Source organism: Schistocerca nitens, unplaced genomic scaffold, assembly GCF_023898315.1.
Source record: "Schistocerca nitens isolate TAMUIC-IGC-003100 unplaced genomic scaffold, iqSchNite1.1 HiC_scaffold_419, whole genome shotgun sequence".
Lineage (NCBI taxonomy): Eukaryota > Metazoa > Arthropoda > Insecta > Orthoptera > Acrididae > Schistocerca > Schistocerca nitens.
Window position 1 is genome coordinate 66,586 of NW_026045952.1, and position 144,179 is coordinate 210,764.

The 144,179-nt window shown below is 43.9% G+C and overlaps 1 protein-coding gene and 2 non-coding genes across 3 annotated transcripts; 2 read left to right on the forward strand and 1 right to left on the reverse strand.

Annotated features, from left to right (window-relative positions):
- Positions 1-6,062: 6,062 nt before the first annotated feature.
- LOC126231833 (glutamate receptor ionotropic, kainate glr-3-like) lies at positions 6,063-107,290 on the reverse strand. The gene is made up of 6 exons (XM_049942421.1): positions 107,027-107,290; positions 81,736-81,851; positions 62,611-62,781; positions 52,303-52,544; positions 27,404-27,615; positions 6,063-6,341 (listed from the first exon to the last, which is right to left on the reverse strand). Exons 1-6 carry the CDS (start codon positions 107,288-107,290, stop codon positions 6,063-6,065), a joined length of 1,284 nt encoding a protein of 427 aa, XP_049798378.1.
- On the forward strand, positions 26,129-26,203 carry Trnai-uau (transfer RNA isoleucine (anticodon UAU)). The gene has a single exon. It is a non-coding gene; the product is annotated as a tRNA-Ile (tRNA).
- Positions 28,153-28,227, forward strand: Trnat-ugu (transfer RNA threonine (anticodon UGU)). The gene has a single exon. It is a non-coding gene; the product is annotated as a tRNA-Thr (tRNA).
- Positions 107,291-144,179: the final 36,889 nt, after the last annotated feature.

Genomic DNA, 144,179 nt, shown 5'->3' on the forward strand with positions numbered 1-144,179 from the left:
CCTTACACGAGGCATCACAACAACGTTTCACCAGACAACGCCGGTCAACTGGTGTTTGTGTATGAGAAGTCGGTTGGAAACTTTCCTGATGTCAGCACGTTGTAGGTGTCGCCACCGGCGCCAACCTTGCGTGAATGCTCTGAAAAGCTAATCATTTGCATATAACAGCATCTTCTTCCTGTCGGTTAAATTTCGCGTCTATAGCACGTCATCTTCGTGGTGTAGCAATTTTAATGGCCAGTAATGTAGTTTGCAGTAAGATATAGCACAACAGAAATGTGGTGCCCATTCTTTACCTTGGTGTCCTACCTCTACTCCAAAGTAATGTTTATATGCTTTCTTTATGACGAAATTTTCTTGCTATTTCTGACAAAGGTGAACTTCCAACAGATATAGCAGAAGTTGTCTGGCTTATATCGACATCCACGACGGCGTGTCATTTATGAAAATTTAGAAATACCTGTTCAGTAATACACCTGTACTACATTAATACTAGAGAACTAGAGAAACGCTGATATGTAAAAACAAGCAGTCAATTTACCTTCAGCACCAGGCTAAATCAGTTTAAACACAGGAACTTATAAGTTCAACTGTGCTCGGAAATATGACAAAGACGGTTACTTGTTGCCCAAAATACCCATTCGTTAAGATTGACAGAAATTACGGCTAACGTCACTGTTGCAAACTCGATGCACCTGCCACTGGGAAGCGTGAAGGTTTACTGTCGAGGCACCGGCTGTCGCCGTTCGTGTTAATGAGCTATTGCAGGTCGTCTTAATGACATAGGTGTGGCGGGGGATAACGCAATGACGTCTGATTCATCCCATAGATTCAGAGAAAAGGGTACTCCACATAATTTTCAGGAAATGCAATTTAAAGTTCAACCTAACGATTTTTCTTATGTCACCTCTTCAGAAGGTTGAATGGTTCGAATGGCTCTGAGCACTATGGGACTTAACATCTTATATCATCAGTCCCCTAGAACTTAGAACTAGTTAAACCTAACTAACCTAAGGTGAAGTGGACTGTTAAGGCAGCCAGTCCACAGTGAAGTAACTAATGGCGCCTTGCTAGGTCGTAGCCATGGACTTAGCTGAAGGCTATTCTAACTGTCTCTCGGCAAATGAGAGAAAGGCTTCGTCAGTGTAGTCGCTAGCAAAGTCGTCGTACAACTGGGGCGAGTGCTAGTACGTCTCTCGAGACCTGCCTTGTGGTGGCGCTCGGTCTGCGATCCTGACAGTGGCGACACGCGGGTCCGACATGTACTAATGGACCGCGGCCGATTTAAGCTACCACCTATCAAGTGTGGTGTCTGGCGGTGACACCACATAAGGACATCACACACATCCATGCCCGAGGCAGGATTCGAACCTGCGACCGTAGCAGTCGCGCGGTTCCGGACTGCGCGCCTAGAACCGCGAGACCACCGCGGCCGGCTCTTCAGAAGGCCTCAGATTTGTACTCAGGGTGTTCTTCCTCTTGAAGGCTTGTCTTCTGGTTTCTTGTTAACTATCTTCTTTCCTTTACCAGGTTTTCAACTGGTTTTTCATCTGCAGATAGGCGCTGTAAATCTATTTTTCTCAAGATAACTTGAGTGAAATTTCCTGTCTTAAAGCCCATTCTCTCTAATACCTTGATCTTCCCTACGTTCCCATCATTAAATACAAGAACTGCATCATAAGTTGCATTTCTTACAACTGTAGCAAATGAAAATGTGGTTTGCCGCGCGGGATTAGCCGAGCGGTCTGAGGCGCTGCAGTCACTTACTGAGCGGGTGATCCCGGGGGAGGTTCGAGTCCTCCCTTGGGCATGGGTGTGTGTGTTTGTCCTTAGGATAATTTAGGTTAAGTAGTGTGTAAGCTTAGGGACTGATGACCTTAGCAGTTAAGTCCCATAAGATTTCACACACATTTGAACATTTTTTTGAAAATGTGGTTTTACGCCATTGTTTGCATACGAATGAATTTAGAGACTCATTGAGATTCCGGGTATTGTTTCTAACGTACAGAAGAGAATCACAGATGAAACAAAAAAACCAAAGGGTATACACACAGCCTTCTAGATACATCCCATGCAAGTTTGCTCGAAAGTAAAGCCGGGTTCACACACGCAACAAAAGTGTCGCCACAGCTAACGACATACTGCAGTTGCATGTGTGAACTCCCACATTTTAGTGTCGCAACTTAAGAGACGCAACGTTTGTCATGCCACAAAAAGTTCAACTTGGTTGTATTTCGTTGCGCCACTTTCCTTCCACCACTGCTAACTGGTGGCAGTATTTCGAAACACGAGTGTTCTGTTGCAGTTATCGTGTTCGATTTCAGTGTGTTTTCATTTTATTACCGAAAAAAGTGAAAACAGGCAGTTACACTTTCTCATCTTGTGGAAGTACAACAGCAACCTATTTTTTCTGCAGCAATGTGTGTGTGTGTGTGTGTGTGTGTGTGTGTGTGTGTGTGTGTGTGTGTGTGTGTGGGCTCTATTTGCAAACCAATGACATATTCTAAAATCTTAAAAGATTTTTAAATGAATAAATAAATAAACATAATATATGTAACCAATAAAGTGAATCGTATGAAGTTAGTAATTTGTGAGATCAAGCACTGTGTAAATTGCGGATTTTATGCAGGAAGTAGCTCCCTAGTATGTTGTGGCAGCTGTTAAACTAAAAATTAGTTATTAGAAACGCCTATATCAACGAATATAATAACATTCTAAAATGTTGGACGAGTGGAGTGTGTGCAGAGGATACTGAAATGCCAGTTGTTGGTTATTGCCACTGCAGAAAGCATTTTCGTCTCCGAGTGTCATTTTTTTTTATAAATGTTTGTGACCTATGATTTATCCCTGTGCGAAATCTATTTTCAGATCCGAGATTTAGATTTCGGCTTCCTTGTATTTAACTATTGCCACAGCTCTAATGCCACAACTGGTACTATAACATTCATACCCGCCAATACGATTTTAGTTGACGCCATATTGAAAGCTGTGTAGCTACGTAGAATTTCTGGCTTCCTGTGATGCCACTACAGAAAGCCACGAGCTGTGGCGCCATATTACTTGCAAGTGTGGACCCGGCTTAATCCACAGAATCGATAACCGAACTACACTAAAGCGCCAAAGAAACTGATATACAGAGATATGTAAACAGGCAGAATACGACGCTGCCGTCGGCAGCGCCTATATAAGATAACAAGTGTCTGGTGCGGTTGTTAGATCGGTTAGTGCTGATACAATGGCAGGTTATCAACATTTAAGTGAGTTTGAACATGGTGTTACAGTCGATGCACGAGCGATGGGTCACAGCATCTCCGAGGTAGCGATGTATTGGGGATTTTCCCGTGCGACCATTTCACGAGTGTACCGTAAATGTTAGGAATCCGGTAAAACATCAAATCTCCGACTTCGCTGCTGCCGGAAAAGGATCCTGCAAGAACGGGGCCAACGGCGACAGAAGAAAATCGTTCAACGTGACAGAAGTGCAATCCTTCAGCAAATTGCTGCATATTTCAGTGCTGGGCCTTCAACAAGTGTCAGCGTGCGAACTATTCGACGAAACATCATCGATATGGGCTTTCGGAGCCGATAGCCCAATCGTGTACCCTTGATGACTGCACGACAAAAAGTTTTACACCTCGCCTGGGCTCTTCAACAACGAAATTGGACTGTTGATGACTGGGAACATGTTGCTGGGTCTGACGACTCTCGTTTCAAAATTGTATCGAGCGGATGGACGTCTGTGGGTAAAGAGACAACTTCATGAATCCATGGCCACTGCATGTCAGCAGGGGACTGTTCAAGCTGGTGGGGGCTCTGTGAAGGTGTGGGGCGTGTGCAGTTCGAGTGATATAGTACCCCTGATACGTCTAGATACGACTCTGACAGGTGACACGTACGTGAGCATGCTGTCTGATCACCTGCATCCATTCGTGTCCATTGTGCATTCCGACGGACTCGGGCAATTTCAGCAGGAAAATGCTACACCCCACATGTCCTGAATTGCTACAGAGTGGCTCCAGGAACACTCTTATGAGTTTAAACACTTCCGCTGGCCACCAAACTCCACAGACATGATCATTCAAAAATGGTTCAAATGGCTCTTACCACTATGGGACTTAACATCTGTGGTCATCAGTCCCCTAGAACTTAGAACTACTTAAAACTAACTAACCTAAGGACACCACACACATCCATGCCCGAGGCAGGATTCGAATCTGCAACCGTAGCAGTCGCGAGGTTCCGGAATGAAGCGCCTAGACATGAACATTATTGAGCATATCAGAGATGCCTTGCAATGTGCTGTTCAGAAGAGATCTCCACCCCCTCGTACTGTTACGGATTTATGGACAGCCCTGCAGGACTCATGGTCTCAAGTCCCTCCAGAACTGCTTCAGACATTAGTGGAGTCCATGCCACGTCGTGTTGCGGCAGTTCGGCGTGCTTGCGGGAGTAGTATACGATAATACGCAGGTGTACCAGTTTTCTTGGCTCTTCAGTGTAGTACTGAAATGTTGCAGGAAGGTCGCTTCAGACATTTAATTATTTTTCAGGCATTTCGGAAGGGATTTCGTCCTTGAAACTTCGGGAACTTATTGTCCACAAGTTCCACTAATACACTACTGGCCATTAAAATTCCTACACCACGAAGATGACGTGCTACAGGCAGGAAATTTAACCGACAGGAAGAAGATGCTGTGATATGTAAAGGATTAGCTTTTCAGAGCATTCACGCAAGGTTGGCGCCGGTGGCGACACCTACAACGTGCTGGCATGAGGAAAGTTTCCAACCGATTTCTCATACACAAACAGCAGTTGACCGGCGTTGCCTGGTGAAACCTTGTTGTGATGCCTCGTGTAAGGAGGAGAAATGCGTACCATCACGTTTCCGACTTTGATAAAGGTCGGATTGTAGCCTATCGCGATTGCGGTTTATCGTATCACGACATTGCTGCTCGCGTCGGTCGAGGTCCAATGACTGTTAGCAGAATATGGAATCGGTGAGTTCAGGAGGGTAATACGGAAGGTCGTGCTGGATCCCAACGGCATCGTATCACTAGCAGTAGAGATGACAGGCATCTTATCCGCTTGGCTGTAACGGATCGTGCAGCCACGTCTCGATCCATGAGTCAACAGAAGGGGACGTTTGCAAGACAACAACCATCTGCACGAACAGTTCGACGACGTTTGCAGCAACATGGACTATCAGCTCGGATACCATGGCTGCGGTTACCATTGACGCTGCATCACAGACAGGAGCGCCTGCGATGGTGTACTCGAGGACGAACCTGGGTGCACGAATGGGAAAACGTCATTTTTTTCGGATGAATCCAGGTTCTGTTTACAGCGACATCGCGGTGAACGCACATTGGAAGCGTGCATCGTCATCGCCATACTGGCATATCACCCGGCGTGATGGTATGGCGTGCCATTGGTTACACGTCTCGGCCACCTCTTGTTCGCATTGACGGCACTTTGAACAGTAGACGTTACACTTCAGATGTGTTACGACCCGTGGCTCTACCCTTCATTTGATCCCTGGGAAACGCTACATTTCAGCAGGATAATGCACGAGCGCATGTTGTAAGTCCTGTACGGGCCTTTCTGGATACAGAAAATGTTCGACTGATGCCCTGGTCAGCACATCCTCCAGATCTCTCAGCAATTGAAAACTTCTGGTTAATGGTGGCCGAGCAACTGGCTCGTCACAATACGCCAATCACTACTCTCCATGAACTGCGGTATCGTGTTGAAGCTGCATGGGCAGCTGTACCTGTACACGCCATCCAAGCTCTGTTTGACTCAATGCCCAGGCGTATCAAGGCCGTTATTACGGCCAGAGGTGGTTGTTCTGGGTACTGATTTCTCAGGATCTATGCACCCAAATTGCGTGAAAATGTAATCACATGGGAGTTGTAGTATAATATATTTGTCCAATGAATACCCGTTTATCATCTGCATTTCTCCTTGGCGTAGCAATTTTAATGGCCAGTAGTGTAAATAAAAATTGGCATTTTGGTCGATTTCACGGTCGTCCCTGTTAAGTTAGGGGTACGACTATTGCGTTACAGGTTTCGGTCGGTGTGTGTTTGCGGTACGCACCCCACGGAGAGCAGCTCCTTGAGCGGCGAGCCCTTGGCGAGCGGCAGCAGCGAGTGGTGCGGCGGGAAGAGCGGCACCTCGGAGAGGGCGCAGCGGTCGCTGGGGCTGAGCGCCGCGTACAGCACGGCCGCGTTCGCCGCCGCCGCCACGCGAGAAGAGTCTGCGCGCGCGCGCTCCATCGCGCCCTGCAGCGGCGACAGCGACAGCCGGTCTGCGCGCCGCAGCTGCTGCAGCAGCGGGTCCTGCCAAACACGCGTCTTCCTGCACATTCTGCGCCCCACACCGATCGAGATGTCTGGCTAATCCAGACAGAGACCAACTATCAAACGTCCAATCAAAACACCTTCAGCCGTCCAGATTTTGATTTATTTTATCAACCAGTTTCAGCGCTACATCATGCTATCTTCAGGCCCCCTGATCGACGTGTAGGAAGAACTCCACCTCTAGTCCAGTCAAAATAGGGGCCAGCATTCAGTGACTGGTATCTGGTTTTGTTTGGTGGGCGCTCCACTCCGCGTTTATCAGCGACTTACTGGTATCTGTAGGGTTTTCACTCAGCGATCCCTTCGATCGTCACTTGCCGGCAAGCGCTGAAACTGGTTGCTCAAACAAAACAACATCTGGAAATTTATATGGCTGCAGGTGTTTTGATTCGACCTTTTATATTGAACAGCCGACGTCCCGCAACCATCTGCAGAAAGACAGATTTACAGAGAAAACAACTATCTGTCGTCGTCACAGCCAGGTACTGTAAGACTACCTCTACTTCGAGTCATCCAATCGTGCAGTTGTATAACGTATTTCGAGTTGTTATTGGCAAGGTCGATATGTCCAAGTCGTCAGTTGTTTAGTGGGTTCAACTGAAGGCATTGCTGCAAGAACAAGATATGAAACTTCCTGGCAGATTAAAACTGTGTGCCGGACCGAGACTCGAACACGGGACCTTTGCCCTTCGCGGGCAAGTGCTCTACCTACTGAGCTACCCAAGCACGACTCACGCCCCGTCCTCACAGCTTTACTTCAGCCAGTACCTCGTCTCCTACCTTCCAAACTTTACAGAAGCTCTCCTGCGAACCTTGCAGAACTAGCACTCCTGAAAGAAAGCAGAAGATAACTTACGTTTACATACTTTCGAGTAAAGCGCAAAAAGTCTGTCCAGAAATTTGAAAACTCTAATAATCGGCCTCGTCTTTCCTAACTTTCATTTAGGTCACCAAAACACCGTAATAGCTTATTACATAACCAAACTATTGCAAGATTTATTATGATGTTTACTAAATTTTAAAACATTGGACTTTTCTCGCCCTTACATCAAACAACTTTATTTGTTGAAAATTACGTAAAAAGTAAACAAGTAACTGAAGACTCAACAACTATTAGCCGTTTACAGGTTACTGAATACGATTAGGAGTCTGAGAAGTAAAAAAAAGTAATACTCTAATAAAAATCATAGGTGTGGAAGGTTAATAAGGAGTTCATTGTTCTTCTCCTTCTGATGAACTGTATGGAGCATCTGTAGCAGTCTGTAACTGTAACAGAACATCTTACTATAAAATTCCATGTCTGAGACTGGCACACAATTCTTGGTAAGTTTAATGACATCTTTATATTTCTCAGGTTTCATTGGTGGAGCTCCTTCATAAACTTTTTCCCCTCAGATGAAATCAATGTAAATCACGCTTTCTGATCATGATAGATAAGTTGTAATAACGATTCACTTCAGTGAACAAAATGCCTGTGTGCTGTGGAGTACTCAGAGAAATTGTTCTTTGATAGAGTTAACTTCTCAGAACTCTTAATGTTTTATTATTCTCCATGGCATGATGTAATTTTAGTAAGTACTAAAGATTTTGTGCCTGTATTACTTTAGTAATTTCACTGTTACTTAAGCTTCTGTTTCTCACTTTCGTTGATATGGCTTTTCTAATGAATGTGTCTTTCTGTTCAGGAAGTTTTACTTCTGATGAAGGTATGTTTATATGTACCGAAACCGTGGTCAAGAGTTTTAATAAAAAAATTCTATCCTGCAACTGTTTTTGGCTGTCATCCTTTATTCTGAAGAATTTTAACAGTTGCTGCTGCAGCCATGTTTAAAATCTTGTTACACGAAACAGCTTTTTTGGTGGAACAAGAAATCTAAAAATAGATCTTGTGAAACATCAACCACAGCGAACTTGTTGTATGTATTTCACATGCCAGAACGTGACAACTGTTTGCTGCAATGACCAAGCAAGTCCTGGACATGTCTGGTTTTTTCGCAAAACATCCGACTTCTTCAAGCCGATTTCCTACATTATTCTCAATTAGTTCCATGGAAGACCTCGTTCTTCCACTACACAATAGAGCAATTTTCAAACTATGGAATGAGTGTAAAGTCTCATTTTGGGCCAAAAATGGACATATCTGGTTACTGCGCCAATGCGTTCAATTATTCTACCAAGGACAACATTACAATTGCGCGGAATGAGTACCACCGCGAGTGCAGAGTCGGCGAAGCTCATTTTATATCCACATTCTTCAATCAGCGCGGTTACCTTACGAGAGATCGATGTCTGCGTCTGGGCAGCGGGTGCGATTACCGAGGCAGCGATGTGCTACCTCACACGCCGAAAGCACGCGCGGGCCCGTGGCGGCGTGTGGGGAGACATTATGTTCTTCTGGGTAGCACTTCTCTGTGACGTCACTAATAGTGTACATCCGCAGTTTCGACCATCGAGGACGGCTATCGACTTCTACATCTACATCTACATACATACTCCGCAATCCACCATACGGTGCGTGGCGGAGGGTACCTCGTACCACAACTAGCATCTTCTCTCCCTGTTCCACTCCCAAACAGAACGAGGGAAAAATGACTGCCTATATGCCTCTGTACGAGCCCTAATCTCTCTTATCTTATATTTGTGGTCTTTCCGCGAAATGTAAGTTGGCGGCAGTAAAATTGTACTGCAGTCAGCCTCAAATGCTGGTTCTCTAAATTTCCTCAGTACCGATTCACGAAAAGAACGCCTCCTTTCCTCTAGAGACTCCCACTCGAGTTCCTGAAGCATTTCCGTAACAATCGCGTGATGATCAAACCTACCAGTAACAAATCTAGCTGCCCCGCCTCTGAATTGCTTCTATGTCCTCCCTCAATCCGACCTGATAGAGATCCCAAACGCTCGAGCAGTACTCAAGAATAGGTCGTATTAGTGTTTTATAAGCGGTCTCCTTTACAGATGAACCACATCTTCCCAAAATTCTACCAATTAACCGAAGATGACTATCCGCCTTCCCCACAACTGCCATTACATGCTTGTCCCACTTCATATCGCTCTGCAATGTTACGCCCAAATATTTAATCGACGTGACTGTGTCAAGCGCTACACTACTAATGGAGTATTCAAACGTTACAGGATTCTTTTTCCTATTCATCTGCATTAATTTACATTTATCTACATTTAGAGTTAGCTGCCATTCTGTACACCAATCACAAATCCTGTCCAAGTCATCTTGTATCCTCCTACAGTCACTCGACGACACCTTCCCGTACACCGTATGAAGTTCTGAGAAGTGGGATAGGTTCACCTACATCTGTATCTACATTGATACTCCGCAAATCACACAAAAGTGCTTGGCAGACGGTTCATCGAACCACCTTCACAATAATTCTATATCGTTCCACTCTCGAACAGCGCGCGGAAAAAACGAACACCTATATCTTCCCGTGCGAGCTCTGGTTTACGAAATGAATCTAACTGCTGCATTGGTTGGTGTCTTGCCACATCTAACCTCCCCTTCTCCCCCTTTCTCGCTTTTTCAAAAGATTCTGGGGCCTAAGTAGTTTAAGGATAGTATGTTCTGTAACATTTGATGTTATGTACACATAAGAGCGCTCTCTCGCAAGACTGAGTTTTCAACTACTACGTATGTCCTATGAATATAGTTGCTTCAAATATTGAGGATTTCTCGAAAAAGGTCGCTGTTGGGACGATTTGTTGTAATTAAATAATAAGGGAAAATATAAGACCAGTTACAGCAGTGAAGTTTTTACAGTGTTGGCTTACGAAAGGAATCTAACTGCTGCAGTGGTTCGTGTTGTGCTATATCTCACTTCCCCCCCTCCCTTTCGCTTTTTAGAAAGATTCTGGAATCTTATTAATTTAAGGACAGTATGTTCTCTAATATTTGATGTTATGCACATATAAGGGTGCTCTCTCCCAGGAATGAGTTGTAACTTTCAATAATTTACAAACTAAGCAAGAACCACACAAATACCAGTAAATGTTCGAAGCACGTTGATCATCTGGTAAAACAAAATAAGTACCACTCAAAGTAAAAAGCCTAGAAAAAACTGAATAAGCACTAAAATGTAACTTAGTTTCAGCGATGTATAAAGCATTAAAGAAAATTTACAGACTAGTTATTTTAGGAGACTTCTTTTACAAATAAGAACAATGTTATACATATGCAGATGTAATGTATTCTGATTCTGGTACAGGAATGTTCAAATGGTTCAAATGGCTCTGAGCACTATGGGACTCAACTGCTGAGGTCATTAGTCCCCTAGAACTTAGAACTAGTTAAACCTAACTAACCTAAGGACATCACAAACATCCATGCCCGAGGCAGGATGCGAACCTGCGACCGTAGCGGTCTTGCGGTTCCAGACTGCAGCGCCTTTAACCGCACGGCCACTTCGGCCGGCTTACAGGAATGTACCTGCTGCTGTTTTTTCTCATTGTTTAAGTTACTTTCAAAACTGCAAAGGAAGAAGTTAATTTTTCTCGCAGTGAACTGTGCTTCTTCGCACAACGTAGAACATACACTCCTGGAAATGGAAAAAAGAACACATTGACACCGGTGTGTCAGACCCACCACACTTGCTCCGGACACTGCGAGAGGGCTGTACAAGCAATGATCACACGCACGGCACAGCGGACACACCAGGAACCGCGGTGATGGCCGTCGAATGGCGCTAGCTGCGCAGCATTTGTGCACCGCCGCCGTCAGTGTCAGCCAGTTTGCCGTGGCATACGGAGCTCCATCGCAGTCTTTAACACTGGTAGCATGCCGCGACAGCGTGGACGTGAACCGTATGTGCAGTTGACGGACTTTGAGCGAGGGCGTATAGTGGGCATGCGGGAGGCCGGGTGGACGTACCGCCGAATTGCTCAACACGTGGGGCGTGAGGTCTCCACAGTACATCGATGTTGTCGCCAGTGGTCGGCGGAAGGTGCACGTGCCCGTCGACCTGGGACCGGACCGCAGCGATGCACGGATGCACGCCAAGACCGTAGGATCCTACGCAGTGCCGTAGGGGACCGCACCGCCACTTCCCAGCAAATTAGGGACACTGTTGCTCCTGGGGTATCGGCGAGGACCATTCGCAACCGTCTCCATGAAGCTGGGCTACGGTCCCGCACACCGTTAGGCCGTCTTCCGCTCACGCCCCAACATCGTGCAGCCCGCCTCCAGTGGTGTCGCGACAGGCGTGAATGGAGGGACGAATGGAGACGTGTCGTCTTCAGCGATGAGAGTCGCTTCTGCCTTGGTGCCAATGATGGTCGTATGCGTGTTTGGGGCCGTGCAGGTGAGCGCCACAATCAGGACTGCATACGACCGAGGCACACAGGGCCAACACCCGGCATCATGGTGTGGGGAGCGATCTCCTACACTGGCCGTACACCACTGGTGATCGTCGAGGGGACACTGAATAGTGCACGGTACATCCAAACCGTCATCGAACCCATCGTTCTACCATTCCTAGACCGGCAAGGGAACTTGCTGTTCCAACAGGACAATGCACGTCCGCATGTATCCCGTGCCACCCAACGTGCTCTAGAAGGTGTAAGTCAACTACCCTGGCCAGCAAGATCTCCGGATCTGTCCCCCATTGAGCATGTTTGGGACTGGATGAAGCGTCGTCTCACGCGGTCTGCACGTCCAGCACGAACGCTGGTCCAACTGAGGCGCCAGGTGGAAATGGCATGGCAAGCCGTTCCACAGGACTACATCCAGCATCTCTACGATCGTCTCCATGGGAGAATAGCAGCCTGCATTGCTGCGAAAGGTGGATATACACTGTACTAGTGCCGACATTGTGCATGCTCTGTTGCCTGTGTCTATGTGCCTGTGGTTCTGTCAGTGTGATCATGTGATGTATCTGACCCCAGGAATGTGTCAATAAAGTTTCCCCTTCCTGGGACAATGAATTCACGGTGTTCTTATTTCAATTTCCAGGAGTGTATTTCACACAACCACAACTCTTTTACCATTGGGGAAGCTCATTGTTAAGCTTAGACCTTGCCGTTGGTGGCTTGCGTGCCTCAGCAATATAGATAGCCGTAGCTTAGGTGCAACTACAACGAAGGAGGAGTATCTGTTGAGAGGCCAGACAAACGTGTGGTCCCTGAAGAGGGGCAGCAGCCTTTTCAGTAGTTTCAGGGGCAACAGTCTGGATGATTGACTGATCCGACCTTGTATTAATCAAAACGGCCTTCCTGTGCTGGTACTGCGAACTGCTGAAAACAAGGGGAAACTACAGGCGTAATTTTTCCCGAGGACATGCAGCTCTACTCTAAGTTTAAATGATGATGGCGTCCTCTTGGGTAAAATATTCCGGAGGTAAACTAGTCCCCCATTCGGATCTAAGGGCGGGGAATACTCAGGAGGACGTCGTTATCAGGAGAAACAAAACTAGCGTTCTGTCGGCCGGGGTAGCCGAGAGGTTCTAGGCGCTACAGTCTGGAACCGCGCGACCGCTACAGTCGCAGGTTCGAATCCTGCCTTGGGCATGGATGTGTGTGAAGTCCTTAGGTTAGTTAGGTTTAAGTAGTTCTAAGTTCTATGGGACTGATGACCTCAGAAGTTAAGTCCCATAGTGCTCAGAGCCATTTGAACCATTTTGAACTAGCGTTCTACGGATCGGAGCGTGGAATGTCAGATCCCTTAATCGGGCAGGTAGGTTTGAAAATTTGAAGAGGGAAATGGATAGGTTGAAAGTTAGATATAGTGGGAGTTAGTGAAGTTCGGTGGCAGGAGGAGCAAGACTTCTGGTCAGGTGAATATAGGGTTATAAATACAAAATCAAATAGGGATAACGCTGGAGTAGGTTTGATAATGAATAGAAAAATAGGAGTGCGGGTAAGCTACTACAAACAGCATAGTGAACGCATTATTGTAGCCAAGATACAAACGAAGCCCACACCTACCATAGTAGAACAAGTTTATTTGTCAACTAGCTCCGCAGATGATGAAGAGACTGAAGAAATGTATGATGAGATAAAAGACATTATTAGATAGTGAAGGGAGACGAAAATTTAATAGCTATTGGGGACTGGAATTCGATAGTAGGAAAAGGAAGAGAAGGAAACGTAGTAGGTGAATACGGAATAGGGGTAAGGAATGAAAGAGGAAGCCGTCTGGCAGAATTTTGCACAACAGAGCATAACTTAATTGTTGTCATCAGTGAATGATTGATGAGAGTGGGGGAAAGAAATACAGTAGAAGAAGAATGGGTAGCTTTGAGAGATGAATTAGTGAAGGCAGCAGAGGATCAAGTTGGTAAAAAGACAAGGGCTAGCAGAAATCCTTGGGTAACAGAAAAGATGTTGAATTTAATTGATGTAAGGAGAAAATACATTTGGTTTAAGAATCATGAAAGAAGATACGTGGAAGAGGCCTGTAGACACTGGAAGGTTTCATATAGATTATATAATGGTAAGACAGAGATTTAGGAACAAGGTTTTTAACTGTATGACATTTCCAGGGGCAGATATGGACTCTGACCACAATCTATTGGTTACGAACTGTGGATTAAAACTGAAGGAACTGCTAAAAGGTGGGAATTTAAGGAGATGGGACCTAGATGAACTGAAAGAACCAGAGGATGTAGAGTTTCAGAGAGAGCATCAGTGAATGATTGATGAGAGTGGGGGAAAGAAATTCAGTAGAAGAAGAATGGGTAGCTTTGAGAGATGAATTAGTGAAGGCAGCAGAGGATCAAGTTGGGAAAAAGACAAGGGCTAGCAGAAATCCTTGGGTAACAGAAGAGATATTGAATTTAATTGAGGAAAGGAGAAAATATAAAAATGTAGTGAATGAAGCAGGCAAAATGAATACAAACGTCTCAAAAATGAGATCGACAGGAAGTGCAAAATGGCTAAGCAGGGATGGCTAGAGGACAAATGTAAGGATTTAAAGGCATATATCATTAGGGGTAAGATAGTTACTGCCTACAGGAAAATTAAAGAGACCTTTGGAGAAAAGAGAACCACTTGCATGAATATTAAGAGCTCAGATGGAAAGCCAGTTCTAAGCAAAGAAGAGAAAGCAGAAAGGTGGAAGGAGTATATAGAGGGTCTGTACAAGGGCGATGTACTTGCGGCTGATATTATGGAAATGGAAGAGGACGTAGATGAAGATGAAATGGGAGATATAATACTGCGTGATGATTTTGACAGGGCACTGAAAGTCCTAAGTCGGAACAAGGGCCCGGGAGTAGGTAATGTTGTGTTATATAGAAACATATAAATCACAACAGGTTTCCAGGATGAGATTTTCACGCTGCAGCGGAATGTGCGCTGATATGAAACTTCCTGGCAGAGGAGGTAGATGGAGATGAAATGGGAGATATGATACTGCGTGAAGAGTTTGACACAGCACTGAAAGACCTAAGTCGAAACAAGGCCCCGGGAGTAGACAACATTCCATTACAACTACTGACAGCCTTGGGAGAGCCAGTCCTGACAAACCTCTACCATCTGGTGAGCAAGATGTATGAGACAGGCGAAATTCCCTCAGACTTCCAGAAGAATATAATAATTCCAATCGCAAAGATAGCAGGTGTTGACAGGTGTGAAAATTACCGACCGAACTATCAGTTTAATATGTCACAGCTGCAAAATACTAACTCGAATTCTTTACAGACGAATGGAAAAACTGGTAGAAGCCGACCTCGCGGAAGGTCGGTTTGGATTCCGTAGAAATATTGGAACACGTGAGGCAATACTGACCTTACGACTTATCTTAGAAGAAATATTAAGGAAAGGCAAACCTACGTTTTTAGCATTAGTAGCCTTAGAGATAGCTTTTGACAATGTTGACTGTAATACTCACTTTCAAATTCTGAAGGTGGCAGGGGTAAAATACAGGGAGCGAAAGGCTATTTACAATTTTTACAGAAACCAGATGGCAGTTATAAGAGTCGAGGGACATGAAACGGATGCAGTGGTTGGGAAGGGAGTGAGACAGGGTTGTAGCCTCTCCCCGATGGTATTCAATCTGTATATTGAGCAAGCAGTAAAGGAAACAAAAGAAAAATTCGGAGTAGGCATTAAAATCCATGGAGAAGAAATAAAAACTTTGAGGTTCGCCGATGGCATTGTAATTCTGTCAGAGACAGGAAAGGACTTGGAAGATCAGTTCAACGGAATGGACAGTGTCTTGAAAGGAGGGTATAAGGTGAACATCAACAAAAGCAAAACGAGGATAATGGAATGTAGTCGAATTAAGTCGGGTGATGCTGAGGGAATTAGATTAGGAAATGAGACACTTAAAGTAGTAAAGGAGTTTTGCTATTTGGGGAGCAAAATAACTGATGATGATCGAAGTATAGAGGATATAAAATGTAGACTGGCAATGGCAAGGAAAGCGTTTCTGAAGAAGAGAAATTTGTTAACATCGAGTATTGATTTAAGTGTCAGGAAGTCGTTTCTGAAAGTATTTGTATGGAGTGTAGCCATGTATGGAAGTGAAACATGGACGATAACTAGTTTGGACAAGAAGAGAATAGAAGCTTCCGAAATGTGGTGCTACAGAAGAATGCTGAAGATTAGATGGGTAGATCACATAACTAATGAGGAGGTATTGAATAGAATTGGGGAGAAGACGAGTTTGTGGTACAACTTGACTAGAAGATGGGATCGGTTGGTAGGACATGTTCTGAGGCATCAAGGGATCACCAATTTATTACTGGAGGACAGCGTGGAGGGTAAAAATCGTAGAGGGAGACCAAGAGATGAATACACTAAACAGATTCAGAAGGATGTAGGCTGCAGTAGGTACTGGAAGATGAAGAAGCTTGCACAGGATAGAGTAGCATGGAGAGCTGCGTCAAACCAGTCTCAGGACTGAAGACTACAACAACGACAACAATGATCAAATTAATTGGACTTTCTGACAGTATTTTGTCAAGGATATAGAAGAGACACAAATGTTTAGTGATTATGGTTCCTACTAGCCTGAGAAATCGGGGACGTAAAAGAACTTTATCGTGTTTTTTGGTTTTAATCAACATTGTCTCAGTAGGTGCTCCATTCCGTCGAATGATATGGGTGTCGTGTGCTGTCAGCACATTTTGAAGTAGGCATATAGGTGGAGAGCAAAATTTTCTAAAAAACCGGAAAATAATTTCTTGTATTCTGCAGGAGCCTTATTGCTTGATTTCAAATGGGAAACGTCTGTTTGTTGTTGCATATGACTGATTTTTTATATCAAGGAAAATTCGAGTGAGAAAGAAGCAGTTTTATTCAGTTATTTGCGTAGTGGTATAAACTTTTCTAATTTAATGACAACGTCATTTCGGAGGTAAAAGAATGGAAATAATGAGGTAGAATCTGCTCTAAAATACTTAGAAGAAAGTCGTGTAGCTGCAGTACGGGTCACAGCGCAGATCCGATACAGATTCTGTCATCAGTGTGTGATGTCATCAAAGTGCGCGCAAGCTTGCAATCAGTCTGTGTTGCGTCAACCTGGCAGCATGCGAGTTTATGCTGGACTGCAGGTAGCTCCGAGCAATCAGTCAGCTGTGCATACGTCTTGCACTGAACACAGAACCCCTAAAGTTGCTCGGAGTGTCAGACGATTACACCCCGAAAGTGTCCTCCACTCAACGGCACTGACTCGACACCTACGTGGCGCAGTGTTTAGTACACTGGACTCGCATTCTGGAGGACGATAGTTCAAACCCGCATCCAGCCATCTTAATTTAGGTTTTCCGTGACTTCCCTAAATCGCTACAGGAAAATGCCGGGATGGTTCCTTCAAAAGGGTACGGCCGATTTCCTCCCAATCCTTCCTTAATCCGATGGGACCGATGACCTCGCTGTTTGGTCCCCTTCCCCAAGTCAACGAGCCAACCAACCCGACACCTGGACCCATCATGTCTGGCGGGCAGCTTATAGACCAGCAGTTTCGTCTATCTGATAACGCTGCCCAGTGAGGATGGAGTGGTTCGACCTCACACTAGATCGTCGGCTGACGTGGTGACAGTCACGGCATCAGCAGGAGTCGGAAGTCCGAGAACAAGTGCTGTTAATGGCTGAGCAGGGAACACTTATGGTCGCCCTGGACAGCTATGTTGCGACAGGAAACTCCAGCCCCGCCCCCCTCCCCCAAATCACGTAGGTGTCCGTGGAAGTGAGCGCTGTGCAAGGCATGTACAAACCCAGTCCACTGATATGGAACAATGCTGCACTGTAGAATGCTACCGCGGCATTATTTTAGTACTCAGTGGCAGGATCACGCAGCCAGCTCTCCTGCATGCCCCTCAAACGGTAGCGAAGTTTTGCCTGCAGTTGATTCTGCAACAATTCCTCTCTCTTTGAAGAATTCGGCCCCCAAATTTCAATAATATAGTGCTATCGTGTCTAGATTTTCCCCTTAGACGCGTGATTCGTTCTCTCCCGCATCGATATTTACTCTTTTTATGTGGTCTGTCTTCTTCCTTGCATATTCCATTACATGATGTATGGTGACTGTTAAATTCACACTGACCTTTTGGTCGACTGATTGAGTTGGTAGGTAATGGACTGAAGTATGAGTGGGTGGATGGCTCTCTGGCGACCAATGTAGCGCCAGAAACTTCAACCTCTCCAAGCAGTGTCATATGCCACGTGAAGCCACTGGTCTGCGAGCCATTACCTAGACCTGATGGTGACAGGTCCAGGATTAAGACAGTTACTGAGGACAAGATTCCCATTATTATGGCCTGGCACTGGCAACAGCTGCGATGTTGTATGTGCTGGAAAATATCTTCCATGCTAATACAACCACACTGTGTGGCTATTAGCTTGTCGAGAAAATTTTTTCGGTATCTAGGATTTTATTCAGGCTGTCTAGGTTTGTCGCTGGCAATGTTTCGAAAGAATTATTTGGTAAATACAGGAGAACTTCAGAGCTGTGGTTTCTGTTACTGTCACTGGAAGCCGAAAAATATGTCCCAAGACGTCACACTGATTCCCCTTTCAACACTTGAGGTTTCCATCCAGCACTCCAAGCCAGGCGATTAGACGTTGCACGTACAACATTATCACATAAAAAATAGTTCATTTCCGCTCAACGTGTTGAAGTTCAAAAATGGTTCAAATGGGTCTGAGCACTATGGGACCTAACATCTGAGGTCATCAGTCCCCTAGAACTCAGAACTACTTAAACCTAACTAACCTAAGGACATCACACACATCCATGCCCGAGGCAGGATTCGAAGCTGCGACCGTAGCAGTCGCGCGGTTCCGGACTGAAGCGCCTAGAACCGATCAGCCACCGCGGCCGGTCGTGTTGAAGTGATGCTGCAGATCATTGGTCTGCAATTTCACATATTGGTACTGGCTTTTCTGGCACCAAAACGTAATGTTGGCAGCCAAGAGAGCCCATTCAATATCAACATGTTTTGATTCAGCATTGCTACCATAGAAGATGTCACTGTCTGTTTCCAGGCGGTGTATCGTCATTGAAGCAACAGCGTAGTACCTCAGCATAAAATGCCAACACACCCGTCCCTGGGGCTGTGCACATGCACACTGTGGCAGTGAGATGTTAGCACAATGGGATTGTAGTTTGTTGGTGAAATGGCCTTGCTAACGCAAGGATGCTGTCAGCCTGGCTGCCTGCGAGTTTATGCTGGACTGCAGGTAGTTCCAAGCAGCCAGCCATGTGTGCAGATGCTCTGTGCTGAACCCAGGATCTTCGGAGCCTCTCAGACTGTCAGACAGTGACATCCTGGAAGTGGCCGCCACTCGGTAGCACCAGCTGAAGACCTGTCACCATCAGGTCTAGCTAATGGCTCGCAGGCCAGTGGCTTCACGTGGCATATGACACTGCTTGGAGAGGTTAAAGTTTCTGGCGCTACATTGGACCATTGGCTGGTGTGGAGACTGTCACAGTGTCGGATGGAGTGTGATGTACAAGAACAGATGCCGTTAATGGTTGAACAGGGAACATTCAGTCTCTCTGACCGCCCACGTTGTGAAAGGAGCCTGCTCCCAGTCATGTAGGTGTCTTTGGAAGCATAGCATTGTGCCATGCCATGTAGAATCCAAGCCCATTGCTATAGCAGATTGCTGCATTGAAGAATGCTATGTCAGCATTATTTTACCATGAAGCACCAGGTTTTCACAGCCGACTTTCCTGCATGCACCTTAACTGGTTGTAAAGCTGGTGCCGCAACAATTCTAATGCAATCATACTATTGTGGCCTAATTGGATCACAGGGTCCCAGGTTCGATTCCTGGGTGGGTTGGGGATTTTCTCTGCCCGGGGGCCAGGTATTTGTGTTGTCCTCATCATTTCATCATCATCATCACCATCATCATTTTTGACGGTGGCTAGCTTGGACTGTGTAAAAAACTGGAGTGTGTAAAAACTGGGACTTTGTATGAACGCTGATGACCGTGCAGTTGAGCGCCCCACAAACCAAACATCAGCATCTCCAGTGTGGCCTACGCTTCAGGCGGTCACTTGCAAACCAGCCAAGTGATTTACGGGTCAGCCACCAACATACTCTGCAACTGTACACTGCAATAGTGCTTGCACAGCATCCAGCAACGCAGCATCATGCTATGAGTGGTTGAGTGGTGTACCACAAAGCAGCAGTTCCTCAGATGAGAACATGACAGGAGCCATACGCCCAGTGAGTGCCATTGCCTGTCACTCCAACCAGTCTCTAAGGGCTTTGCATTAGATGCGGATCCGGCCGACTTCCGTCAACGCCGCAGAGCGCCACCTAGTTTGTACTCACCTTAACAGGCTGTCAAGGAAACTTGCATAAACAAGGTGGCTGAACGCCTCCAGTTGCCCCTGTCCCAGCATCCCGCTGGGGACAACAGTCTAATATCGTATTTGTATGAGACCAGTAAAGTCTCTGAAATTGTGTCATTTCATTTGTACTCGTATAAGTACTTGCACCTGAGTTTCAGGCTGAATCCTCTATTTACGTTCGATGCTATGGACTTATTCCAGAACATGGAGAGCCTCATCAATCCTGTTCGCGAGTAAGGGAGAATTTAAAGGACGCTTGATCGACAGTGAAAATTTGGGTCGAGGAGGGAGGTGTGCCAGGGTAATTCGTGCAGTTGTGTGAACCATTGTGCCAACGTGGCTTAGTGGCTAAGGCACCTGTCTAGTAAGCAGCACACCACGGTTCGATTCCCAGCCTTGGTAAAAATGTTCACTTATAAATAAAATTACGAAACGGTCCACGTCTTTCAACTGTGAGATAAAAATAAAATCCCAACTAATAATGAAAATATGCCAGATTATTTTCCCTAGATTGTAGTTGCGAATCTGAGGTAAATGGTGCTTTGTCAGGTGGACTATGACAGGAGTGCTTAAGAGCATGTTATTACCAGGTGATGATCGGCCTGTTGATAGCGCACAGGAGTCAGCATATAGAATGTCCGAGCAGTGAGGGTGAAGTTAGCAACTGCAGCTGTGTGTCTGCTCTCAGGTACAAGAATGGACCTTCGGCGTTGGCAACAATGCCTCCTTTTTGCTGTTACTGCACGCAGCAGCAGAGTCTTTAGTGATCTGTGAGCAGTAGTTCCAGTGCCTTATACCAGGACCAACAGCAAAGTTTGTTTCATGAAGTCTCTCACTGAAGTGCCCCACAAAATGATCTCACCCCTTGTGTTCTGGAAAGTTTTCTGTGGGCATATCCATATTTTCAGTCAGTCAACTTAGGCTCCTCATCTCATCAATCGAATTATTGGGTAAAACTCAGGGAACGATCCAGGTCTTCCCCAAGCTAGTCAGATACGCTCTGCTCATCCACAAAGTGGGATTGATGCATGTATTTTTTTGTGATCGTGGAGCGTGTGGACAGGATAAGAAACAAATAAAATATAAATTCTCATAACTGGTCTTCACAGTCATGAAAAATTTTGTAAAATACATCATGGTTGCCTTTGACGGTAAAAAATTCTTTATTTGAACAACCCACTATTGTAGTTTCAGTCTTATGGGCGTAATCAGGTAGAAATAATTGTCTTTTAATGCACGTCAAAACCTAAAAAATCATCTGACATATGTACACTGAGCTGACAAAAGTCATGGGACACCACCCAATCTAGTGTTGGACCTCTTTTTTCCCAGCGTAGTGCAGCAACTCGACGTGGCATGGACTCTACAAGTCGTTCGAAGTCCATTCCAGAAATATTGAGCCATGCTGCCGCTATAGCCGTCCATAATTGCGGAGGTGTTGCTGGTGCAGGATGTTCGGTAGGATTCATGTCGGGTTACCTGGGTGTCCAAATCATTCGCTCGAATTGTCCAGAATGCTCTTCAGACCAATTGCGAAAAACTCTGGCCTGGTGACATGGCGCACTGTTATCCATAAAACTTCCATTGTTGTTTGGGAACATGAAGTCCACGAATGGCTGCATATGGTCTCCAGGCAGCCGAACATAACCAGAGGACACAGTCCTTTTCATTTAAATACAGCCATCACCATTATGGAGCCACCACCAGCATGCACAGTGTCTTGTTGATAACTTGGGTCCATGGCTTCGTGTGGTCTGCACCACACTCGAACGCTACCATCAGCTCTTACCAACTGTAATCGGAAGTTATCTGATCAGATCTCAGTTTTCCAGTCGTCTAGGGTCTAACCGATATGTTCACGAGCCCAGGAGAGGCGCCGCAAGCGACGTCGTGCTGTTAGCAAAGGAACTCGCGTCGGTCGTATGCTGCCATAGCCCATTAGCGCCAGATTTCGCCGCACTTTCCTAACAAATACGTTCGTCGTACGTCTCACATTGATTTCTGAGGTTATTTCACATAGCATTGCTTGTCTGTTAGCACTGACAACTGTACGCAAATGACGCTGCTCTCGGTTGTTAAGTGAACTCCATCGGTCACTGCATTGTCCGTGGTGAGAGGTAATACCTGAAATTCGTGACGCTGTGGATCTCGGAATATTGAAGTTGCTAACGATTTCCGAAATAGAATGTCCCAAGCGTCTAGCTCCTACTACCATTCCGCGTTCAAATTCTGTTAATTCCTTTCGTGTTGGAGATAATGAGAGAATGGAGAGGGTGAAACCTAGTGCCGGCACATAGCCTACTACTTTCGAAAAGCACCAAGGAGCCCCACCAAGCTTAATGTCTCCATCCAGCGGGCGAATCAGCATCAACCGTGTCGTATAACCTCACTTCAAGAGACATTGCCAAATTAATACTAGACATTGGCACGAAGACTGGTGAGTGAGGACTTCAAATTACCACTCTTCCTGCCCCTCTGTCGGAAAGACAAGGGGAAAATTTCATTCTAGAAACATCCCCCAAGCTGTGGCTAATCCATGTCTCCGCAATATCCTTTCTTCCAGGAGAGCTAGTTCTGCAAGATTCGCAGGAGAGCTTCTGTTAAGTTTGGAAGGTAGGAGACGAGGTACTGGCGGAATTAAAGCTGTGAGGACGGGGCGTGAGTCGTGCTTGGGTAGCTCAGCCGATAGAGCACTTGCCCGCGGAAGGCAAAGGTCCCGAGTTCGTGTCTCTGTCCGGTTCACAGTTTTAATCTGCCAGGAAGTTTCATATCAGCGAACACTCCGCTGTAGAGTGAAAATTTCATTCTAGAAACATCCCCCAAACTGTGGCTAAGCCATGTCTCCGCAATATCCTTTCTTCCAGGAGTGCAAGTTCTGCAAGGTTCGCAGGAGAGCTTCTGTGAAGTTTGGAAGGTAGGAGACGAGGTACTGGCGGAATTAAAGCTGTGAGGGCGGGACGTGAGTCGTGCGTGGGTAGCTCAGTCGACCGCCGGCACGGTAGCTCAGCGTGTTCGGTCAGCAGGTTAGCGGCCCTCTGTAATAAAAAAACTGAGCTAATCGATCAACAACGAACTTAAAACGGATGTCTTACGACGTCCGCCCCGAGCAGATGCAATAGAGCACTTGCCCGCGAAAGGCAAAGGTCCCGAGTTCCAGTCTCGGTCCGGCACACAGTTTTAATCTGCCAGGAAGTTTCGAGGGGAAAATTGTCAACAGCACACGGCGCATCCGGACGTTCATCCGTCGAAGTAGTGGTCACACCCGAAGGTGCTTAACTTCGGTGATCTTTTGGGAAACGGTGTATCCACCACGTACATTAAGAAATAAAAGTGAAGATTAAATTGAAACGCGGTATTTTTCATTCTGTCGCCAGTGCCATTTGCATAGTGTTCTTATGGAAGTTACGTTGCAGCATCGATATTGTTGAAAGAAATAGTCGTAACTGTCGTCTAGCGAGATTGCGCAGTGGTTAGCACATTGGACCCGCATTCTGGAGGACGCTGGTTCAAATCCTTGTCCGTTCATCCAGATTTTGGTTTTCCGTGATTTCCCTAAACTGCCCCAGGCAAATACAGGGATGATTCCTTTGAAAGGGTGCAGTCGATTTCCTTCCCCATCCTTTACACAACGCGGGCTTGTGCTCTGTCTCTAATGACATCATTCTGGAATACATTAAACCCTAATCCATCTGCTGTACGTTCCTTCCTTCGCTCTTTCTCGGTAGTCCCGTATAACAGGGGACACGATGTTTACCGTGTAGTAAACGCAGTGCCAAACCAACCAAAAGAAGCTTTATGCAGCTCCCTTAGAATGAAATGATAATTAAATCAAGACTCTAAGCTGTCCACAGGCCTTGATATACATCAACAGTGTAGGGAAGCAGCCTACTCACGCTGTAGTAAATTCACATCAGTCTTTCCACTGTGTGCCAGCCAGTCCGCTGTAACTAGCTCTGACGTCATTAATGTTGAGCAATACTTTAAAAATCAAGCAAATAACCTAAAACGGTTCTAGCATGTCAGGAGTAATACTAAAACAACATGTGTTGAATATCAGTTCGATAACTTTAGCCATTTTCGAAATTTGGACGTTTTTCTGTAAAAATCATTGGCGCAACAGAAAAGAGCTAGAGAATTAAAAATTGATAGTTAGATTCATTTTTCATAATTATTTAATAAAAACAGTCTTCTGGATCTCACAAATTAAGACTTTAGTGGAAATTCATGATTTTCTGGTTTTCGTCTTAAAACCTAAGGAAGCAAGATAGATTAAGTAGGCTAATAAATAAGGCTAGGATGTTTATATTTAAGTAGAATTGAGATCCGCTATCACCATAAGGATGTGAGAAGTTTCATTTGAATACCTATAAAACTATAGCGATAGCGTATCTCCAAAGGGCCAGTTCAGAGCTCGTCTACTGCGTGCAGTGTAATTAAATTAATTCTCTCACCCAAAATATTTAACTTAGCCACGTCAAACTTTTATTATGATTACTTACCTGTGTGTTGAATGCACATTTAAATTGAGAGCTTCATCGGCCATCAGTAAAAGAAGCTACGATTTATTCGGTAACTTAAAGTGGTGCATTACTAGCCCAGCGGCTAGTCGGGAGAGCCGATTTGATCAGGCGTTCCCTTAGCCGTCCGCACCGCGGCTTTATATATAAGAACGCTGCGCGAGGAAGCAAGGCCCCAGTTCTCTCCAGACGCTGAATAACACGCCATCTGTGTCGGGAGTCGAGTCGCGTCGCGTCGGTATCATTGCTACAAACAGCCTCGGATACCGTATTAAGTTACTCGGGATACGTGTAACCATGAAATCATTTTCGAGTGAAGTGTTAATTCTGGGTTGACTTTAATTATCGATCTTCAGTTTGCGTATTGTCGTATTTTCACGTGCCGTCGCGGGACAAACATTCTACCATTAGTTAGCGTGGCGTTTGATGAACCTTATCATCAAATTATGGCGAGTATTCATTTAAACATTTAATTTGGACATTTATAGTGGCATCAGCGCATTAGACTCTGAACTGGTCTGTTAGTTAGATTGTGTGGATTCTTTTGTTTCCATCTGTGACTTTCAGAATACAGGACATTTTTTCACGACTGTTTTTGATTATAAATCCCAGACAATCTCCTAATTCCTCAGAGCTATAAGCTGTAACTATTAGTGTATTCTCAGATAAAGTGGGCACTAGGAATTCTAATTACAGGCTTCACGTTTTGCTAATCACTTTCTGGTTGCCAATATTGTAGTTAGAGAGCCAGTGTTGAGAACGGCGAAAGACAGCATAAATAACCAGCATAAATAATGAGAACATTTTTAACAACAATAATTCCACCCACCGCCGCACATATGGTTAATCGGCCGTGAAATGCAGTGTTTCTACAAACAAATTTTATATAAATCAACAAACAAAAATACTATCCGCCGCCCCACAACGGGGACGGTTGAAAATGTGCGCCCCGACCGGGACTCGAACCCGGGATGTCCTGCTTACCTGGAAGACGCTGCATCCATCTGAGCCACCGAGGGCACAGAGGATAGGACGACTACAGGGATTTATCGCGTGCACGGTCCCCGTGAGACCCACATTCCCAACTTAATGTCCACACACTACATTCGTAGTGCCGCTGCCCATTACACTCACTCGCGGCAAACAATCTTACCGAGTCCCGTAAGAGTTCGGGCAATGCGTGTGCATTCAGCACAGAAGAAGGTCAATGGCCGGTTAGCCTTAACTATATGAAGATGGTATCTGTTCTTTCGGCCATGTCCGAAATATGGGGACAAGTACGACATGGCTAACCGGCCATTGACCTTCTTGTTCTGTGCTGGATGCACACGCATTGCCCGAACTCTTACGGGACTCGGTAAGGTTGTCTGCCGCGAGTAATGAGTCTAATGGGCAGGGGTACTACGAATGTAGTGTGTGGACATTAAGTCGGGAATGTGGGTCTCACGGGGAGCGTGCAAGGGATAAATCCTTGCAGTCGCACTATCCTCTGTGCCCTCGGTGGCTCAGATGGTCAGAGCGTCTGCCATATAAGCAGGAGATCCCGGGTTCGAGTCCCGGTCGATGCACACATTTACAACTGTCCCCGTTGATGTATATCAACGCCCGTCGACAGCTTAGGGTCTTGATTTAATTATCATTTCAAAATAAAAAAATGTTCAAATGTGTGTGAAATCTTATGGGACTTAACTACTAAGGTCATCAGTCCCTAAACTTACACACTACTTAACCTAAATTATCCTATGGACAAACACACACAACCATGCCCGAGGGAGGACTCAAACCTCCTCCGGGACCAGCCGCACAGTCCATGACTGCAGCGCTTAGACCGCTCGGCTAATCCCGCACGGCTATTTCAAAATAAAACTTCGATGTTCCATGCTAGACAATAACTTCTAATCTGGTAATCGCTGGATCACGATGCCAGTATGTTAAGGAATTGTCCTGGTTATCTTTGTCAGCGTCTTCTATGCCCACCTCCTGATCCATACAGGTGCGTCACAAAGAAACAAGGAGGCGCTATTGTTTGCCTGTTTTCAGAAATTACAAATTGAACTCAGTATCGATTTCAGTTTAAATTTTCATTCCAGTATTTCCGCGTCTGCATCATACCAGATGGCACTGAAGTTTATTAACGAAACCAAACCGTGAATGTTTCCCCATATTTGTACCCAAAATGTGCGTGGAGAGCAGGTAACAACACAGGGAGGTACTGTACTCGGTTAGACAGGAGCCTAGGTTGATAGCTGTTGCAACTATCTAGAAACTTGAATGAGATTTTCACTCTGCAGCGGAGTGTGCGCTGATATGAAACTTCCTGGCAGATTAAAACTGTGTGCCGGACCGAGACTCGAAGTCGGGACCTTTGCCTTACGCGGGCATGTGCTCTACCACTGAGCTACCCAAGGACGACTCACGCCCCGTCCTCACAACTTTACTTGTGCCAGTACCTCGTCTCCTACCTTCCAAACATTACAGAAGCTCTCCTGCGAACCTTGCAGAACTAGCATTCCTGAAAGAAAGGATATTGCGGAGACATGGCTTATCCACAGCCTGGGGGATGTTTCCAGAATGAGATTTTCACTCTGCAGCGGAGTGTGCGCTGATATGAAACTTCCTGGCAGATTAAAACTGTGTGCCGGACCGAGACTCGAACTCGGGACCTTTCGAGTCTCGGTCTGGCACACAGTTTTAATCTGCCAGGAAGTTTCATATCTAGAAACTTGTTTCGGCAGTCGGTTAACTGGGCTAGGGCCGACGCTAGATACCTGCAGCAGCTGTAGCATGTCCGGCGTGTTGTGCAGGGCGAGGCGCACGTCCCCGCGCACCATGTCGGCCAGCGAGCGGTAGACGACGGGCGGCGGCAGCAGCAGCGTCACCGTCATGCTGGCCGAGTAGTACGTGTTTATCAGCAGCGACAGCATGAACGTCAGCAGCACCACCAGCCGCCACGACGGCTGCGACGAGTCGTTCGCCGTCCCTGCCGCACGTTACGGGATGTGTAGCCCAGTCTCAATACTAGTTTCCTGCAACTCTCCACGCTAGTCTATCCTGTGCAAGGCTTTTCATCTCGGCATAACTGCTACAATCATATATATGACGGTAGTATCTGTTCCCTGAAGAACAGTTACCGTGGATGACCATCCAGCTTTGCTAGAAATGAAATGATAATTAAATGGACATCCTAGCTGCAAACAGGCGTTAGTGTAGGTGTCCATTTAATTATCATTTCATTTCTAGCAAAGCTGCATGGTCATCCACGGTAACTGTTCTTTAGATACTACCGTCATATATATAGTTAAAATATGGCTTCCCGGCCATTGACCTTCTTGTGCGAACACACACGCTATGCCCGAACTCGTACGGGACTTGGTAGATTAATCTGCCACGAGTAATGAGTATGTTGGGCAAACATCTATTAGGCGCACTACGGATGTAGTGGTGTGGACATGTTGGGAATGTGGATCTCACGGGGAGCGTGCAAGGGATAAGTCCCTGCAGACGCACTATCCTCTGTGCCCACGGTGGCTCAGATGGATAGAGCGTCTGCCATGTAAGCAGGAGATCCCGGGTTCGAGTCCCGGTCGGGGCACACATTTTCAACATGTCCTTATCATTTCATTGCTACAATCATTTGAGTCTGCATGCTGTATTCGATCATTGGTTTCGCTCTGCAGTCTCCGCCCTCCCTCCCACCTCCACTCCACTTCCTCCCATTACCAAATTGAGAATTCATAGATGCCTCAGGATGTGTAGTACCGGCACTTGCCGCGCAAGGTAGAACTTCCGAGGAGGTGGAAGAAAAACTCACAATAAGCCTTGAGGCATTATCTAACTACACTACTGGCCATTAAAATTGCTACACCACGAAGATGACGTGCTACAGACGCGAAATTTAACCGACAGGAAGGAGATGCTGTGATATGCAAATGATTAGCTTTTCAGAGCATTCACACAAGGCTGGCGCCGGAGGCGACACCTACAATGTGCTGACATGAGGAAAGTTTCCAACCGATTTCTCATACACAAACACCAGTTGACCGGCGCTGCCTGGTGAAACGTTGTTGTGATGCCTCGTCTAAGGAGGAGGAATGCGTACCGTCACGTTTCCAACTTTCATAAAGGTCGGATTGTAGCCTATCGCGATTGCGGTTTATCGCATCGCGACATTGCTGCTCGCATTGGTCTAGATCCAATGACTGTTAGCAGAATATGGAATTGGTGGGTTCAGGAGGGTAATACGGAACGCCGTGCTGGATCCCAACGGCCTCGTATGACTAGCAGTCGAGATGACAGGCATATTATCCGCATGGCTGTAACTGATCGTGCAGCCACGTCTCGATCCCTGAGTCAACAGATGGGGAAGTTTGCAAGACAACAACCATCTGCACGAGCAGTTCGACGACGTTTGCAGCAGCATGGAATATCAGCTCGGAGACCATGGCTGCGGTTACCCTTGACGCTGCATCACAGATAGGAGTGCCTGAGATGGTGTACTCAACGACGAACCTGGGTGCACGAATGGCAAAACGTCATTTTTTCGGATTAATCCAGGTTCTGTTTACAGCATCATGATGGTCACATCCGTGTTTGGCGACATCGCGGTGAACGCACATTGGAAGCGTGCATTCGTCATCGCTATACTGGCGTCTCACCCGGCGTGATGGTATGGGGTGCCATTGGTTACACGTCTCGGTCACATCTCGTTCGCACTGACTGCACTTCGAACAGTGGACGTTACATTTCAGATGTGTTACGACCTATGGCTCTACCCTTCATTCGATTCCTGCGAAACCCTTCATTTCAGCAGGATAATGCACGACCGCATGTTGCAGGTCCTGTACGGGACTTTCTGGATACAGAAAATGTTCGACTGCTGCCCTGGCCAGCACATTCTCCAGATCTCTGACCAACTGAAAACGTCTGGTCAATGGTGGCCGAGCAACTGGCTCGACACAATACGCCAGTCACTACTCTTGAAGTGTTGAGGCTGCATGGACAGCTGTACCTGTACACGCCATCCGAGCTCTGTTTGACTCAATGTGCAGGCGTATCAAGGCCGTTATTACGGCCAGAGGTGGTTGTTCTGGGTACTGATTTCTCAGGATCTATGCACCCAAACTGCATGAAGATGTAATCACATGTCAGTTCTAGTATAATATATTTGCCCAATGAATACCCGTTTATCATCTGCATTTCTTCTTGGTGTAACAATTTTAATGGCCAGTTGTGTACTACGATAGCAACTACCTGAAGCAAAACCCCTCCAAAATACAAGTGTGTGCATTCCACTTACAGAACAGAGAGGCACGGAGGAAACAGAATAACCTGGAGAGGTCACCAGCTGACCCACTGTGACACCCCAAAGTACCTCGGAGTGAAGTTGGACCGGTCCCTCACTGTCAAGGACCATTGTACAGATACAAAAATGAAAGTCAGTGCGAGGAACAACATTATTAGGAAACTGACCGGCAACAACTGTGGAGCACACCCACAGGTCCTACGCACATCTGCCCTCGCTTTGTGCTTCTCCGCTGCTGAATACGCAGCACCTGTATGGCAGAACTCCAGCCATGCCAAACAGGTAAATCTAAATGAAACAGGACGAATTGTAACCGGCTGCTTGCGGGCAACCCCTGTTGACAAAATCTACCACCTCATGGGCATAGCACCTCCAGATATCCAAGGAGAATAGCAGCTGAAGTGGAAAGAAAGAAGCAGGAGACGGATCAGAGACACCGCCTATTTGGATGCGAACATCAAACACCAAGATTCAAGTCGAGAAAACGTTTTCTCCGGACAACGCAACCAATCCAGACATCACCTGCAGACTATAGGATACAACTCTGGCGTAGCTCATCATCAGAGAAATATTGGGACAACCCCAAGGAAGAACATGCTACAGGTCATCATCTCCCATACACGACATGGAAGGTACTCAATAGATTGAGAACTGGAGTATCTCGGTGCAAGGAGAACATGAAGAAATGGGGATACATCTCAGGGGACGAACTATGTGAGTGTGGTGAACCCCAAGACCATCAGCACCTACTCAACTGCAGAAAACTGTCGCAACCTGTGTCCATGGACGATCTGATTATCGCCAATGATAAGGCAGTCTGTGGAGCGGAATTCTGGGCAGCATGGAATATAAATATGCACATATTCTCTGTAATACTTGTAGTATATATGTATGATATGCTATGTATGATAAATTATATTTAATATGTTATTTCTGGACATGTATAAATAACTAAATAAATAAACCAGCTGATCCCTTCTTTTAGTCAGACTGTGCCATAAATTTACAATGACGGAAAAAATTGCAACATCAAAAGATAATTAATGTACAGTAATGTACTTTCGGTCTGCAGCTCGTGGTCTCTCGGTAGCGTTCTCGCTTCTCGAGGACAGGGTCCCGGGTTCGATTCCCAGAGAGGTCAGGGATTTTCACCTGGCCGGAGATGACTGGGTGTTGTTGTGTCGTCTTCATCATTCATCCCCATTACGGTCGGAGGAAGGCAACGGCAAACCACCTCCCTTAGGACCTTGCCTAGTACGGCGGTGCGGGTCTCCCGCATCCTTCCCCTACGCTCTGTCAAGAAGCATGAGACTTTATTTCCAATGTACTTTCAGGAACACATTTGTTTAAGTAACGTATTTAAGTGATTAACATTGCAAGATCACAGGTTAGTGTAAGCGCGAGATAAGCAATACAGATGTAAAATGCTGGTACATTAATAGCCGGTGTAGCCGCCAGAATGTTGAAGACGAGCATGCAAATTGACTGCATTGTGCTGTACAGGTGCCGCATGTCAGTTCGTGTAATGAAGTTCCATGCCTACAGCACTTAAGACAGTCTAAACGCTGTTTGTGAATGACGTTGGTGTTGTCGTCCGCTGATGCCCATATGTTCTCGATTGGAGACAGATCTAGTTATCGAACAAGCCAAAGCAACATGTTGACACCATGCAGAGCATGTTGGGCTACACCACTGGTGTGTGGGCAAGCGTTATCCTGTTGGAAAATACCTGCTGGAATGCTGTTCATTAATGGCAGCACAACAGGTAGGATCATCAGAGTGACGTACAAATTCACAGTCAGGGTGCGTGGGATAAGCGCGAGAATGATCCTGCTGTCATACGCACTTACAAAGGTTGGTTCAAATGGTTCTGAGGACTATGGGACTTAACATCTATGGTCATCAGTCCCCTAGAACTTAGAACTACTTAAACCTAACTAACCTAAGGACATCACACAACACCCAGTCATCACGAGGCAGAGAAAATCCCTGACCCCGCCGGAAATCGAACCCGGGAACCCGGGCGCGGGAAGCGAGAACGCTACCGCACGACCACGAGCTGCGGACAAAGGTTGGTAGCAGGCCCTCAACTGGCCTCTTTACAACTAACACACGGTCATCACTGGCACCGAAACAGAACCAGCTTTCGTCAGAAAACACAACAGACCTCGACTCTGCTCTCCAATGAACTCTCGCTTGACATTATAAGAAATATTTTATTCACTAGTTTATTATTTTAAATGTATTTATATATACAGGGCGTTTATAAATGAATATCGAGGTTTTAACGCTTCATAATATTTATTACATTAAACTTAAAGTTATAAATGACATTTCAAATGAAAGAGCAACTCAAACAGTTGTGTTTGGCACCAGTGCGCACGCGCAGCGCGCAATGTTTCCGCTGCAATCCGCAACACAAACGAAATGCTGTTTCATGACGATGAAAATTTTCTGGATCATGTTGCCTTCAGTGATGAATCGACCTTTCACCTTAGTGGACATGTTGACACTCACAATGCTCGCATCAGGGGCTCAGAAAATCCTCGCAAGGTGGTACAAATGCAACGAGATTCCCCTAAAGTGACTGTTTTTTGTGCCGTATCCCGGCGGAAAGTTTATGGGCCTTTCTTTTTTGGTGAACCTACTGTATCTGGCACTTCTTACCTTGATACACTAGAGCAATGGCTGTTCCCTCAGTTGGAAGACGATGAGCCAGAGAACTTCATTTTCCAGCAAGATGGTGCGCCACCCTACTGGCATAGCGAAGTATGCGATTGGTTGAACTTCACTGTACCCAAGCGCTGGATAAGCCGCAGTGGGGCCCATTGACAGGGCTTGCTTTGCATGGCCTCCACGTTCACCCAACCCAACGCCATGCGATTTTTTTCCTTAGGGGCTTCATCATGGATCGTGTGTACGCGCCTCCGCTACCAGCAGACCTCCCTGAATTAAGAAACCGGGTTGAAGCAGCTGTTGTTACAATCACTGAAGACACACTTATCAATGTTTGGGAAGAACTCGGCTATAGACTTGATGTGTGCCGTGTGACAAATGGTGCTCACATTGAACATTTATAAGGTTCTTGGTAAATTTGTTTGAGTTGCTCTTTCATTTGACGTATCATTTATAACGGTAAGTTTAATATAATAAATATTATAAAGCGTTAAAAACCCGATATTCATTTATAAACACCCTGTATATTCCTTTGCAATATAATGACGATTTTTGTATACAGGGTGAGTCACCTAACGTTACCACTGGATATATTTCGTAAACGACATCAAATACTAACGAACCGATTCCACAGACCGAACGTGAGGAGTGGGGCTAGTGTAATTGTTTAATACAAACCATACAAAAATGCACGGAAGTATGTTTTTTAACACAAACCTAGGTTTTTTTTAAATGGGACCCCGTTAGTTTTGTTAGCACATCTGAACATACAAACAAACACGTAATCAGTGCCGTTTGTTGCATTGTAAAATGTTAATTATATCCGGAGATATTGTAACCTAAAGTTGACGCCTGAGTACCACTCCTCCGCTATTCGATCGTGTGTATCGGAGAGCACTGCAACATACATCGCGTTTCTACTGAATGATCTACCAACGTTGCTGGAAAATGTCCCACTGGAAACGCGTCGACGTATGAGGTATCAGCATGGTGGGGCACCTGCACATTCCGCAATTGACACTAGGCTCACCCTTGACAGGATGTTCGACGGCCGTTCCATAGGACGTGGAGGACGCATAAATTGGCCAGCCCGTTCTCCTCATCTTACACCTCTGGACTTCTTTCTGTGGGGTACGTTAAAGGAGAATGTGTACCGCTATGTACCTACAAACCCAGAGGATATGAAACAACGTATTGTGGCAGCCTGCGGCGACATTACACCTGATGTACTGCGGTGGTACGACATTCATTATGCCAGAGATTGCAATTGTGTGCAGCAAATGATGGCCACCACATTGAACATCTATTGGCCTGACATGTCGGGACACACTCTATTCCACTCCGTTATTGAAAACGGAAACCACGTGTGTACGTGTACCTCACCCCTCGTGGTAATGTACCTGTGCGGCAGTGATGAAGACCAATAAAAAGGTGTTAGCATGTGGACGTAATGTGCTGTTCCAGTCTCTTCTGTACCTAAGGTCCATCACCGTTCCCTTTGGATCCCTACGTAATTCGGTGCTCTCCGATACACACGATCGAACAGCGGAGGAGTGGTACTCAAGCGTCAACTTTAGGTTACAATATCTCCGGATGTAATTAACATTTTACAATGCAACAAACGGCACTGATTACGTATTTGTTTATATGTTCAGATGTGCTAACAAACCTAACGGGGTTCCATTTAAAAAACGTAGGTTTGTGTTAAAAAACATACTTCCGTGCATTTTTGTATGGTTTGTATTAAACAATTACACTAGCCCCTCTCCTCACGTTCGGTCTGTGGAATCGGTTCGTCAGTATTTGATGTGGTTTACGAAATATATCCAGCGGTAACGTTAGGTGACTCACCCTGTATATGCTGCTGGCATGCTATACGATAAATAATAAATAACCACTGAAGTCGCAAATGGCGGTAGTTTGGGATCAATGGAATGCACGCTAGAAGGCACCTGGCTCGGAGCTGTCCTTGCAGTAACCGATTTGTAACAGTTCGTGGGGCCACTGTGGTGTGACCTGCTGCTGGCATTGTTGCTGCAGCTGCAGTACGATGCGTCACAGCCATACGCCGAACAACTTGTTCCTCCCTCTCGGTATTACCACGTGGCCGTCCAAAGTCCGGTTCTCGTGACCACCGCTGCCACCAATCATATGCAGTGGCTACAATTGTGCCAAGTCTCTCTGCAATATCACAGAAGGAACATCCTGCTTCTTGTAGCCCTATTACACTACCTCGTTTAAACTAAGTGGGGTACTGATAACGTTTCCATTTCTACCAGCTTCGTAGAATTGAAGTAAATACGTAAATGATGTGACAGGCTTCAGATGTTGACCAATAATTTTTTAATCAGATACTATCGGATTCTCCCATTTGTGATTTACATTATCCTACACTGAACTGATGGCCGGCCGGAGTGGCCGTGCGGTTCTAGGCGCTGCAGTCTGGAACCGCGCGACCGCTACGGTCGCAGGTTCGAATCCTGCCTTGGGCATGGATGTGTGTGATGTCCTTAGGTTAGTTAGGTTTAATTAGTTCTGAGTTCTAAGCGACTGATGACCTCAGAAGTTAAGTCGCATAGTGCTCAGAGCCATTTGAACCTACACTGAACTACATTACAGGAGACTGCTGTTCATTATACCAAGGACGTGATAGTCCTTCTGCTCTTCCTTATGATCATCCAATGACGAAAATGAACAGCAGACAACAGCATCCTCAGCGAACAATGTAATAGTGCTGCTGGACCTATTTGACAAATCGTTTACTTATACTGTGAACATTAGTGGTCCTACTACAAAAAAAAAAAAAAAAAAAATGGCTCAAATGGCTCTGAGCACTATGGGACTCAACTGCTGTGGTCATAAGTCCCCTAGAACTTAGAACTACTTAAACCTAACTAACCTAAGGACAGCACACAACACCCAGCCATCACGAGGCAGAGAAAATCCCTGACCCCGCCGGGAATCTAACCCGGTCCTACTACACTCCATAGGAGCACAGCCGATGTTACTACCGTTTCTGTTGAACATTCGGCATCGACAACGTTAGCAGAGTGAAATTCGAGGAAGATGGTATCTATCTTTTCACCTGCGTCGCTGTTTGCGTGATACAGAGTATAAAACTATGAAACCGCCAGTTGTGTTTCACAAGATTGGTTTTTCCTGAAACTGTGCTAACTCTTGGAGACGTGTTTTCATTTGTAACAGCTTCTTGGTATTTCCGTAAATACATAAACGCTGTGACAGGCCTCAGATGTTAACAAATAATTTCCTAATCGGTTACTGTCAGATTCTCTCATTTTTTATGGAGTATAAAACTATGAAACCGCCAGTTGTGTTTCACAAGATTGGTTTTTCCTGAAACTGTGATAACTCTTGGAGACGTGTTTCCATTTGTAACAGTTTCTTGGTATTTCCGTAAATACGTAAACGCTGTGACAGGCCTCAGATGTTAACAAATAATTTCCTAATCGGTTACTGTCAGATTCTCTCATTTTTTATGTACATTAGCCTACAATGTATCACATTTACAGGAGGCTACTGTTTATTATACCAAGTGGAAATTTCATCGAGAAGTATCACAGTGTTCTAACTTAAGATGTGCTCTAGGATGCTACAACAAAACTGACGTTGGCAACTTGGTCTGTAACATTCTGCATCCGTTATTTTACTTTTTTTCTAACACGAATTACCTGCACAAATTCCATTTACGTGGGAGTATTGACTACGCGAGGGATTGTCGGTGAATTTGAGCTAGGGCTGTATCTAATTCCACAGTGTATTCAAAGCAGAATCTAATAGAAACGGAATGTTGTCGGTAATTCCGAGTAACTTATCATTTTGACGCATAAGCGCCTGTTTTTACAGCGGAAGCCTTCCAGGTGTACATACACTCTTAGCAAGGCACTGCGGCACAGAAAGACGCGCTCCTGCCGTCGTAGCGGAAGGAGCTCTCAGCCGGCGATGGTCGGTGCAACGGTAGCTATTGGGGTTTAGGCCTCGCTGACCGCTCTGCTCTACAGAGAGTTCCTTTCTAGGCGCCAGTAGCGCTCGGTGGATCGGCGGAAGGTTGAGCTTGCTCCCTTTCGTCGAAAAGCCGCGTAGCTCGCGGAGAAGCTCTATTGTCGTCAAGAGTCACTGACTCACAGCAACCCGTAACTTCGGTTACAAACCTAGCGAGACTCTCTCGCTCTTTGTTAGGGTTGATCAGTGCCAGGGGCCCGTTCACGTCGGACCACCCCGCGTACTGTAGGCCACTTCTCTTCCTCCGCACCTCCTTTAGGTGCCGCGCCACTGCACCAACGGCGCACGCTAGGCCGTAGGGCAATCCCCCCTCTTCTGTAGGACCTTCTAGCCTTTTCTTTTCAGAAAAAGCATAATTGTCGTGCCCACCTTACCAAATAAAGCTCCTAAACACCATGATGGCAGATTCCGCCGGTGTTTCCCCCGCCCTAACCCGCAGCATGGCTGCAGCTAAAGAGGCGCGAGAGTCGGCTGTTCCCGTCGACGTCAGCGTCCCACTTGCCGCCGTTGAGGAGGTGCTGGCCGACAAGGACCGGCAGATCGCTGCGCAAGCGCAGGAACTGCTGAGCCAGCGTCGGTTGATAACCGACCTCTGCGGCCCAAGTGAGTCCCCCACACAAACAAGCAGACTACACATCACACTGCACTCACCTGCAACTGGTGACCCATGCACCACTGTCCCACTGCGGCAGCTGACTCCAACGGCGGAACCAGCAGCCGCAGATGCGGACACAGAACAACACTACACTGGGCCCTGGCAGGTGGAGGGCCCACGTCGCAAACAAAGAAACACGCAAACAAGCGAGCAACCACACTCGCAAGGTAGCCGAAAGGCGCTGCTACCTACACCAAAACCCGCACTTCCGGTTAGGAACACGAAAACAACAACAAACACGACCCGACCTGCGGTCAGCAACACCGTACAAGTAACAGCCGCAGCTACGCCCGCACAACAGAAGACTGGTTTTCCCCCAGTCATAATCCAAAACTACGGGGACCTCAGCGTCCTCAACACAACATTCGCGGAAAGGCATTCACCTTGCACGCTACACACAAAGTACTCTGGGGATAGGGCCTCACTTTACGTATCAACTGACAATGAATACAAAGATCTCCTTATCTTCCTCAAAGAAAAGGAAATCGAACACTATACGTACAGGACCTCCGAAGAACGGACACAGCAGTACGTGGTAAAGGGGGTGGACCCCAGTACCCCAAACAACACAGTACAAGCGGCGCTTAACTATCTTGGATTCGACTGCAAAAGTGCTTCCAGGATGACAGGCTTCCGCTCCCACCACCGTCTACCACACTACCTGGTTGAGATGGCCGACACGGCCACCTCCCGCGGCCTTCTGCAGATAAAAAGCCTTCTGCGGATGGACGTAAGGGTAGAAATCTACGAACCGCCACAGGTCCCCCAACAATGCAACAACTGCCAGCGGTTCGGTCATTCGGGCCTCCGCTGCGGCCTGGCACCCCGTTGCCGCGGATGCGCTGGCAAACACGCATCCAACACATGTACACTGATACATGAAAACATACGCCGTTGCGCCAACTGTGGCCAAGCCCATGCGGCCAACTACAGGGGCTGCAACGTGTACAGAGAGGCGCAGAGGCGCAAAAACCAACAGTCAAGGCCAACCAACGTCATAACACGACCAAGGCCCGCACCAAACCCTGTCAGGAACGGAGTGTCGTTCGCCATGGCTACACGCCCTGGAGGAGCGGTGCAGGCCGCGGAACCTCTGCGCCCAGCACACGCACCTATCACAACCGCTGCGACAGCAACACAATCGTCTCAGCCAACAAACGACACTGCACCCACACCGGTACCAACACCAGCCCCCAGAAACAACACGACCCCACCCCCTGTAGCCACTGCCTGCGAACCTACACATACCACACAAGAAAACACACTAACACAAAGAACCCCAGAACCAAAAACCCAGAGAAGGCGTAAACGAACACATGGAAACAGGAGCGGGAACACACGTGCACCACAACAACGCACCCAGCGACAACAAAACACTAACACACAGACACACAGTCAGCAAGCCAGCGACACTACCACACACACTACCCCACCCCCGACCACATCTAACACACAGGCACCTCATGTTCCACATAACAACAACACAAGCGCCAGCCCACACATAACGCCAACACCCGCACCAGCGGCCGCCAACACCACAACCGAGCCACAGGCCGACACACACAACACCAACACAACATTTGGGGGCTTATTGGAAACAATATTCCCCCGTCATACGACCGGCCAGATCCTTCACAAGATCTGGACGACCGTCACCACACTCTGCACACAGCTCATGACTGCTCAACCCGGGCAGTACTTGACTGTCATACAAACAGCATTCACCACACTGTTTGCACCCATACATGGATAATACGCCACACCCCGCCCCCATCGCAAACAACCAGACACTAACACAGATCCTGTTCTGGAATGCAGACGGGATCAACAACAAAAGGGCGGAATTCGCCACGCTCATGGAGCGTAAGGGTATCCTTATCGCACTGTTGAGCGAAACTAAGCTCAAACCACGCAACCAACTAAACTTCACCGGCTACTGCGTCTATCGTACCGACCGACCGGACGGCTCCGGTCACGGCGGAACAGCCATCATCATACACAAAGACATAGAACACACAAACATAGTGCTCCCTGAACTTGAAAAACTAGAGGCAACCGCCGTCAGGGTCAAGTTCAACGGAGCCTACACTACACTGGTGTCAGTATACAATAGCCCTAAAAACATCAAAACACGCGACATCAGCACAATACTCAACATATCACCGCGCGTAATAGCCGCTGGAGATTTTAACGCAAAACACCCGAACTGGAACTCACGAATACGAAACTCCAACGGCAAGAAACTATACGATCACGCACTAGGACGAAACTACATCACACTAGCGCCGACCGAACCGACGCACATTCCCTACCGGAGGGGACACAGGCCAGACGTGTTAGACATGGCCCTCATCAAGGGCATAACAACGACACTCAACGTTGCCGTTGAAAACGATCTGCCCTCAAATCACCAACCCGTTATACTATACATTGAAGAAACACTGCAGCACATGGAACAACGCAGGATGTTAGACTACAGGCGCGCGAATTGGACCCAGTTCAAGGAAACGCTTGACAGTCGCATCCCACCTATCCACGCGATTAACGAGACAGCCCAAATTGACGAGGCTGTCGAAACCCTCACCGGCGCCGTCCAGGACGCAATAGCCGACACCATACCAATCCGCACGCCACAACAACACAGTGCTGCCCTGCCCCAGGAAATCCTGGGCCTAATCTCAATGAGGAACCGCCTCAGGAGATACTGGCAGCGTACCAGGCGCCAGCACTTCAAACGGCACATTAACAGGCTCCAGGGTATAATCCGGGAAAAAATACAAACATTCAAGACACAACAGTGGGACCAGAAACTCGAAGGGCTAGACACCACGCGACCTGGCGTGTGGCAGCTAGCCCGACACTTCACCAGGGAGAAACTGTACACCCCCACGCTACAAGGGCCAGACGGACCAGCATATTCTGCGGAAGAAAAAGCGGAACTGATGGCCCACACACTCGCAGCGTCATTCACACCGAACCTGGATCCTTCAGACCCAGCGTTCACACTTGCTACGGACCAGGAGGTCACACGCATCCTGGCCCAACCGGCGCGCAACAACATCCGACAAGCTAGTACAGCAGAAGTCAAATGGGCCATCATGCATACCACCGCTAGGAAGGCCCCTGGTCACGATGGCATTCAAAACCGTGTCCTCCAGGAGTTCACGGACAAAGCTGTAGATTACCTAGCACACATTACGAATGCCATACTCAAGCACCAACACTTCCCCGCCTTTTGGAAGACGGCCAAGGTCCTGATGTTCAGGAAGCCGGGGAAAGACCACTCCCTCCCACAAAATTACCGACCCATCAGTCTGCTGAGCGCGCTCAGCAAGATCGTTGAGAAGGTAATTTTAAAACGACTCACCAGGCACTGCATAACAAACGACACCCTGAGACCGGAGCAATTCGGTTTCAGGAATCACCACTCAACAACACAACAACTCCTCCGCGTCGTTGAATACATAACACACGGATACAACACAAGCAAGGCAACTGGGGCGGTGTTCCTGGACATCGAAAAGGCTTTCGATCGTCTATGGCACAACGGCCTAATACGCAAACTTAGTGACGCAGGGTTCCCCGACGGGCTCGTACGTCTCATACACTCATATCTCACGGACAGGAGTTTCAACACTGACGTGCAGGGCAAACAATCGACACGACATGGTATACAGGCAGGAGTACCCCAAGGAAGTATCCTAGGGCCCTTACTGTTTAACCTCTACATTAACGACCTCCCAGCTACACATAACACGACGGTAGCAATCTACGCGGATGACACTGCCATCCTTGCGCAAGATTGGAAGCCGTCTAACATTAACTCACGACTACAGACCGCACTCAGAACGGCGGAGCCTTGGCTGGTGAAATGGCGTGTTAGAGTAAACGTCGACAAGTGCGAGGCCGTTCTGTTCACTAGAAGACCGAAGCAACTGCGCAAACATCAGCACTGCAACCCAATAACACTACACACACGCCCAATACGTTTCCGCGAGAAGGTCAAATACCTCGGTGTCTGGCTGGACAGGAAACTACTTTGGGGGGACCACATTCAAAACGTGACCAACAAAGCTAACGCGAGGCTCAAACAACTCTACCCTATGCTTAACAGGCGTAGCACACTGAACAGGAGGGTGTCTAGGTCCATGTACATGACACTTATTAGACCCCTGATGACGTACGCAGCCCCTGTCTGGGGATACGCTGCGCCAACTCGCCTGCGCCGTCTGCAGCTCATACAGAACAAAGTACTCAAAATCATAAGCAACGCTCCGCGCTACACACGCATCGCGGACCTTCACCGGGAATACAGGCTAGATACTATCTTGCAGGTATTCCAAAAACTCTCCACACGACTGTACAATAACACGAGACACTCGCGCAACCCGTTTATCCTTTCTCTGGGTAACTACGACCACAACCATAGATGGAAGCATAACAGACCAAAGACATTACTGGCTAGGAACTGAACATCTATGGTCCATAGAACGCTAACAGGACAGTACTGGCGAGCCCCTGCAACACAGTCATTACTGGAAACCCAGATGTGCGACAAGCCGAAAAACAGGCAACCGCAGGGAAACCGTACTGTACACAGCACGCAAACCAGCCACACACACCCCCTACACCGTCTGTGAGTCGATCTATGACCGATCGCCCACTAAACCACAACGACCTTGAACTGTTGCAGGGACGCAGCAACTGCAGCGAGCGCCGCAACAGGCTCCAACACCGACAAAGGTACCGATGCACGATACCTCGAACTAACTCAACCACACCTTGCATGCACTGTCGCAGATAGCAAGCCGCTACTGCCCTTACTACCCGTCCTACTGTCGCAGAGGTTTTTTTTCCCTTGGCGCTGGCCTTGGCACTTTTTTTTTTTTCCTCTGCTCTTAAAACCGCTACCCTTCGATCGTTTTCGACCACTTCTATCTCCTGATGGACCATGTTAATGAGTAGTCTTACCCAGACGCATGGACAACATCACAGCCCGCATCCTGTGACGCCTGATTCAAAAACTAACATGTTTACGGAGGTGACAGTAGAACTTTTGTGTTGGTCACCACGTTGGTGTGGGCGTGGAGGGGCCCCATCCATTAGCAAGGCACTGCACAGTGCTTTCGGCCGGCCGCTGTGGCCGAGCGGTTCTAGGCGCTTCAGTCCGGAACCACGCTGCTGCTACGGTCGCAGGTTCGAATCTTGCCTCGGCCATGGATGTGTGTGATGTCCTTAGGTTAGTTACGTTTAAATAGTTCCAAGTCTAGGGGAATGATGACCTCAGATGTTAAGTCCCATAGTGCTTGGAGCCTTTTTTTTTTTTTTTTTTTTTTTTTTTTGCACAGTGCTTTGCAGTAGTATAGAATATTGTTCAAATGCGTGGAGCCCATATCTGTAACAAGTAAGAATAATAGTGAATACTTAACATATAGAAATAAGGGCAGCACGAATGGTTGCTGGTTTCTTTCACTGTCAGGAGAGCGTTATGGAAATGCTGACAACCTGAACTGACAGACACTTGAAGATAGACGTCAGTTATTCCACGAAAACCTACTCAAAAAGTTTAATGAAGCAGTATTAAGTGGACACCTTAAAATATACTTCTATAGAGATCCCACCATTTTGTAGGCACTTATCATAGTGTGGCACATTTTTTGTCTAACTTTCACATAAAACGTTGCCTCCTGTGTTTCCAATCATGTGGTAACGTGTTTTTTTGATCTCGTCATCGTTGTTGAACATTTGACCTCTAAGGAACGTTTTCAGATGAAAAAGAGATGCAAATAACAAGTGGTGAAGTCAAGGAGGGTGATCAAACTGGCTCTAGCCAAACTTCTATAAGAGTTATCCCGTGTTGTTTGCAGAGTGATATCGCGCATTGTCATAAATGAAAACAGTATCGTTTGTGAGCTTTCCGTGGCGTTTATTCTGTACTGCGCGACGTGGCTCATAAGCGCCTCAATGTAAACATTTGCATTGATTGCTTCATCTCGCAGTACAAAATTCATTAGAAGAACGCTGTGATGATCCTAAAAGACTGTGCACATGACTTTTCGAGGTGTTGATTTGCTTGGCTTTAGCCTTTACTGGTGACATTGTGTGTCTCCGTTCCATTGATTATTCTGTCGATCGAGGGGTCCCGTGTACCATTCGAGTCTCACTCATGGTCACTCCTTGCTTAGAGCAGCAACACGGTCTATGCTAACGTGTTAAAAGTAAAGTGCACAGCCCAGGCCCTGTTTCTTGTATTGCTTTGTTAGAGTTTTTGGTGGTCAACGATCACATAGTTTTCGAAACTTCAGTTTTTCAGAAACAATTTCATGAAGAATGGTTTCGCATTCAGGAGGATAACGATACAAATTCCTGACCAGCCATTCAGATTTAGGGAATCTTTGGTTTTCCTAAACCGCGTAAGGTAAATGTCGGGATGGTTGGAAAGGACGCTTCCGATAATTTTCCCTGTCTTGCCTCAATCCGAGCTTGTGTGTTATCTCTAATGACTTCGTCGTCGACAGGACATTAAACTCAAATATTCGTTACTTCGTCCTTCGCAAAGCGATGACGTTTATGACTTTATCTTCCGCTCCTCTGATGTCTCGAGCTACAGGAGACGGAATGTCGGGTCATTAGAAATTATATCTGCCATTGTGGACTATCACACAGAAACTACCAGCCATACTCATGACCTTTACGAGAAAACGACACTCACGAGAAATTAAATTACGGACATCAACATAGATGTCTGTAGATCCTACTTCTCTCTGATAAATCGTCATACTCCCTTGAAACAACGTGAAACACCCAAAGCCTAAGCAATCTTGTAAATGTAACGTCCCATCCCTTAGGGACCAACGATATGACAGCAATCAAATGCACTGTTATCTCGTGTCCTGCCATTTTGTGCTCGTTCGTCACCCTGAGAGAAAGTGCAAGGTCCAATAATGTCCCAGTCACGTGACGCACCAAACTACTCCATTCCTCGAAACGACAGTTTTGCTCTCTCTTCAGCACAACAGCCATTTCTAGCTCAATTGTTCGTGAGCGTATTATAGGTGTCAACGTTTCATTGGATCAAAGTCTCTGTCATTTCACACAGTTAATCCGATACTAGTCGTCGAAGAAACGCTACTTTCGCACACCTAGAACTGTTTTCCTGTGATTTTCTTATCACCTATGTTTATGAGCAGGATTTTCGTGGCGCCATTACATAAATTACTTTAACCAACTGTAGAATGAAGCACTGAAACAAAGCAGTGTCTGCAGCTACAAATCTATGAAAAATGTTCAAATATGTGTGAATTCCTAAGGGACCAAACTGCTAAGGTCATCGGTCCCTAGACTTACACACTACTTAAACTAACTTAAACTGACTTATGCTAAGAACAACACACACACTCATGCCCGAGGGAAGACTCGAACCTCCGGCGGGAGGAAATCTATGAACAAAACATGTTATATATCTTCGATAATAACTCATACTGACCCTCTATTCTGTTGCTTTAAGTGGATAAAAGACGGTAACCAAGCGCAGGTTTTACATATCTAGCTCTATATCTATCTACATTATATGAACAGGAGAATCAATTTGTTTGTTTGTAATTCATACAAATCTACAGTTTTATTCCGATCTTGATGAAATTTTGCACACTTTACCATCAAGACAAGAGGATGACGACCGAGGTGTCGCAGTGGTTAGCACAGAGGATTCGCATTCGGGAGGACGATGGTTCAAACCCGCGTCCGGGCATTATGATTTAGGTTTTCCATGATTCCCTCGCTTCAGGAAAATGCCGGGATGGTTCCTTTGAAAGGGCACGGCGGACTACGTTCCCCATGCTTCCCTAATCCGATGGGACCGATGACCTCGCTGTTTGGTCCCCTCCCCCAAACCAACAAACCAACGAAGAGGATGTCAGTGTCTACATAACCTGACTTGAAAATATATGTATGTAATGCAGCGTATAAAGGGGAAAGGTTTGTTAACAAAAATCTAAACGTTCTTGGCCGTTTTTCTTCAAATTTCTACAAAATCCCGTAATGAACATTTGGGCGGACAAAGGCTCAAACGTTGTTGCTAGAGATCTCGACCGATTGACTTCGAAGTTCTTGGCCGATTTACTTCCAGTTTCTACATTCAGATGAAACAATGAGGAAAATTAATAAAAATTAAATGCCTAACAGACGAAATGTATCGTGGTAAACTGACTGTAATACCTTATCGTGAGAATAAATGACTGCGAGAATAACCCTCTAGGAGACAGTACCATCAGATGGCACTAGATCGCCGGACGAGCGAAAGCTCGAGAATTTGAGAGAAACATGGTTCTAAGCTCTTATTTATTAATTAGTTGCCGTTGTTACATATGCAACGGAACAAGGCTGGCCGTGAAGTACCTATTGCTGAACGTAATAGAAGCCACCATCGTCAAGTGATACGCCGCAGGGGAAAACGTATTCATTCCTGATATTCCGTTGATACCCAATGATTTAAATATGCCTTTCGATTTGAAGCTATTGCAGTTTCCTATGCGGCTATGAGTATCAACGAGGCACTCACTTTATGTGACAGGTATTAAACATCCCGGAAAGTGCCGGGCACTGCAGTTAGTTACGACATAAACATTTTCTTTATTCCAAACATCTTCAGTAGACAGTATTTCAAAATAATGTTACGCAACTTGTTGTTGCTATTCTTTTTCAGCCGACTTCAAGAGTTCTTAAACCACGAATATTTTATCAATGAACGGGACGTTTCTTATCTGTCCGATTAACAGCTTGCTGTCGAGTTATAAGAAAGAAAGATAATTGACTTACTTCACTCTCAAACGGCATCCTTAAAGTGTATTCCCAAAAATAATTTTAAAACGATTATCAGAAAAGAATTTTACCTGGACTGTTGCTCAACGCTATCCTCCTCCTATTAACTTTCAAATCCTTATAGCAGAGATATTATCTCCGTGACTGGAAAAGAGCACAGAGCATATCCATCTATAAAAAGAGATAGTAAAACTGATCCACAGACTTATCGACCTACATCTATCACATGTATTTGTAGCAGAAGACTTGAACATACTCTAGATTCAAACATGAGGAATTACCTTCATACTGTTGATGATATTCTGTTGGTTGTTATAGCACAGATAAATTTCGTCAACGAGTGCTACAGTTTAATAGAGCAAGTTTGAAAGTTGGCTCGAAAATCTCTTGTACTAACATCAAAATTACGTATAACAAACATACCAAACAGAAGAGAGAAAAAAAATCAAGAACGAAAAATTTTCTGATTGCTTTAGCAGCATGCTTACCAAGGACGAGCGTTGGGTGTGTCACTGTGACCCCGAAAGAAAAGAGCAAACGAAGCAGTAGAAATACGGTGATTCATCACCGCCGAAAAAGGCGAAGACGTATCCATCATCGGCGAGGTTGACGCCGAGTGTCTTTTGTGACACCCGTGGTGTGGTTCTAACAGAGTATGTTCGTAAGGGACAAATCGTCACATGAGCATTCTATTGATACCTCCTGAGAAGGTTAAGGGGGGCTGCCAAGATGAAACATAGCGGGGACCTATCCAACAGGGTGTTTTTACGCTACGGGAACATTTCAGCTCATTTTGCACACATTTCGCTTCTTCAGGAGTTTCAAATTTTGCCTCATCCCTCATATTCCGTCCGCCCCGATAGCTGAGAGGTCAGCGCGGTGGTATGTCGCGCCAAGGGGCCCGGGTTCGATTCCCGGCTGGGTCGGAGATTTTCTCCGCTCAGGGACTGGGTGTTGTGTTGTCCTCATTATCATTTCATCATCATCAGTGGAAGGCAATGGGAAAGCACCACTGGAATCACTTCCCTAGACGCTCATGCGGTGGATCTCTCTGACGAGGTTTCCCCCCATGACAAGACTTACCATAAGCCAGAACACAAAGTTAAAAAAAGTTACATATTCCCCTGACATGTCACCAGTGACTGCTTCCTTTTTCCTCGGATAAACGGACCATTATCTTATAGGTATTTGCAGAATGAGAATGAGGTGGGTTTCAAGGTGGAACGTTTCTTGAACAGCCAAAACCCGGAGTCCTTCAACCAAGTTCTCTACCAAGTCAGTCATCGTTGGGAAAATGTGCTGCACTGCAATATGATTTTGTGGAGGAGAACTAGCACCACCACCAGGATTCATGACCGCAACATCTCGAAAACATCTGGGAGGTACCAAGAGGGGCAGAAAGGCGAACAAATGAATCGGAGAACAGACTAAAGCGGAAAACATAATTATGACTTTAATGAAAATGAAATGAAGGTGAATGTGATACGTATCACATATTGCCATACGTATGTATGGCAGATGGTTCGTACATCGGTGAAGGAATATCTTTCCTGGATTTCCAGAGATAAAAAAAGACCGAGACGAAGAGCGAATGGGCGCTGGGTAGTTGAGACACGAATTGGGAATTCTGGTCTGACAGAGAGCTTGTCAGGATAGCCGAGGAGGTTAACGCAACTGTTCTAAAGGAGACGAGCATCCGGCTTTGAGTACCGATTCGGCACAAATTTTTAACTCTCGCCGTTACATTGCCGCAATGCTCCGTCTGGCTGGAAGTTTTCATTTCCAACCTACCTCTTTCCCATCCCGTTTCCTTTCCATTCTTTTCATCCCAGTTAGTCGTGTACATGTCCCAGCTCCTTCATCGCAATTGGTGCCTGTTTTGTAGGGCACAACCAACTTCCTAACTCCCACAGTAATCAGAAATCTGTGATCTGTGAGTGCGGGGGGGGGGGGGGGGGGTGTTAATGGGCGGGGGTCGTTGCGACGCGGCGAGCAGGATGTTGGAAATTTGAGCCTGACGATCTGGCGATGATGTTTGGTTTGTGGGGCACTCAACTGCGCGGTTATCAGCGCTCATACAAATTCCCAACCTTTGCTCAACCCAATCTCGCCACTTTCATGAATGATGATGAAATGATGAGGACAACACACACACCAAGTCATCTCGAGGCAGGTGAAAATCCCTGACCCCGCCGAGAATCGTACCCGGGACCCCATGCTCGGGAAGCGAGAACGCGTCCACGAAACCACGAGCTGCGGACGAGTCTGACCAAGAGCCTGTTCGGATCACCGACGCAAATAAGGCAACCATGCGAGGCAGAGCATCGAGGTCTGAGGCTATGTCAGGACAAATTTTCAACCCTCGGCGTCGCATTGCTGCAATTCCCTGTGTGGCATTGCCTTCCTACCTCTTGCCCATCCCGTTTCCTTTCCATTCCTTTCACCCCAGTTATTCATACATATGTCCAAGCTGCTTCATCACAGTCGGTGTCTGTTTAGTCAGACATTTCCAATTCATGTCTATAATATGTATTATATCTATGTGAGAGAAAAACGTGTAAGTGACATGGATGCGTATATCTGATAACTATAACGCGTGGAGACGTCTAGAAGAGGCCTTTACACAATAGTGCAGGGCGGCAAAATGTATTGAGAAAGTATTTCATGCACATTAAGATATATAAACCAACATTATATTTCTCGGATGCAGATAATGTAACTTGAATCATACATCTTAAGTAGTATTCTGGGCAAGTTTTATTTTGTCCACCCAATAGATGTCAAAAGGCTAATGATGACGAATGGTCCTCCCACTCACTTTACGACGAGCGTGATCGTATGGTATATATTAAAACCTGCAGCAGTCCAAACGTCACTGCATGTGAATATTTCACTATACACTACTGGCCATTAAAATTGCTACACCACGAAGATAACGTGCTACAGGACAGGAAGAAGACATGTGATTACATTTTCACGCAATTTGGGTGCATAGATCCTGAGAAATCAGTACCCAGACCCACCACCTCTCGCCGTAATAACGGCCTTGATACGCCTTGGCATTCAGTCAAACAGAGCTTGGATGGCGTGTACAGGTACCGCTGCCCATGCAGCTTCAACATGATACCACAGTTCATCAACAGTAGTGACTGGCGTATTGTGACGAGCCAGTTACTCGGCCACCATCGACCAGACGTTTTCAATTGTTGAGAGGTCTGGAGAATTTGCTGGCCAGGCCAGCGGTCGAACATTTTCTGTATCCAGAAAGGCCCGTACAGGACCTGCAACATGCGGTCGTTATGAAATGTAGGGTTTCGCACTGAGCGAATGAAGGGTACAGCCACGGGTCGTAATACATCTGAAATATAACGTCCACTGTTCAAAGTGCCGTCAATGCGAACAAGAGGTGAACGAGACGTGTAACCAATGGCACACCATACCATCACGCCGAGTGATACGCCAGTATGGCGATGACGAATACACGCTTCCAATGTACGTTCACCACAATGTCGCCAAACACGGATGCGACCATCATGATGCTGTAAACAGAACCTGGATTCATCCGAAAAAATGATGTTTTGCCATTCGTGCACACAGGTTCGTCGTCGAGTACACCATCTCAGGCGCTCCTGTCTGTGATGCAACGTGAAGGGTAACCGCACCCACGGTCTCCGAGCTGATAGTCCAAGCTGCTGCAAACGCCGTCGAACTGTTCGTGCTGATGGTTGTTGTCTTGCAAACGTCCCAACCTCTTGACTCAGGGATCGAGATGTGGCTGCACGATCCTTTAGAGCCATGAGGATAAGATGCCTGTCATCTCGACTGCTAGTGATACGAGGCCATTGGGATCCAGCACGGCTTTCCGTAATACCCTCCTGAACCCACCAATTCCATATTCTGCTATCAGTCATTGGATCTCGACCAACGCGAGCACCAATGCGATACGATAAACCGCAATCGCGATAGGCTACAATCCGACCTTTATCAAAGTCAGAAACGTGATGTACGCATTTCTCCTCCTTACACGAGGCATTCACCAGGCAACGCCGGTCAACTGGTGTTTGTGTATGAGAAATCGGTTGGAAACTTTCCTCATGTGAGCACGTTGTAGGTGTCGCCACCGGCGCCAATCTTGTGTGAATGCTCTGAAAAGCTAATCATTTGTATATCACCGCATCTTCTTCCTGTCGGTTACGTTTCGCGTCTGTAGCACGTCATCTTCGTGGTGTAGCAATTTTAATGAACAGTAGTGTATAAGGAAAGAGTTTAGTGTGTGTGTCAAGGAAGGTTAGGTTAGCCTTAGCACTGCCATCTACTTTATCATTTTGCTTCACACAAGAATGCCTAATTAGACTGGCGACCGGTTGTAATATGTAATGTTACAACTTGCTTTTGTGCTGGGAGAACAACTGCTCCTGACCCACCTATTTACTGTTTGTTACATTCTGCTGGAGTGTTTCGGAACCGAATCCCAGTTCGATTGTTCTGTTTCCATTAGGTAATCTCACTGTCAACGTTTCAAAAAATTCCTCGCAAAGGTACACTGCTGGCCATTAAAATTGCTACACCACGAAGATGACGTGCTACAGACGCGAAATTTAACCGACAGGAAGAAGATGCTATGATATGCAAATGATTAGCTTTTCAGAGCATTCACACAAGGTTGGCGCCGGTGGCGACACCTACAACGTGCTGACATGAGGAAAGTTTCCAACCTATTTCTCATATACAAACAGCAGTTGACTGGCGTTGCGTGGTGAAACGCTATTGTGATGCCTCGTGTAAGGAGGAGAAACGCGTACCATCACGTTTCCGACTTTGATAAAGGTCAGATTGCAGCCTATCGCGATTGCGGTTTATCGTATCGCGACATTGCTGCTCGCATTGGTCGAGATCCAATGATTGTTAGCAGAATATGGAATCGGAGGGTTCTGGAGGGTAATACGAAACGCCGTGTTGGATCCCAACGGCTTCTTATCACTAGCAGTCGAGATGACAGCCATCTTATCCGCATGGCTGTAACGGATCGTGCAGCCACGTCTCGATCCCTGAGTCAACAGATGGGGACGTTTGCAAGACAACAATCATCTGCACGAACTGTTCGACGTTTGCAGCAGCATGGACTATCAGCTAGGAGACCATGGCTGCGGTTACCCTTGACGCTGCATCACAGATAGGCGTGCCTGCGATGGTGTATTCAACGACGACCTGGGTGCACGAATGCCAAAACGTCATTTTTTCGTATTAATCCAGGTTCTGCTTGCAGCGTCAAGATGGTCGCATCCGTGTTTGGCGACATCGCAGTGATCGCACATTGGAAGCGTGTATTCGTCATCGCAATACTGGCGTATCACTCGGCGTGATGGTCTGTGGAACCACTGGTTACACGTCTCGGGTACCTCTTGTTCGGACTGACAGCACTTTGAACAGTGGACGTTACATTTCAGATGTGTTACGACCCGTGGCTCTACCCTCCATTCTATCCCTGCGAAACTCTACATTTCAGCAGGATAATGCACGACCGCATGTTGCAGGTCCTGTACGGGACTTTCTGGATACAGAAAATGTTCGACTGCTGCCCTGGCCAGCACATTCTCCAGATCTCTCACCAATTGAAAACGTCTGGTCAATAGTGGCCGAGCAACTGGCTCGACACAATACGACAGTCACTACTCTTGATGAACCGTGGTATCGTGTTGAAGCTGCATGGGCAGCTGTACCTGTACACGCCATCCAAGCACTGTTTGACTCAATGCACAGGCGTATCAAGGCCGCTATTACGGTCAGAGGTGGTTGTTCTGGGTACTGATTCCTCAGGATCTATGCACCCAAATTGCGTGAAAATGTAATCACATGTCAGTTCTAGTATAATATATGTGTCCAATGAATACCCATTTATCATCTGCATTTCTTCTTGGTGTAGCAATTTTAATGGCCAATAGTGTATAATGTTAGCACCGACAGCCGTTGAAGGTGGTCGGTGGTACCGTTACAGGTTGTGTGCACCCCTATTGTAAACAGCGCTCCGCATACCCAAGCGGTCACCATCCAAATGCTAGCCGAGCCCAACAGCGATTAATTTCGGGAAGCAGTGTTACCACTGCAACAAGGTCGTTGCCACATGTTTCTCTAATCTACTGTATTTCTTACTTTTAGACAAACCACTGGCTTTTTTTAAATGTCTATGGTATGACCTTGCTCGCTGATGGCCCCGATGACGAGCAGCAGGGAGTCGCTCCAGGAGTCCTCGAGCGGCTGGCGCTGCGGCGGGCAGACGGGCTGGACGAAGCGGCGGTGCGCCCAGGTGGTGGCGCGCAGCCCGGCCACGAGCGCCGCCAGCAGCAGCCCGCAGCACAGCCACGCCGGCGGCGTCAGCGGCTGCACCAGCGCGTCCACGTCGCCCGCGCGCGACGGCTGCCGCACCATCGCCAGCGTCCTGCCCCACACCTCACGCCTCAGCTTCGCTCGTTTTCCAAGCAGAATGGAAATGATATTCATACATACTCCGCAATCCACCATACGTGCGTGGCGGAGGGTACCTCGTACCACAACTACCATCTTCTCTCCCTGTTCCACTCCCAAACAGAACGAGGGAAAAATGACTGCCTATATGCCTCTGTACGAGCCCTAATTTCTCTCATCTTATCTTTGTGGTCTTTCCGCGAAATGTAAGTTGGCGGCAGTAAAATTGTACTGCAGTCAGCCTCAAATGCTGGTTCTCTAAATTTCCTCAGTAGCGATTCACGAAAAGAAAGCCTCCTTTCCTCCCGAGACTCCCACCCGTGTTCCCGAAGCATTTCCGTAACACTCGCGTGATGATCAAACCTACCGGTAACAAATCTAGCAGCCCGCTTCTGAATTGCTTCTATGTCCACCCTCAATCCGACTTGATAGGGATGCCAAAGCTCGAGCAGTACTCAAGAATAGGTCGTATTAATGTTTTATAAGCGGTCTCCTTTACAGACGAACCACATCTTCCCAAAATTCTACCAATCAATCGAAGACTACTATCCGCCTTCCCCACAACTGCCATTACATGCTTGTCCCACTTCATATCGCTCTGCCCGCCGGGGTGGAGCAGCGGTTCTAGGCGCTACAGTGTGGAACCGCGCGACCGCTACGGTCGCAGGTTCGAATCCTGCCTCGGGCATGGATGTGTGTGATGTCCCTAGGTTAGTTAGGTTTAGGTAGTTGTAAGTTCTAGGGGACTGATGACCTTAGAATTTAAGTCCCATAGTGCTCAGAGCCATTTGAGCCATATCGCTCTGCAACGTTACGCCCAAATCCATATCGCTCTGCAACGTTACGCCCAAATATTTAATCGAAGTCGCAGGTTCGAATCCTGCCTCGGGCATGGATGTGTGTGATGTCCTTAGGTTAGTTAGGTTTAAGTAGTTCTAAGTTCTAGGGGACTGATGACCTCAGAAGTTAAGTCCCATAGTGCTCAGAGCCATTTGAGCCATTTAATCGACGTGACTGTGTCAAGCGCTACACTACTAATGGAGTATTCAAACATTACGGGATTCTTTATCCTATTCATCTGCAATAATTTACATTTATCTATATTTAGAGTTTGCTGCCATTCTTTACAGCAATCACTAATCCTGTCCAAGTCATCTTGTATCCTCCTACAGTCACTCAACGACGACACCTTCCCGTACACCACAGCATCATCAGCAAACAGCCGCACATTGCTATCCACCCTATCCAAAAGATCATTTATGTAGACAGAAAACAACAGCGGACCTACCACACTTCCCTGGGGCACTCCAGATGATACCCTCACCTCCGATGAACACTCACCATCGAGGACAACGTACTGGATTCTATTACTTAAGAAGTCTTCGAGCCACTCACATACTTGGGAACCAATCCCATATGCTCGTGCCTTAGTTAGGAGTCTGCAGTGGGGCACCGAGTCAAACGCTTTCCGGAAGTCAAGGAATATGGCATCTGTCTGATACACTTCATCCATGGTGCGCAAGATATCATGTGAAAAAAGGGCGAGTTGCATTTCGCAGGAGCGATGCTTTCTAAAGCCGTGCTGATAGGCCGTGCATTGTTGTCAGGGAGGCCCCATTCGGGGGAGTTCGGCCGCCGTATTGCAAATCCTTTTTAGGTGAAGCCACATCGGCGACTTGCGAGTCAATGATGATGATGGATACACAACACCCAGTCCCCTGCCGGGAACCAACCCGGGTCCCCTGCATGTAGGCAGTTTCGCTACAGCTACGCTACGGAGGCGGACTTTCCAAAGCAATATTCAGCCTATTGAAGACCCTCGAAACAAGAGTAGAGGAGAGACTTGCAATATATCGCCGACTCATACGTAGCAGAGGAACCACACCTGCACTATCTGTTCAAAAGTATCCGGACACTCCTATGTAAAAAAAATGAACGTCTGACATTGATGGCCAGGAGGCCCCCTTCGGGAATGATCGGAAGCTGGGTTGCAAATCTCACTTCAGGTGACTCCACATTGGAAAACTTGTGTGTCGGTGATGATGAAATGTGATGGGGCCAACTCAGCATCCAGTACATGAGGGGAAAAGATTTCCAACCCAACCGGGCACGCTGCATGGTAGGAAGACTCGTTACAATGGTTCATACAACTCTAAGCACTATGGGACTTAACATCTGAGGTCATCAGTCCCCTTGACTTAGAACTGCTTAAACCTAACTAACCTAAGGGCATCACACACATCCATGCCCGAGGCAGACCTGAGACCGTAGCAGCAGCGCGGTTCCGGACAGAAGTGCCTATAACCACTCGGCCACAGCGGACGGCGGCAGATTCGTTAGCACTCAGCTAAGCAGACGGACACCCCTAAATAATGGCCGGCCGCTGTGGCCGAGCGGTTCTAGGCGCTTCAGTCCGGAATTACGCTGCTGCTTCGGTAGCAGGTTCGAATCCTGCCTCGCGCATGGATGTGTGTGCTGTCCTTAGGTTAGTTAGGTTTAAGTAGTCCTAAGTCTAGGGGACTGATGACCTCAGATGTTAAGTCCCATAGTGCCTAGAGCCATTTGAACCATTTTTTGGCCCCTACATAATGCGGAGTTTACCAATAGATGTCACTAAGAGGCGGAGTCGCCAGTATAAAAGCTTTGAGTTCTGAATACACAAAGGAATTAGAGACATCAGCTGCCACGAGGCATTGATTTACATCAGTGTGGGAAGTTGAGAATTTGTGCCGGAATGGGCTTTGAACCCGGATCTCCGGTTTACTAGGTAGATGCACTTACCTCTGGTCATTGCAACTACACTAAGTACCCTAGCACGCCTTCTGTCAGACCCAATCTCCCAGCTTATCGACACATATATACACTGAAGCGCCAAAGAAACTGGTACAGGCATGCGTTTTCAAAAACAGAGATATGTTAACAGGCGCATACGGCGCTGCTGCCGACAATGCCTATATAACATAACAAGTGTCTGGCGCAGTTGTTAGATCGTTTACTGCTGCTACAGTGGCAGGTTATCGTGATTTAAGTGAGTTTTAATGTGGTGTTAATAGTCGGCGCATGAGCGATAGGACACAGCATCTCCGAGGCAGCGATGAAGTGGGGATTTTCCCATACGACCATTTCACGAGTGTACCGTGAAAATCAGGAATCCCGCAAAACATCAAATTTCCGACATCGCTGCGGTAGGAAAAAGATCCTGCAAGAACGAGACCAACTTCGACTGAAGAGAAACGTTCAACGTTACGAAAGTGCAACCCTTCCACAAATTGCTGTAGATTCCAATGCTGGGCCATCAACAAGTGTCATCATGTGAACCATTCAACGGAACATAATTGATATTGACTTTCGGAGCCGAAGGCCCACTCGTGTACGCTTGATGACTGCATATCACAAAGCAAGTCTCGTTTCAAATTGTATCGAGCGGATGGACGTGTACGGGAATGGAGACAACCTCACGACTCTACGGATCCTGCATGTCAACAGGGGACTAGTTAATACTGCATCAACTAATGTTTGACAAACCTTCAGCAGTTTTATCTCCAGAAACATCGTAAAATTCAACAAATGTTTCCTCAATTTTGTCTGCAATACAGCATCTGAATATTATATTCATTTGATTCTTGCATGACACGTCTAATGTTTCATCAGCCTGAATCGAAATGATATTACGGTTCTGAATTTCAGCTTTTATTTTCTCATTAACTGCCAGAGTTATCATTTCTGCTATATCATTCTGTATATCTGGAGAAGTTCCTTTAAAGGTTGAAGATGATGGCAAATGGTCTCGGATTAACTGCTGACCTTGAGCTAGTAAATCCAACAATTCCAGATGGTTACCTTTGTTGCTGCAGGATTCGTCTTCTCGATGGCCGCGAAAGGCTAGTTCTTGTTTACAAAAAAATACAATTGCCTGGATAAGACGCGCCAATACTCTCCTGTTGGATGCAACTAGTTCAATGTATTTTATTGCTGTCAAACGAGCGGTTTCAGAAAGGGCGTGCTCAATTTTACTTTTTCCCAATAACTGAAATGATTCTTTGTTCTGCAGGTGACGTTTTGATATCTGATGCTTTTGTGCTATCCTGTCAAAGTTCTTTATTGTTCAAATGCCCTCATTGCACCATTGCTTTTCACCAACAAACAGAGGAAATATACAGTATAACAATATAATCCGTTATTAACTGCATTCGCAGTCAGCCAAGTATACTTTTCGTACCAGGATGCGTGAAAAGTGCGTTTTTGTTTGACTTCACTTGAAACTACATTGAGTATAGGAGTAGGTCGTTTGTCCTTCAATTCACACTTTTTTTCGTACGTGAATGTAGAAGAAGGCGTTTTTAATAAAAATTCTCTAAAGTGTTCAGTTGCTGGCTCACTCATGTTGGCGACACAACGAAAATATGCACTAAAATCAAATAAAGAATTGCTATTGTAAGGTAACGGCCAAGTTGTGGCGCCCTGAAGACATTCTAAGTTCGGAGTTGGCTTGGGCGCGCGGGCCGCTCGGCAGGCTGAGCGCGTGGTGTCCGACAAGAGGGGTACCCCAGCACGTGGTCCAGGGACCGCGTGGCTGGGAATTCCATGGCGACACTGTGTCGATGAAAGAGACTTGTATGCCGAGAGTGCCAAAGATGGCGGACTTTGTAAAACCATCATGGCAGACATTTCACAGTTCGTATAGAAATTAATAGTAGCCAGATGAATCATGATACCTCAAAAAGAAACATGTGCATTACCATTATTTGCATGACGATTCTGATAGTGAAATCGGATTTTCAATATTTTTATTAGTTTAAAGTTTAGTATCTGATGTTAAATTATACAAGTAACACCCAGGAATGATTTTCCAAAATCTAACGGTTCATCCGATTTTGTCGGTCGATGTGCCTTTAGAAAGCTATTAGCGCAAACCTAAATTGGTATGAAGTACAGGCATGTAATTTGATTAGTACAAGAGTTATTGGAGGTCAAAGTGGCCGATTACTATCGCATCAGGCCATAAGTACTCCACAGTTACACGAAAAAACGGTAGCAGCATGCTTATAAATATATTTATTCATCTATTTCTTTGCTTATATCTGATATATAATATTCATGAAGAAATTGGTCAATTATTTACTGCGTTTTAGAAAGCACAGAGTCATTAGGCTACTGGCTTACTTCTGTTCTGTTCCTTTGAGACTGATGACCTCAAATGTTAAGTCCCATAGTGTTCAGAGCCGTTTTGTTCGTTTGATATGTTGTTGTTGTTGTGGTCTTCGGTCCTGAGACTGGTTTGATGCAGCTCTCCATGCTACTCTATCCTGTGCAAGCTTCTTCATCTCCCAGTACCTACTGCAGCCCTCATCCTTCTGCATTTGTTTAGTGTATCCATCTCTTGGTCTCCCTCTACGATTTTTACCCTCCACGCTGCCCTCCAATACTAAATTGGTGATCCCTTGATGCCTCAAAACATGTCCTGCCAACCGATCCCTTCTTCTAGTCAAGTTGTGCCACAAACTTCTCTTCTCCCCAATCCCATTCAATACCTCCTCATTAGTTATATTATCTACCCATCTAACCTTCAGCATTCTTCTGTAGCACCACATTTCGAAAGCTTCAATTCTCTTCTTGTCCAAACTAGTTATCGTCCATGTTTCACTTCCATCCATGGCTACGCTCCATACAAATATGTACTTTCAGAAACGACTTCCAGACACTTAAATCTATACTCGATGTTAACAAATTTCTCTTCTTCAGAAACGCTTTCCTTGCCATTGCCAGTCTACATTTTATATCCTCTCTAATTCGACCATCATCAGTTATATTGCTCCCTAAATAGCAAAACTCCTTTACTACTTTAAGTGTCTCATTTCCTAATCTAATTCCCTCAGCATCACCCGAATTAATTCGACTACATTCCATTATCCTCGTTTTGCCTTTGTTGATGTTCATCTTATACCCTCATTTCATGATACTGTCCATTCCGTTCAACTGCCCTTCACAGCCATTTGCTGTCTCTGACAGAATTACAATGTCATCGGCGAACCTTAAAGTTTTTATTTCTTCTCCATTGATTTTAATACCTACTCCGTATTATTCTTTTGTTTCCTCCACTGCTTGCTCAATATACAGATTGAATAACATCGGGGAGAGGCTACAACCCTGTCTCACTCGCTTCCTAACCACTGCTTCCCTTTCATGCCCCTCGACTCTTATAACTGCCATCTGGTTTCTGTAAAACTTGTAAATAGCCTTTCGCTTCCTGTACTTTACCCCTGGCACCTTCAGAATTTCAAAGAGAGTATTCCAGTCAACATTGTCAAAAGCTTTCTCTAAGTCTACAAATACTAGAAACGTAGGTTTGCCTTTCCGTAATCTAGCTTCTAAGATAAGTCGTAGGGTCAGTATTGCCTCACGTGTTCCAACATTTCTACGGTATCCAAACTGATCTTCCCCGAGGTCAGCTTCTTCCAGTTTTTCTATTCGTCTGTAAAGAATTCGCGTTAGTATTTTGCATCCGTGACTTATTAAACTGATTGTTCGGTAATTTTCACATCTGTCAACACCTGCTTTCTTTGAGATTGGAATTATTATATTCTTCTTGAAGTCTGAGGGTATTTCGCCTGTCTCATACATCTTGCTCACCAGATGGTAGAGTTTTGTCAGGACTGGCTCTCCCAAGGCCGTCAGTAGTTCTAATGGAATGTTGTCTACTCCCGGGGCCTTGTTTCGACTCAGGTCTTTCAGTGCTCTGTCAAACTCTTCACGCAGTATCGTATCTCCCATTTCATCTTCATCTACATCCTCTTCCATTTCCATAATATTGTCCTCAAGTACATCGGCCTTGTATAGACCCTCTATGTACTCCTTCCACCTTTCTTCTTCCCCTTCTTTGCTTAGAACTGGGTTTCCATCTGAGCTCTTGATATTCATACAAGTGGTTCTCTTTTCTCCAAAGGTCTCTTTAATTTTCCTGTAGGCAGTATCTATCTTACCCCTAGTGAGATAAGCCTTTTGCACTTCCTGACGATCTAATTTTTAAGACGTTTGTTTTGCCTGCTTCACTTACTGCATTTTTATATTTTCTCCTTTCATCAATTAAATTCAATATTTCTTCTGTTACCCAAGGGTTTCTACTAGCCCTCGTCCTTTTACCTACTTGATCGTCTGCTGCCTTCACTACTTCATTCCTCAAAGCTACCCATTCTTCTTCTACTGTATTTCTTTCCCCCATTCCTGTCAATTGTTCCCTTATGCTCTCCCTGAAACTCTCTACAACGTCTGGTATAGTCAGTTTATCCAGGTCCCATCTCCTTAAATTCCCACCTTTTCGCAGTTTCTTCAGTTTTAATCTACAGTTCATAACCGATAGATTGTGGTTAGAGTCCACATCTGCCCCTGGAAATGTCTTACAATTTAAAACCTGGTTCATAAATCTCTGTCTTACCATTATATAATCTATCTGATACCTTCTAGTATCTCCAGGCTTCTTCCATGTATACAACCTTCTTTTATGATTCTTGAACCAAGTGTTAGTTATGATTAAGTTGTTCTCTGTGCAAAATTCTACCAGGCGGCTTCCTCTTTCATTTCTTAGTCCCAATCCATATTCACCTACTACGTTTCTTTCTCTCCCTTTCTCTACTGCCGAATTCCAATCACCCATGACTATTAAATTTTCGTCTCCCTTCACTATCTGAATAATTTCTTTTATTTCATCATACATTTCTTCAATTTCTTCGTCATCTGCAGAGCTAGTTGGCATATAAACTTGTACTACTGTCGTATGCGTGGGCTTTGTATCTATCTTGGCCACAATAATGCGTTCACTATGCAGTTTGTAGTAGCTTGCCCGCACTCCTATTTTTTATTCATTATTAAACCGACTCCTGCATTACCCCTATTTGATTTTGTATTTATAACCCTGTATTCGCCTGACCAAAAGTCGTGTTCCTCCTGCCAGCGAACTTCACTAATTCCCACTATATCTAACTTTAATCTATCCGTTTCCCTTTTTAAATTTTCTACCCTACCTGCCCGATTAAGGGATCTGACATTCCATGCTCCGATCCGTAGAACGCCAGTTTTCTTTCTCCTGATAACGACGTCCTCCTGAGTAGCCCCCGCCCGGAGATCCGAATGGGGCACTATTTTACCTCCGGAATATTTTACCCAAGAGGACGCCATCATCATTTAACCATACAGTAAAGCTGCATGCCCTCGGGAAAAATTACGGCTGTAGTTTCCCGTTGCTTTCAGCCGTTCGCAGTACCAGCACAACAAGGCCGTTTTGGTTAGTGTTACAAGGCCAGATCAGTCAATCAGCCAGACTGTTGCCCCTGCAACTACTGAAAAGGCTGCTGCCCTTCTTCAGGAACCACACGTTTGTCTGGCCTCTCAACAGATACCCCTCCGTTGTGGTTGCACCTACGGTACGGCTATCTGTATCGCTGAAGCAAGCAAGCCTCCCCACCAACGGCAAGGTCCACATGGTTCTTGGGGGGGGGGGGGTGACCTTTGATATATGTTTATTTAATTTGTTTATGTATTTAATAATGTGTTTTAGAGCGTGTTTATGGTACAACCGTAGGAATATTTATTTAATTTCAAGTTATTTAAATGTAAATCCAGTGTTTGGAATGTGATTCATTATGTTTGTGAGTGTGCGTTGGCTTGGAGACAGGGCAGGAGGGCTCTAGCCAATCACAGCGATCGTTTCCAAAAAGGAGATGTGGAAAGACTGTATGGAAGTGGGTGAGGGGGAGTTCTGGATGGTGGGGCGCGAGGGACAGTACAGGAGGGAAATGAGCCTGTGCTGGACAGTACGGTGTGTCGGTGGAGAGTGGAGCAGTTTCGCGCGTGATAGCGGGAGATGTAAATATTTCGTAGTGCCGAGTTGTGCACTTGTCAGATTTCCGTGGCTTCTGCAATGAAGACGTAGTATGCGTTTAAAAGTGAATATCTTGCGAGCTATGTTGTTGTTCATAACTAATTACGTGAAGTAGGAATCTATTGTTTATCGGACATTCAACTTATATTTTATTTAATTGCTGGACCATCGACACCAGTAAGCGATTTACAATAATAAAGGGCATTCTCAAAGGTACTTCTGCTATCGTACCCATCATTTAAAGTCGTTAAAATAGTACCTGCAGAATTTACTTAATTGCAATCTTTCATTTATAAATTTCTGTACAACATTCAAAATTCGCAACTGCCGAGCGATAGGAACCTTCAACCATTCGATTTATGTGTATATTAATATTGTATACTGTAAACTCCGCAGTATTTGGCTTGTAATGCGGCAAATATGTATCCCAGCCCCTAGACAACGAAACCAGCCAAAACTTTTAATATTTCAACTCTGAGTTCAAATGGTTCAAATGGCTCTGAGCACTATGCGACTCAACTTCTGAGGTCGTTAGTCCCCTAGAACTCAGAACTAGTTAAACCTAACTAACCTAAGGACATCACACACATCCATGTCCGAGGCAGGACTCGAACCTGCGACCGAAGCGGTCTCGCGGTTCGAGACTGCAGCGCCTAGAGCCGCACGGCCACTTTGGCCGGCTCAACTCTGAGTCTGAGGGCTCTTAGTTCAGGGCCACCACACCTCACCATATATTATGTGAAAGCCTGCACTATGAACACAAATCGCGCGATGGTTCACTTCCGTGTTAACAGCCAGCATAGAAGCGGTAGAGACTAGTCTCGATCCTGCTAGCAAATGCAGCGCACCAGCCTTCGTAGAAGAGGGGAAGAGGAGGGGAGACAAGAATGCCACCAAAGCGCAGGCGCACACAGCCAGCTAAGGGAAGGGAGGCAGAGACTGAGAGCAGTCGAGTCTCAAGTAGGCAAATACACCAATACTCAGGGTGCGGCGTCGGCAGCAAAACTGATGTCTTCGCACATTTAGAGCTCTTATCAGAAAGTTGTTTATATTGTTGTTATGAATTAATATTGCATTTCTTTTAAGCACGAATACAGGGGAGACTAAGTCACAAGTCTCCCCTCACGCTACGCCACTCTGTGTAGTTGAATAGCGCGTGTGGTACCTGACTCTCCAGGCATGGCTGATGAAGGTGGCGGCGTCCAGGTGGTGCGGCTGCGGCACGAGCGAGGAGACTGCCAGTTGCACCTCTCCGCGCTGCAGCATGCCCAGCAGACCGTCGTAGCGGCCCTGAGCATCTCGTTTGCCCCATTTGTCCACGGGCACCATGCGCACCCTGTCGCGACACAAGAAGCGTACTTACTAACGTCCATTTCAGCACCGAAATTACGAGTAAGTGTTAGAATTTATAGACAAATGCCCAGCGTTCAGTTCCCAGTAGATCTTTGGAATTTTTCTGTCCGTTATCGCTTCTTTGACTCTTGCAATCTTTTGTTAACGTGAAAGTTACCAAATTACATTGTGGTTCGAATGTCTCCTCATAACTGGCTGGGTATGTGAATTTACATGTCGGATAAAGGCAACTGAATAGCTAATAAAGCAGTTGTGCTGAAACCTGACATTACGAAGCAAGTTGATGCACTGGTAAGAGCGGTAACACTATCAAATTTTCTTCGACAAAGTTTCTTTATCAAATAAAATTTGATAGTGTATTAAGGAATTTTGTCAAAATTAGGTTTGGTCACATTTTCTTGGATCAAATCTAGTGGCTGCCCTTAGATATGATCAAAGAAAGCTTTCGTCTTCTGTTTACTGCATGAAGAAATGGAACGACTTGGAGTGCTAGTAATACTGCAGCTGTCTGACGTCTTATGTTTATCAACATGGCTTCGAAATTTATATGGTGAGTCATATCTACGACGAAACTTATAGAATAGTACGAGGCAGATGAAGCACTGTGTAACTTGTGGCATCCTGAATACAAAAATAGAATAAGAAGAAGCGAGAGCTATAAAAATATTGAGGAAGTCATTAGCCGTGAAGTACGACCAGGATGTATCACCGAGGATATAAGGGAGAAAATCTGCAACTTTGGTAGATATAAAAATATTTCTTCGTGGCTATAGTATGTACTAACACATTTATTCGCCTTCAGATATTCCTTCTTCAGTGCTTTATAAATAGCTTCACACATTTCTGCCATTTTAGTCAATGTACACTGCAGAATTCGAGTGCTATACTGTAAACTAGAATAGCTTTCTCCTGTTATAAGATATCGTAGCTTTACGATAAGTCTATCTTTTGTGGATGTAGCATTTCTGAGGTGAGTGTTCTGCTTCGTAATATAAGGAACCATTTTCCTGAGCTTATACTGAAATGTATTTTCGTTCATTCAAATGTAATTTTCATACGACTTTACGTTCTCGACTTGGAGCTCCCGTTACTATTTTTTGTAAGCCTTTTTCATCTCGACATTAAACTCACGGATTCACCCAAGTACGTTTCCATTTGCTTTTCTCCTGCTCCACTTCCAAATTTAACGACAATGCAGCAGCAGTACACGCAACTGTAGAGCGTAGTAATGTCATCGTAGGTCTTTCTGAGGGAACTTTGGCGACATATTTCATAACAGCGTAATACCCTCTTTTGTGTAAGGCCAGAGATCTTTGTCAAACAAGATTTGATCAAATTTCTTTGTCAAAGAAAATCTGATAATGCAATACCGGGCTTAGACACTGGATTCGCATTCAGGACTATAGCCATCTAGATTGTTTCCCATGGTGTCCCTATATTACTCAAGACAAATTGAGAACTTTTGTCGTTACTCTCTAATGATCTCGTACTCCACAGGACATTAAACCCTAGTATTCCTGCCTGGAAACAGCTTTACTACATGTACGTACACAGGGTGGTCAAAAACAGCCTGAAAAGCTTATAATGGTGTTGCAGGGTAGGTTGTGATGAGAAACAATCGTTTAGAAAAAAATTCGATAAGTTGCACCGTTTCCGAGTTAATTAGCATTGAAGTTAGAGAATCAGGCAACTGCGCGCGCAGTCAAGCGGCCCACCGGAGAAAATTAGCGTCAGTTGTTCAAATGGCGTAGATGATAGCACAAGAAACTGCTCAGCCTTTGCCTCATGTTCGATCCATACTACCGTCCCATGTCCGATTTTTGTATTGCTCTCTTGTTTGGTTTCATGAAACCAAACGAAGAATAGGTTTGGCAACACCATCTCTGGCGGGCCGCTTTAATTTGCTTGCACAACGGCCTGATTGGCTAACTTCAATTCTAATCAACCAGGAAACGGCGAAGAGTATCAAATTTTTTTCTTAACGATTATTTCTCAGCACAACTTGCTCTGCAACACCCTTACAAGCTTTTCAGACGGTTTCGATAACACTATACATGAGTTGTAGTTAATTGGTATATAGCAGTCAGCATGGCATCCCTGCATTCCTCTTTCAAAAGCCGCTACCGTAAATCTTGGAAGCATATTTAAGCGACATACCAGGCGTCGCTCTTCGACTGAGTGACCCAAACACCTCCCGGTCTAATTGCTGAGCGTTGCTGGCTAGTATCACCGACGTTCGAAGCTCTATTACTGCTGACCATTCGAGATTACTATCTGTGTTGTTGTGTCTTCAGTCATGAGACTGGTTTGATGCAGCTCTCCATGCTACTCAAACCTGTGCAAGCTTCTTCATCTCCCAGTACCTACTGCAGCCTACATCCTTCTGAATCTGCTTAGTGTATTCATCTCTTGGTCTCCCTCTACGATTTTTACCCTCCACGCTGCCCTCCAATACTAAATTGGTGGTCCCTCGATGTCTCAGAACATGTCCTACCAACCGATCCCTTCTTCTAGTCAAGTTGTGCCACAAGCTCCTCTTCTCCCCAATTGTATTCCATACCTCCTCATTAGTTATGTGATCTACCCGTCTAATCTTCAGCATTCATCTGTAGCACCACATTTCTTAAGCTTCTATTCTCTTCTTTTCTAAACTATTTATCGTCCACGTTTCACTTCCATACATGGCTACACTCCATACAAATACTTTCAGAAACGACCTGACACTTAAATCTATAATCGATGTTAACAAATTTTTCTTCTTCAGAAACGCTTTCCTTGCCATTGCCAGTCTACATTTTATATCCTCTCTACTACGACCATCATCAGTTATTTTGCTCCCCAAATAGCAAAACTCCTTTACTACTTTAAGTGTCCCATTTCCTAATCTAATTCCCTCAGCATCACCCGACTTAATTCGACTACATTCTATTATCCTCGTTTTGCTTTTGTTGATGTTCATCTAGATTACTATCTAGAGTAGGAAATTCTGCAATGTAGTCTACTCTTCCTTATCACATCAATTGAAAATATCCTTAGATACCGATACACTGGAATCCAAACTTAACACTTATTAAAATAACCTACCTTTTTATAAAAAATGGTTCAAATGGCTCTGAGCACTATGGGACTCAACTGCTGTGGTCATAAGTCCCCTAGAACTTAGAACTACTTAAACCTAACTAACCTAAGGACAGCACACAACACCCAGCCATCACGAGGCAGAGAAAATCCCTGACCCCGCCGGGAATCGAACCCGGGAACCCGGGCGTGGGAACCCTTTTATACAGAGGTCACATCAACTCTTGTAAAAATTCCGACGTTTCGTCTCGATCTGTGGAAGATACTTCATAGGGGAAGGGAGGTCGTAAGGAAGGAGGAGGATTAAGATTTAATATCACATCGGTGACAAGGTCATTAGTGATACAGCACAAGAACGGGTAGGGGAGAAAGATAGCAGTGTGATTCTAATAGTAAGCCATCCACTATTTGCCTTAAGCAATTTACGGAAACCACAGGAAAATTCAGTCTGTATGGCGAGATGGGGATTTGAACCGCCATCTGCACGAATAGCTTAAGGTGCGTCTTAAACAGTTCTGGAGCAGCTTATGAACCACTCGGTGGAAAAACTGACGGATCGTGTCGGGCCTGAGTATTCCTCGAGCTACACGAATCGCGGGAGCATACTAGATAGCGAGCTCGCGACAGGGCCGTCTCCACTGCGCCCTAGTGCCCATTCGTCCTTCGCAGAAAACCCGACAGCAGGTGGTTCGTGCTGACCGAACAACGCACACGCTTGCAAGCACCGTTCTCGAGACTGGTTCAAGAGCCACTCGACTTGCAAGTGTGTACACATTTTAAACCACTTCGCAACCTTAGTCGGTATGAGGGCATTGCTTCGATTTATGACCGAAACACCCTACGGTTTTATGCTTACTAAAGTTAAGTTTCGCTGCAGCGTGCACCACTCAGATGCATCAAATCACTTATTTTTGAAAATGGAGCGCTATTTTGTCGTTTCCAGTAGCTATTCGCTACAACCGCCATCATACCACAGTAGAAGACTTGCTTGCGCTTTCTCCTCAACACTGGAAATCAGATACCATTAACGAAAAAATGGTTCAAATGACTCTGAGCACTATGGGACTTAACTTCTGAGGTCATCAGCCCCCTAGAACTTAGAACTACTTAAACCTAACTAACCTAAGGACATCACACACATCCATGCCCAAGGCAGGATTCGAACCTGCGACCGTAGCGGTCGCGCGGTTCCAGACTGTAGCGCCTAAAACCGCTCGGCCACTCAGGCCGGCTACCATTAACGTGCGGAACTCTGACTTGTTCTTCTTTCAGTATTCCTAATAATGTCAAACTCCCACAGTATTAGTTTCAGTTTCTTTCACATTAATTTTCTGTGCTTTTGTTTCCTAAGAGTAACATTGGAGTAAGATCTATTGTGGTTTTTAAATCTGACTTAAAGTTTAGTACCTTGTGTAATGGGCTTCCATTTGCGAAGCCTACTTGCTATAACTTCTCCCATGATTAGGCAACCCTTATTTAGCAAATTTAATCAGAAATGCTCTAAGATTTTCTTTCAATGTGATGGTGTTTCCGTTGTGTTCAGTGGCGGAATGTTGTATAAGTGCAAAGCTGTGTACTGCGGTGACGAAGGGGTATTGCTCGCAGGTTTTTATTTCGGAGCTCAAACCGTTACTAATGCAGACTGGTTTCAATATCTATAGTTGGCTTAGGAGGCTCACCAACCGTTGGAAAAGCAGAAATACCGGGTGATCAAAAAGTCAGTATAAATTTGAAAACTGAATAAATTACGGAATAATGTAGATAGAGAGGTATAAATTGACACACATGCTTGGAATGACATGGGGTTTTATTAGAAAAAAAAATACAAAAGTTCACAAAATGTCCGACAGATGGCGCTTCATCTGATCAGAATAGCAATGATTAGCATAACAAAGTAAGACAATGCAAAGATGATGTTCTTTACAGGAAATGCTCAATATGTCCACCACCATTCCTCAACAATAGCTGTAGTCGAAGAATAATTTTGTGAACAGCACTGTAAAGCATGTCCGGAGTTATGATGAGGCATTGGCGTCGGATGTTGTCTTTCAGCATCCCTAGAGATGTCGGTCGATCACGATACACTTGCGACTTTAGGTAACCTCAAAGCCAATAATCGCACGGACTGAGGTCTGGGGACCTGGGAGGCCAAGCATGAAGAAAGTGGCGGCCGATGATCACCAAACGACGCGCGCAAGAGATCTTTCACGCGTCTAGCAATACTATTTTTTCTAATAAAAACCCATGTCATTCCAAGCGTGTGTGTCAATTTTTACCTCTCTATCTAGATTATTCCGTGGTTTATTAAGTTTTCTAATTTAGACTGACTTTTTGATCTCCCGGTATATGGAATATCTCGTAGTAGAAGAGAAGTAACGCTGCAGTCATGGACTGTGCGGCTGGTCCCGGCGGAGGTTCGAGTCCTCCCTCGGGCATGGGTGTTTGTCCCTAGGATAATTTAGGTTAAGTAGTGTGTAAGCTTAGGGACTGATAACCTTAGCAGTTAAGTCCCATAAGATTTCACACACATTTGAACATTTTTTGAGAGAAGTAACGTCAGCACTATGAAGAAACATTTTTGATACATAGAAGGGAAGAAGAAGGTATATTATAATAGACATTACTGTAACAAAACAAATGTCAAAATGACATGCGAATCATATGCAATGGCTCCTTGCTGGATGCTAAAAATGTTGTAAAGTAGAATGGAAACAGAAATGAAATGGCTCCTCATTCAGCCCCAAAAAAGTAGTGAATTCGAATAAATAAAGCAAGGAAAGGGTGCAACGCAATTTACATTTATTTCTATGCAGAAATCACAAATTGAACATATAGAGGTGCCTATTAACCATTGTACCTAATCACTTAACGGAATGAGCGCTGTATAACGAGGTGACTGGCTGGCCGATGTTAGTGAGACGGGTTGCTCTCCAGGAAAGCCGGCGTTGTGTTGGGTGTCCGTTGACTGATAGACATCAGCATTATCTCCGCCTCTCTGTGTACCTGTGGCTTTCCAAGCGGCGCTCAGAACAGCTCAACACACGGACAGTTCTATGCTTTGATTAACTCCTAGTATGTAACTATCGCTGTTCCTTTAGAAGTTTCTTCACAGAGAACGTATACACGGCCATTCACATTAATGCGTCCACCGCCAATGTTCATTGTCAACGAGCAACAACCACTCACGGATGGCAGGTGACCGCACTAGCTGTGGAAGGTACACTAATGCTTATAAATTAAGGGTAATGCCGATACGTAGTCAAACAACGCTCTGGTTGGCGGTTTGCGGGTTTAAATCACCTCGAGGTATGACCATGCCGTGCATTTCACTTGCGCTGGCAGCGGTCCACATACGCAGAGGTGTGTGTTGGTGCATGTCACGGTACGGTGCAGCGAGTAAGTGTGCAGACGTTTTCAGACGTGCTAATGGTAACTGTGTGTTGAAAATGGCTCAAAGAACACACATTGATGACGTTATGAGGGGTAGAATACTAGGGCGACTGGAGGATGATCAAACACAGCAGGTCGTAGCACGGGCCCTCCGTGTGCCACAAGTGTAATCTCAAGGTTATGGCAACGTACAGGACGTCCGCAGTGTACAACACCACAAGAAGACCGATATCTCACCATCAGTGCACGCAGACGGCCACGGAGTACTGCAGGTAGCCTTGCTCGGGACCTTACCGCATCCACTGGAACAGTTGTCTCCAGACACACAGTCTACAGACGACTGAACAGACGTGGTTTATTCGCCCGGAGACCTGCAAGGTGTATTCCACTGACCCCTGGTCACAGGAGAGCCCGTAAAGCCTGTTGTGAAGAACACAGCACATGGTCATTGGAACAGTGGTCCCAGGTTATGTTCACGGACGAGTCCAGATATAGTCTGAACAGTGATTCTCGCCGGGTTTTCATCTGGCGTGAACCAGGAACCAGATACCAAGCCCTTAATGTCCTTGAAAGACACCTGTATGGAGGCCGTGGTTTGATGGTGTGGGGTGGGATTATGATTGGTGCACGTACACCCCTGCATGTCTTTGACAGAGGAACTGTAACAGGTCAGGTGTATCGGGACGTCTTTTTGCACCAGTATGTCCCTCCTGATGGATGATAACGCACGGTCCCGCCGAGCTGCAATCGTGGAGGAGTACCTTGAAACAGAAGATATCAGGCGAATGGAGTGGCCTCCCTGTTCTCCAGACCTAAACCCCATCGAGCACGTCTTGGATGCTCTCGCCCGACGTATCGTTGCACGTCTTCAAACCCATACGACACTTCAGGAGCTCCGACAGGCACTGGTACAAGAATGGGAGGCTATACCCCAGCAGCTGCACGACCACCTGATCCAGAGTATGCCAGCCCATTGTGCGGCCTGTGTACGTGTGCAAGGTGATCACATCCCATATTGATGTTGGGGTACATGCGCAGGAAACTGTGGCGTTTTGTAGCATGTGTGTTTCAGGACGGTTTTCTCAACTTATCACCAATACTGAGGACTTACAGATCTGTGTCGTGTGTGTTCCCTATGTGCCTATGTTATTAGCGCCAGTTTTGTGTAGTGCCACGTTGTGTGACACCACATTCTGCAATTATCCTTAATTTATGAGCATGAGTGTATATAAAGGGTGTCAGGGGGACGCGGGAAACAGTGTATTCGTCGTCGCAATGCACAATGGAGCGATTTACGTGATGTCCAAATGGACATAATCACTGGCTTTCGGGACAAGGGTGGAAACATTTCCGATACGGCTAAGTTTGTAAACTGCTCGCTTGCCACCATGGTTAAAGGGTACCATGCATGGCAAAATTGCGCTATCCAAACCTGGCGCCGAGGCAACTGTCGCACACTACGGGCCATAGATGACAACGGTGAACGGTGGCTGTAGAGATGTGTGCGAGTGAACAGACGTGCAGCTGTTTAACAACTGACCACCCACATGAACCATAGGGCTGCCAACAGCGCCTCCTCAACGATCGTTCAGCGACTGTTGCTACGTATGGGTCTCTGCAGCAGCCGCCTGATTCATACACCAAAGTATGATGTAGATGAAGAAACGGATTGCTATTCTTCGGCGACGAAGGCTGGAATTTTCACGCGAATACCGGAAATTGATGTCCACCGGGTGGTGACAGGTGGCCTTTTCAGATGAATCTCGTTTTATGCTCCATCGGACAGATGAAACGTTTGATATCAAACACCTTGTAACTATCGAGGGAGCGTTATGGACTGGAGAATGTTTTCGAGGCATTCCCTGGATGCTGTTCGCATAATGGATCAACACATCTAACCTTGTTGACAGTGTCCACCCCTACATGCAGTTTCTTTTTCCTTGGCATGAAGACAACTACAGGCAGGACAATGCGATGTGTCACTCAGTTCACAGCGTACGTGCATGCTTTAAAGGGCACCAGGATGAGTTTACCATACTTCCCTGCCACTAAGCTCCAAGGATTTAAACACAGTCGAGAATCAGTGGGACAACCTCGATCAGGCTGTTCGCACCCTGGATCCTTGACTGGCCGTGGTACTGGAGTCAGCATGGTCCCACATCGCTATGGGTACCTTCTAGAACAGTCATTGACTGTATTCCAGCACGTCTTGCAGCAGTCCACTCTGTAAAAGGCGGTTAGTCAGGCTTTTGATACGTGGCCACATTAATGTGACTGGACAGTGTACAATGGGGGGAGGATCAGTCCCATCACGGGCTGTTCTACTAGGTACATGTCTAGCATGTACTTAGTCAATTATTCTTTTAAACTTGAATCATAGTTTCTGGACATTCTTCTTCTTCTTCTTTTACCTTTTCCCTACGGAGTCGGCATTGTTATGTGCGTTGTGGCATTGTTAATGGTAGTGGGTGGCCAGATGCTCTTCCTGACGACACCACTCCCCCGCCCCAGGACGGAGTCGGTGTACCCCATCTGCCTGCATCTATAGTAATTCTCTTGTTAGAGTGTGAAAACGTTATCCAAATGCTAGCATAGCATGTATCTGAGGCGAGCCGTGGGTAACAGCCCAGTAGTCCTTTAGTTGGATGTGGAAAATGGCCTAAAACCCACATCTAGGCTGGTCGGCTCATCAGCCTTTGCCATTAATCTTTGAGGTGGATTCGATCTGCGATGGGCTCGCTTCCCTGTATCCCAGAAGCGGTGTGTTCACACGCTCTCGTATCCGGTCAGATCTTCCTCCACGTCATACCGCCCAGAGATAAATGTTTTACGTTGCTCTTTGGGGTAGCAACTGAACAAGTAAATCTTCCTACTTGTTTAATAGCACTCTGTACAGTGGTTACTCACTGTTGCTACTACTGGCTCACGGTCATTCATATTAGTTTTAATGCGTACACGCTTCAAGAGGTCAGGTCTGATCGTTGCGATTGGACCTAACATATTTCCGTCATGAGTGTGGTTCCCAACTATCTGGTCGAAACAATTTTCAGAAAAACCATTTGGTATTGTTTGGAGGATGTCTAACCACGTCCTCAATTTGTAAAACCGTAATTATACTAAATGATTTTTCGGCGATTAAAGTCTCCTCAAATAAGGAGAGTATGATTGGGAAACATTTATATTAAGGAGGTAAAGTTTTCTCTAAACTTTTCGAATCCATCTGGTAGTGAGTCTGGTGGTCCATAAAAAGATCCAATTATAAATTTATCTCCACTTCCGATACTAATCCTTGCCCAAACAATCCCACATAGAGTTGCGATTCTTGTCTCAGTGGATATGAGTGTCTTGTCTAATGTGACGAATACACCACCTCCATATCCCATTAGCCCGTCCTTTCTATATACACCTCGATTCACCCCAAAAATCTCAGCCACCTAGGTAACAGTGTGTGATGTGTAGTGCACCCCTGAGCCATTTAGGGGACCCTGCAGTGCCCAGCCCTATGAGTCAAGTCTAGGAAGTCACAGCCTAGCTCATCACAGAATCTTTGAGTGTTTGGTTCAAGCCTTCCACCTGACTCCACACTACTTGCCACAATCAGTTCTGGGACCAATGCTGCAGACTGTGAGCTTTGTAGAAATGTCATGAGTAAGGGCCCCCAAACGTAGGCGAATCTGTCGGCCAACTCGACCGCCAAGGGAGTCTGTCCTCACCCATTCGGCTGTGTGTGGGCGATGGGTTCATTGTCAGATCCATGGTCTTGGTGTGTTGGTTTGACTGGCGAACCTCTACCTGCAAGCCTCGACTGTTGCCGACCAGCCTACATTCCATCAGTGCAGGCAGATGGGTCCACCAAGCAGTTGCCCTTTGCTCACACACAGTCGGACGGATTGACGAGCGGGTTTGCAAGCAAACTGACACTCCGATTGGGCTGTCAATGTGCGACTTAAAGATGCCTATTCACAGCCCAAACTGTCCATCAACCCACTCACCAATCATATTTGCGAACTGTCCACCTGTGTGTGGACACTGACGACTGCTCGGTGGAGCCATTTCCTGCACTGAGGGAGTATGGTCTAGCAGGTAGTGGTCGGGACAAGCAGGCAGATGTTTGTGAGTGGAACCAATGTCCAACGAGGAACCCATTGCAGGTCAGGGTTAACCCACTCAGACAGCTGATCGGTGGACTACTCAGTCTGTGTATGGGCAGCTTACATCTGCTGTCCTCCACCTTCTGTGGCAGCCAGTGTGATGATACAATTATTACTCCAGAGTCCAGACAACAGGCTTCATTCACTCCAATATGCACTGCAGTCTGTAGCTGGTTCCCTAAATGGCTGCCAGAACAGCCTCATCAACATGATGACTGATGATTCATCTTAGCCCTTCCTTTCACTAAGGCCCATCATTATTCGCAGTCCGTTTGAATTACCGACGATTGAGAGACTTCTGTGCATTTTACACTTGCTTCCTGATGACACGGGGCACAGCAAGCATCCTGACAGGTTGCTGTGTCTCATTGGCTTAGTTTGAGTTCACTAGCAGATAGCACCTCAGGCTTGTTGATTAGTGGGATGGATGTAGTACCACGAGTTCTCCCTGGTCGCTGTCTCCCATGAACAGGCCCCTTATCTTATTCGCTGTAAGTCAGTGTCTCGAACTGGCTCAGGTTCAGTTTCAGTGGGGTACAGCACCTCAAACTGGCTAGTCAGAGCCTGTCTTACACTGAGAAGATCTTTGGCAAGTCTTTCATTAAAGCTAGATCCATGCGCCAATGCTGATATAAGTACCCTAGTACATGCCGAAATTTTTATAATTGCTTTCCTATGAAAGATCTTTTAGAAAGTTATTTTAATATGTATTACAGACCGTAAAGGGATGTGCGTAATGCCCTGAGTTCTCCCAGGACCCTGTCTCACTTGTGTAGGGCTCTTATACTACTGCAGACATGTCACTCAGTTTATCAACATGCACTTCAAATTAATTTTGGGCACTTCATCTGCTGGTAACAGTTTATTTGCCATTGAATTAACATGGTTTCATAGAAGTTACCAGTTACACACAGTAACCACAGAAGTTACAGAGGTTGGACAAAAATATGGGAGCACCGTGCGAATTGCATGCTTGAGCATAAATGCAGATTCTAACCAAGGCTGCAGATTATGCTGTTGTATTTGACCACGAACGCACCTGTACAATGTTCTTAATTCGTTGCGAGTGTCAATCGTGATCATAAGAGTGTTCTGTGTACGAGAGTTATTCGGAAAGTAAGGAACGATCGGTCGCGAAATGGAAACCACATCGAAAAACCGATGAAGTTTTGCACAGGTGTGTTGGGCAGTGTCTCTAGTATGCCCGTCGATCGCGTTACGTCATTCTCTTTAGCTCTGACCACACAGGGAGCACATAAAGATACCTAGAACAATAGTGTCTCCCGCCAAGTACAAAGGCCTGGTGAGAAATTTCGCCTGAAGCTATGCAGCCAACATTGCATAACTGTCGTGCGCTTTCTTCTTCAAGACAATTCTCAGCCGCATTCTGCAGGGGCAATGAAGATGCTCCTGAATCGTTTTCAATTGGAAATGTTTGATTACCCACAATACAGCCCGTGATTGTCTCCCTCTGAAAATGGTTCAAATGGCTCTGAGCACTATGGGACTTATTTTCTGAGGTCATCAGTCCCCTAGAACTTAGAACTACTTAAACCTAACTAACCTAAGGACATCACACACATCCATGCCCGAGGCAGGATTCGAACCTGCGACCGTAGCGGTCGCGCGGTTCCAGACTATAGCGCCTAGAACCGCTCGGTCACCCCGGCCGGCGTCTCCCTCTGAGTTTCATCTCTGCTTACATGAAACGCTGGCTAGGAAGACAACATTTTGGCACAGACAACGAGCTGTAGGCCAGCGTAGAGAATTGGCGGAAAGCACTGGCGGCTACCATCTACAACGAGGGTATTGGAAAGTTGGTACAACGCTACGACAAACGTCTAAGTCGGCTCGGCGATTATGGAGATAAGTAGCTGAAAGTTGTAGCTAACCATAACAAATAAAACAGTTTTGATTTTCACTGTGGTTTCCATTTCACGACCTATCGTTCCTTACTTTCCAAAAAGCTCTCGTAGTTCTGAGCGCATCATGCCGAAACTAAGTGAATCTGAATGTGGGGAAATTGTTGGTGCTCGTATGGTGGGTATTTCCATAACGAAGGTAGCCGAAGTGTTTGGTGTTTCTAGACGCACCGTTTCGAAAATTTATACCGCATACAGGAGAAGCGTAAAAACATCATCCAGCAAGTCACACCGCAGGCGAGAGTGGCGTTGAGGGATCGTGACCAACGGCCATTGAGGAGGATTGTGTCAAAAATAAGAGGACGACTCCTACAAAAGTCACTGCAGAATTTAATGTCACACTCGCGAACCCAGTCAGCACCAAAACAAAGCGAAGGGGGCTTCATAAACGGGGAATCGCAGAGCGAGCTGCAATTCCAAAATCAATCATCAGTTATGAAAATGCCCTGAAGAGGAAAATGTGGTGCCAAAGCCATGAAACCTGGACTATGGAACAATGGAAAAATGTCATTTAGTTGGCTGAGTCTTGTTTCACACTGTTTCCAGGTTCTGGCCGAGTTTGCGACTCAGGAGTGAGACGTGGTGGGGGTTCGGTGATGATCTGGGCAACCAAATCATGGTATTCCATTGGTCCCATAGTTACTCTGCAAGGTCGCACTACTGCCAAGGATTCTGTGACTATTTTGACTGATATTTCCAGCCCATGATACATATTTGTTCCCCAATGGTGGTGGGACGACAGAGTTCCTGTTCACACAGCTCGCATCGTCCAGGACTGGTTCTCTGAGCACGAGGATGGAGTGTCGCACCTCCCCTGCCACCTCACTCAGTCACATGCTTTACAGTACTACTGAGCCTTTGAATGTGTGTAATCTTATGGGAGTTAACTGCTAAGGTCAACAGTCCCTAAGCTTACACACTAATTAACCTAAGTTATCCTGAGGACGAACACACACACCCATGCCCGAGGGAGGACTCGAACCTCCGCCGGGACCAGCCACACAGTCCATGACTGCAGCGCCCCCGACCGCTCGGCTAATCCCGCGCGGCTACTGAGCCTTTGTGGCTACTTTAGAGAGAAGGGTGTTTGATCGCTATCCACCTCGTTAGCTGAAATTGCCACTGTTTTACAGGAAGAGTGGTATAATATGTCTTTGTAAACTATACAGGATCTGTATGTACTCATTCCGAGATGAGTAAACTGTTTTGAATGGCAACGAATTTCCTATTGTGTATTAAGAATGGTAACGTGTTCTGTTTCCATATTTTGTCTCCCCCCCGTAGTTTCTATTGTGTCAATAATTAGTGAGATGGTGCAGAGACATTGGACTCGTATTCGAGATCATGGAGGCTCCAGTCTTCGTCTGGTCATCCAGATTTACGTTTTCCAGGTATCCCTTCAAAGGGTACAGCCTATTTCCTTCCCAAGCCCTCCCCAGTCTGAGAATGCTGCGTTTCTAATGATCTTGTCGTCGACGGGACGTTATCCCCAGTTTTCTTTCGTATGTAGAATTCCGTACTTCAATCGGTGCAAACGGATCATTTTGTTGCCCGTCTGTCTGTCAGTCCGATTGTTAAGAACCCTTTTCCTCAGAAACGGGTAGACGTATCAAGTTGAAATTAATGTACACTACTGGCCATTAAAATTGCTACACCACGAAGATGACGTGCTACAGACGCGAAATTTAACCGACAGGCAGAACATGCTGTGATATGCAAATGATTAGCTTTTCAGAGCATTCACACGAGGTTGGCGCCGGTGACGACACCTACAACGTGCTCACATGAGGAAAGTTTCCAACCGATTTCTCATACACAAACAGCAGTTGACCGGCGTTGCCTAGTGAAACGTTGTTGTGATGCCTCGTGTAAGGAAGAGAAATGCGTACCATCACGTTTCCGACTTTGATAAAGGTCAGATTGTAGCCTATCGCGATTGCGGTTTATCGTATCGCGACGTTGCTGCTCGCGTTGGTCGTGATCCAATTACTGTTAGCAGAATATGGAATCGGTGGGTTCAGGAGGGTAATACGGAACGCCGTGCTGGATCCCAACGGCCTCGTATCACTAGCAGTCGAGATTACAGGCATCTTATCCGCATGGCTGTAACTGATCGTGCAGCCATGTCTCGATCCCTGAGTCAACAGAAGGGGACGTTTGCAAGACAACAAGCATCTGCACGAACAGTTCGACGACGTTTGCAGCAACATGGACTATCAGCTCGGAGACCATGGCTGCGGTTACCCTCGACGCTGCATCACAGACAGGAGCGTCTGCGATGGTGTACTCAACGACGAACCTGTGTGCACGAATGGCAAAACGTCATTTTCTCGGATGAATCCACATTCTGTTTAAAGCATCATGATGGTCGCATCCGTGTCTGACGACATCGCGATGAACGCACATTGGAAGCGTGTATTCGTCATCGCCATACTGGCGTATCACCCGGCGTGATGGTATCCGGTGCCATTGGTTACACGTCTCGGTCACCTCTTGTTCGCATTGACGGCACTTTGAACAGTGGATGTCCCATTTCAGATATGTTACGACCCGTGGCTCTACCCTTCATTCGATCCCTGCGAAACTCTACATTTCAGCAGGAGAAAACACGATCGCATGTTGCAGGTTCTGTACGGGCCTTTCTGGATACAGAAAATGTTCGACTACTACCCTGGCCAGCACATTCTCCAGATCTCTCACCAACTGAAGAGGTCTGGTGAATGGTGGCCGAGCAACTGGCTCGTCACAATACGCCAGTCACTACTCTTGATTAACTGTGGTATCGTGTTGAAGCTGCATGGGCAGCTGTACTTGTACACGCCATCCAAGCTCTATTTGACTCAATGCCCAGGCGTATCAAAGCCGTTATTACGGCTAGAGGTGGTTGTTCTGGGTACTGATTTCTCAGGATATATGCACCCAAACTGCGTGAAAATGTAATCACATGTCAGTTCTAGTATAATATATTTGTCCAATGAATACCCGTTTATCATCTGCATTCCTTCTTGGTTTAGCAATTTTAATGGCCAGTAGTGTAGTTGGAATTTATGTCACATACTGAAGTTCACAGTCCCTTGGGGTTTAAATCACTTAAACCTCTACGTTGGCGCAATCAAAAGATACGGCCATTTATGCACATATTTTGATACCTTGCCAAAATCGAAATCGATAACAGGCAAAAATCGTCGAGATTCTAGACTGCCTGTGTAGAAGTACTGTCTATAGACACTTGGTGGGCGAGCCCTACTCGCACTTGTGCAGACTTTTTCCTTTTCGTTCTGTCCATAATATTCACAATTTTAGTGATTTCATCTGTTTCTCAGCGCCACTGACACTCATAGCTATGTCAACCATATTTGCACTGGTGCGAGAGTTAAACTGGGGTAATGCTCTTGAATTTTACTTTGTAAAGGATCATTTCAAAACAGAGTTCAGAATTTCTGCTTCCGCTTTGCTATGCTCATATGTCATTGATGAGTATTTGGATACTATCTTCGATGCCACTGACTTCCTTCACGTATGACCAGTATTTCTTTGGACTGAGAATTATGATTGGCCTAAAGGCGGCAAAATCATTTTTAAACAACAAAGCATTAGGATCTCACGCAGTAAATCAAAAAACCATACAGCTATGATTAAAGAAATTTCTATTCAGTTACATGAACCTCGATACTGAAATATGTCAGCTTACATTAATGTTTAGTGACAGCTGAGTTATTTGTTGAATAGAGAAGTGGAAGACAGCAAAGATCTAATTAATAGTGTGATTCTGGGTGTCCTGGTGAGTTGTTGTTTCCATTTTCCGCGTAGTACTTCGACGAAAGACCCAGCCGTCTTCTGTAGGTGCTGTGAGTTTCGCTGTTATGTGTGCTCACTGCCTGGGCTCCAGCCAGGCGGAACTATTGTTGGTCTTCCGCCGCTATTTATACGCGATTTCGATTCCCGACGCCCACTACATTCTTTGATGCTCTTTTGTTTTTCGGAGCTCATACTGATATTTCGTGAAACGCAAGTTCTCTCAGCGTTTTCCGACTCTGATGGATGTGATGGCCGACGAGATTTACAACATCACGGCAGAACAGCCGGAAGCACACCATCAATCAATCACGCCGGCAAAATCTGAGAGACCATATCAGGGACAGAGTACGTCTCAGATCGGGGCTCCTTAATGGGTGCAGATTCAATGCGTGTGATCATCACACTTCCCTATCCTGTGGAACTGTAACATTTCTGTGTTTGATAAAGTTGATAACAGAAGTTATTGTGATCCTTATTGTTAAGATGTAGGCTTGGAGACGCTCTATTTTTTTAATCATGAGAACAGAGAGATAGAATCCATTTTGAAAACTCGAAGCGTCCTGTGTTCAGCTGAAGTGAATTAGGTAATCCATTATCAGTGCGACTGAGTGTTACTGTTGCTAACTTCTGTTCCATGTCAATCGGTCTCTGATGGTGTCCGATTTCCGCTACATTGTAACGGGTAAAGGACATGGAACTTAAAAGCACAAAACATAAAATAGAGGCAAAGACACAAAGAGCAACGAAAATAAAAAAAAAACGCTTTAGGAATGGGGAAGACAATGGATGAAAAGGAAAGAAAAATTAGAATTTGATAGATCAACGTGACTGATGCAAAACTGAAATGGATATGAGTTATGTCTATGGCATCACGAACCGATGTATGATGGACTGATTAAATTCTTTCTTAGATTACTGTTGATGCTAAGTGTTATAGAGAACGAGCTAATGGAAGATTGGTAGCCGACATAAGGAATGAGTAGGACGCACTTGAATTTGTAGAACTGAAGGTCATATAACATGTGGAGAACTCTGGAAAAGTTGGTTACCCATGAGATATTGAAAAATGAGAAAAGCAGTAGTAGTAGTAATAGTAGTAGTAGTAGTTGTTGTTGTTGATGATGATGATGTTACATGAACAGAAATTTGACTAAAAATTAGAATATCATGTCAGTTCAGATCATAGATGCCTCCAGTGTACTTGCGAAATTACAGTATGTCAGGTATTGGGATGAGAAACGAAATCTTTCTGAATTAATTTAGGCGTTTGGCACGGCACATTTTATGCAAGTGTATTGCTCCAAAAAGAAATTACGTGTAAGATCTTCAATGCTAGAGACCGAGAGAGGTGCGCAGTGGTTATCATATTGGACTCGCATTCGGGAGGACGGCGGTTCAAATCTGCGTCCAGCTAACCACATTCAGGTTTTCTGTGATTTCCCTACATCAGTCCAGGCAAATTCCGGGATGGTGAAAGGACACGGGCGATTTCCTTCTCTATCCTTGCAACGTTGCGACCGCGTGCTCGATCTCTAATGACCTCGTTGTCGATGGGGCGTTAAATCGTAATCTTCCTTCCAATACTAGTACGACATCTTTGCTCCAACGACTTCCTATGGAAGATCCCTGGCGTCAACTAGTGTGTGACAAGAACCTGCTGTGCTAGTGGCTAATGCACGTATCAGAGAAGCCGCAGTTGTAAGTCATAGCTCCTTAACTACTCGGCGCCCCGCCCCCTAGCTCTCAGGGAAAGGAAAGAATATATTATACTGTGGTGTTTTTCTTTCAAGGAAATGATTTAAAAGTCGGTATTACGCAGATTTTTAAAAGTTTCGGTACTGGAACCTTCTTATTGCTACCTACAAGTCGCCATACGTCATCCAAAATATTAAAAATCCTCCATACACTCAGGTCTAGGTCTAGGCTCCTCCTACTAACTATCGTATGGGCGGCCTTGGTACTAACATGTTGTTGTTGTGGTCTTCAGTCCTGAGACTGGTTTGATGCAGCTCTCCATGCTACTCTATCCTGTGCAAGCTTCTTCATCTCCCAGTACCTACTGCAGCCTACATCCTTCTGAATCTGCTTAGTGTATTCATCTCTTGGTCTCCCTCTACGATTTTTACACTCCACGCTGCCCTCCAATGCTAAATTTGTGATCCCTTGATGCCTCAAAACATGTCCTACCAACCGACCCCTTCTTCTAGTCAAGTTGTGCCACAAACTTCTCTTCTCCCCAATCCTATTCAATACCTCCTCATTAGTTACGTGATCTACCCACCTTATCTTCAGCATTCTTCTGTAGCACCACATTTCGAAAGCTTCTATTCTCTTCTTGTCCAAACTATTTATCGTCCATGTTTCACTTCCATACATGGCTACACTCCATACAAATACTTTCAGAAACGACTTCCTGACACTTAAATCTATACTCGATGTTAACAAATTTCTCTTCTTCAGAAACGATTTCCTTGCCAATGCCAGTCTACATTTTATATGGTAAAGCTGCATGTCCTCGGGAAAAATTACGGCTGTAACATAAGTAGTTAATAAAGTAAAAATTTTACCGTCAACTAAATTTTACGTGCGTGTACTTACGTGAAGTTATAAAGTTCTTGGAGATGAACCAGGAGAGCTTCGTTAAATTTAGTCATTGAATATAGCCTCCTGTTGGTCTCTGGGATTTCCCATGTTCCGTTCGCGTTCCTCTCAGCCTGAAACAAGTGAATTTGCAATTCAAGTATACGTCTTCGCAGTGTGAAAAATATACCTTGGCAAGAAGTGAAGGTTTTTCTGTGTGAGGATGTACTTGTGCACAGTACCGTCCCTCTGAAAATCATGTGCTATATTAAACAGTAACAGGAGAATCAGCAGCTTTAGTCGCCTGATGTCTCTTGTAGCCGGTTAAGTACGACATAGTGGTTCCCTTTGCCTGCTCCATGCAATATTAATCAACGCAATCGAAATTTCCTTTATTCTCGTTCCTGATGAAAGAACAAAGCTGTGTTTTTCGTGGAATTCGTTGTAACAGGATCGATCACAAGCTCTTGTTTGGGTGAACCTTCTTAGTTGCTATTCATAGCTCTCACAAGTTAAGATTGAATAAACAATTCCGCATAGTACAAAGGACTTCCAACAAATTCTTCTTATTTCAGTGACTCAACAGACCTTCATCTACGTATACTAGCTGATCAGTTACGTTAATTACATTTATAAACTTAATGAGAAGTTGGGTAATGGTTAACAGATTGAAACATGTTGAAGCTCAGAGCACATGGATCGTAGTTATATTAAAACTTTTATAATTTTAAGAGAGATAATAGGACTAGAGTTTAAAGCCCATCATCAATGAGGTCATTGGAGACAGAGCACCAGCTCATTTGGAGCAGGATGGAAAAGGAATCCCCCGTCGTCTGCCTATGGAATCGCCCCATCATTTAATATGGCTCAAATGGCTCTGAGCACTATGGGACTTAACGTCCAAGGTCATCAGTCCCCTAGAACTTAAAACTACTTAAACCTAACTAACCTAAGGAATCTCACACATCCATGCCCGAGGCAGGATTCGAACCTGCGACCGTAGCGGTCACGCGGTTCCAGACTGTAGCGCCTAGCCACCCCGGCCGGCCTCATCATTTACTTGAAGTAAAAATTGCCATGGAAGTGGTAAGGGGCCATTAATGTTCTCCATATACACAAACGTTTTGTCAGACGGGCAACAGCATTATCTGATAATTCCCTAAGGATGCTATAGTCTACAAGAGAGTATCGGTGTTGAACCATCGTAAGGAGAAAGACATGGACAATACCTATAAAAAAGGGAAAGATCCAGATAGCATCCAATTACAAGATTAATCGTGTAGGTCAGGAGCACGTCACATCGTTTAAATATTTAATGGCAATACTGAGAAGTGATATGAAATAGGATGAATAAATGAAATCTTTAACAGAAGAAACAAATGGATGACAGATATGAGGGAGCAATTCTGGGGAAAGGACGAATAAATGAAATCTGTAACAGAGGAAACGAGTGGATGACTTGGATATGAGGGAGCAATTCTGGGGAAAGAACGAATAAATGAAATCTGTAACAGAGGAAACGAATGGATGACTTAGATATGAGGGAGCAATTCTGGGGAAGTGCAGAGAATCTGTCAGGAAATCGCATGCCAGATTCTAGTACGACCAATTACTTATCAGGAAGGCTGTGTAGAAGAAGTAGAAGAATTAAGAGACACTCTTGCTAGGATATATCAGGTGGGTATAGGCCACAGGCCATACAAAAGTGAAAGAGCTGCTCGGGAAACGTAAGTGGGCGTACAGTGCGTCTAAAACCTTTTGGGTCAAATTGAAACAGGTGATAGGAGATCCACAACCGATTGCATGGAGATAGGGAACCAATGACCAGAAATGAATATTTATTGTTTTATGGACAGACGCAGTGTACACCGCATAAAAGCAATTTTCAATGCGTTGCATTCAGCCATAGTGAAATGGTGTCAACAATTTCACAAAGACATTTCTTTATAGCCAAGATCGCGTTCAAAACTGTTTCTTATTGACTGGTTTCGATGGGTAAGACTGTTATCTTCAGATATTTAAAAACTTTCTCGGTTGATCGTCATGTGCCATTTGCGTTCATTACTCACATCATGTTAACATTTTAATGGAGAGTATGTTACACATTCAAAACAGGTTTGTTAAAAATAAAAAATTACAAACAAGTTTCTCACAATTAATATAAACCCTTCTTGTGGAACTGGGCATGTCTACATATGTAGCACAGCTTTGATGCTTCTCAGTTGTTAAAATCCACAATATATAACCTAATAAAAGTACACATTTATGCCAATCTTTACATTTACATAATGGGTGAAGCACTCTTGGAAACTTGTCATGTAGTTCGAGTGAGAGGGTTCCAACATATGATTCACTGGTCATGCAAATGTAAAAAATGGCATAAATGTTCACTTTTACTGTATATTGTGGATTTTGACAACTGACAAGCATCAATGGAGTGCTGCATATGTAGAAGACATGCGAAGTTCCACAAGGAGCATTTTAGCTGTGTATTTTTCTACTTGTGACAAACCTGTTTGTAATTTTGTTTTTGACAAAGCTATGTGGAATGTCCACTAAAATGTCAACGTGGCATGAGTAATAAACGCACCAAAATGTTTTTGAAGATCTGAAGGTGACAGTCTTACAGTCGAACACGTAAATAAAAAACCAATTTGAATGCTATTTTGGCTATAAAAAATTCTTTAAAGTACATACAGATCGCTCCTCCTCATTTCCCATTATGAGGAACTTCAACCAGTTTGACCGAGGCCGCACAGTCGTGGCTGACGCTGATCGGAAAGAAAGCCTTCCGGCATCGACCACAAACGACAATGTCCAGAGAATCAGGAAACTGATCGGGGGTAAAGAGATTTTCCAGCGATGACGACGTTCACACAGCGGTTCTCTTATGGCTCCGTGACAAGGGAGCGGATTTCTATCGTCGAGAAACTGAACGATTGGTAGAACATTTGTTTACGGGGACTTTTCAGCTATGTTGAAGAATAGCGTCATGTGTCTGTGTTACTTTGAAGTGTAGTGCAGCGTTCAATAAAAGTTACTTGGACGGTCGTAATAGTGTGTGGCTTACTTTCTGAAGTTCCCTCGTAACAGCGATCCTCGGTAATCAGTAAAGTTACTCGTACCATACGGAAAGCCGACAAAAATTCGAAAGCGAGTTACAACGCGTAGGTCTGGATTTCTGTTTAGTCATTTTCCGTTTGTCTAGGCAAGTTTTAAGGTTTAGTGTGTGTTCCCGCTTTCGTTTGGAAGGGGTTTCGTGTCGGAGCGTGGAGTCATTAGCTACCAGGAGCTGGTTTTTAGGAAACGAGACGGACGTGGTGATGTCTGTTTGAAGGCAGTAAATTACATTTGTGTCCAAGGAAATTAGTGTGGTGCTTTTTGTGACTTTGAACTGTTAACCCTCGTTGTCTTTGGCGAGATTATCAGCGTAGTTTGTTAGTAACCAGCTGGAAGCTGTATATTGACTGCTGCTGGTGTACTTTTCCTAGTTCAGAGGTCGGATCTTGGAATATTTCTGAATACAGTTAGGTATCTGAAGAACAATAATCGTTGTTCTGAATCATGAACAGTTGAAACGCTACCTCGTGGGTCAAAGCGAGTCTGGCGACCTTTAGTAGGTATGAGAGTACAGTGAATTGACTCGGATCTGCGAATAAACGTTTATTACTTGTAAATAATAGATTTCAGCTATCTGTCGTCCTTTTAAAATTTTATTGGCAGATATAGATTTCAGCTAGAAACTAGCCATTCTCAATGCACTATGATTTTTGATCAATGCATGTAATGCCTGTTGGTCTGGAATCATTCAAAGTTCATTGAGTAGTATTCAATGAACTGTGGATGAAGCCCGACCAACAGGCATTACATGCATTGATCAAAAATGTTAGTGCACTGAGAATGGCTAGTTTTTAGCTGAAATCTAGGTCTGCCAATAAAGTTTAAAAAGGACGACTGATAGCTGAAATCTATTATTTACAAGTCAATATAACAGTCGCCGGGTGCAACAGCCTTCTGAATGGAAGGTAACCTGATAATCGTTTATTAGTTAATGCTCCCTGCAATATGTCGCATAACGTGTGTCGGACAGGGCCGGGAATGAGACTTGGCGCAATGCCACAGCTTCACCCAGGAGAAGACGCAGGAATATTTCACAGTGTTATACTAAAGATGCGTTAACATCTGTGGGCCTTGCTCCTAGTTGCCGTGCGAATGTGCTTGCCCCACACGAAAGTAGAGGTACGCTTGTAGGTTGCATGCCTCTTCGCAAGATGTGCATGCGAGTGATTCCATACACACCTGAGTACACCTGTGTCCACATTCGGCACCTCTACTTCCTTGTGGGGCAAGATACAACTGCACGGCGGCCAGCTGCAAGGCTTACAGGTGTAAACGCACCTTAATCGTGAGCTCTGCCTAACACGTCCCTTTCACAACACGCATACCGCTTTCCATAATTAGGGGAAAATTGTTATTCTGTAACAATTCAAGAACACCCAAACAAATTGACATGGATACTGAGTAACTTGGTGCAACAGTAGTGCTCCGCAGAATGGTTTTTCAGTCCGCTTACGTCATGTGCTCTCACGAGATAACTGCATTCAGACGGCTATACACGTAATTGCGAATGGTTGGCGAGTCTCCACCGTGGAGCATTTTGGGCAACCATCCACAAACGCCCTTCGCCTCCACACAATCCAAGTATGCCTGTAAGAGCATCGGTTTATGTTTCAAATATGTGGAGCTCGGACGACGATGATTTACTTGTTTCGGCCAGCTTTTATTTCGTGGTGAAACAAATTGAGAAGAAACGTGATATGTGGTGGAAAGACTGGTTAATGAAACGAAAAACTTGTTTTCACATTAAAGGAGTAGTTCTTTTTTTCCAGTTTCTATTTTTTCGGCTTAAAATGTTCAGTGTGATGTTGAATTTATTGCTGTGTTCATCCTAAGTTTGTCAGAAACACGGGTTACAAGGCGATTTGAGAAAACGTGTCTCCAAAACCCAATCATAGAGGGAAAAAGATAGTCGACAATGTGGCAGCATGTGATTTCAACATCGGCCTAACGGGATTACGGAAATTATGAACGTGCTTGGGCCAGCTTGTTACAACATCTGCACAAAAGCGAAAAAAAGCGTATCGAGCGAGCAGAGCAGACCATGACAGAAACTGCCAACGAGGCCCACAGGACCACTATGAATACGAAAAAGATGGAGGAACCTCCTTTTGGATCTAGAAGGATTGCTGGATGGTCCAGAGATCGCTGACTGCAGGTACATTTAACTTAACTACGGAAAACGTAACCCAATGCTTTAAACGTGCTTTAAACTAGCTCTTTATTCACATGAAGTGTTGAGTGCTATTGACAACTGATTTCAGATCGATTCCGTATTTCTGCATTTCCAGAAGGCTTTTGACACTGTACCATACAAGCGGCTCATAGTGAAATTGCGTGCTTATGGAATATCGTCTCAGTTATGTGACTGGGTTTGTGATTTCCTGTCAGAGAGGTCACAGTTCGTAGTCATTGATGGAAAGTCATCGAGTACAACAGAAGTGATTTCTGGCGTTCCCCTAGGTAGTGTTATAGGCCCTTTGCTGTTCCTTATCTATATAAACGATTTTGGAGACAATCTGAGCAGCCGTCTTCGGTTGTTTGCAGATGACGCTGTCGTTTATCGACTAATAAAGTAATCAGAAGATCAAAACAAACTGCAAAACGATTTAGAAAAGATATCTGACTGGTGCGAAAAGTGGCAGTTGACCCTAAATAACGAAAAGTGTGGGGTCATCCACATGAGTGCTAAAAGGAACTCGTTAAACTTCGGTTACACGCTAAATCAGTCTGATCTAGGTATTCCAATTACGAACAACTTAAATTGGAAGGAACACATAGAAAATGTTGTGGGGAAGGCAGGACACTTAGAAAATGTAACATACCTACTAAGGAGACTGCCTGCACTACGCTTGTCCATCCTCTTTTAGGATACTGCTACGCGGTGTGGGATGCTTACCAGATAGGACTGACAGAGTACAGCGAAAAAGTTCAAAGAAAGGCAGCACGTTTTGTATTATCGCGAAATAAAGGAGAGTGTCATAGAATGATACAGGATTTGCGCTGGAAATCATTAAAAGAAAGGCGTTTTTCGTTTGACGGAATCTTCTCACGAAATTCCAATCACCAAACTTCTCCCCCGAAAACGAAAATATTTTGTTGACACCGACCTACATGCCGGCCTGGGTGGCCGATTGGTTCTAGGCGCTATAGTCTGGAACCGCGCGACCGCTGCGGTCGCAGGTTCGAATCCTGCCTTGGGCATGTATGTGTGTGATGTCCTTAGGTTAGTTAGGTTTAAGTAGTTCTAAGTTCTAGGGGACTGATGACCTCAGATGTTAAGTCCCTTAGTGCTCAGAGCCATTTGAACCATTTGGACGAGTCTCGTCATGAATCCATGGGCCCTGCATGTCAGCAGAGGACTGTTCAAGCTGGTGGATGGTCTGTGATGGCGTGGGGCGTGTGGAGTTGGAGTGATGTGGGACCTCTGATAGGTCTTGATACGACACTGACGGGTGACACGTAAGCATCCTGTCTAATCACCTGCATTCATTCATGTCCATCGTGCATTCAGATCGACTTGGGCAATTCCAGCAGGACAATGCGACACCCCACACGTCCATAATTGCTACAGAGTGGTTCCAGGAACACTCTTCTGAGTTTAAACACTTCCGCTGGCCACAAAACTCCCAGACATGAACATTATTGAGCATATCTGGGATGCCTTGCAGCGTGTTGTTCAGAAGAGATCCCCAACCCTTGTACTCTTACGGATTTACGGACAGCGCTGCAGTATTCATGGTGTCAGTCCCCTCCAGCACTACTTCAGACATTAGTCGAGTCGATGCCACGCCGTGCTGCGGCACTTCTGCATGCTCCTGGGGGCCCTACACGATATTAGGCAGGTATACCAGTTTTGGATCTTCAGTGTAGATACATCTACAGAATTGGTACAGCTATTTCAGAACCAATGGAGAAACATATTTGCACCCCTGTTACTAGTAATATCTTTGATTGAAGGCGAGATACAATCGTGAGATAAGCTACAGGGTTATTCAGCTAGCCTGAAGCGTTTAAGATGTCCCAATTCTCTTTTCGCCCAAATAAACAATGAAAAAATCCTCACTAAACGACGTAAAGTCTCTTTATATACCTATATTAATAACAGAGATATCAGTATCAACTCAGCTTTTTCAAATGGAACTGTATTAATTTCTTCTTCTTATATAGTAGTTCTAAATGAGACAAATTCAACGGCGTTTTAATCTTGCGAATACGGTTACTAGTGCGTCGGTGTGTATTTCTGATCAGTTTTTCGGATATTGTAGGTGCAGGGCCGCATTATGCATGGATTACACCGCCTGCAACCTAGGGACAGCGCCACAAACGGGCCTACACTACAAAAATTTATAGGAAATTATATTTGTATTAATACTCGGGTCCGCATCCTCTAGTAATCGTAAAATATGTAGACGTAATTATTTTGTATGGATTTACTCAGCTGAATTTTTGAGTGGACAGTAGATAATAAACCAGCATTCGTCTCTCAAAATCGAGCGAGGTGGCGCAGTGGTTAGCGCGCTGGACTCGCATTCGGGAGGAGGACGGTTCAAACCCGCGTTGGGCCATCCTGATTTAGGTTTTCCGTGATTTCCCTAAATTGCTTTAGGCAAATGCCAGGATTGTTTGAAAGGGCACGGCCGACTTCCTTCCCCATCCTTCACTAATCCGATGGGACCGTCGATCTCGCTGTTTGGTCCCTTTTCCCAAATCAGCCAACCAACCATTTCTCAAATCCCACACTCCCTCGCGGCAAAGTCCCAGAGACACCCCGCAAAGGCCGCCCATTGTGGCCGAGCGGTTCTGGGCGCTTCAGTCTGGAAGCGCGCGACCGCTACGGTCGCAGGTTCGAATCCTGCCTTGGGCATGGATGTGTGTGATGTCCTTAGGTTTAGGTAGTTCTAAGTTCTAGGGGACTGATGACCTCAGATGTTAAGTCCCATAGTGCTTAGAGCCATTTGAACACCCCGCGAAGGTATTGTATTTCCGTTGGAAAAAAGGCTAGCACTTCTAGAATAATGGCTAACGAAATGTTGTCAGATTAAAGTGAGTTCAGTTTTACTGAAAGCAGATCAATTCCATTCCTCAAACTAGCATCCATAAAAGCTTTTACGCCCTGTCACCAGTCGCGGACTCTTGGCTCTTGAAACTGGAGTAACTGTTTTCATATAACTTTATTCATTAATGAGATACTGCTGAAAATTTACAAGGTGTCTTAAGATACAGAGCGACTGGCAGATTACTTTCAGAGTCGTGACGCCATAGGCATGTCACGAGACCACTGTGAGCGTTTCAGCAGGAAGTTTAAAAGTCAAATACATAAATATGATTTTTTTAAAAATAAGATATTATTTCATAAAAGAGCTTGTTCATAGTAAGAATTACACTACTGCCAACTGAAAACAACTTTAAATATTTGTCAAGAGCCCTATAATAGAATTATGTCAGCTGACAAGTATTGTAGGGCAATACACAGAACTGGCATCGTGGCTGTTCCAGTCATTGTAGGCAACTAACAACAATGTGAGAGTAGTTAAAGCTGTTACTTTAACAACACGTTCTCTAAATTCATCCATGTAATCTATTATTATGGCCTGCCATAAAATGAAAACTAATCACGATAATAATAAAGATGAATTTCGAGCTGGAGTGCTAATCGTAAGTATAAAGGGCGATCAAAAAGTTTCCATTTCAGGGCCTCGTTGCATCGTATATGCAACGCCCCGCGCCTCCGATGCGAGAGTAAAACCAGCAGCATGTAAGAAGGGACTAGTGTGGCATTCGTGTCTTTCCGACATGCGTGCGGTAAATGCGGAAACGTGAACTATGGCGACGTTATTATCAAATGCGTCCAAACAGGATCAATGTGCTGTTGAAGAATGTGTATGGGACACAATTTCTGTCGAAAACCACACTTGTGGAATTGTGTGCCAAGTTCTGTGCTGCTGCTTCATGACAACGCATGTCCCCATATCGAAAATGCTGTAACGCAGAAGTTACTCCAACTCACGCGGGAGACACTCAAGCAACCGCCCTATAGTCCTGATTTCTCCTCATGCAGTTATCGCGGCTTCGGTCCCTTACAAAAGGCTTTGAAGGGTCAACGATCCCTGTTGGACGAGGATGTGCAGCAGGCAGTTACAGACTTCTTCACGCAGCAGGAATCAGTGTTTTACCAAACGGCTATCTTCAATCTGGTGTGTCGGTGGGATGATTGTCTCAATGCTCACGGTGAGTTTGTCTGATTGCCATACCAATTCTGGACTGCACGGGTTTCGAACGGAACCTTTTTCATCCACATCGGCATCGACGTGATTACTCTGCTATTCACAATAAAGTGCCTGGCAGAGGGGTCAATGAACCACCTTCAAGCTGTCTCTCTACCGTTCCACTCTAGCACGGCGCGGGGGAAAAACGGGCACTTCAATTTTTCTGTGCGAGCCCCGATTTCTCTCATTTTATCGTGATGATCATCTCCCTCTATCTATGTGGGTGCCAACAGAATGTTTTCACAATCGGAGGAGAAAACTGATGATTGAAATTTCACGAGAAGATCCCGTCGCAACTAAAAGCACCTTTGTTTTAATGATTGCCACTCCAGTTCACGTATCATGTCTGTGGCACTATCTCCCCTATTTCACGATAATACAAAACGAGCTGCCCTTCTTTGAACTTTTTCGATGTTTTCTGTCAGCTCTGCCTGATGCTGATCACACCGCACAGCAATACTCCAGAATAGAGCGGAAGAGCGTGGTGTAAGCAGTCTCTTTAGTAGACCTGTTGCACCTTCTAAGTGTTCTGCCAATGAATCGTTGTCTTTGGTTTGCTCTATACACAACATTATCTATGTGATCATTCCAATTTAGGTTATTTGTAATTGTAATCCCTAAGTATTTAGTTGAATTTACAGCCCTCAGATTTGCGTGACTTGTCACGTAATCGAAATTTAGCTGATTTCTTTTAGTACTCATGTGCATAACTTCACACTTTTCTTTATTCAGGGTCAATTGCCACTTTTCTCACCATACAGTTATCTAAACCATTGCGCAATTTCGTTTTGGTCATCTGATGACTTTACAAGACGGTAAATGACAGCATCATCTGCAAACAATGTAAGAGGGCTATTCAGATTGTCTCCTATGTCTTTAGTACAGATCAGGAACAATACAGGGCCTATAAGACTTTCTTGGGGAACGTCGGATATTACTTCTGTTTTACTCGATAACTGTCCGTCTATTACTACGAACTGTGAGCTTTCTGACAGGAAATCACGAATCCAGTCGCACAACTGAGGCGATATTCCATAGACACGCAGTTTGGTTAGAAGACGCTTGTAAGGAACGGTGTCGAATGCCTTCCGGAAATCTAAAAATATGGAATCAATTTGACATCCACTGTCTATAGCACTCATTACTTCATGAGTATAAAGAGCTAGTTGTGTTTTGCAAGAACGATATTTTCTGAATCCGTGCTATGTTTCACTAAATCGTTTTATTCGAGGTAAATCATAATGTTCGAACACAGTATATGTTCAAAAACCTAGTGCAATCGTCAATTATACTTTTCAAGTCTTAATCTCATAAATTCATTAAATCATAAATTCCAAAGTAAAATTTATACAATTAAACAGAACGTTAAACGCTGCACTGCAGGCTTAATCCGAAAATTGCTCTAAAATGCTGTTGTTGTGGATTATTACCATGTTTCCTTGTAGGACTCCATCACAAGATCAGTCTATCGATTTCAAATACGTTCCTCATAGGCGAGTGTTGCAGGTCACAGAGCGCGCGTGTAGCTAGTAACTATAGGCCGCCGGCCGTTGTGACGGAGCGGTTCTAGGCGCTTCAGTCTGGAACCGCGCGGCCGCTACGGTCGCAGATTCGAATCCTGCCTCGGGCATGGATGTGTGTGATGTCCTGAGGTTAGTTAGGTTTAAGTAGTTCTAGGTTCTAGGGGACTGATGACCTCAGATGTCAAGTCCTATAGTGCTCAGAGCCATTTGAACCGTTTGAACTATAGACCTTTGTCATAGAAGTGTGCACGTAAGAAGGTGGGTGGTGGGCGAGAGTCACTGTAGCAAGTGATACTCCAGCTAATAACGTCTTTCTGCCCCGTCTGTCTGTAGTGGACGCTTCAGGGTGCGCGTAGATTATTTAGCGTTGAAAACACTCTTGATCACGATTTATTTCTCAAAGTGACCGGTTTCGACCACTACTGTGATCATCTTCAGACCATTGAGTAGGAACCTCTTTCTGTTGGAGAATCACAGTAGTAATTCTCCAACAGAAAGAGGTTCCTACTCAATGGTCTGAAGATGATCACAGTAGTGGTCGAAACCGGTCACCTTGAGAAATAAATCGTGATCAAGACTGCTTTTAATAGTAAATATTTATAAGACATTGATCACTGCTGTTCCCGTAATGCATTCAAAAGTAATTTATTTAGCGTTGATTTTCATGTTAGATTAGGTATGATGAGGTTAGTTAATCACTGTATTGTTAATCAAAGGGGAGAATGAAGCAAACACGATAAATATTTCGTTAATAAGCGATAGCTAGAGCTTTCCGAGAATGCAAACTTTTCTAGAGTCAGAAGCAGAAACAGTGGCCCTTACTCCAGCGTTACCTGTTAGTGTGGCAGGTAACGGCTGGAGTGGGACAGAGACAGAGGGCTGATTGGCGATGTCATAAACTAAGTATTCTCCGTCTCTGCGCAGAACGTTTCGCGCACCTGTCTTCTTGCTTCCACACCACTCTAGATCGCGGAGCTATTTGTTGGTCGGAAGTGACTTAAAAAGTGTCGAGTTTTGTTCCGTCTTCTGGAGTTCAGCTCCCCGGCTTTGTAGTAAGCCACCATCGACTAGTATAGTTTACATTTGTGTAGGCTGTGACGGTTATCAGCATTGTCATGCACTGTACAGATACGTCAGTGTCAATGTAGGACGTTCTTACACGTGTGATGATTTTCTTTTTTCACAATGTTAATTTGTAGGCACCATGGATCCGGTATTTCTCCACTACTGGCACTAGCAGTTGCGCCTCCAGGACAAGCAACAAAACCTGCAGCAGGGGTAGATACAGGAACTGCTCAAACACATGCTGTTGGTGGGCCAGGCGCCTGCAGGACACATCTCCCCTGCTGCCCCGTACACTGTTCACTGGCTTTGACGAGCCTGTAGAAAGGTGGGAGAATCACCTGTGCTGGTTCTTGCTGCAATGGCAGGTAAATGTATTGTTGATCCAGCTGATAAGGCCACAATCGAACCGGCGACACATAACTCTGAGGAACTCTGTCGTTTGGTCAAACAGTATTTTGTACATGAAATCCATGTGGTTGCAGCGCAGTTGTAGTTTAACCAGCACCTCAAGTACCCTGGGTAGTTATATGTGGGCTGGACCGCCAAACTACAAGTTCTCTCACAAAGTTGTCGCTTGCAGTAATCCCAATGTGCTACCTTACATGCCATCTCGCTAATTATGGCGTGATTGTCCAGTTCGGTCAAAACGAGGGAATTGCACTTGTCCGACCCCTCCTAACCTAAGCTTTTGAAACTACTGAAAAACATGAACGTATGGCGGCGGCAAGGGACGTAATCTGCAACAAGTAACAGGTGGCGAACGTATGGCCGGCCGCGGTGGCCGAGCAGTTCTAGGCGCTTCAGTCTGGAACTACGCGACTGCTACGGTCGCAGGTTCGAATCCTGCCTCGGGCATGGATGTGTTCCTTAGGTTAGTTAGGTTTAAATAGTTCTAAGTTCTAGGGGACCTGAGATGTTAAGTCCCATAGTGCTCAGAGCCATTTGAACCATATATACGTATGGTAAACAGCCCTCGGCGTCCTATGGGGCTGGTTAGGCGACCGTGCATTCCATTGAGTTGCCATATACTGACACCTTTGACGACTGGAATGCATTGATGTCACGATGCTCCCTGCCTTCGTCCGCCGCTTACAACCGAGTCAGAGAATTGCGGTTCCCGCTTGCGACATTTGTCGGGCTCTCGGCGTTGCTCTCCTAGAGCACCCGTTTCCGCTCAATCCGAAAGTTGGCTGTCTTTCCCCGATAGTCGTGTGTTACATATTAGACAGGATTTCCCGTATGCAGACGCCATGTGAAGGTAAGCCAAAAAGTAGGCCATTTTTAATCAGTCTGTGACGGTTGGAGAGCCGCGGACAGCCTCCAGAAATCCCATCGTTTACCTTCGACTCAAAGGCTGTCTCCAACGCCTCACGAGCATCACTCTAGCGTATTCTGTTAGCATTGGTTGTGGATGGGTAACTGACTGAGTTTCAGGTAGAAATGGGAGCGTCGGTCAGCCTCCTTTACTTAGAAGTGCGCAGGCATTTGGGCTGCCCTACAATGCAAAGACTACTCTGTCCAGCTGTTTCTTGTATTAAACAATGTATTCCTTTGAGAAAGAAGTTCTCCGTCAGTATAAGAATGTGTATCAGTACATTAGTTGTTAGTGGTTAGTTCACTATCGGCGCAAAATGTTTTCAGGTTAGTCTCTTTCTCTGTTTTTGTCTTCCAGATAGTGTGCAAAGTGTGTTTAGCGTCTCAATCATTTTCAACATTTGGCCTTCTTACTACAGTCGTACAACTATCTGTTTGAGAATACCTTGGGTCGGACAGAAAAATTCGAGGCACTTATCTCCCTCAAGCCTTCAGCAGTGATTCCCTTCACCACGTGTGACAACGTCAAGGCTGAGTTGCAGCGTTGACAGGACCTCGGCATCGTTTCTCCTATTTCGTTGAGTCGGTGGTGATGATTTAGAAGCCACATGGTGCCACGCACCTTTACGGAAATTTTAAACAGCCGGTCAGCACGCTGTGTGTTGCACTCATATCCAATTTCACAGCGAAAGGAGTCGTTGGCGACATGCTCAGGGGGCTAATATTTTTCATGCATCAGCTTGCGTGATGCATACCTGCAGTTGGCGGTGGATGCCGTTTCTGAGAGTTTCGTGGTATTCAACATCCCCTTTGGGCTTTACCAGTTTAATAACTTGCCCTTTGCAACTTCTTCTGCGCCAGGAATTTATCAAAGACATTTGAAGCGGTTGATTCAGGACATTCCCTCTTGTGTAAGCTATCTAGATGACATCTGAATCGCTGGCTCCATGTATTTACGAAACCTGCAGGCGGTTTTTCAACTCCTTCCTGAGAGCATAATTCGTTGCAAATTGGAAAAAAGTAATTTTTCCCCCAAAGATGCATTTTTTGGGTCATGCGCGTAGCAAAGGTAGCTGCATCTCTATAGAACTGCATGTCAAAACCATCGTCAACCTGCTGGCGCCAAAGAACCTGAAGGGGCTCCAGTCACTTTTAAGCAAAATTTCTTATAATGCTAAGTTCGTCTCCAAGGTTGCATATATCTGCCATCTCTTAACTGGCTTCGTCAAATGGGTGTCAAATTTGTATGGACTGTCAACAGGTTCTTCAGTACCTCAATCACTGTTTGCAGTTTGCCTCCTGTCTAGCTCCTTCTACTCTGGGCAAATCGTTAACCCTGGCTGCTGATCCATTCCAGCATGGCATACGCGTGGTACTGTACCATTGGACCCGAGATAGCACTGATAAGCCCATCATTTACTCATCGAAGATGCTTCATTGGCACAATGTAATTATTCATAGGTGGAAAAGGAGGCACTGACTATCATTTTTGGCATTAAAAATTTAATGTTTTCTTATATGAAGCGAAGTTCCTACTCATCACTGACCACAAGCCGCTGGTTTTCTTATTCTACCCTCTCTCCAAGCCACCAGATAGAACTGCCCAACAACTGCAGAGGTGGGCTGCCTTTCTCAGTAACTACTGCTATGATATTCAGTACTGATCCATCACTCAGCATGCTTATGCAGATGCACCATCATGATTGCCAGCATGACTAGCTCCAGAGTTCAACCGAGAAGAGTACTTTTTCAGCATTGAACAATATCTTGCAGTAGTAATTGCTCGATTTTGGTTTTACGGTGCAGGAGGTCGTAGCCACCACGGCTGCCGATCCGGTTTTTCTTTTTCGGAAAATTGCTTGAGTAGTTCAGATGGATAAGCCCAAGTGCGCTCCTTAGAGAACTGAGCCAGAGTGGCATACGTTTTTCCTTCTATGTGACTTCCTCTATGTGGTCAAAGGGGTTTCCATGCTTGCCACAGAGGAACAAAGCTGTCAAGTGGTCAACCCTCTGGTGTCGCAGCCTCGCATATCCCAGCTGTTGCGTGGGTCACACTGGGGCACATCTCGTATGAAGGCCTTGGCATGGCATCATGTCAGACTGTGCTGCAGCATCAGTTTTCCCCTTGGCCAGTCACAGAGCAACCTCGGGGCACCTTTTTAGAAAGAATGTGGATGCTTTGCCCAGTTTCCTATACATCGCCAGCAGTCTTTCATGGTGTCAACAGCTACTATTTGCATGTCATCTGACCTTTTTTGCTATCGAGGGCTTCCCTGGACCCTCATATCATAGAACGATCGGTAATTTGTATCACAGGAATTTGAAGATTTTTGCATTTGCAACAGTATTGAGCATCTGACTGTCGCCCATTTCATCTAGCTTCTAACTCCAAGGTGGAGTGCTTCATGTGAAAATTCCAGACCCAAATGAAGAAACCTGTGTCTGCTTCGTCGCATGAAAATATTCTGTCTAGTTCTCTCACCACATACAAGGTAACAACAGTTAATGGCTGCAGTCCAGCGGAACTTTAGCCTCGGTGCCAGGTTTTGGACTTGTTGCGCCCTAAGTGATATCCCCCAGACCATCACAGCCCTCCACACTTTCCTCATGGGTCTTCCGTTTGGGCCTGGTCTTTCTGATGACAGCAGGTGTGGCTACCGGGTGTATTAGTGGGCCAAAAAGGTCGGCATTCGTTTGCGGTGGGTGTTGCTTGGGGGCAGCTGGTCCATCATTTCAGACAATTGCATCGATGATTTGTTGACCCATGACACCGCTGTCTCGACACATGCTGGGTGACTGTGTCAGTCATGGAATTTTCCCAGGACATTGCTACAAACTGAACCGGTGTGCACACCCACTGCTGCCATCATTCCATTCCCCTACTTTCACCCACGTTATAATGTACCAGTGGCTATCACTCCAGCAACTCCTGTTGTGGAGGCCAAGGAATTAGAACCAGTGTCCACCTTTTCCCACTTGCCAGTGGATGAGCCTCACCCCTGCCAATACAGGTGGACCAGCTGTTATGCCAGCCACCACAATCTTCCGCCACTCCGTAGGCATCAGCTATGTTAGTGTTGTCTATTTCTGGGGAGTAAATACACTGCTAGGGAATCACACGTCCTCTATGGTTCTGCAATGGAGGTCGCTTCACAAGGCAGCCCGTTTTCCGCCCAATGTGGCCTTTTCATGGGGACGAATTTAGTATCCACATCAGTGGACACTGATAGGACGCAGATTAGATGGCGTGGGTTTTGCGGCAGAGTAGTGCAGCAAGCTGTTACGAACGACATGCATGAAGCATTGTATGGGCAGGACCACTGAACCAGGTGTTTATCTGTCAGCAGACGGGGGGGGGGGGGGGGGCATCAGTTCTTATGCTGATTTCAACTACCACAGACCTGGCTTTCACCTTACATCATGCTCTGTTCCATGTGCTTAGTTGCACAGTGGCTCATGCTGGTTTCGTATTGTGTATTACTCTGCACTCATCTCTACGTGGTGTTTAGATTCTCTGTATAGTGACTCACATGTTGAAATTCGTACTCTCTTGCAGGATTCAGTTCCCGGATTTTTAGTCGAGCCACCGGTGGCTATGTAGTATAGTTTACCTATACATTTGTGCTGACAGTGACAGTTCGCAGCATTGTCACGCCCTCTGCAGATGAAAAACTTTGTATTCGCTCCACCTTACCATAATCACCCTTTCGCGATCGGTAATCGCTCAGTAAGGATGGATATGGTAAAGTGGAAGAAATACTGAGAACAGGAGCCACATCAAAGAAGAAAATAAAGGTGTGTATGGAAAAGGACTGCAAAGAAATTTGGGGCAGGTTAGACACAGGGATGAGAAACAACCAGTTCCTTCCTAATAATAACGAAAGATAAGATGTATTTCTTGTTGAGCAACACACTATATGTTGAGACAATGTCCCTATCCTAGATGTTCACCAAAAATTTGTGAACGTACCAAAGACACCTGTGAAGTCAGGAAAACACACCTCAGACCACATTGTCTAGGAGTGTACCAATAGACAAAATGTTACAGATGAAGAGAGGAACTTATTTAGTAATACACAATTCTATAGAATAATAAAGAATGAGTAGTTGTGATACTAGCGGAACTTGCTGATAGCCAAAATACCAGTTTACATCTTGCAGCAACGAGGAAATGATCCTTGAGGAGGGCTATGAAGAAATTCCTGAGATCCTGACAGCCATTTCTCTCGCCACCTCTACACCTTGGGTGGTGTGGCAGCAGCCCCTGTCATTCCTGAATTATATCTCAAAGGGCCAGGCGGTAACAGTCCAAACAAAAGAAAAAAAAAAGAAAACTATATTTGCTCCTGATGCCAAGAGCATAACTGTAATCTAGTGCAGTATAGAGTAGGTTTGTGCTATGTAATGTTGTGTAGGTTGATAATTTGCAATATCTGTGATGTGGCAGTGGTGTATAGAATAGTAATGGTGCAGCACGTGCCTTCTGGATTCCACATGAACGTATGCCTGTGTGTCAGAAGGCCTAAAGGCCTTTATCGTTTAATATGCAATCACTTTTCCTCTATCTTTTCTATTTCTGTCTCGAATTCTTTCCATTATTAAACAGCATAACGCTGAGATATACTCAAACATTTGAAATTTTGGTTTAAGATATTATGTGTTATACTCGTTAATACAAGTTCATGTACACCTAGATACCTAGACAGATAAAGACTGAAAGAAAACAGCAAAACAAATTCTTAATGGACGAGCAGATTTGCATGTCTTTCTGTGTGGAACTTGTGAAGAAAACGGTTCCTGGAGATTGACTGTGACTGTGAATTTTTAATCAGACAATGTTTAAAGAAAAACTGCATGAAGAAAATTAATATTGTGTAAATCCCACGAAGCCGTTTTACTTCCAGAAACTTCTAAGGACACCTCTATATGAGGAGTTTCCCAATCCTGATAAACTCCTGATAATAAAATACCTTGATAGTGGAAAACACTAAAAGAATCTGAAGCAAATTTGATAAATAATTACAAAGTGTACAGTAATTTTGCTTACCAGTAACAGCTAAAACCAGATAAATTTGCACCTAAAAATGAATGAATGGGAATATTGCATTAAGTGGCATGTAAACAAAGATCGCGTACTTTAGTAACTGTCCGATTCAAAGTTCCCTCCGATACGTCAACTTGAACCAATGGCGAATAAGCTAGTTCTTTATAATTGGTTGGTGTAAATAATGTCAATTGCAAATGCCTCAACTTATACGTTTAGTCCCATTTTTCAGTGCAACACACAAATTCTCCTGTCTAAATTACTGCAGATACACATCGAAGCCGGCCCGTCCAAAAGACATGTACAACGGATGCAACGACTAATGCAAATACTCTGGAGAACAAAACCAAATAAATGATGGCAATAACTGTTGTTAGGGGTGGGGTCAGCAGTCACTGAAGGTCAACAGTCTTTACAATAGACTACTTTTATTTATGGAGAGAAGTGTTAAGAGATAGTCTTTTACAAAGCATAAAGGAATAAAATTGGTTACAAATGTGTTTCTCGAGGAAAGATTTTAGGTCTTAGCTGTTCTGGGTCGGCGTGAGGTAGCGACGGCACTAGAAGCAGTTTGAAGTTGCTGATATGAATCCTATCAGTTCATCGAGTCGTGTCCTTGGCATTAAAATATCCTCTTTCCTTACATCCTATTTGGGCTGGCGGTGGTAAGAAGTGGCAAGCATCCGTTTGTCGTAGGCCAGAACAAAGTAACTGCTTATGCAGCACCTGAAGATCGTATTAGTGCAACTGTAACTTTCACCCACGATAGTTTGGCACAAACCACATGACGTGTTTAAAATAACATTCCACTTGCTATACTTCGCCTATTGCGAAGCTAGACAGTCCATCTACTGTTAATATTCACCGTTCATAATAACACTGTTCCCGCAAAAAGTTATTTACGTAGCAATACAGTTCACAGTTTCCACATCGGCAGTTAGTGTTTTAGCACAGTCATGTATCGTAGTCAAGAAAATGAGCAATATTAAATTCACAGTTTACGTAATGCAGTTCAATTCTAAATAGACGACACTACTGTCTGTTCACGAGTGCCTTTTCACTGCCACAGGCATCGTCCTGCAAAAACCAACGGCGTCTGCATAATACAGCGTCCGTTTAAAAAATCCATCATAAAGTTAAATTCCAAACCGGTGTAACACAAAAACGTCCGGTATTTATATCGCATTAAAAGAACACCATTGCTACACACAGTAGTCAGTACTTGCTTCCATACCGCCATGCTTTCGCGCCAACAGCTCCCACTGTCTGCTCCACACTGTTCGACCCGACAATTATCGATACCCCCCTCGCTCCACAGTTCTTACAATACAGCCTATTGAATTCTGTTTCACACAATACATTTAATAAAACTATTTGAAAGATCACCTGAAACTAAATCCAAGTCTTTACATAAGGAGCTCGTCCAGAAATTAGCACAGCAATCATAGTCACAAACTTCACGTCCCACACTATATAACCAAATGAAAAAAATTCTACCTCATCGAAAATATATCAGTGAAATACAAGGTAGTAAAAGAAAGGAAAAAGATTATATCTCGTTATTAGCCATGGCATCACAAACTGTGACAGCTTTTGGCTATAAAAATGAAAAATCGTTGACCCTCGTGACGTCCTATCGTCGGTGCGATAGGAGATGACTTCATATTACAAGGCACGAGAGTGCTCGGCCACGCACTAGGGTGAAATGGTGGAGTGGCGAAGATATGGACTCTAATTCAGAAGGAGCCGAATTCATATCCCTCTGTAGACGTGGATACCTAGATTTTCGTGGTATCCACCATATTTAAACTGATTGTTGTAGTAGTTTCTTAGAATACGCAATGGTAGATCCTTTCCCCATCCTTGTCCAATAGGTAACGACGATGGGTTTTGTAAACTCTGATCTTTTCTCCATCGACCGCTAAGTGCTCCACTATAATATCCAGTCAACAGTGGAATCTTTGGAAATGGAAGATCAGTTATTCAAACTCAGCCATGAGGAGTTGAAAAAAGCATTGTTCTACACTTTATACAGACCTCATAGACATCATCGTTAACTTCATGTCGCAATACTATATGTTCTGTTTTGCTGCTCAAACATGTTCACGTGAAACCACAAATTCATTGGCTGGATCTATGTTGCCATCTATCATATTGTACTGATACACGAGAGGGGAAGCTTTTCAGACATCAGCTGTGTACAAGAGAAAAGGGAGCAGCAACTGGATGGATTTTGGAAAGAGTTTTGATATCACAAATGTCGATAAATATGAAGTCGTCGGATACACAGTCCGATTCTGTGATGATGTTACAGACGTTCGGGGATGATGAAGAACGGTAAATGTATCAATTTGAGGTAAGGGTCCCCGGTGTAGAAACGACCGAGTCGAAAGTTATAAGCGAAAATCGTTCTCAAACCTCTGACAGTGGAACTCTTCTACTCCAAACTCTTTGCTATCCATATTTGTGAGGAGATAGTATGGACCAAACAAGGAAGAACTTGTCTACTAAACATGGGCTCTAAACCGTACATCTTAAGGGCTATGGGCACTTGTTCAGTAGAAGAGAGAGCTTTCACAGTAGCAAAGATAATTGCTCGCAGCTCAAAGGTACACAATCTAGCGGCAATGTTTACTGGAGATCAGTTTCTTGTTTTGGTCGAAACTAGCTCCTCCCGAAATATGGAAAACAAGGAGGATACACTAGAAGAGATCCACTGTCAGAGGTATCACAATTACTTTCGCTTGTAACTTCCGACTCGGCCTTTTCCGGACCAGGGTCCCTGACCTCATTATTGATACATTTACCCATCTCTATCACCCCTGAAGTTTGTAACATCATCACCTAATTACCCTGAATTTGGAAACATATTATAGCCCCAGTTACAATTTTATTTTCTAACGCTACGACCGGTTTTAGTCACCAAGGCCATTTACAAACATTTATGGGCGTAACACTGTGAAAGAACATAAATGCAGATATCAAGATGCTAGACTCATAACAATTTGAAAATGATCTTAGCTGTTGAAAATGGTAGTTGATTTGGAAAATAAAACATCAGTTGGTACTATAATTTGTTTCCGATTAATTACAACAGTTTTAAGATGCTACTCCAGGCGGGTGTAAAATGAATGTGCGCAATGGAAAATAATAAACGCTAAAATGAAGACTTGGCCCTGTCTGACAACCCCCTGAAGCAGATCTTAGGATCTCTTAATTCTGTAAATTACAATCTAAACATAAATGAATGATGAAGGCAACATCCTACTAGATGATAAACGTTGTTCCTGCTTATATTTTTATTGTAGGTTAAAAAAACTTTATATTACAAAATTTACATTTCGTAAGTAAAATTACTGATCAGTTGCCCAACTCTGCCCCTTATTATGACTGCGCGGTCTAATATCAATAACCCGAAATGACTGACATCATCTACGTACCAAACATTAGAAGACACTACTTTCAAATATGATCTACGGTGGTGTGGAACCTCAGTGGAAATAAAGTAACGTGATCACAGCTGTTTAGCTTTTATAGCCCTAATAAGCCGAAGCAATTAGCGATATCATCGTACGTACTTCGTCTGCTGTCTTCCCAGCAAGGCTCGGTTCCCCTCCATCGTAATTCCGAAAACGAATCATATTCCCGAAACCACGGAATATTCTCCCTCTCTGCAGATTCTTCCGAACGCCGACCAACCATATTTTAGTCTTTTGTCGTCCAGCGCGGAAAGTTTGCGAGGAAAAACCTATACTCGTACAATGGTACGCTTCTGAGTAAAAATCCTTGGAAATAACCCAGCCTGTATGGTTTTCGAGGTGACGCTTCCTCGTTCTTCTCAGCTGCGTCCAAGATTTTCGTAGTTTCCAAAGTATAATCCTTCCCGTCCGGCTACAATACTGGCCGGTCGCGACTCTATTGTGCCCCAGCACTCAGGTGTCACAACGCCCGTCTTGCTACTTTCTGCATTTAAGCAGGACCAACACACCTGTGTGGGCTTTCCACCCAGAGCATGAGTTCCGCCTGCCGTTTCATTTTCACTGTCATTCCAACCTCTACTAGTATGATAATAAAGACACTCCATCACCTTTCATGCAATAAGCGTTAACAATTATTTACAAGGCATACGTGACAATGTCAGTCTCCTCCATATGTAAGATGTACAACCTATAAAATGATATCTAATTGTGGTAGTAGTTCACGGCAAAGTATGTGGGTGAATGCTTGTAAGGTGCGAAGTTATAGCTACCTTACACAGTTGCGGACAACCTGAACCATCATGTGCAACATCCTGGGCAAAAAATTTGTCGTCATATTTACTTTGAGTGGGGGCATGCCCAAAGAAGGGGACTGCAAGAGTTTGGTCCGCTGCAGGACCCTGGTGTCGGTTGGCAGCAGGACACTGTGGGCCCTGCTAGGCGACAGGTAGTGCATACGTTCCAGCGACTGCTGACGGTGAGCACAGGATGGTCCACCAGTCTGGCAAGTGTTCTAGAGCAGTGGTTCCCAAGAGGTGGTCCGCGGACCCCCAGGGGTCCGCGAGCTATGCCAGAGGGGTCCGTAAGATGCTATTAGAATAAAAAAATATATTAAATATATTTCGTATGATAACAGATTTTTTGTTTTGGCCACTTCATGCATCAGCAGAGCTTTAGTGAACGCTAACTTCTGCGTCTAGCGTCTTCCAAGTGTGTGAAGAGATCGGCAGTGAGTATGAGCAACTTCTTATTCATACGGAGGTAGGATCTTGTGAAGATTTTTTGAACTTACAAGGGGAGGCCGCCAATTGTGAAATTCAGATTCGATTCATACTGTGCATAATAAAAGCTCATGGCCAGAGGTGTAATGTGGCAAAGCACCAAGATGCACTTCTCAGCCGTTGTCGAGAAAATCGAAAGTTAAAATAAACCGTTGCGGTGAAATACTCTCTACGATTTATTATTTCCTACAGCGTCGTGACGCAGCGGTAAGCGCTCAGGTTCGTAATCCGAAGGTCGCCGGATCGAATCTCGCGCCATGCAACCTTTTTTTTTTAGTATTTGTTTTTTTGTAATTCATATAGGTTTGACTTACACTATACGTATTCGTTTCGGAATATCGTTTCTACGTCTTCTGTTAACTACACGTGTAAACATTATGAAGACAATTAATAACATTTGTGAAATACAACTTTGTTTGCGGAAAACATAATCATGTTCGAAGTCGCCAGTTTTTCCACGACAAACGACTTTCAACTACTTATTATATGCATAATTGTTGCAACTGATTATATATATTTGAATTACAAAAAACAAATACTAAAACAAAAAGTTGCGTGGCGCGAGATTCGATCCGGCGACCTTCGGATTACGAACCCGAGCGCTTACCGCTGCGCCACGACGCTGTAGGAAATTATAAATCGTAGAGAGTATTTCACCGCAACGGTTTCTTTTAACTGTCGATTTTCTCGACAACGGCTGAGAAGTGCATCTTGGTGCTTTGCCACATTACACCTCTGGCCATGAGCTTTTATTATGCGCAGTATGAACCGAATCTGAATTTCACAATTGGCGGCCTCCCCTTGTTAGAGACGAAGTTCTTGTCTTCCTTCTAGGACACAAAGTACGCGGATTTTCTCACTAACTTCTCTTGGCTTTGCTCAGTTGCGTACTTAGCTGATGTGTTTGAACACTTGAATGTGTTAAACTTGAGTTTACAAGGAAAAAATGTAGACATGTTGAAAGTTGAGGATAAGATTAGAGTTATAGTCAAAAAGTGTCAGATCTGGGCGTCAAGGATAGAAAACGAGTCAATAACTAACTTTTCTACTTTAACAATTCTTGGAGTCATCAGAGGAGAGTTTGCCTGACCAGATCAAGATCAATGTACCCGAGCATATACGCAGCCTGAAAGTATTTCTCTGAATCTGACCCTGACGACAGACGGATTCGAAATCCCTTCAGCTGTGAAGATATAGACAAAATTCAAGGCCTCACTGAAGAAGAGCAAGATCTCTTGTGTACCTGTCCAGCTGCGGTACAATGATAAACATTTTCATCGGTGGTAAAATTACAGACTTCTGGGCATCAGCACGCAAGGACTACAAGAAATTTGGGGATAAGGCAACGAAAAAGATCCTTCCATTTGTAACCACATCGGTGTGAGCAAGCATTTTCTTCCATGTGTTTCATGAAAAACAAATATAGGAATCGGCTCGGCACGCGGTCGGATTTCAGAGTGAATGTTTCAAGTTTGGAGCCTAATATTTCAGAAATAATGGACTGAAAGGTCAAATTGAACTCATCTCATTAACAACTGAAAATTAAAACTAACTGTATACTGATGGAGTACTCTGACGTAACTGTATTTTTTCAAATAAATAATACCTTGTATGAAATTAGTGTTTTCTTATTTTTCATACATGTCTACTCAATGCAATCTCAAGTGTAGTACACTTGAAAGACCAGTACACTCAGTTTTAATTTTTTCCTGTCATTTTCAATTCATACTCATATTTTATTTTTTTAAGGAGTTTGTTATACTAAATACCCAGATTTGAAGACAAATATTTTGAGCAATAATCAAAAATTTAACAATAACAATGATGGCTAAATTCAAAAAGTTTTAAGCTCAATATTTTTTCAATAATGAATATGTCAATGTTCTTTCTAAGTACCAAAAATAGAAAACGTATAAAAAGACTCTTAATTTGGCTTTTTTAGGTAATTGATACTGTGATATGACAAGGTACCAGTCATGCTCAATGAGGGGGTTCTCGAGAAAATTTTGTTGGGAACCCCTGTTCTGGAGACAATGTTTTCAGCGTGCTGACGAGGAGTGTGGAACACCGTAGTTAACTGGGTTTGAAGGTGTGAGAGGCACCACAGTGGGGCCCTGCTACCCACCAGCCGGTGGATGCCGATCAGTCAGTGTTGCCAGAGAGCACTCGTCGGCACCCAGTCCCACTGTACCTGCAAGTAAACTAGCGGTAGTCTTACCAGCATTCCGACGGTAAGCGTGGTCCTCTGGAGGTCCTTGGGATACGGGAGGTGCGGCGGCAGCACACTGTTGTCCCTGGCGCCCGGCAGGCGGTAGAGGCGCGTCAGCGAGGGCGCGCGCTCGGCGTCAAGGGGGGCCCAGGCCCACCAGAACAGCGATGCTGGGCTTAGCGGCAGCCGCAGGCGTCCAGGTACAGAGCGCGGCGCCTCCCGGCTCCAGACCAGGCTCCATAGCCCGCTGCCCACTTGCTCGCTCTGAAACATCGCCGCCCTTAGTGCTTACCCTTTCCTCAATAAACAATTATACCAGGGACTAGCCTTACAAACCCGTTATGCACAAAAATTCTGCGATTCTTCGGAACCTAACTCGTATCCTCAATCAAATATCAGCAAAGCTTTCGACATCCACAAAGCAACTCCTACGGTTTTTGTCAGTATGCTTTCAGAATCCCTATCAATTACTCAATACCGAAACATGCACGGGCCATCGTTTATCACCATGAATACTTACAGGTTTGTGCTAAGGTCTGATCAGGGTAGATCCAGAAAATAAAGTCGATAGTTGCCAACCGGCAGGTGGAATGAGTATAATATCTTTGAGTAGGAGGATCTTTGATGGTTAAGAGAGCCAGGCGCGCACATTAAAAAACTCGGGAGTCGCAGCCACAGAACACCAATATAGTAGAAGTGCAAAGACCACGTTATTATATGGAAACACAGAACGACACCAGCGCTACTTGTGGCCTGGCTGTGAACTTCAATACGAAAAAATATGGCGCGAAAATCTCTTATGTTTATTTCTAAATACGCGAATTAGATGACAATATTTTTCATTTAATCTTTGAATGTGGGCGGCATAGTGCAGTAATAAAGGTTTTTGAGATCTTGCAAAGTAATATATAAAAGAAATCTCAATCAAAATCAAACATTAACTACTCGTAGCTGCAGTTTACATTGTGAAAATTTTCGTAAATTACGACGTCACCTTTTGACTGTGAAATTTTTTTGTAAAACTCAATATTGCGGTTTTGGCCATGTGACCATTATCATGTGGAAATTAACGAGCTTTAGCACATGTCAGACTAAAAAATCATCTGACATTGTATGCATATATAAATGATTTTTACGTTTCCACATATCCTAAAGCACATTATGTCCACTCGCATGATCGAAAGTGGAACAGTAGGTTACACAAATAAATAACTACACAGCTAATGGATAACCAAGAGGTCATTTACAAAAAAATCTGTGCTACAAACCAAGGATGTACTGTAAAGTCTACAAAATCCGATTTATTATTTTTCTGTTGATTGTTATTTATGGATATTCAGTCATCTGAAAGTGAACTTCTGCACAGTTCACATAAATTTATGAGACACACAAAATACTACTTTACATCAACTGAAAAACAAATTGGGAGCAGAGCAGGTAGACACCCCATGAATGTAGCCAAAATGTTTTTGCCAATGAGACATACAAAGAAAATGAACTGCAACACATAACATTTTTTTTTCTTTTTTCCACAACTTGGCTGTTATTTTGGCAACACCCATCATGTTTCAATTATGAAAGAAGACGCTGGTACATTTATTTTTAACATTTTTATTTATTTACTTCCTCTTTGAAAACCTTGTTTGGTACACTACTGAAAATTAACACAAATTCCTCCTGACAGCACTGAATTCATTATACTTTTAGAATCCAATCATCACATCTAGAAAGTGTTAAGTTACGTTCCTGCTGAATTACCAGATTTGGTCATAACAAATCAAAGGCATGATTTTGATACAAGTACATGTAATTCTCTGCTTTTAACACAACATTTGTATATGTATAGGGAGCTTACTCTCATTGTACACGTAATAAACAAAATACAAAGTCTTTTAACATGACTTGAACTTCTTCTTAAGTTGTTGCATACACAATTTCCTCTTGTTTGTAAATTTCTTTTTTTTCACATACTTGTATATTATAAATGGAATACTTGTCTTCAGAATTCTCTCTTCAATGTCATGTTTATTATAAATTGTTGTATGAGACAGAACAAATGTTTTTTTTTAAAATTATCATGTAGTCTTGTTGTGTGACCATGACTATTTAGATACTCATACAGCTGATCATGGAGTGCCCTTAGGAAAATCATGACTCTTTCACTTGCATATTTCAAATGAGAATGCTCCTCACTATTCTCTTTAAATGAGGTAAACAAATGATTTTCAGTCACAACAGAGGAGTAGAGACTGGTATTACATGTTTCACAATCATCTAGTACATCTATGGCTTTTAGTACATAGCCTGCTACATAGGCTAAGGATTGTTGATCTTCTACAGACTCGATGATACCGTCTGAGTAAGAATAAATTTGCTCAGGTGTATCAATGTCATTCATCTCACATTCACTTAAATGTTCACTCCTACCACTAGCTGCCAAAAAGTGACACAAACTGCTCAAGGGAGTGTAATCATCATTTTCACAGTTACTTACACTCATGGCTTTGCAAGGCAAAGTCATATGATTGACAACACAAGTCTTCAGAGCTTGTACAAATTGAAAACAAGTTAGGTTTGTATTAGCAATACCATGTTGTCTTATACAACAAAAGAAATTTTCTAAACCATCTTGATTGAACATCTTTAAATTTAAGTACTTAAAGCCAACCACTTTCAAGGTCTTCGACATGAAAATAATAGATTGTAATGTAATCTGCCAACCTTTTATGAAGCTAAACATATTAGTCATGTTTCTTCCTGTTTTTAAATCTATTATTTGCCAGCTGCCTATTTCCCTCAATATGCTATACCACATTTCTAAATGTGGCGAATTTTATGATAAAGTACACCTAAATTGTTTTCCATCCCTGGGATATTGCTCATTACTGTTGAGTGAATCAAAGAGATTATCTACCTTTTCCTAAACTCAGCTGTGTGTATAGCTTCAGATGGTAATGTGTGAGTAGAAACATATGTTTCAATTGGAGCTGCAACAGTATGGCTGATTTGTGCAGCAGCAACTTTTACCTTCATTTTGACATGTGAATCAGAAAAGTTAAAGTCTTGTGCTTTTAATTTGGGTATAGTTTTGAACCGTTTTTTTTATCCAAAAAGAACACTGTACTGATGTACTCAAACTTTGCTGCTTTGTGAGGTTCAAATTGAATTTTATTATCTATCAAAGCATTTCTAGTGTTTTTGAGCAGATGTGGTACATCATAAATGGTAATAATTGGTTGATCATTGACGACAAAATGAAATATACTGGGCTTCAACAAATTTGCTTCACACAGTTGCTTAAGGGCCTTTTGGTTTGTTGCATTCTGGTCACATACAGTACAAACCACTTTGAACCCAATATTCTGTAGTTCACTTATGATGTGAACAATGAGTGATTTCAAATGGGTGTAGTGGAAAGTGGTTGCGGTAAAGTAATATGCTAGGACTTGTTTCCAAGTTCTGTGAATGCCTTTCAGCATAAAAACCAATGCTTGACTAGCAGCTACAGGTGAACGTCCTAAACGACCCAAGTCCTGATACCCATAGATTAGCTGTTTGTGTGCATCATAGTACATACCATCATCCAGAGACATTTCATCAAAAAGTAGAGCACAATACTTGTCATTTTCATGCATATTACTTACTTCCCTTGCTAAAAAGTTTAATAAAGCTGGATTAAGTCCTGTATCAAACGGTATGTGGGAAAGCACTCTCCTGAGCAGCCTGACAGATGGAAGGGAGAAGTATGTGGCCAAATATCTGTACAACCGGGGACTACGATTATAAATAGATAAAGCAAATGCCTTATCTTGTATAGACCACCGTACTGCTGTGGGCTGCATATTGGCATTTCTTAACTGACTATTAATAAAAGTTTTAGTCACATCATTCAACTCTTCTTCAGTTAACTGAAATTTCCTGTCATCATACAACTCTTTTAGAATTTTCAATTGATTCCTCTCATTCTGTAGCTGTTTTTTCAATTTACACATTCTGGAAACTGTAATTCTACGCAGTTTACACATTTTGTGTTTTCTTGCAGTTAAATCACGTTTAGAAACGCCAGATCCCATTACACCTGGACTACTTTCAACATCATAAACAGGTGAGGATAAAAAGCTGTACTCGCCATCATCTGTGCTCTGTAAAGGGGGACTGCTTCGTTGTATTACTGTAGATTTTGCATTGTGACCTATCTTGCGCACACTTATATTTGCACCCGATGTGGTGAAACTGCCACCACCACCACCACCACCACCAGTGTAACACAGATGGGTGGTGGTGGTGGTGGTGGTTAGTGGTTAACGTCCCGTCGACAACGAGGTCATTAGAGACGGAGCGCAAGCTCGGATTAGGGAAGGATTGGGAAGGAAATCGGCCGTGCCCTTTCAAAGGAACCATCCCGGCATATGCCTGAAACGATTTAGGGAAATCACGGAAAACCTAAATCAGGACGGACGGAGACGGGATTGAACCGTCGTCCTCCCGAATGCGAGTCCAGTGTGCTAACAGATGGGTGGGGGGAGGGTGATACAACACCAATTCCATGTGCTTTGGTATAACACCAGGATTTAGCCTGTGTCTAGTAAAGTTCACAAAATCTGCTTCATAAAAATGATCCTCACACACATAATAATAACTACAGTTGACACCATCTATATTACAGATCAATTTCCACTTCTTTAAAGTCTCACTTTTTGATGCAGCTGGAAATTTATAGAAATGTTTATTCTTGTGTTTGGAATTTGTTTTTACATAATAACTACTCCTGCATCCGGGAAACTTGCACGAGTATTTCAATTTCAATCTCAAACTGGATTCTTCTCTTCCTGTGTGACCCATCCTCATGTGTCTGAAATGTTATTCAAACCAAAAATTAGGAACGAGAAAAAAGATCAGGTATGGTTTACATTGATTAATGTTAAAGAAAACTCAATGTGAAATTAATTTCACTATCAAAAATCATATTAGTTTATGTCTAAATGCAGCTATCCTGTACTGAAGTATTGATAACTGTTACCACGGCTTGTAATCTGATGTGGTATTGCTACAAAATAGTGAAAAAACGTAACAAATTCTCATTTCTACTACGGATATGCACATCACTCTATATATAACTGCGTGAGCGTAGTTGCACTATATTCTATATTCAACACTACTTCGTTAAACAGTGCTATCAGGCAGTAGAAACACTGCTTATTGTACCATTTCAGTATATTTCAGCGTCTAGATACCATGGTAGATGCCAAATTCAACTGTACATTATCAGTAACAGTTACAGCTGTAAATATGTATTACACTGTGTTGCGCATTAAAGTGCGAGAAGATTTCTACTGCATTGGATCTTGCCACAATAATACGTGTAAATGTCCAACTGCTTGAAGGACCTGCTTTGTGTGACTTCCAAACAAATGTCTTATTATGTGAGAACACAACCTTTGTCGATACAACAGCAACAAAAACTTTTTACCTGGATAGAGTGTTATGTACTGTACAGAACATTTACTGTCGAAAACGGGAAATAGAACACACTCGAGGCATTACAAATCAATTGTAACACGTTCAATATTTGGTATGTAGTAAACGGCACAATAAATGGTACTTATTATGTCACTAAGAGTACTTCGTGGCAAAAAGGAAGATGAATCAAAGCCAGAATTATATTCCATTACAGTTGAATACCAACTATGTCAAAAGCTGCTAGCATGGGATTCTCTATGAAATACAAGGAAATATGAACAGAAAAAGAAATATACTTATCCTTTAAGTAAACTGAGCAACGGAAATTGTATTTCTTTGCAGGAACAAATATACAAGAGTCTACAGAACGTAATGTGATGATACAACCTCGTGTTCTATATGAAACAAAAGTAAAAAAGTAAATACTGAATCAACACACCATCAAATATTACGAATGCATCCAAAAATTAAGCAGAATAATAGCAACATACTTACACTGCAATTTAAACGAAAAATCACGATCACGTTGCTACGATACCAAAACAATTATGGAAGACTACGTCATCCAATAGGAACACGATACTATAAATTGCTAAACTTGCAGCGCTCCAAGTGGCCTGGGACGAAACCAACGTCGTGTTACCGGAAATCCCTATATGAGTTTCACCCCCCTGGTCGCAGCTAGGTGCCCGGAGGAAGCAGACACATGGTGACAGCTTTAAGGTAGGATTCGCACTACGCATTTTTTTTTTTTTTTGGTTGCGCACAAAAACGTTGGAAATGGTAGTTTTTGTATATGATTTAAATTTTTAACAATATTGTGTTTAAATCTAACAGCCTGAATCATAATCCACATCCTTTACTTGTATTGAATTTGAAAATGAGCAATAAAGTAAAGTTACCCACCAATGAAAGAACGTACAGAAAATGAGGCCTCTATGCACTATATATGTGCAGTTCATGGTTTGGAATCGATTTTGGTATAACTAAAGTTATCAGAGCTAAGTTATTTCAAATAACTAATTTTATTCCATTGCAAAACTGGCATTATTCAAGTCAAGACATAATTTCATTAAGTAAACATCAGGGCCAAAAGTTAATTTTTCAGTACCATCTTAATGTCATTGCATAAACGGCATTATTCTCTTAAACTTGATTGCTGAGTCAAATACATGTTTCATTACTGGCAAAATGGAGGAGTGCACGAAACAAGTTCGCAGACGCAGTCCGATTCAGGTTTGTTGAATAATTATTTTGGAACAATTTATCTATGATACTTTCAATACCACATAGAACTTCCTGATTTCAAACACAAGTGTATAGTGGCCGAAAGTACCTTACATGCATTGACCAATTAACCTATGAATAAGAACTTGCCCACCTATGCTCATTAAGAACAAGCCACCTCCATGAAAATATTTCAAAATGAAACCGTCAGTAGAATATAACAGCTGTAACTTAACCACCTTACAAAAATTACTGACTGTTCTCATCTGCTCCATAGACACACCACTCCATCCAGTCAACTCCGTACATTCTGCCTCCACCACTGGAGGATATAATCCGTCTTATCACGACTGTTGTTCAAACTGTCACCACTTTTTCGCGACCTAATATCCTCCAATAAATCACTCTGCCTACTCTTACTATATTTCAACTAAGTGTCACAGCTACAGCATCCAGAATCTCGTTTTCTCCAAACCAAACACCTTTGCTTAGTCCCATTTGCACCCTAAGATTCACAGAATCCCCAATCATACTGCAACAAATACCCGCCATAAAAAGTTAGATCCTATTCCATTACATCTACCCTCGCAATTCTCACCTCTCAAATTCCTTTCTCCATCTCGTTCACATCCAGTACTAGCTCGCCACTTACATTCCACTTTACTCTTAATGATCTCACGGTCTTATTCCATCTGTTTGTTTACTCAGACCTCCTAAAGCTAAACATAATGTTTCAGCCAACCTACAAAACTATCAACGTCTGCTAGCTCAACACCAACGCCACAACACCCGCTGTGCAAACCATCACCACCACATGAGTATCAGCTATTTCAATAACACCGTTTTTTTAACGTCCCGCCCCCCCCCCCCCCCCAGGCTAAATTTGGGAACAAAAACCAACCATCGTTATACAGTGGTAAATCTAGCATGAAAATTATCTCTAGTCTGCCCAATTAATCTTGTATTGTGCAATTTAGAGCCAACTTGCAATAGTTAGACTTTATCTGTAATGGCTATTACATGAAACGATGTTATTGTATTAAGTAAAATAACCAGTAATGGACAAGACAACTAGTCTCTTTATTAGCGATCTTCTTGTACAGGGTGGCCAAAATAACTCTGCCCTAGTAGTAGTATTAGTAGTAGTTTTAGTAGCAGTAGCTTTATTCATCTGTAGATCTCTTTTTACAAGGATATAGGACGTGTCAAAGTATTTACAAATTTAGATCAATTTAAAATAAGCTAATTCGTAAACACATATATTTACAGACTTCTAGTTACAGACAATCATTAGATTTACTCCTGGTATACAATACTTTTTTTACAAATAACTTATTAAATAATGTAATGCCACATTGTTCACTCATATCTCACTATCAGTCACTGCACACACTATACACACATTGTTTCATAACACTTCATTCACTACACACACAAACACACACACACACACACACACACACACACACACACACTAATCTCTGGGCCATTTTCTGTACCGCAACTTCCCATTTGCTATCCTGAAAAACTGAGTCAGCATCCTTGCATAATGAGTGACATGTTGAGCTCAGAAAGAGGAAGAGGTGTTAGTATTGTGCCATGCATAGTTTGGGGGTAAGTATTCCTAGAAAGGAAAAAATAAAGAAAAACAAAAACATAAAGTGAGGGTGGTATGTGGAATGTCTGCTATTTTATAATCATTATTATTATTATTATTTATTTGTATGAGATTTTTTTATCAAACCGCTACTCTGTTTTAGCTAAGTAATCCTTCAATGCATAAAATGTATTGCATAACAGATACTTTTTAGCTACCTTTTTAAATAAGTGTATTTTTGCAATTTTTTTAATCTCTTTGGTAATTTATTATACAGTTTTATTCCTTGGTGGAAAATGCTGTTTAGAGTTTTATGTTTATTTTTTCTTGGTAAATGTAAGTTGAGTCTATCTCTTGTTGCATGGTCATGGACAGAGCTGTTTGTGCAGTAATTACCAATGTTATTTTTGATGTGTACAACTGACTGGTAAATGTATTCACATTCCATGACAATGTAACCTAAATAGGAAAGAGATCATTCGAAAACTATTCTTGATGCGTCCAAACATCAGTAAACACTACTGAGTTGAAAGAAAAGCAGCAGAAAAACTCGTAAAAATCGTAACGCTTCTTAAACTTGCAAGCAGCAGTGAAACGATCGCAGTTTCAGAGCGTTATCAGAAATGACCTGCATATTTATTCCTGCAATTTTTCTGTTGCAGGGGTTTAAATATTCCAGATGGTGGCTTCTGACGAAGTTATGTCGAAACATTTGGATCGTCAGTTTTCCATTTCGTCGGATGAGGCTTCGTTCGCACTGTCTGGATATGTGAACTCACAGAAAACGCGGCACTGTGCATCATAAACTGACCAGTATGTCGGTCAGTCGTGGCACTATGTTCAGACTGGTTTACACTATTTGTAGACCAGTTTTTTTAGTCAGCCAGTATGTTTCATGTCCGTCTTTGAGACAGAATAAAAGACTTTTAATCACAAGTAAGATGTTTATTTGCTGTTCGAGCACTGTGAGATACAATGGCTGAAAGAATGTATAAAACAGTTATGTTTAACACAATTTTTATGCAGATCTGATAACTGGATTACGGCGTTAACTTCTGTTTTTGAATGTCAAATAACTTTTAAAGGCCATATTCTCCTGTTTCCTGCGTTTTATTAGTTTTTTCTACCATTAAAAAATTCGTCCCTTCTGGACTGTGTGGGGTATAATCCTGAATCTGAGGTACACATTCAGAACAGAGACCTTCCTGTCGATCTAATAAGTTCACAAGCATTACAGTTTACATTAGGAGCACTAAATGAGAACGTACGAAATATGGTTGTAAGACTGAAATACTGAAGGACTTCTCTACATCTTTCAGTTTATTTCGAAATCTACAGCAGAAGTTAACAGCGAGATATCGAATCGTTCCGTCTGAAATGTACTTAATAGCATAAAGTGAGCAAGTGCAATGTAATGCTCTATTGTTTTCTCTTCTCGGTCCATGCATAAATGAATTGCAGATATTGGTTTTCATCGCCATCGAGGGGAAAAAATACACATGTTAGCTACGGAAGTACCTGGTTGAGGAACAATTTGCCATCTAGGCAAGTATAGTCCACGAAGAGGCCAGTCCTGTAGTAGTCGACGGGTATCATCCGGTTACTCGTATTGCGGCCGTAGTCCTTGTTCAGGTGTACCACCCATACATTGTACGCACTCAGCAACTGCTTGGACAGATGTCTGGAGTCTGGAAACATTATAAGAGTTTGTTCGAGAAATATTTTCCAAGTGAGTCATATGCAAGAAGTTAAGCAATCTGAAACACCATTTTCCTACTAATGTCACCACCCTATCCTCAAATTACAACATGCAACTAATTACTGGATAATCATGGACATTTTAAGAGTTTGCAGCTTACTCATACACATACATCAGTTACTGTGTGCTATGTATGTACCAATTTAATTTTTTTCTATTCATTAGATGTGCTACTAATGTAATATGGTGTGGTATCAATGTATGCATACAAAATGTAAATAAAATTAAACAAAAAGTCGAGACATCTCTTTTGTTCCACTACTGCAGACGTCTACATACAGCGAGACTCTAAAAAGAGCTGTTGTATGTTGACTGCACGTGTAGTTGTGAAAAAAATCTATTAAAAACAGGCTGCGTCTAAATACGAATGTCTGAATTTAAGAGGTTTAATGAAAATCTCTTCTGTAAGAAATCTTTATTGGTACGATATCCTCCGGCTTCAACATTTTTCAGCCGGCCGCGGTGGTCTCGCGGTTCTAGGCGCGCAGTCCGGAACCGTGCGACTGCTACGGTCGCAGGTTCGAATCCTGCCTCGGGCATGGATGTGTGTGATGTCCTTAGGTTAGTTAGGTTTAAGTAGTTCTAAGTTCTAGGGGACTTATGACCACAGCAGTTGAGACCCATAGTGCTCAGAGCCATTTGAACCATTTGAACCAAAATTTTCAGGCGAAAGTGGAGTTTTCATTAAATAATGATGAGCTACTCACATAATCTCGTTACATAAGGCGAGTGTGTTACGATCCAGTTAAAACAATGGAAATAAATTCAACCTCATTGATTACAAAACTTTTATGTGATTTATTTTGGGTTTATTCACATGCAGCAGTCGACAGGGTGGTAAGGCCAGATCTTTCTGCCTTCATTTTCTTTCTATGCTGAAAAATTTTTCATTGTTTTAGACTATATTATAAATTTATGTATTCTGCACAATAATAAAGCATTTTCAGTGACAACTCATAGTTCATTATTGTAATTCTTATGACGGTTTTTGAGTATATAACTCTCATAAACAGACATAGTTCTATGATTTCTGGTGCACACCTATGCGCTTTTAGTGTCTTGTTTTGGCGATGAACATCACCAAAAAGTCGTGTTGACATTGAACTGACAAACACCTGAACTCAGAACTCGTACAATTCGTTGTGCAACTGATCATGTGTATGTACGTGTCAAAATGTACTGAGTAATGTTCTAAAACTACGTCTCGAGTAATCACTGCTTATGATTTATTTTTGTTTTTGTTTTCTATCACTATTGACAGCTATGTCCACTCTGCAGCGAATACTCCTGAAAAAGATTATTCAAGGCTGATGGATTTGAGAGAACGTCTCGCCGTCGTGTTACCTCCATGCGGATTCATTTGCCAGGCGAGTGGCCACTCTGGTAATGTAAATAGAGCATTCAAATTCTCATCAGTACTCGTCGTTAACACGTAATACATTTTATTACTGTGATACGAGGGTTGTCCAGAAAGTAAGTTCCGATCAGTCGCTAAATGGAAACCACAGTGAAAATCAGAAACATTTCATTTACAAGAGTTAGCTACACTTTCCAGATACTCCTCTACACAGTCGCTGCTCCAACTTAGACATTTGTCAGAGCGTTATACCAAATTTACAACACCATCGTCATAGATGGCAGCCGCCTGTGCTTTCCGATAATTCTTTACGCTGGTCTATAGCGCGTAGCCTGCACCCAAGTGTTGTCTTCGTATCCAGCGTTTCATGTGAACAGAGATGATTCTCAGGACGAGCCAATTAGGGCTGTGTTGTGGGTGATCGAACACTTCGCATCCAAAAGCCTGCAGGAGTGTCTTCACTGCCCCTGCAGAGTGCGGCTGAGAATTGCCATGAAGAAGGAAGTGCGTGTCAGTTGTGTTAGGTGGGCTGCATTCATTAAGGCGAAGCCTCTCAGCAGGCCCTCCTATTTGGCGGGAGACATCGTTGTTCTAGGCACCTTTACTCACTCACAGTGCGCTCGCAACTGAAAAAAGCGTCTTGATGCGATCGACGGTCATACTAGAGACACTACCCAACACATCTGTGCAAAGCTTCACCGGGTTTTCACAGTGGTGTCCATTTCACAACCAATCTGAACTTACTTTCTGCACAACCCTCATAAATAGAACATAAAAATTGTGGTGTCACCGCCAGACACTACACTTGCTAGGTGGTAGCTTAAATCGGCCGCGATCCATTAGTACATGTCGGACCCGCGTGTCGCCACTGTCAGGATCGCAGACCGAGCGCCACCACAAGGCAGGTCTCGAGAGACGTACTAGCACTCGCCCCAGTTGTACGACGACATTGCTAGCGAATGCACTGATCGAAGCCTTTCTCTCATTTGCCGAGAGACAGTTAGAATAGCCTTCAGCTAAGTTAATGGCTACGACCTAGCAAGGCGCCATTTGTACCATTGCATGTATCTCAAGATAGTCTCACTTGTATCATCAAGAATGCTGTATACCAAAGGACGATATAAAAGTTAAGTGTTCTAGTAGCTACGTTCTTTTCTTTATCACATTCATTACGAATCCTGTTCCAGACTTCGCGCCAGTCGGCGTGTGTGTACGCGTGCCCTTTCGGCTACCCGTCACTGTGGACTGGCTGCCTTAACAGTCCACTACAAAAATGATGCGCGGCAGCCATGGATAACACAGTGAAATAAGGAGTTTTGTATTATGGTGCATGTCTCCGTTATCAAACAGATGTATTATAGGCGAAATATAGCTTGTTGCTTTGTGAGGATTGCTGAGAATGGGGATACCGATCCTAGTCGGCCATTACTGAGTTGTTTCCGCTGGGCTCCAACCTTAGTTAAGAAACAGTATTGTCTTTAGCAGTATTGTAGAATAGTATTTAGTAATGTGTAGCAGCAAGATTTCATTTTCGACTATATAAAATCATTAAACGATCATTACCTCTGTGTATAGCCTCAGATTTCGGAAGAACAATGATGCACATTTGTTTTGCATTATATACTGCAATCCCCACCCCTCACCGAGCGAAACACCAAGTTACATTGCGCGTGTAGTACACTAGCAGTGTCATATTGAGGTTCTTTCTGTCTCAGAAGCGTACCAACAGTGCAAAGTGTATTGTCTTTCAGTTTAAACAACGGACAGTACATAAAGGAAGTCCTGCACATTCTCCTCATATGCATTTACTTGGATTTGTGACGAAAAAAGTTACGCGCCGAGAAGGGGATCACGAAACAAAATGAAACTTCACTGATTGAGAGGGTATGTGATGGTATTTCAGTGTTTACAAAATCGACCCAAATTTACGAAGAACACGGCAGTATTAGCCCTGTTATTAGTATGACGTTTCACAACGTCTGGCTTGGGTGCATGCACTAATTCAGTTGTGAAGAGTGTCATAAAACCCTCGTATCCTCTCCTAGGCAAAATAGTCCACAACTGTTGCAACTAATTCAAAATGGTTCAAATGGCTCTGACCACTATGGGACTTAACATCGGAGGTCATCAGTCCCCTAGAACTTAGAACTACTTAAACCTAACCAACCTAAGGACAGCACACACATCCATGCCCGAGGCAGGATTCGAATCTGCGACCGTAGCGGTCGCGCGGTTCCAGACTGAAGCGCCTAGAACCGCTCGGCCACACCGGCCGGCTGTTGTAACTGGTCTTTGACATCCTGAATACTGGCAGTGGAACCGAGTTGACATCCGAGCAGCAGGTCCGTCACATGTTCTTTCGGGGACAAGTGTGGGAATCTTGTTGGCCATTGGAGTACTTCAACATCACACAGAAGGCCATAGCACACAAATAGCAAGTCGCCATTGGATACAAAGACTCTTGTCAGTCGAGGGCAACCTGGAAAGCGACTGTTGCATGAGAGATATTTTAGAACTCATCATAAAAGAAGGTTGTATACCTGGAAGAATCCTGGAGATACTAAAAGGTATCAGATAGATTATATAATGGTAAGACAGAGATTTAGGAACCAGGTTTTAAATTGTAAGACATTTCCAGGGGCAGATGTGGATTCTGACCACAATATATTGGTTATGAACTGCAGATTGAAACTGAAGAAACTGCAAAAAGGTGGGAATTTAAGGAGATGGGACCTGGATAAACTGAAAGAACCAGAGGTTGTAGAGAGTTTCAGGGAGAGCATAAGGGAACAACTGATAGGAATGGGGGAAAGAAATACAGTAGAAGGAGAATGGGTAGCTCTGAGGGATGAAGTAGTGAAGGCAGCAGAGGATCAAGTGGGTAAAAAGACGAGGGCTAATAGAAATCTTTGGGTAACAGAAGAAATATTGAATTTAATTGATGAAAGGAGAGAATATAAAAATTCAGTAAATGAAGCAGGCAAAAAGGAATACAAAGAATGACATCTCAACATTTGCCCTGTGATTTCTTATGGTATAGCCAGAGAAAGAAAAAAATTGGAAGTTAAATATTAGAGGCAAGATAATGACAATGATAATCAAATAAAGACTAAGAACTGTATCATTAAGGAAAAAGAAATAAAGTTCAGAATTAGAAGTACTACTCTATCCTGTGCAAGCTTCTTCATCTCCCAGTACCTACTGCAACCTACATCCTTCTGAATCTGCTTAGTGTATTCATCTCTTGGTCTCCCCCTACGATTTTTACCCTCCACGATGCCCTCCAATACTAAATTGGTGATCCCTTGATGCCTCAGAACATGTCCTACCAACCGATCCCTTCTTCTGGTCAAGTTGTGCCACAAACTTCTCTTCTCCCCAATCCTATTCAATATTATTATAAAGATATGTTCCTCTAATTACCCCTGCAGATCGGAATATAAGGGTGGAGGAGTAGCAATATTTGTTAAAATAGAATTATGACAGCAGTATGCATGATACATAAAAAAATTTACCCAGAAGTAAAGATAGAGATTTTGAAACTACAGGCATTGTGCATAATGAGTTAAGCATATTCTGTGTGCGCCGATCATCAAGCAGCAAAACAAATGTTTCCCTTAAAAAACTTTCCACTCTACTAGAAAGAAAAGAAAGATTGTGAAATATGTGATGATTTTAATATTGATATGGGAAGAGAAACACAGAGAAAGAAAAACTTTGAGGAGATGCTAATACAGAACAACATGAAGGCAACTGTAACGGAACTTACATGTGTAAATTTGGAAACTGAGTCAGTTATTGATAATATTTTCAGTAATACAGACAGCAACAAACTTTGAAAACTGAGTCACTTATTGATAATATTTTCAGTAATACAGACAGCAATGAATATACAACACAAGTTCTACAAACAGGATTTTCTTATCATTTTCAATAGCTATGTGAATTAGATGGAAATCTAAGCTCACAAAAGGAAGGAAAAACGTAGAAAGAGGTATTAGGCTATTTGACCAATGAAACATCAACATAGTTAATCGCAATACTGAGAAAAGAATACTTTGCAGATGTTCCTCAAGCTCAGGGAACAAATGAAACATACAACGATTTTCAAGAAACCATAACACATACTCTTCAGTATAGCATTTCCAAAAACCAAGAGGAAAAGAAATATCCTTTAAAACAAGCACTGGATCACAAAAGAAATAATAGAACAGAAGGCTACCATAAGCGTGATGAAACAGAGGGAAAGTATTGAAATGTACAAAAAGCACCAATAGAAGTACAGGCTGTTGATAAGATAAGAATGAGCTAAATCAGATAATGAGATCATTTCAAAATCAACAAACAAGTTGAAAACAGACTGGGAAAAAAATTAAATCTGAGAGCCACAGCAAAAAGCACAGAGTAAACTAATGAAATAGAAAGTACGAATTTCAGTTAAGAAATCATTACATTTAAAACAGAAATTGTCAACATCCTGAATAATGATGACATAGATGCAGTAGAAAATCTAAAGCCTACGTGCAATAACCAAGGAACTAATCAGTTCACAGTAACAGGTAAGCCAAGCCACTCTATGTTCCTGAAGCCAGCATTTAAAGAGGAAGTGACAAAGGTTATAAAAAAAGCTTAAGGGGAAAAACGTCTGCTGAATATGATGATGCGTCAAATTACCTAATCAAACAAGTGGTAGCACAAATAATTACACCACCCTTGGATATTGTCAATTGCTCATTTCAAGAAGGAATACTTCCCAATCAACTTAAAATAGTTAAGGCAATACTTGTATAAAAATGTACAAGATGGTTATCTTAAAATTGCAGATCAGTATCCTTAGAAACAGGCTTCTCCAAAATATTAGAAATACTCATGCTCAACAGACTAACTGCTTATCTAGAAAAGCATAATACACTAACTCCAGCAAGCACAGATACCAGAAAGGGAAGTAAATGAAAACAGCAACTGAATCTTTAATAAAATTTATTGTACGGGCCTTAGACGACCTCATGCTAGTGTCTGGGGTTTTACTTGACGTATCCAAAGCGTTGAACACAATTAATCATTCAGTCCTGGTAAAGAACCTAGAGAATACTGATATTCGTCGACAAGCAACAGATTGATTAACATTTTATCTCAGTAACAGGAGGCAATATGTAAACATTAACAACTGAAACAGATCGGGTGATGGTGTATCTCAAGTATCTGTTATAGGACCGCCGGCCGAAGTGGCCGTGCGGTTAAAGGCGCTGCAGTCTGGAACCGCAAGACCGCTACGGTCGCAGGTTCGAATCCTGCCTCGGGCATGGATGTTTGTGATGTCCTTAGGTTAGTTAGGTTTAACTAGTTCTAAGTTCTAGGGGACTAATGACCTCAGCAGTTGAGTCCCATAGTGCTCAGAGCCATTTGAACCATTTTTTTGTTATAGGACCTATGATTTTCTATTTATTTGTAAATAATGTACAAACATTGTTGTTGTTGTTGTTGTGGTCTTCAGTCTAGAGAATGGTTTGATGCAGCTCTCCATCCTACTCTATCCTGTCCATGCTTCTTCATCTTCCACTACCTACTGCAACCTACGTCCTTCTGAATCTGCTTAGTGTATTCATCTCTTGGTCTCCTCCCACAATTTTTACCCTCCATGCTGCCCTCCAATACTAAATTGGTGATCCCTTGATGCGGCAGAACATGTCATACCAACTGATTCCTTCTTCTAGTCAAGTTGTGCCACAAGCTCCTCTTCTCCCCAATTCTATTCAATACCTCCTCATTAGTTATGTGATCTACCCATCTAATCTTCAGCATTCTTCTGTAGCACCACATTTCGAAAGCTTCTCTTCTCTTCTTGCCTAAACTATTTATCGTCCACGTTTCACTTCCATACATGATTACACTCCATACAAATACTTTCAGAAACGACTTACTAACACTTAAATCTATACTCGATGTTAACAAATCTATCTTCTTCAGAAATGCTTTCCTTGCCATTGCCATTCTACATTTTATATCCCCTCTAATTCGACCATCATCAGTTATTTTGCTCCCCAAATAGCTAGACTCATTTACTATTTTAAGTGTCTCATTTCCTAATCTAATTCCTTCAGCATCACCCAATTTCAGTCGACTACATTCCATTATCCTCATTTTGCTTTTGTTGATGTTCATCTTATATCCTCCTTTCAAAACACTGCCCATTCCGTTCAACTGCTCTTCCGGGTCCTTTGCTGTCTCTGACAAAATTACAATGTCTGTGGTGAACCTCAAACTTTTTATTACTTCTCCGTGGATTTTAATTCCTACTTCGAATTTTTCTTTCGTTTCCTTCACTGCTTGCTCAATACACAGATTGAATAATATCAGGGATAAGCTACAACCCTGTCTCACTCCGCTCCCAACCACTGCTTCCCTTTCATGCCCCTCGACTCTTATAACTGCCATCTGGTTTCTGTACAAATTGTAAATACCCTTTCGCTCCCTGTATTTTTCACCAGCCACCTTCAGAATTTGAGAGTATTCCACTCAACATTATCAAAAGCTTTCTCTAAGCCTACAAATGCTAGAAACGTAGGTGTGCCTTTCCTTAATCTATCTTGTACGATAAGTCGTTGGGTCAGTATTGCCTGACGTGTTCCAACATATCTACTATCCAAACTGAACTTCCCAGAGGTCGGCTTCTACCAGTTTTTCCATTCCTCTGAAAAGAATTGGTGTTAGTATTTTGCAACCGTGACTTATTAAACTGATAGTTCGGTAATTTTCACATCTGTCAACACCTGCTTTCTTTGGGATTGGAATTATTATATTCTTCTTGAATTCTGGGGGTATTTCGCTTGTATCATGCATTTTGCTCAGCAGATGGTAGAGTTTTGTCAGGGCTGGCTCTCCCAAGGCTATCAGTAGTTCTAAAGGTATGCTGTCTACTCCCGGGGCCTTGTTTCGACTTAGGTCTTTCAGTGCTCTGTCAAACTCTTCATGCAATATCATATCTCCCATTTCATCTTCATCTACATCCTCTTCCATTTCCATAATATTGTCCTCAAGTACATTGCCCTCGTATAGACCCTCTATATACTCCTTCCACCTTTCTACTTTCCCTTGTTTGCTTAGAACTGCGTTTCCATCTGAGCTCTTGATATTCATACAAGTGGCTCTCTATTCTCCAAATGTCTCTTTAATTTTCCTGTAGGCAGTATCTATCTTACCCCTAGTGATATATGCCTCTACATCCTTACAAACACATGAAAATAAGATCTGTGTGCAGATGATATGGCCATGCTAAATCTTTCCAACAACTTTGAGGCATTAAAAAAAAACACTTTCATATCAGTCAATAAAGCAACGCAATGGTTCGTGGACAATGAGTTAATTATTAATGTAAAAAAATGATGTGCATGGTTTTCACCACTAAGCAAAAGGAAGAACACATAGACACATCGCTATCTCTATTTCAATGATTCAGAAACTAACAAGCTGTGTTGGGTTGATTTCGTATTTATACTTCTTTAATACCAAAAATGCAGTGTATTTGTTGCTGCAACTCAAAGATCTGACCAAAACGTGTATTTTTTGCTGTTGTTGGTTTCGTTTCCTAAAGTGCCAAGGTGTTCTGTGCCGATGTATAAAACATTTACCATTCAAAAGACTGAAAAGTTTCCTTGATCTGAGGGAAAGTATACTGTCACTTGAAACAGAAAAAGTGTATTTCCACCTGAGAAAAAGTGTTTTCTTTGCTGAGTTATCTGAGAAAAATCCAAGAATTTTTTTTCCTTGTCCACATATAAACCCTGAAAGACAAATTTCCTATATTAGTGCTATAGCAATTCTCATATTTAAATCTGCAATAAAGATGCTTTCTCATTAGATACACTTTTCTTACTCATTACGGGTTTATACAATTAGTAGTATAACAGAAAAAAGAGAATTTATAATGAAATATGTAGAGAACCTGAACGAAAATGGAAGCGCTTTGATTTACTCAATTGGTCATCCATGAACTTTGGTCAATATACTTGGTTCAAAAATGTAAAACTGCATTAGTGAAATTTTCAGCAATCTCTAACTTCTGTCAGAAAAACAATGACACTACATGAGATGTAAACAGTACAGTGTCATTGAAGTAAACATAGCAGCAGTTTATATACATCAATTTATTACATAAATTAGCATTTCATTTAGCTTGACTAAGCAATTTTCCAACAGACTTCAACGCTATTATCATTTTTCTTCAGAACATTACATTGTTACTACATACAGTATCATATTTCTAGGTAGTTTTTCAGTAAGTTACATCACATTACTTGTGTGAGTCATTACAACAAAACACAACGCTCTTGCACATTATCAAACTTTACCATTTGTCAGTGCCTCTTATTCCACTTACTTCTCTCCATACAAATATGTTCACTGAATAATTACATTCACTAAAAGGAGCTACTATGAAGATAGGGTCGCTAACTGTTGCTGTCTCAAGTATACCATTTACTATTCCCTTCAGTTTGTCATGTAATATCCCTCTCTGTGCTCTGTCAACTCATTACCATACACTTTACCATTGCATAACATGTCACTGCTTCTCATACTTCAGTATGTCACTAATTACACATCAGAATTCCTGCTTTGCTTATTCACAAGAAATGACTCTACTGATTGACACTCAACATCAACAAACCACACTACTGACAAGACCTTACCTTCTATTACACAACAGGCAAAAAACTTATATAAATAAACATTTAACTTTTGTTGTGCCTGAAAGGCAAATCCATGACATTTTGTTCTCAGTACACTTTACTGAAAACAACAATATTTACTTTTTAATGCAATGTTCTTTAACTTGGCCAGCAAGGCTTATAACATGGCACATACTCACAAAAATATGAACATTTGAACTTACCACCACATCAAACTAAATCAATGACTTTCTCAATACTATATAACCAACCATGCAGTTGGAACTAAATTACACATACTCTAAATATCTTCCATTATGTTTGATATTTATATTTCCTCATTACTTTCTGACAATTAGTATTTTCTTATACTTACCTCTTCCTTTAAATTTCATATTTACCAGAAATACATAAATTATTATTGATATACAAATTTCATTGTTACAGAGGATCACAATATATCACAGGACACTTCATTATAAACTTTATCAGAGCTGGTTCACTTTCCCATTCTCTTATCTTCTATCAAAATGCATTAATATACAGTGCTTTTAACTTAAAAGCATATTAAAATTCTGACAATTGACATAATGCATTCATATTTACGTTTGTGGGTAGTAGGAGGTAACTGCCTATTTCTTCTTACAAACTAAGAGTGGGATAGAGAAAAGAGTGATTCTAGAAAGGACATACAGAATCAACCATCTCTTGGCAGCACTATGTGCCAAATAGCGTTCTCATTAAAGTGTTATGAACACCCTACTGACTGGTGGACTCACTATGAAGCTGATCATCATCTATTTTTGCCACTTGATGTTTAATTTCAACCTCATACTTTAAAACATTTGCAAATGAAGACTTCATAAAACAATAATTATCCATTTTTTTTATTTTCGCAGCTTCAGCTCAATCTTGTAGCTATCCCCAACACTCACGATTTGTTCAAGTGAGATATGGCAGAAGCGTCCCTTGTTCTAAGTTATTGCGGCTCAGAAATGTAATGGTTCTACAAAAACAGCTTTTATCAAAAAATTTATGATAAAATCAGCCTTTGTCATTTGACAAGGACTATTTTTGTGTGAAAGCAGGCAACAATGCAACGTCAATGTTCATTGTCACCTTCATAGGACTTGTTGGATTTATTCTATTTTTTCACAAGTGACAGTTCTGTGTTAGTGATTAGATTAGATTAGATTTTCTCGTTCCATAGATCCTTGCTGAGGAGAGCCTCGTGGATGTAGAACATGTCTTTTTTTTTAAGCTCAAACAACAATATTAATAGTATGAATATGTACAATACATCATTTGTTTCTATTAAATAATTCGTCAATGGAATAGAAGGAGTTGGCCACTAATAAGTCCTTCAGGCACCTTTTAAACTGATCTTTATTTGTAACTAAATTTTTTATGTTTGCTGGTAAATTATTGAAGATGAGTGTTCCTGAGTAGTGGACCCCTTTTTGAACTAAAGTAAGTGCTTTTAAGTCCTTGTGCAGATCATTTTTGATCCTGGTATTGTATGTATGAACTGAACTGTTTTTTGGAAAAAGAGATATTATTTAATACAAATTTCATTAAGGAGTAAATATACTGAGAGGCAGTAGTTAGTATACCCAGTTCTTTGAAGAGGTTTCTACAGAACGTCCGTGAATTTACTCCACAAATAATATATATTACACGCTTTTGGACTCTCAAAACTTTTGTTTTACTTGAAGAGTTGCCCCAAAATATTATACCATACGGCATTATGGAATGAAAGTTGGCAGAGTATGCAAGCTTTTTCATTTTTATGTCGCCTATGTCTGCTAACACTCGAAATGCAAATATAGATTTGTTAATGCGTTTCTGCAGTTCTGTGGTGTGCTCCTCCCAACTGAATTTATTATCAAGTTGTAATCCCAGGAATTTGAGACTCTCAACCTCTTCTATCTGCTCTTCTTCATACTTTATGCACATGCTGGGTGGAAACCTCTTACATGTTCTGAATTGGATATAGTGAGTCTTTTCGAAGTTTAATGTCAGTGAGTTGGCTTTAAACCATTTATTAATATCCATGAAAATATCATTAGCAGATCTTTCTAGAACTACACTCGACATATTATTTATTGCAATACTTGTGTCATCTGCAAACAAAACGAACTCTGCTTCTGGCAGTGTAACTGATGAGAGATCATTAATGTAAACAAGAAAAAGCAATCGCCCTAAGATGGATCCTTGTGGGACACCACATGTAATTTCTTCCCATTCTGATGATGACTGATGACTTAATTCACTAGTCCCTTGCACTGACACCCTTTGTTTCCTGTTAACGAGGTATAACTTGAACCATTTTGCAGCACTGCCCGTGACACCACAGAATTCTAATTTATTTAAAAGGATGTTGTGGTTCACACAATCGCATGACTTTGACAAATCACAGAAAATACCTGCTGCTTGTAACTTGTTATTTAATGAATTGAGTACATTTTCACTGTAGGTGTAAATAGCCTTCTGGCAGTTTCTTATTACTTTCTGTTAAACATTGTTTAAATGGAGGCTGTATGCTAAAATGTGACTCCTGTTCATCTGTTTTTTCAAACTGAGTGTGTCTGCCAATCTCTCTTAAAACTCGTTTTCTTTCTCCCTTCCCTATCGTAAAAAAGGTATCCCTCTGACACCTGTGACCACTGGTATTTTACCACTTGTGCCAGAGTCCCCCCTTAAGTTTTCTGCAATCAACCCAGACAGTTTTCCCTTCCCTTTCCTATTGAGGTGAAGGCCATGCCTAGTGTAGTCCCACCTATCAATAGCATCCACAGGAATCAAACCAATATGGGATCCTATATCCGTCCTAAGCAGCCACTCCAACTCCCAAGTTCACCCTCCCTACATAAGAGTTCAAATGACGCCGATCATGGCGTCTCAACACGACACAAATCCCACACTCGTATGCTTCGTTGCTGATGCTATCTGCACCAGGTCACTCTCTATGGAATATTCAGAGTCTCTGTCAATGCTATTTCCTGGACCACCCACTATAACCACGGCATCCTCCTTTGTGAAATCCTTGCATAGAGAACCTACATCCTCTGTTACCTCACCCAGATCTGCACTAGGCTTGAAAAAGTTTGTGACCTGGTACTCTGGACCTAGATTTTCCTGCAGTAGTTGGCCAATACCTCTACCATGGGAACTACCTAACAACAGAACTTTCTTTCTCTTTACAAATTTCCCTACCTTTTTGAAGTCCTTGAAAGCTTGTTGTGCCCTTTCTACAGCTTCAGCTACATGAGGCTCATCCAATTCTGACTGAGGCAACAGGTCAAATCTATTTTCAAGATTTATGACAAAGCTGTCTGATGCTCTACTTTGCCTGTTCCCCCTATTACCTGTTGCCACTTCCCACCTCTGTACACCCTTCTCCCTCTTTAAACTGTCCAGATCCTCCCTTGCCTTGTCTAGGTCAGCTTGAAGAGCTGCAATTTTCCCTTCCTGTTCCAATATTTTCCCATCCCTACTGCAGATCCTACAATAGCACTGGTGAGCCTCATTTATGTCCCCATTTCCCACGCCACTACATTCGCCCCAATGAAAGAAAGTACAGCACCTATCACACCATACCCCAGAACTAACGATCCTACGGCATGTCATACACTTCTCACTCATGCTAAAAACAGAAAGCGTATAAACTGATTTAAGTACTGACTAAAACGTAAACAAAAGGACCCTAGAAACTATTAAAGCAGATATAAATAAAGTCAGTAAAGTAAAGTAAAGTAAAGTACTGAATAAAAGAACTGGTGATTACGTATAAGTTTAAGTAACTGTTTACTTATGATACGCGCGCGTGAAATTAAGCCTAAAATCCGTGCTATAGGTGTGAGAAGGAAAATAAACTTCTTACCCCGTTTAATCTTGTTTAACACTTCACTAATACTTCCACTAATGTGACAACACTTATATTTATACCAACTGGAAATGTTTACCTATAAGTTTAATTCACTGCTTACTTACGATTCGCGCGCGTGAAATTAGGCCTAGGATTCGTGCTACAGGCGCGAGAAGAAAAATACGCTTCTTACCCAATTTAATCTTGTTTTATACTTCACTAACACTTCCACTAATTTAACAACACTTATATTTATAACACCTGTAAACATTTAAAAATAGCTTAATAACAACACTTTTTACAATTATTTAGTGCAGTAAATACTCGAAGGGTCCGCGTCGGCGCAGTGTGTGTGTGTGTGTGTTGTACTCGCCTGTTCTGCTGCAGCAATTCCAGAGACTGCGTTCAATAGCCTAAACAGCAGAAACGTCAAGAAAGAATCAAAAAGGTAATGAAGAAGAAAAATCTGATAGGCGACGAACACATGAATTCCTTGGTTAAAGTGTTATCGTGAAATAATGTGTTGGAGAAGACTGCCAGTAAGCACTGCTTACATTCTTTATTTCCACCAGTCAATTTTTCCATCTGCTTTTCATGACGGGTAGCTATGTAGGTGACTTGATCTCCACTCCCTTTGGTTGCAGATGCAAAAGATTGCAGTGGTTTCAAACGACAACAACCGAACAAAGCAACAGCTTTTCTGATAGCTGTATAGAAAGTAGTCAAATGCAAAATACTCCTATTGGGCTGGTCTTATCACTCTTGATAACGTGAAACAAAGAAGGTCGCGCACAAGTGTGTGAAGAGGGAGAACGTTGTGATGATGGCACCGGCTCACTGTCCAGTATCCCTTTTAGATACAAAATTTCTTTTTATTATAAAGTCCAAGAGATTCGTGATGCTACTACAACAGAGTTACCTGTTTGTAGAGAGGTATTGGTGGCTTTTCACAGAATCTCTCAAGGTCGACTGTGCACTTTCTAAGAGCTTCCGATCACAAACAACAGTGCGCCAACGGGTATTGCAGGCAGTCTTTATAAAAGACCTTGTGCAGTTCTGGGGTACTCGGAGACCTTGTTGAACATCGCATATAGTTATTTAAACCGAGGGTTTCTCATTACTCATTCCGCAAGAATTTATCCAATACGTATCTGCCTGAAACCCTGTGACGAAAATGCACAAAGTTTTTCTGGACGAATATCATATTAACGTTCCCTAAAAAACTCTACTTCGAAGTGTTCAATACCTTCAGTAAATCATTTGGATATCCCCGTATGACACTAGTTCTATCTGTGATGGTTTAGAGAAGCAGATGCCTGCTGCTATTATCCGTTAATCATAAGAATAAACCTGATGTAAACATTGCACTATGTATTCTTCCGCGTTTGCTGGAACATCATTGAATTTCAGTTTCACGTTGGACTGCAGCCAAGCTTTCTCGAGTACTGTCAAGCACGATAATAAGGGTACGTTTTGTGCTGAGCGTTACGCGCACACCGACTTAGCGACAATACGGGACAACAGCTTTATCGGTGCATATAACTTGGACAGCACTGGCCGGTCAGCTGGTACAGCTAGCTTGCAGTGACGTGGCCAGCTGCAGTTCACACGTAAAAAGAGACGAGCAGAGGAGCAATACAGCTTCGAATGTTATTTAATTTTTAAGCAGAACGAAATAATACACTGCAAGTCTCCCACATTCGCTCCTTACACGACTAGACGAAAACCGAATCACGTTATCGTTTTTAGCTAACATACTATTGTAATTAAAAACAAGAATAATGAAAATTCCTGACTTAACCACAGGGTAATTTTTCTGCATAAGCTATGTGTAACGTAAGAGAGTATTGAAGGATTTCACCGTGTAGTTAAATATTGAAGCCACTGAAGGTATAACCTACAGGCTGTCGTCTGGTAATCTATTAGCTCCTTCCTTATCCGAATCCGAGAAATACATTTCAGTTCTGGAAGTATCACCTGCTACGCTGATAACGAACCTATCGACAACAGAATCCACGAAGCCAACCAGGTGCAGCATTTTCTCTTCTTCTTTTATGACGAGCCGTTCTATATCCCGGCAGCGTTCGGCAGTGACGTGTGAAAAAGCTGCGTGTGTTAGTTCCAGTACGTCTGGCAATCTTGTTATTTCTCTGGCCAAATCCCGCAACTTGGCTCCTGATCAGGTCTGTTGGGTTCATACTGTAATGGTACAGTAGCATATGTAAAAATGTATCATTTGTATGACGTGGTCGATGCTGTGAAAATGATTGTTTTTCATGTTTCTACGATACTCATCTACCTCTGTGGTATAAAACAATGGACATAGTCCAAATAAAGAGGATTTGGTTTTTCATTTTTGCCCTAAAAATTAAATTGTTATGTATCGTTAATTTAAACAACTTTTATGAACAGTCGTTCATAAAACATCGATAATTACGAATTTGTATTTGAAATGGAAATAGGAATTTCGCGTCCAATATGTACTTAGAAACACGAAGACGGGCATTAATCATAAAAAAGATGGTGAGTTTCATAATTACGAGATGTAGGTATTTCAAATTGAACGAAGAAAAAATTGACACTGAGGAAGAATGGACCACCTCACGGTCACAGTCCAATACGCTACCTCCTACACTACACGTTCAATCGAGATTTGTGAATCAACTGGATTATATACGAAGCTGGGAAAACTTCAAAGCCGACTATCTCCGTAAATTTACGAGAAACATTAAGAACAGCCTACTTGTCGGCACTTTTTAGCCGTGTTTCACTACGGAACAGAAAGCAGCCTCAAACATTTTCATACTGCGCATTAACAGCGCGACTATCAGAGCACATCGCTGTAGAAGCTGTGACGATTTTTGGAATAAAAACTACGTAGCTAAAGCGTGATTAAGAAAAATGTTGATGGGTGTTAATACATTTGAATATCTTAAAATTTCATTTAACGTAATTTAGTAATAAGACATCTAGTACGTAAGTAGGACTTGCTTCCAAGAGTGTAACAACACCAGTGTACATGTGCTACGGCTTCTAACCAAACATCATGTTCGTGTTTGTTTACTTCAGGTTTATTCTTATGATGAACGGATTATATTGCAAGTGACACATCCGGATTAATTGTTCAAAATCACTTAAGAAAAGCGGAAGCCTTTTATGTACAAAAAGACGCTTCAAGCAGAAAACTCGAAAGGGGTTAGTGAAAGTTGTATCTTTCAATTACATGCGAAACCTTCCTGTACCTCAGCTAAGAACTAACGCAATATTTTATGCGAGACAGCTATGATATTATGTTTTTTGGAATTTGCAACCTCGCCAGTGATCAAGTATTAAAGTTTACATGTCATGACGGAGTTGCCTAGTGAGGGCAGAATGAAATGACCTCTTTATTGTTTCATTACTTGAAGAGTAGGCAACATCTGAAGAGAGATTTAGTTGTGATTTACATTTCTTCGCTCTCGTGAAAAATCAACATTTTTGACAAGGGTCGTTTTCGTTATAAAGTCTTCAATTTCAAGAACACAACAAAATCCTTAAATATTCGACCCCAAGCAAATACAGTTACTTTACACTTAATATTTACTCTGATGAGTCAAAATGTTATGACCCCCTACTTAATAGCTTGTTTGTCCGTCTTTGGAATGAAACACAACACTGATCCTTCAGATCATGGATCCGACAGTTTGTGGGTAGCTTTGTGGTGGTACCTGGCATGAGATGTCTCATCATCATCATCATCATTTAAGACTGATTATGCCTTTCAGCGTTCAGTCTGGAGCATAGTCCCCCTTATAAAATTCCTCCATGATCCCCTATTCAGTGCAAACATTGGCGCCTCTTCTGATGTTAAGCCTATTACTTCAAAATCATTCTTAACCGAATCCGGTACCTTCTCCTTGGTCTACCCCGACTCCTCCTACCTTCTACTGCTGAACCCATGAGTCTCTTGGGTAACCTTGCTTCTCCCATGCGTGTAATATGACCCCACCATCTAAACCTGTTCGCCCTGACTGCTACATCTATAGAGTTCATTCCCAGTTTTTCTTTGATTTCCTCATTGTGGACACCCTCCCGCCATTGTTCCAATCTACAAGTACCGACAATCATCCTAGCTACTTTCATATCTGTAACCTCAACCTTATTGATAAGGTAACCTGAATCCACCCAGCTTTCGCTCCCATACAACAAAGTTGGTCGAAAGATTGAACGGTGCACATTACATGTCTACCTGCACGTAATTTGCGTAAATAACGGCACCCGCAAGCGACCCAGATAGGTGACATAGGATTTACATCAGGCGAATTTGGTCCTCGAGACATCAATATGAGTTCACTGTCATGCTCTTCAAATCACTGTAGCACAGTTCTGGCTCCGAGACACGGACAACTGTACTGCTGCAAGATGATATCGCCATTGTGGAAGACATAAAGCATGAAGGGATGGAGATGGTTCGCAGCTGTCAGCGTGTCTTCGATTACTGCCACAGGTCTCATGCAAGTGCAGGAAAATGTCTCCTCTAGCACAAAACTGATCTCACTAGCCTGCATCTGTGTCGAGTCGCACGTTTCGAGCCGCCACGCACCTTGATTTAAGCGGTTGTGGAGACGAACATCGGCCTGATATTGCTAAGAGGTGAATCAGTCAAAGAGCCGACACGTTTACAATGATCGATGCTTGAATCCCGATGGTCCTGTGTCCACTGCTAATGTAACTGACCATGTCGTTGGGTCAACACGTGATCACATAGGGATGGTCTGCTGTGGAGCTCCATGTTCAACAGTGTACAATGAATGGTGTGCTCCGAAAAATACCTGTGTGTGCACCAGCATTATGCTCTTTGAGCACAGATCACCATCTAGCCAACTTTACAGAGCAGGCAAGCCTCCGAACCTCACGTTTTGTGAAGAGTCGTGAACGTTCAACCATTTAGTGCTTAGTGGTAGTTTCACTGTCCTTCTACTTCTTTCTATAGATGTTCATGAAGTAGCACGTGAACATTCGCCCAGCTTCGCCGTTTTTGAGACACTCGTTCACAAGCTTTGCGTAATAATAATCTGTTCTATGCGAAGCCCTTGATCTCAATGGGTTTTCCCATTTTGAGTCCATGTCTTCGCTAGGGTGATCCCCATCCGTCTCTGCTGTGCTTACATACTTTTCATTGCGCGTCACATGCCCGCAATGTCACCAGGCAACGTCCAACAGCGCGGTGGGCAGTGGTCATCATTGTACATTGGAGTTTATTCCCATGATATTATTACTACATTCTCATTGAAAATGGTTATTTCCACCAAAGTACTGGACACTGCCCTTGTATACTCTCAATATCCTTTTTGATACCCTCACCAAATACTACTCTTTGGAAACTGTTCATTACTTTCTTTATTTCTATACTCTGTGAAGCTGGTTACAGAATCCGTGAGACCCATCGACTCATCGTTATGCTGAACTGCACAGCTCTACCAGTGCAGGCTCTGCTGTCTCTTGAAATAGCATGATATTCAAGGAGACGAAGTGCTTCCAACATATTATCTATAGGCATTAAGTCGGAAAGCCATCAGAAAATTGTGAGACTGTTTTAGATACTGCGGAAGACAATACTGCTGCTGATTTATTTAGCTGTAACGTTTATCAGCTGTGTCACCAAACTAACGAAAATACTAATATACATGAATTACATCTTAAGGTGATCACATTACAAAAAACGTATTTTTTTAAGAAAACGAAATATCAGAAATTGTCACGAATTAGCAGGATAAAATGCACGTTTAGATTCAAAATGTGTCTACACTCAGTCCGCTGTCATACTGAAGGAGCGTTACAGGATTACCACAAAAGTATGCAAATGTAGCATGCAATAGGTGTAGATACATAACAAAATCCTGTTAACAAAATATTCAGTGCCACAATCAAGTCAGTACAATTGACAAAAGCAAAGAAAGCGGGCACTAACAAGTATGCAGTTCGCATTTCTCACTTTTCGATCTACAGGGTACAAAATCAACGTAGTATCAAAACTTATGGCGCAGATACTGATTTTCTCTTTGAAAGATAGTGGTTCTTCCACAGAAGACGTAAAAATATGGTCCCCCAGCTAGATTAGAACCGAAAACAATGGACTCTTCTGCCGGAAGGGTGGACACTTTACCACTAAGTTAGCACACAGCTGCATCAAACAGCGCTCCCATTTTGCCCCACTAACGGCTAACACAAATAATTCACAATACAAATGGCAAAGTAAGCTGTAGTTGCTGTTGGAAGGAGCTTCCTGCACAGAAAACAGTAAACTTGCTACCTCAACGTCGTCCATTAAGTGAGAATAATTCAGAATATGTATATAATCTAATTTTAAAGGGAATATCGAGTGATTTTACTAGGATAATTCTTAACCAACCCAGGAAGTAAACTGATAGCACATAGTTGCCAAATATATTCTGCAATGTTGCCAACTCTCCATTAGACTAGTGATAGGTAGCTCAGCTGATACGAATCTTAAGCTGGCTGTAGCGACCCACAGCAGCCTACTGTTGTGTGTGTGTGTGTGTGTGTGTGTGTACAGGTACATTTTTACTAGCGGCATTGCAGAATCGCAGCACCTAATTTATTTACACTGCGGCTAAATGGCTATAATTGGAAAAGCTTGCCTCTTGAGGCATTGACTGGGAGAAAAAAATTCCTAGTATAGGCCAATGACTTTTATTCACATATCTGTAACTATTATTTGGGACTAAAGTTTAGTTCTGAATAATATCCAGATATACCGACTGTCCGCAGCTCGTGGTGGTGCGGTAGCGTTCTCGCTTCCCGCGCCCGGGTTCCCTGGTTCGATTCCCGGCGGGGTCAGGGATTTTCCCTGCCTCGTGATGACTGGATATTGTGTGATGTCCTTAGGTTAGTTAGGTTTAAGTAGTTCTAAGTTCTAGGGGACTGATGACCATAGATGTTAAGTCCCATAGTGCTCAGAGCCATTTGAACCATTTTTGAAGTATACAAGTATTTATAAACAGTAGAAGCAGGATTGCAGCGAACTGAGCACTTAACCAAATGCAACATAGAGTACCTGTGTAATGAGTCATTCCAGCTGCATAGCTGAGGGTAATATTTTTTAAGCAATTTATTGCAGAATTAATGTAATACCCACACGATGATCTCTGTAGTCATACTGTATCATTAGAAGCCCGCGAAAGTAGTACTATGTTCGTTAAATCGGATTACATAAGCTGAGGCCAAATAAAGACAAGCGACGACGCCACAACACTATCTTTACTTAAGTCGGTAGATGAGACCGATGACCACGCTGTCTGGTCTCCTTCCCCAAACAACCAACCAACCTTAAGTCGGTAGTCAGCGCTAAATTATGTGCGCCACCATTAACGTTGCTGTAAGCAGTTTTACAGCATAACACCACCACAACTACTGACAACCTGAACCATTATCATCACGCAGTTGTAACTCGCAGTGATTATACAAGTTTCTCATGTTTGTCAAGAATAGCGGAAAGCGCCTCTGAAGTTCCATTTCCATTACGCCTAGGTCGGAGAGAATCCTAAATATCAATAATAGGTCACCTAGCGAAGAGAATAGTCCACGTATTGTCTCAAGTTCTTGCAGTTTGGTGTTAATGCAGTTCCAGATGGTTTCACTCTAACGGGTTCTTTTGGCTGTCGGAATACTCATATGGGAATTATAGAAGTGTAATTGCTAGAACGTTCAACTACCTTAATAACACCTCATTCTGGATTGAATACGACTCGGAAAGCAACGTTAATTTGACGTTTCCATCCATCTCCTGACGTCTTACTGAATGAAGTCTGATGTGCACGCACAGTTGTGTTGCCTGCCGCAAGGATTCTGTGGCAGCTGGCAGTCCTTGCTGAATACAGACATGTGCAAATATCCTCACTGCTCTAGGGGAACTCGTCTTTGTTGCATTTCTTCCATGCCGTAATTAGCACAATAACATAAGGCGTGTTCTGCTGAAGAACTTGATGCCCACAAGTCCTTAAATAAGAATCTCCTAGCGTGAGTAACGCATGAAAGAAACAGACGTTTGGACAAAAGAATGGATAGCTCCCTGCTTTTTGCGTTTCCGATAGCGCCTACGATAAGAATCTGGTGTCATATTATGTTTCAGAACCCTAAACTGTTTATTTTTTTTACCTCATACTAAAACAAAAGTTATGATGTGAGAAGAGGAAATAACTTATATGCTTCTCAGGAACTTAAGTTTTTCGTGATTATTTTCCCACTTCATACTAAAACAAGGTCGTTAATTGTAAGAGGAAATGAAATATGCGCTTCCAAGACATAATACACTCCTGGAAATGGAAAAAAGAACACATTGACACCGGTGTGTCAGACCCACCATACTTGCTCCGGACACTGCGAGAGGGCTGTACACGCAATGATCACACGCACGGCACAGCGGACACACCAGGAACCGCGGTGTTGGCCGTCGAATGGCGCTAGCTGCGCAGCATTTGTGCACCGCCGCCGTCAGTGTCAGCCAGTTTGCCGTGGCATACGGAGCTCCATCGCAGTCTTTAACACTGGTAGCATGCCGCGACAGCGTGGACGTGAACCGTATGTGCAGTTGACGGACTTTGAGCGAGGGCGTATAGTGGGCATGCGGGAGGCCGGGTGGACGTACCGCCGAATTGCTCAACACGTGGGGCGTGAGGTCTCCACAGTACATCGATGTTGTCGCCAGTGGTCGGCGGAAGGTGCACGTGCCCGTCGACCTGGGACCGGACCGCAGCGACGCACGGATGCACGCCAAGACCGTAGGATCCTACGCAGTGCCGTAGGGGACCGCACCACTTCCCAGCAAATTAGGGACACTGTTGCTCCTGGGGTATCGGCGAGGACCATTCGCAACCGTCTCCATGAAGCTGGGCTACGGTCCCGCACACCGTTAGGCCGTCTTCCGCTCACGCCCCAACATCGTGCAGCCCGCCTCCAGTGGTGTCGCGACAGGCGTGAATGGAGGGACGAATGGAGACGTGTCGTTTTCAGCGATGAGAGTCGCTTCTGCCTTGGTGCCAATGATGGTCTTATGCGTGTTTGGCGCCGTGCAGGTGAGCGCCACAATCAGGACTGCATACGACCGAGGCACACAGGGCCAACACCCGGCATCATGGTGTGGGGAGCGATCTCCTACACTGGCCGTACACCACTGGTGATCGTCGAGGGGACACTGAATAGTGCACGGTACATCCAAACCGTCATCGAACCCATCGTTCTACCATTCCTAGACCGGCAAGGGAACTTGCTGTTCCAACAGGACAATGCACGTCCGCATGTATCCCGTGCCACCCAACGTGCTCTAGAAGTTGTAAGTCAACTACCCTGGCCAGCAAGATCTCCGGATCTGTCCCCCATTGAGCATGTTTGGGACTGGATGAAGCGTCGTCTCACGCGGTCTGCACGTCCAGCACGAACGCTGGTCCAACTGAGGCGCCAGGTGGAAATGACATGGCAAGCCGTTCCACAGGACTACATCCAGCATCTCTACGATCGTCTCCATGGGAGAATAGCAGCCTGCATTGCTGCGAAAGGTGGATATACACTGTACTAGTGCCGACATTGTGCATGCTCTGTTGACTGTGTCTATGTGCCTGTGGTTCTGTCAGTGTGATCATGTGATGTATCTGACCCCAGGAATGTGTCAATAAAGTTTCCCCTTCCTGGGACAATGAATTCACGGTGTTCTTATTTCAATTTCCAGGAGTGTATATCCTTGTGTGCTACTACTGCATACATGAAAGCCCTGCAGTTAATTTTTGTATGTTGGATAAATTTTGATATCACCTCACATTCCTTTGTGAGAAGTTTCCTATTTTCTTGGGTTTCAAATAGAGTGGACCTTTCATCACTGGTTAATATTCTGATGACTAATGACATGATACCCGTTGCAATTGCTCCATGGCACCTGTGAGTAAAGTCCCACGTTGGTTACTATAAGAACACGCAGGCAGTGATATCCGCTCACTGCAGTCAGAGCCAAGGTGATTTCTTTCTGTTTATGGCGAAGCGTCTGCTGCAGTGTCCACAATCAGCCAACATAAACAAATCGCGGCGGCATTGGGCACTGCTGATCGCTGCGCTTGTCGCGAGCCTCGACAACAAGAGCGCACTGTCTCTGCTAACGATACTATGGAGTTAATACATATTACTTAACGTAATATGCAGGACGTGGGTTGGGTGAAAATTCAGTCTGTAACTTCCCATAGCATTAAAATACTTTACAGTCATATTTGATGCAATATTTATTGTTGGTTGTCTCTCTAATGTTAATAGTATTGATTCAGATTGTGCATGCACACGAATACACACACACACACACACACACACACACACACACACACACACACACAGTCATTGATTCCAGTTAGGGTGACAACTACGGTTTGTTGAACAACACATGCACCCGTCAGTTGCCCAGTTGGCGTCGAGTGGATGAGTTTTTTCAATTACCTTGCATTGCAATAATTGTAAGGAGGAGACTGAAAGTAAATGGACTTGTATGCTAAAAGCTGAGACAAACAAAGCTTGACCGATTATCAGATAATTGTCCACATGGGTTTTGTGGACGAGTATACTTCTAGTAGCCGCGCGGGATTAGCCGAGCGGTCTGGCGCGCTGCAGTCATGGGCTGCGTGGCTGATCCCGGCGGAGGTTCGAGTCCTCCCTCGGGCATGAGTGTGTGTGTTTGTCCTTAGGATAATTTAGGTTAAGTAGTGTGTAAGCTTAGGTACTGATGACCTTAGCAGTTAAGTCCCATAAGATTTTACACATAATTGAACATCTTTTTATGCTTTTAGTAACCAACCCACCCACGATCATTACTTAAGATTTCTCGAATGCGTAGGGGAATTGATTTCATTAAGTCGTAGACAGTGCAGCGTGATGGTTTACTTCCCAACATATGTTTTCTATATACACTCCTGGAAATGGAAAAAAGAACACATTGACACCGGTGTGTCTGACCCACCATACTTGCTCCCGACACTGCGAGAGGGCTGTACAAGCAATGATCACACGCACGGCACAGCGGACACACCAGGAACGGCGGTGTTGGCCGTCGAATGGCGCTAGCTGCGCACCATTTGTGCACCGCCGCCGTCAGTGTCAGCCAGTTTGCCGTGGCATACGGAGCTCCATCGCAGTCTTTAACACTGGTAGCATGCCGCGACAGCGTGGACGTGAACCGTATGTGCAGTTGATGGACTTTGAGCGAGGGTGTATAGTGGGCATGCGGGACGCCGGGTGGACGTACCGCCGAATTGCTCAACACGTGGGGCGTGAGGTCTCCACAGTACATCGATGTTGTCGCCAGTGGTCGGCGGAAGGTGCACGTGCCCGTCGACCTGGGACCGGACCGCAGCGACGCACGGATGCACGCCAAGACCGTAGGATCCTACGCAGTGCCGTAGGGGACCGCACCGCCACTTCCCAGCAAATTAGGGACACTGTTGCTCCTGGGGTATCGGCGAGGACCATTCGCAACCGTCTCCATGAAGCTGGGCTACGGTCCCGCACACCGTTAGGCCGTCTTCCGCTCACGCCCCAACATCGTGCAGCCCGCCTCCAGTGGTGTCGCGACAGGCGTGAATGGAGGGACGAATGGAGACGTGTCGTCTTCAGCGATGATAGTCGCTTCTGCCTTGGTGCCAATGATGGTCGTATGCGTGTTTGGCGCCGTGCAGGTGAGCGCCACAATCAGGACTGCATACGACCGAGGCACACAGGGCCAACACCCGGCATCATGGTGTGGGGAGCGATCTCCTACACTGGCCGTACACCACTGGTGATCGTCGAGGGGACACTGAATAGTGCACGGTACATCCAAACCGTCATCGAACCCATCGTTCTACCATTCCTAGACCGGCAAGGGAACTTGCTGTTCCAACAGGACAATGCACGTCCGCATGTATCCCGCGCCACCCAACGTGCTCTAGAAGGTGTAAGTCAACTACCCTGGCCAGTAAGATCTCCGGATCTGTCCCCCATTGAGCATGTTTGGGACTGGATGAAGCGTCGTCTCACGCGGTCTGCACGTCCAGCACGAACGCTGGTCCAACTGAGGCGCCAGGTGGAAATGGCATGGCAAGCCGTTCCACAGGACTACATCCAGCATCTCTACGATCGTCTCCATGGGAGAATAGCAGCCTGCATTGCTGCGAAAGGTGGATATACACTGTACTAGTGCCGACATTGTGCATGCTCTGTTGCCTGTGTCTATGTGCCTGTGGTTCTGTCAGTGTGATCATGTGATGTATCGGACCCCAGGAATGTGTCAATAAAGTTTCCCCTTCCTGGGACAATGAATTCACGGTGTTCTTATTTCAATTTCCAGGAGTGTATGTCCAAAGGTCGCTTGATTTTGTAGATACTGGTCCCTTTAATCCCACAAACCAACCAACCTTTAGTAGATCCACGTGGCAATGGCCTTGTTACCTCTGCCCACATATTCTCTATCTGGTTGATGTTTGGTGATCGTGGAACAAACGTCAACAGCTTTATCCTCTCTTGCCCTGAAACCAATCTCGCACTGCTCTGCTATGATGGATGGTGCTCCGCTCCTGTAAATAAACTGTTATCTCGTTAGTTCATGTATTTATATTTAAATAACGTATTTGTAATAAGCACATTGGATTATTATTTTCCACATTGTTTAAGAATTCAGGCCCTGTCATGTATAAGTGATCTATATTCAAAAGTCCGATTAAGAACGTGGTTTACCCAGTCTATCATATGATGGGAGTAGCAGTCAGATATCCACATTAAGACTGCCTGGCTGAATCCGATTAGACCGATCTGGTATCGAAATGGAATTACAGAAATCGGATAATTTGAACGTCTGTATTGCAACAATGCTGCTCACATAAATTCCTATGATGGAGTAACAGGTAGCAACTGTCTAAGAAAAAGTGAGAAATATGTCTACTAGCAGCAATGTAACGTAATTATAAACCACATTTATGTGATGGAAATGCTGAATCGAACAATACACATCTATTTCAGTGGTGGGAAGATACACCATATCGGATTTGCTGATGACATAATGACAATAATAATAATAATAGTAATAATAATAATCGCGTGTGGTGGATAGGGGAAACCCTCCCCCATATGGGTGGTACCGAGGAAATCAAATACTAGAGGTGAACCAAATACTAACACTATGCTGAACGGCTACTCAATCCATTGAACCAAAATCCAGACACGT

Coding starts and splice junctions, on each gene's coding strand:
- LOC126231833 (XM_049942421.1), bottom strand. CDS start 107,290: ATGTTTCAGAGCGAGCAAGTGGGCAGCGGGCTATGGAGCCTGGTCTGG. Junction 62,782..81,735: donor CAAGAACTTTATAACTTCAC/GTAAGTACACGC, acceptor GTGTCGCGACAG/GGTGCGCATGGTGCCCGTGG. Junction 6,342..27,403: donor ACATGCTACAGCTGCTGCAG/GTATCTAGCGTC, acceptor CGTGTTTGGCAG/GACCCGCTGCTGCAGCAGCT.